This window comes from Lissotriton vulgaris, chromosome 6, assembly GCF_964263255.1.
Source record: "Lissotriton vulgaris chromosome 6, aLisVul1.2, whole genome shotgun sequence".
In the NCBI taxonomy this organism is placed as follows: Eukaryota; Metazoa; Chordata; class Amphibia; order Caudata; family Salamandridae; genus Lissotriton; species Lissotriton vulgaris.
Window position 1 is genome coordinate 167,334,578 of NC_141694.1, and position 144,179 is coordinate 167,478,756.

General features: G+C 45.4%; 1 protein-coding gene across 4 annotated transcripts; it reads right to left on the bottom strand.

The window, feature by feature from the left end:
• Window positions 1-14,621: 14,621 nt before the first annotated feature.
• On the bottom strand, window positions 14,622-107,098 carry TFAP2B (transcription factor AP-2 beta). 4 transcript variants are annotated; one of them, XM_086926201.1, is made up of 8 exons: window positions 106,897-107,098; window positions 99,835-100,290; window positions 89,666-89,723; window positions 49,734-49,817; window positions 37,367-37,586; window positions 35,969-36,087; window positions 31,065-31,206; window positions 14,622-21,160 (listed from the first exon to the last, which is right to left on the bottom strand). In XM_086926201.1, the coding sequence occupies exons 1-8, from the start codon at window positions 106,942-106,944 to the stop codon at window positions 20,866-20,868; spliced, it is 1,422 nt and encodes a 473-aa protein (XP_086782327.1). In that variant the 5' UTR covers window positions 106,945-107,098; the 3' UTR covers window positions 14,622-20,865. The 4 variants fall into 4 exon arrangements, with proteins under 4 accessions (XP_086782327.1, XP_086782328.1, XP_086782329.1 ...); XM_086926202.1 differs by lacking the exon at window positions 106,897-107,098 and adding an exon at window positions 101,171-101,288; XM_086926203.1 differs by lacking the exon at window positions 49,734-49,817.
• Between the last annotated feature and the right edge of the window lie 37,081 nt (window positions 107,099-144,179).

Here is a 144,179-nt window from a genome sequence, read left to right on the forward strand (position 1 = left end):
ATGGCAAAGCCAATAGTTCCAAAGGTGAGGCCCTTTTCTTCGTTTGTTACAAATGGTTATTAACTGAAGCATATAACCAAAGCATGTTCACAAGGTTATTATCTGAAGGATATTCACACTTTTCAGAATTAGCCAGCCTGATTAGTGACAGGAGGCTATTGATTCTGTCACTCTTGTGCTCTTTTGGTTGTCCTTCCTTGGCTCCTGGTTAAGAAGCACATTGCTTTAAAGGTACTATGTACACCCATCAAGCCTCGTATTCGAAATCACATTTCTTCTAATTTACCTAACAGGCTGTTGTACGTTTTCTCCCTTAGACGCCATTTTTAAATTGGAATGCACTTGCTTGGAGCAGCACAGGTTCAATAATCATGGGGCTACTCTGTATAATCAGCTGCCCTTTTAGCTTTTCTTAATTTGTAAATTGGGCCATTTAATAAAAGACTTAAAACATGCCTCTTTGTCAAATACTTTAAATAAAGACAAAAAAACAACTGGATTGCTATTGCTCTCACCCTGGTGCAAAAGATTGATAGCACACACTGAATAAGTAAATATTAGGACAGCATAACCAAACACACATAGTTAATTAGGGCTATTAACTAGGAAACACCTTCATTATCAGCTTAGTTTTCTGTACACCTTTCAGAACAGGCTTGTAATAGAGGCAACTGTATTCAAGTGAAAGCAGGTTTTTTAATGAATGCACACAGGTACTGAAAACCTATTATGTAGTCCTCAGACTCCAACAGAGTTCACACCCTAAGGCTTAAAAATGCAGAAATAGTGTTTATTTTTATAGAGTAGATGGAATTTCTCAAAGTTGTGATGTGGTCAGAAGTTTACTTGGTGTTGTGGTCAGAAGTTTACTTAGGACTTGATTTAGAAGTTGGGGGAGGGGAATACTGCGTAACAAATGTGATGGATATCCCTTCTGCTGTATTACGATTACATTCTATCCTATAGTGATCATAATACGGCGAACTGGATACCCTTCACGTTTGTGACAGAGTATTCTGTCCGCCAACTTCTAAATCAGGCCCTAAAATCTTTGTGGGTTTCGTGTTTAGGTTCACATTGGTTCTTGGTTTTGCTTGTAGTGACAAGGGTGACCTGTAATATTCCATTTCAGCAACCAAAAAAAGAATTCCTTTCTGTGTAGTACAACTTAAAGCATTAATATAATTTGTAAACAATGACACCTATTTGTATCAATTATAACCCCAACTCATCGTACATTGCATGTAAGTCAAATCATAACATTAGATGTATCCAAATAATTTTTATTAAAAAAATGTTTTCATCCATGAACTTAATATAAACACTTTATCGCACATAAAAATAAAATTAATATACATATATTCATAAGTCACAATACATGATTCTTGACACATAAATAAACAGTCATCAGTTAAAAAACAGTTTTGTCAGTGCAATGTACGATGAGTTGGGGTTATAATTTATACAAATAGGTGTCATTGTTTACAAATTATATTAATGCTTTAAGTTGTACTACACAGAAAGGAATTCTTTTTTTGGTTACGACATTTCCCGGTCCTTTCTGGGTTAAGTAGGGAAAACTCTCTCTTTTTTCTGATATTCCATTTCAGCAACTATGCTCATACGTGTAGGTTCTCTGTGATTGTATTTATATCTGTAACTCTTAATAGTGCCCTGTCTTAGTCATGTTGTTGGTTATAGTGGGTTAGTGGTTACCAGCTACTTATCAGTTGAGCTCATGGTGGTCAGAAACAGACCTGTGCCTGGTTATGTGTGGGATTGAGTGTTACGACTCATGAATGTTCTTGGTTGTGTACGTGGACTTTTTAGACATGGACTTGGTTACTGCTTAGGTTAATGATGACACAGGTTGGCTTTGTCAAGTTAGCCTTAGTTATGACCAGGCTCAGCTATGAGCTTAATTCTGCATGAGGTTTGGAGATCAGATTCAGGGTAGTATTTGGTCCTGATTTCCATCACCATATTTCGACATTTGATTGTTTCTCTGTAGATGTAGATAAAAAAAACTCACCTATGTCACTTCACTCTTCTCTTCTCTACCTCTCTGAATTCAATTCAGTTCAATTAACTAATGTTTTATTTGCCTAAGTAGGTTTTCAAATGTTGCCAAAACTTTACAGGTCTATCGTTTTTGAGGTGTAGTTCACATGTAGTTATTTTGGTTTCGGGCGGTGAAGCAGTTCAACTAATATTCTTATGCCTTTTCTATAGTTTTTGTTTATTCTCAAAGCAGGAACTTCTCTTCTTTCTTCACCCCTATGAAATTAGCGGTCCTGTGTAGAAATGTAGTACTCTCTTCTTTCCTCTTCTGTACTTCTATCTGGAACTGTGTATGAAAATGCATCCTTTCCCTATGAGATCACATTGAAGAAATGGTTAGCGGTCTCTGTACCGGGGGTCAACATGGAGAGATCTTCTAGAGGGGACATATTATCTAATCAGGGGGGGGCTCCTCATCCCGCTGAATCAGACTCTGTTGATTTTTACTCTCTATCAGAGCAGTCTATGTCCTCCTCAGAGGACCTTGTGCAGCAGTATGCAACATACATGAGCATGGAGGATGGAGGCATGAATTGCATCTTTGAAAACGAGGAACAGGGATCTGGCCCTCGCACTGTGCGCAGACTTCAGTTGAATCAAAGTGTGGAAGCAGTTGCAGGAAATATGGATGGGGAGGCAAATAAAAGAGCGACCGCCTCCGAGATTGACATAGCGCCAGAAGACATATCACTGGGCCTGATGTATCAAACTATGATGCAACACAGGGATGAGACTTGTGAAGAAAGCTTGAGAATGCAGAACTCTTGTAGGAAATTACAGAACTCGGTTAGGCGTTTGGTAAAGTCACATACTGAGTTTTTGGCCAGAGCTAACGAAGCGGAGGCGCGTATATCAACCTCAGAGGACGAGCTTGTCCAACAGAAGAAAACTATTGAAACATATCTGGTCATTAAAGAAGATATTAACTGGAAACTGGCTGATATAGAAAACCGATCCCGTAGAAATAATTTAAGATCTTTGCAGATTCCTGAAGAGAAGGAGGGGTCAGATCCTCGAGGGTTTATAGTAGAGCTTTTAAAAAAGGCATTCCCGGAATCAACAAAATGGGATTGGGACAGGGAGGTGGAGCGGGCACACCGATTCCCTTTTTCTATTAGAGCTAATCAACGTGATCAGAGGCCTAGAGCTATTCTAGTTGCGTTTAATTGCTTCCTTGTTCGTGAGGAAATTTTTCTAAAAGCACGACCAGATAAAAAATGAAGTGGACCTGATTTTGAATTTTTTGTACGTCCTGATTTATGCAAGCAGTCAGTTGAATTACGGTGGCAGCTTAGACAGCTAATCCCGCAGTTTCAAATTAAGGGTGCGCAGGCGTTTTTGATGTTTCTTGCCAAAGTGAAAGTAATGTTTAGGAAGCGCACCCATTTTTTTACGACTGCTGCCTCTGCTAAAGAGTTTTTGGGTAAAATGTAATGTAATATGCTAGATGTGTGCTTTTTGTAACTATTGGTAGGCAATTTAATAGTTAAGGAAGGCTTTCCCCTTTTCTTGATTCGCCTCTTTTTCAAACAGTATTATTTTTTGTTTTCAGTAGGATGGTAAGACGATATTACGTCCCACAGGGCTAGGCAGGGGGTTGGGGGCGAGCTCGCATCAACAGGACCATAAGTCCTAAAGCCTCATTAAAGGGGAGGGGTGTCTGGGGGTGGGGGTGGGGCAGGTATAGGCGGTATAGAGAGGGGATGGTTGCACGAGGGGGGTGTAAAAAAAGGGAAAAAACTGTTCACAGCAACTAACACGAAAACTACAATATGGTAGTAAAAATCAGTTTGAAAGTAGAGCCCGTATTATATACCTTGGATTTGAAAGAATAAGGGACCTAAAGATGTGCATGTGTTTGCTTTTTGATAGTTAAGATTAAAAAATGATGACTAAAGGATTAAGAATCTGTTCATTGAACGTATCTGGTCTCAATAATCCTATGAAGAGACAAAAGGTGGCAGCTGAATTGAGATATATATGCCCGGATATACTTTGTGTACAAGAAACACATATTCCATGGTCAAAAAAGGAGGTGTTAAAGGAATTGGGATATTCATTAGTGGTGGCATCAGGGCAATCTAGTATGATAAGGGGGGTTGCTATTCTTGCTAAACGAAATTGTATAAACACCGGGCGGAAACTAATGGATAAAAGTGGGCGGTGGGCCGTAGCAGATTGTAGTCTAGATGGGAGGAACTTGCTGCTCTGTACAGTATATGGTGCTAGTCTAGACGATCCGGGAGCTTTGAATGAAATACATTTGGAATTGGCTACTTGGCCGCAGCCAGTGGTGGTATGTGGAGACTTTAACATAAACTTGTCGAATAGAGCATTACAGGATGCGTTTGAGAAGTATAAGGGACAAAAACCAACAGTATTTAAGGCATTGCACAATCTAGTTACTGACCAAGGACTAGTGGATGTGTGGTGAAATTTGAGTGGGCAGGATAGTGGGTTTACATTTTATTCCTATCCCCATAAGAAGCTGGTTAGATTGGATTATTTATTTGCGCCAGTATCATTACTGGTTGGTGCTACAATAAGTGTCTATCCCAGGATTACATCCAACCACGCACCTATTGTATTTGAATTACAAGGATGCCCTAATAGGCCTAAATGTCTAAATTTAACATATGACCGAAAGTTGGGGCTAAATAATGAGTTTAAGGTCCATATGGATAGGTGGATTAATTTTTTTTTTCAGAACAATAAAGGGACTGCAGCAGTTGGGGTAATTTGGGACACCTTTAAGGCGGGCTTTCGTGGTGAATGTATGAGTTTCTCATTTTGGCAGCAAAAGAAATTTAAGCAAGAATTGGCTATGCTATATGGATGCTTAACTCAGTCTGAAATTTCATTAACGAATGGAGTAGCCAGAGGACTGATTGACTTAACTCATTTAGAGACTGAGGTTGCAAAAGACAGGGCTAATGTCTTGGGGTTTTGGTGTGCTGAGAATGCAAGAAAGTACTTAACATCTAGAATGGAAAAACATGAGTATGGTGAAACAATTGGGAAAAAGCTGGCTGTCCAACTACGGATGAAGGAGTCTGCCAGAAATATTCAGGCATTGAGAGATGCTAGCGGGATATTGCACACCGACCCCCAGCAGATTTTGAAGATTTTCCAGCAGTTTTATTCTGAATTATACGCACAGCAAACTGGGTTAGATGCTGGCTCAGATTGGTTAGATATGTTTGAAGCGGGATTAAAGGTATTAGATCCCACTTTAGCAGAGGAATTTGAATCTCCAATTTCGGTTCGGGAATTGGAAACAGCAGTAAAGAGTCTTACGTTTGGTAAGGCTGCAGGGCCCGACAGAATACCCTGTGAGGTATACAGTTTTATAATACTATTAAAGACGAGATGCTAGCTGTCATGCAGATGGCTCAGCTGGGCCTTCCTCCTTAAATCATGGTCAGATGCCACGATAGCGGTGTTTTGTAAGAAGGGCAAGCAGTTGGATCTTATCGTCCTATATCTTTATTAAATGCCAATAATAAAATATTCTCAAAGATCATGGCTAACCGATTAGCAGTAGCCATGGCGTCTTTAGTCTCAGAACATCAATACGGTTTTATATCATAAAGAGGAACTGTAGATCATTTGAATAAGGTAATCACGCTTTTTGATATTGCGGCAGTGAAGAAAAATGATTTAGCGCTTATCTTACTAGACGCTGAGAAAGCATTCGATCGTGTGAATTGGGGTATATGTGGAGACTCATGGGTAAAATGGGGTTTGGGCAGAAATGTAGTGTTGCCTTACAGTCTCTTTATTTAACCCTTATGGCTAAGATCTTTGTTATGGGATTACTCTCAGACTCTTTTAATATAACTCGGGGAACTCGCCAAGGCTGCCCGTGCTATCCCCTTTTGTTTGCCCTATACATCAACCCTTTTATTGAACAATGGATTAGAAGCGGATTGATTCCACCTTATCGAGTTTTGGGTTATTCTTTTTCCATTTTTGCGTACGCGGGCGACATTGCTGTGACAACAACAAACCCAGCTACCGCTATTGAAGAGATTGAGCGACTGGCGAAGGAATTCGGCAAAGTAACGGGATAAAAGCTTAATGTATCCAAGACGCAGATTTTGTGCTTTGATACCCTAGCTTGGCAGGACGAGAGGTAAGTTAAAGAGGCTACTTACCTAGGGATAAAGTTAAAGGCGAATATGATTGAATTAGTCTATGGAAATTGGAGTTTATTGATGGCTAAAATTAAGAGCTCTTTAGATAGGTGGGAACGACTACATTTTACTATCATTGGTCGGTCAAATATCATAAAAATGAATGAACTACCAAAGGTTCTTTTTCTGTTTAGGTCAATGTCTTTAGAAGTATCAAAAAATAGGATACAGACCTTACAGTCGATGTGCGGTAAATTTATTTGGAGTCCAGGCAGACCTAGACGGGCGATGAAATACATGACTTTACCTCTAACTAGGGGGGGTATGGCGGTACCTGATTTTTTTAATATTATGTAACTTGCTTTTTATTGAAGATGAGGGTATTGATTACGGGTGAAACAGTGGCAGATATGGCTACTGCCCGCTCTATTTTGAAATGTTGTTAGGACCAGTTGCAAAACCATGCCTATTTACTGAGCCAGATGGTAGTTATTATAAACGGACACGTTTCAAGGTATTTATCAGCGCATTTAAGGTCTGGAAATAGTTTGCAAAAGCAATGGCAATTGGGAAAATATCTTATTATACTCCTTTTAAATCCTCTAGGCATCTCCCAGGGATATTTTCTGATGATATGGCAATAAAGTGGCAGAACAAGGGGGTGAGATGCTTGGGGGATATATACATGTATGATGGTACTCTTAAGTCATTTGATGAGTTAAAGGAACAATTTTCTTTCCCCAGAACTTATTTTTTTAATTTTTACAAATAAGGGATTACTTATTTTGAGGCAAGATGGCATTGCAAAAAAATAAAGCAGTTGAAGGAGTTAGAAAACTGATTAAAATAGGAATGTCATATCAAATATTGCTTATGGGGAAAATTGACGATCTTGACAATGTAAGGTTGAAGTGGGCTACTGTATTAGATGACTCAGACATAGCTGTAGAAGATTTGCTTCTGCTGTCCAATGAGGCATTAATGTCTGCAAATTTAAAAGCCCAATTTTTTAAGACATTGTATGACCTATATTATGCCCCTTTCAGAATGGCAAAATGGGGGGCAGGGAATGAGGGTAAATGTTTTCCATGTAGGGCGGACGATGCAGATAGCATACATTTTTTTTTAGCTGTGTTAAACTTCAACGCTTTATAGCTGAAATTGGAAAGTTTTTGTCACTGGTTATCAAACTGCCGGTAGATATCACACCTGCCATGATATGATTGGGGAAAATACCTATGGATATGCCATCGGACCCAGTATATCAATATCGACACTTTATTTTTTTCTCTATGACTGTTGCACGGTTATGTATTGCCACTGACTGGCTTCAGGAGAAACCACCTGTTTTTCATCAATGGCGAGCCAAAATGTATAGTCTATTTAATTTGGAGTGGGGTCTTTTTCCTATTAGGGGTATTAGAAAATAAATTGGGTATAAAAATGTGGGGTTCTTTTCGTGATTACTATGAGGATTGATAGTATATGAAGTATGAACTGCACAGGAAATTTGATGGCATGCGGAAAGCTAAGGGGCCAGGTTTTGTGGGCAGGGAACTGATCTGTTTTGACTAGCTGGTTCTTTTATAATTTTTAATGAATTTGTCAACACCTGCAAATGAATGTTGGCTCTTATTTATGTGTTCATATTTATATCTGTGTATGTTTCTTACTGTGAACAAATAAATAATAATAATAAAAAAAAGAAGAAATGGTTAGCTTAGTTCTGCTTCCAGGCCTTGTTGTGGTGATCTTTCCTTTAAGTTAGATATTCTACTAAGGTTTTGGATTTTTTTAGTATGCAGCAATTGATAACATATTGTGCAGCTTTCTTTGGAGAGTAGATCCAGTTCATGTTTCTAAGATTTTACTGTCCATTACTTTCTATAGAGTTCTCCCTCTACTTTTAGGTTTGATTGTTTACAGGTGCTGCTGGAATTTTGCATTAATTTATCTATGTCAAGAAGTAATAGGTATCTTTCTGATTCTGCTTGGCAGGCATTGTTAAAGGTATCCTTTGATCTTTCAATACTTTTTCTTGGGTTGGATTGCCATTTGGTTAAATCGCTGCATTGGGTGAGGTTGTATACCTCAGCCACTTAGGACTATTGGTTTGATAACTGTGCCAAATAGTTTTATCCAATTATTTATGCAGTAGGTTCACGATTTGGGAAATTCTTTAGCATTGATTGCTTGCATGGACTTCTCTTATGGCACTCTCATGGCTTGCCTGAAGTTTGCCAGATCTGTTAAATGTTATCACCACTTATGGCACCCTTGTGTTAATTGTTGCCTACTTTTGGTTTTCTCTCATTTTATTTTTGGTTTTCTTCATTTTAAGCTGAAATTTCACACTAGTAGTTTAATATGTTTGGCTTTTGTGATACACTGTAACAAATGGGAACATGAGGAACAAATTATCTGTTTAGAAAAATCAGGTTAGCTTGGTCTCTTCTAGCCTTCAACAATGTGTCGATCTTTGTAAAGGCACTGCTAGGTTGAAAGTCCAGACTAAATAGAATTGGACCAAGGCATCGTCTTTGGCTTGCTTCTATTTAAGCAGTCTAATTTCAAATTAATATATTTTACGCTGCGTCTTTTTTCTGAGTACATTGATTTGATTATGTTTTATACATTTTCATCTACACCAATATTTTTATGGGTTTTAGCAATAATCCAGTGTGCTAGATTGCATCAACTGCAACACATTGATGATAGGAATGCTTGAATGAATATCTTTCACTAGCAATCACTTGGTGCTAGATACCAATCCGCCATGTTTTAACCACTGTGTCACTGTAAACAATGACCAGACATATGCAAATAAGTCATAGTTCTACTCTTATAGAAAGAGTCCAGCCAATACTGCTAAGCCAGGTCCCTATCAGATGTGATGGACTGCTCCTATTGGAGCAGGACGAAGACTGATTTACATATCTCTGGTCTCCGTCTGGAGTGGCATTGTCAGAGTAAACAGTGGACTAGCAGCCTTCCCTCCATGACGTTGCTCATTTGTGCAGAAGGTATCAATCATCTTTGTGGACACTCATTTACACGCAAATAGTCTTCTGTACTGTAATGTGTCATATTTGGTAATAATGGCATGCAGTATATGGTTGCTGTCATGTGTCATGTTATTGGAAGAAAGCCTATTTTGGCCCTGTGCTTTTAACACCTTGGCTGCTATGGCTTTTCCCCTCCTGTGCTGATCCTGGATGAACCCCATTTTTCATGACGAGCTCAGCTCATCATAAGCACAGCTCAACCGTGCCTCATGACGAGCTGAGCTCGTCATGAGCAGCGAAGGGGTTAATATATGGCTGAATTATTCTATATAAAAGGTCTCAAAAATATTTTCCCAAGTTGCTGCTTGTGTACATGCATCTGTAGAGGATGGGCTGGCCTGATCTTCCATACCAGGTAACATGTCCTTGTGGCCTTGGTTTTAGAAGCTGTCCTGGACTTAAGTATCATGTTAACATTACCGATTGTGGTTTTGGGGCTCTTAAGTTTAAACAGTTCATTAGCTGAAGTGCAGGAATTTGAAATAATGCACTCTGGGAACCCATATATTGGGGTTAAGGTGTGGCACTGCAAAGGAGTAGCATCCACGGGGGGGATGGGGCTTGGAAAACTCTCACAGTCAAATTCTATAATTATTTATTTGTAGATCTGCTGCAAAATTAACAACACAGACATGTGAAAGTAGATATATTAAAAATTACTTAAATGCTCCCAAAACGTCTGCATTTTTAAATATATAACAGGGTTAAGACGTCTGCTGCAGCGATCATTGCGTGTTCAACAATTTTGAAGAGATATTAATAGAGCTAAGGTAACACTAGTGGTTAACACGGTTCTGGGAGAGTTCTGAGCCTTGGTGGAGTCAGTTTTGACCAATAAGGTAACATAATAGGTTAATGTGCCTGCTGCAAAGCACCTCATATAACATGTAGATCACAGGTTTGTTTTTCTTAGACAGGTAAGTGGGCTACTGCTTTTGACACTGAGATCATTTTGTTACTTCCAGTTCATAAGTTGCAAGCCTACTAATATAGCACAGTGCTCTGTTTAATAGCATCAAGGAGCTGCCTGCAAACTCTAAGCCATTATTTTAGATCTTTGTTATTCTGTTCTCAATCTGTTGCTATTTTAAGATTGCAAGGAAGGGTTCTTTTGGAAAGTAATAAAGTCTTCTTAGTGCACACAAACCCGGCATTAGGCTTTATATGTTGACTTTGTTTTTCACCACCACTCACTCTTACCATGTAAGGTCTACACGTATGGATGTTATGCTATTCCTACACCTTATATGTTATAACCCTCATTGTCTATTGTAACATTTCCTGTATACTGATATACACATTGCATGAATTATTGTGCCTCTGTGTGTGATGTGAAGCACTCTGACACCCTACACTGGGATGAGTAGCGGTAGAGGTATAAAATAATTAAATTAAACAAATAGGTGCCATTTACATCAATGTTTGAGTAATCAGTCATACAGACAGCTACATCTTGTATTCTTGTGGTGCGAGCACATCCCTTACATAGGGACCATACGTTAAAGTTAAAAACCTTGCCTCCAAATCATGGTTTCTCTTAAGTACTTGTGAAGTTAGTTTGCTGTGTGGATTTGTTTTCTTCTCTTGCTTTGATGTCTAGATGTTAGGCTCCGGATAGCTGATAGCTCTATAAATCATATCTTTGTTTTGGGCACAGCTGGAAGTGTAAATAAGGAAGCCCCCTCAATGCCTGCATGTTGCTGCTTCGAACAGAGTGTAGACAACGTACAGGTACTGCTGAATTCTAGAACAATAAACAAGAGATATAAGGTCTGAGAAGATGTGTGATGTACTGCAACTAAGAACTAAGGAGGATCATGAAATCTGGAGCCGCCGCAAAAATGAGTTAATTGCCGTGTATTGCTAAGCTTTTGCAAACTTCCAAAGGTTTTTTAACTGTACCCAGTTGCTCTCAAAAGCGACACCCTCCTATTAGATTGCATGTACAGACAGATGCTTGTCCAGGATAGGATTACCAGGGTCGAGTGTAACATATAGGATGTAGACACCCACCTAAGTGTCTACCAAGCTATGAAGACAGAGGAAGGAAACTAGTTCTGTTCTGGTAGTTATTTTTATCGTTACCTTTATCACTCACTTTTCACACAGCAGTGCACACCATCAGCACCTACTTAAAATACACTGTGGCTAGAGATCTACCTCGAAAATCCATCTCTGCACCATCACTTGATGGGTTGGGCGAGTTTTGGATCCACCATCCGTATCCCACGTGATGATATTCCGCCACAATGGTGGTCTGATGGGAGTTTTCAGCCATATGTAATTTCTTGGTGTTTCATGATCCTCCTTAGTTCTTAGTTGCAGTACATCATACATCTTCTCAGACCTTATATCTCTTGTTTATTGTTCTTGTTATGTTTTGGGTTATGAGATATTAAGGTCATTAAACTAACCCACATAGACCCCCCCCCCCCACTTCTTCTTTTTCTAGTACTGCTGAATTCTATCCTGGTGTCGGAAAATGATAACAGAACATATTCGGCATGTTTCCCTGGATCTGCCGGATCTGGCTAGAAATAGCTGCCAGACTCATGATCCGGCTTGATCCCCACCGTTCCAGATCTAATTAACTGTATTGGCTGGTCTGCTTGCTTTGTTTTATTTTATGCTGTTCGGATACTCGTACAGCTCTGTTAGTATCACTGTAGTATCCAGGAGTTAAGGAAGTTTTTAACTGTGTTTACCAGTTTAGGTAGCAGTTTGACTGTTTTCACCAGGACTGGGTTCCAGCCGCAGCTGTAATGATACTCTTCTGAAAGGCATCAGTCCTTTTCTGGGTGCTGAAGGTCGTTTACTAGCACTACTTGTTTAGTCAGTGGTTGCACTAGTTGTTTAAGTAGCTATGCCAAAGAGTGTCAGTATGAGTCTGCAATTGTATAAATGTGGAATAGTGTTTTTTCTGGAATCCTGAATTGTCCTGTCAATCTATTACTCCACCATCTGTGCGTGTTATCGTTTTGTACGTTTGTTGTACACAATAGTGGTATGTTACACTACGTTATATGTGTTTCGTAAAACAAGTTGTCAGCAGCTATTAGAATATGCCCATTTCTCGTGCATTATACTTTGCAAGCTAACAAGCACTCCATGTGTGAAAACACATCTCTCCTGTAACTGGCAGCTTCTGTGCTGTACCACCTTCCCCAGCAGAGCTTGCTGCAATCTTTGGAACACTTTTGGTCTCCTGGTGTGATCAGTAATAATGGTGGCAGCTATAATTTTCAGGAAACGAGGAACAATTTTATTTTTAAAAACTTAAATACAATTTTTTTCAATTTTAATGAAGAAGAAATGAGATGGAAGATGAACAGTAGAGGTGGGACACATCCAATGTCACTAATGCCCACAAAAGAAAAGGCAAGATGTTCATGCATAAAGTTCAAGGTAATTGCTCCTTAATTTAGAGGTTCTTTTTTCTTGTTCCGAAAACGTGAGATATTTTTTCATCAAGGAAACTTCAGACCTCGTTATTCTCTTGCATGCTCACCCACAGACAGACCTGAATCAGCAGCCAATGAGCAGCATTCTGCTAGGCAATCCCAAGTCACGGTGTAGTCTTTCAGAACCAACAGGCAAACAGCAATAAGAATTTTCTTCACCAGTTCCAGTACGAGCCTTTAAATTCTGGACAGGCAGATGCCCTGTTCTGTTTCACTAGAGGGCAAACAGCTGCACAAACCATAGGGGGAAAAGTGTGTATTCTCCCTTAGTACTGAACCAATGAAATGGTTGTCGGCCTATGCTAATTAGTGCAATAAAAAAACTCCATAGCATGAGGGTTAATGGCAAATAACCAATGGATAAGCAATGTCAATATGTGAATGAATCTGATAATAGCCAATGGCTGGGTGGCTGGGCGTTTCCCACTCTCTTTATAAACTAAAAGAACTTTTCTTAGACAGCTAAATCTGTCTTCAACAGACTAAAAATGGGGAATTGGTCTAAAATCAGGTTAGTGGAAGCCTCAGATAGGCTGCTCTGTTATGCTGTTAAATAACGTTTATTGGACCACTGGGCAAGCATAGGTGACTGGGCAGTTAGATTACTGCAACGTCCTCTACTTTGGGGCAACTAAGGGGAGACTGCAGAAATTGCAGAGGGTTCAAAATGCGGCGGCATGCCTAGTGTTCAATTTACCTAGACGTGCACCTGCAGGTCCAGCTCATGACGCCTTGCATTGGTCGCCACTCAGTGAAAGAACTTCTTCTGTCTTAGAATTTTTAGAGGCAGGGGCCTGCATTATTTGGCCGCACTGGTGAAATGCCAACATACGAGCCGCAGTCTTAGGTCATTGGGTAGCAATAAGACTGTGGTTAATCGGGTGAAAAAAGTCAGGATGGGTGGCTGCTCTTTTGGTTTCCTAGCAGCAAAGAAATGGAATTCTCTGCCTCCACAGCTGAGGATGGAACCGTCAGAAAAAGTCTTTTGTAAGATGTTAAAACAGTGCCTTAACAATCCGCTCTGAAACAAGGTCATTTTGGGTAAGAGAGGGTGGTGAAGTTCTCAGGCTTCATGACTATTAGTAGGTGAGGATTGTTGGGTTGTAGGCTTCTGAGTTTTTCCCTAGCACGGGACACAGCTTTGGGCATAACCAGGCACATTATAAATCAGATTATTATTATTGTTCCGCTTTCACTTAATTGAATAGATCATAAAGAAGTTCTACAACAGAATTAGGACAACTTTAAATAGTATGTCACAGAGTGAGATAGCATATATATATTTTTTTTTTCCCATAAGTGGAAACTAACTCGGAGGTTACAGCTACTTTGTCCAGTGCCGTAGCCAGTGTGTCATGTGTGAAGAAGGAAATTGTCGCTTTGGCTGCTGATTAAATTACAAAAAGCATTCAAAGAGGTCCCTTGGGCTTCTGGGCAGTGGTGTAGCTAGAGGAGTGCGGTCCGCCCGGGCAGCACAAGTTTCCCCCCGCTATAAACTGCTGTCTTGGGGCAGCAAAACAGCCTCCCGCTCCTCAATGCATTTGCTGCGAGAGGGAAGCAAAAGTAGAAACTACTCGCCAGCACCCCCCACTCGTTCTTTACTGCAGCCACCACTGGCGGCAAACGCAGAGACCACCACGGGCGCCCATAGGGCTAGGTACACCACTGCCTCTGAGCCCAGTGCCACTGCACCAGCTGCACCAGTGAAAGCTACACTCCTAACCATGTCCTGATTTCCAAGGGGCTTGAGGTTTGAATAAAGAAAATGTTATTCAGATCTTTGATTTCCTCTCTTTCTATTACCAGTCACTATTTGCACTACACACCTGCACACACATAAACAGGCAAGTGTGCCTGCACACAAATATAAAGAAAGTTTAGCTGCAAATACAACAAAATCACAACAATCTTTTTATTAATGTAAATCAGATCATCACTGGACAAGAACCAATTTCTACCCATTACCATAACAGTTTGTTTCTAACAGAACAGAAAAAAAATCAGAGGTGACTATCTAAGGTCAAGCGTGTTCCACCCATTCACAGAGGTATAGTTTCACAGATAAATAACCCCAAGTACTTGCTCGCCATATTTACAATTTCCCATTAAATTAAGCATAAATAAATATATACAAACTTAAACCTCGTTTGCCCGCCCGCATTTTGAAATTAAACTGACATTGAATTATGTCTGCTACATTAAGAAAATGGATGTTCTTGGAAGAGTCTGGCATAAAATAAAGATGGCGGCCATACAGGTCTCTTCAAGGGAATGGAATCCATGTACAAAAATATTTTATCAAACAGATATTGGCACAGGTAAGGAAAGTGATTCTCCAGGTCGGTTTGCATTATGTTTTTCAAGGTTACTTTTTCATTTTGAATTGTGTTAGTTTGCAGCAAGTCGATTTATTAAAAATGAAAATGAAGCCTAGCATTAGCCTATGGCATCGTTCTGGGAATAAAAGCAGCAATAAACATCAACTGATGATCTATTCTTATAAGTAAAGGAGTTTTGTTAAATAGCGGAACTTCAAAATCGCAAAAAAAAGGAAAGTATAAACCTATAAAGAATTAAGGAGTTAATGTTAAGTTAATAAAACTTCTAAAGCGCTCTGTTAACCTAGGCTGTCCTGGCGCTGGGCATTGCCTACCTGGACATAGATAAAATGAGGCTGTTCATGTAAAAAGCCATGTTTTCAATCCCTTCCTGAAGGGGAGGAGCTCGGTTGAGTTTCAAAGGTGCAGAGGCAAGCTGTTCCAGGCTTTTGTAGCACAATGAAAAAAGCTCCTGCCACCCCAACTGGCTTTTTTAAAACAAAGAACGAGCACTTGTTTTGCTTCTGAAGAGCGCAGAGCTCTTCCAGAAATGTACCATTATATACCTTGTCTCAGGAAAGCAGGACCAATGCCCCAAAGGGCCTTAAAAAGTGTGTTAAGAATGTAGAAGCTGGTTGAGACGACCTTGCTAATTTGGTCACCGAAGGAGAGTTTAGAATCAACGATCATCCCCAAGTTCTTAGCCTTCTCAGCAAGGGCCAGAAGCGTGCCCATTACAGTTGGCCACCAATCCGACGTCCAGAGGTTAGTGATGTTCCCAAATTTAATCACCTGTTTTTCCTGATTGCGCTTCAGGCACTTTAAAGACATCCAACCCCGTTCGCCTGCATGCAGTCATGGCATCTTGATCCCTTCTCCACTTCTTTGCCATTCTTAAGAAACAACACATTTTGCGTGTTGTCCGCATACGAGGTCATTTGGAACCCAAAGGATCTAATCAGAGCTGCCAGAGGTGACCAATACAAATTAAATAATGTGGGACTAAGAGATGACCCCTGCATCACCCCACAGGGGAGAGAGAAAGGCTAAGATCTATCTTTACTCAGGTCCACGGTCTGTGTCCTATCGGCCAGAAAAGATCTCAGGAGATTCGAGACATTGTAACCCACAATGTGGACCCCACTTTCAGATAGACGGTACTTGGTACTGAAGTGCATTTCTTTACCGATGGCTGTGCACAAGCAATCAGGATAAACCATGACTCATAGTGCAAAACAGCTAATGGCTGAAGTGGGCTGACCCACTGCTGGATGCTGTGATGGGTCTGAGCAAAATGTGAATGATATATCAACAGACCATTGGACGAAAGTGGCTGACCAAAAGCCCCTTGATTTGTGTGTGTAGGTATATATTTTTATTATATTTTTGGGGAAACCATTGGACTGGCAAAACAGCTAATGCTGTTTGTAGGCCATACCTCAAAACGATCCCATGAGCAAAACTTTCTGCACCCTTCGATAATAGAAGACACTATTATATCAGTAAAATAAAAGGTGCTGCATCAGGTCACCGCTAACTGGCCTGTTTTAAACTATGCAATAAAAGAACTTTGTGTCTTCTGATGGGATCATATTTGGATACAATTGAAAGCCAGAGGTTCCCCCTTAAAAGCTATTCTGTAGTTGAGAAGGGACAGACTGTCTTTATTGTGGTGTGATCATGGGACTGATTCACAGACATCTTTTGAAAAGTTGAAAATGCACTCATATTTCCCCATATACCCTTACGACTGATAGTGTACTTCACAAATACACATAACATGTTTTGAACTACATACCAGGCATTTATAAGACTTAACAAATATCATTAAAATGTAAAAAAAGCCATCATTTGCATGAATATTCCTACTGAATCATACTTAATTATGTGGAAAATCCTTTAGCAGGGAACACATTTTCCCCTATGGAGAAACCACTTCCTCTATGTGGACATTAAACGTGGAGGAGATCGGTTCCCTTTCCCATCATGGAAAGCACACTTTGCCCTCCTGTTTACAGGAGTAATATTGATCCATGTGGCTTCAGAGCAGGGAACATAGTGGAGAACGTTTGTGAATACCCACAAAGGTCTAACCTTGAGGGCGCGTATGAGCGTTTGCCTGGTCGTTCATCACTTTTCGCCCCCTAAGAATATCTTGTGTCCCTTTTTTTCCCTTCACACACACTTAGACAGGTGAAAATTTCCCTCAAAAAAGTGTACTTTTGCGCAGAATAAAAATGTGATCTTGAAAATCCACACACCCTGAGAAGGTGTATCAGGATTTATATTTTGCCAACACAGGACCACTTTTTGTGCACGCAAGTACTAATTTGGTACCAGGTCTAGGGACCAGTTCCAGGTAGAAACTGCAGGAATAGCATCCAGCCAGTAGACAAGGCATGTACATTAATAGTATAATGTTTTTAATAGAGTTTTGGGAGGGATATTTCCGAACTATGCTGTACTAGTTCAATTTTGAAAGAATAAATGTGTCTGTAACTCTTTCCATTTCATAACTGGGGCGAGGAAGGCATCTTTTTGTCCTTTCTCATATCCTAAGTGGTTTACTTTTTGCTACTTATTAGTGTCTAGCGCCACGAGGCTGCCACCATTCCCCTGCTGCACTTTAGATATTCCCTGAAACTGAAAGTGAAACCGAATCATACCCGTTATTGACCTGCCTGTCCACTGCTATGATGGCCTTGTGTGGTAGATGGAAATTTCTGTTGACACCACTGTTGTGCTCCTTGTACGTATCTTTGTTACTCTTGGTTATGGCTGTATAGCTTGTTCCATTAACAATAAGCGCCCTATAACAAACAGAGACAGTCTGTCTCATACTGAAGAAGGCACAGTCCTAGAGAATCGCACGATGAGTGTAGTAGTGCAGTAAAGCACATGGGGGAGATTTACTATTTTACAGAGCAACGTAGCAACCAAAGTTTCTGTGCTGCGTTGCCCTAAGAGTAGAAAGCAGGGCTGTGTCATATCTTCTAAGTAATTGTGCTGCTGCTCGCTTCCCTAGCACCGGTGCTCCTTCAGGCTGCCTAGCTCCGCACACAAACATACCTTAGTGCAAAGGTGTGTAAGAGATGTCCACCACAGAGCTTGAACTGAAAGGGCACCATTACAATACAAAATTCTATTCTTAGACATACTACATGGTAAGTGTGTTCTATGGCGCAGCACACACGCAACTTGGTAAAAGTTAGGAGAAATAAAAACAGTTCTCTTTACAAGCACCTGGCTTGTGTTTTTTTTGTTGCTGAATAGCCATCTGTCATTGTTTATAAATTGGGATTTGTGTCAAGAGCCATGGGTGATGGAATCGGAACGCCCTTGTACTACCTATTGTATGCCCCCTGATGCAAAGTATCCCAAATCAGTACAAAGTGCTATTTGAATTACATTTTAGGAAGCTTTCCAGTGCAAACAATGCTTTGCAGGGAAATTTTAAAAATAAAGACTTTGCACCATTTGAATCTCTTTTTGTGACGGAACCAATGCAAATTCTTGATAAATCTATCCCTGTGTGTGCTTGATCAGAGCATTAAGACAGTCACCAATTATCAGACTGGAAGAGTACTAACTTCACGTAGAGCTAGGGTGTACTTTCAAGATGTCATTTGAGGGACACACTTTAAGCACTGAACTTGTGATTGAACAATTCTGCACTGCCGAGTGGGCATTTCTTCCTCCAGGTTTTGTACTGACCTGCAAGTGAATTTGCACTGAAAGATCAGTGCAAAAACAACCTCTTTACCAGCTGAAAATTACATTCCGTATTGTTCAGAGTGTAAATGCGACTGCAAAATTGATCGTTCACTACTGTAAGACTGCTGACACATTGGTACAATGTGTGAAATCCAGACCCTGATGGACTGATTAAGGCAAGGAACCGCAACTAAGCAGGAAGTCTGAGTTTAAAGGAAAGGAATTTTGTTCTGTGAGATAAACGTTCACCGGATACTGTGGTCCTTAAATTGATAAATACCAACAACTGTTCTTGTAGCATCTAGAATAGGCAAGAAAAAAGTGGTACTGATCAATAAATAGCAAGTTACTATTATTTTTTCACCAGACGTAGTGCGAAAGGGATATTAGAAAGCTTTCTGATGGGCTAAAATTATTTAAAATAAAAGGAAAAGGAATTTAATGCACTTTTATCAGTGAAAGCTTTTACATTTCTTTCATGCTATCACTCACACTGTTGGATAATACATGCAATAAACGTGTGTTAACTAATAGAACATGCTGAGGAGAAGGATTTTATGTCCAATCACATATTCTATTACTAACACATTAAGCTAAAATACTGGCCAAAAATAGGACCCTCTCCCTTTAAAGAACAGTTGTTGGTGTTGACATTGGGGCTTGGCCAAAAGAACTGGCGTCTCAAGCCAGAGGATGGACGAAAGGATACTAGAACAACTCCACACTTGTTCCGGAGAGACAGCAGCACATTTTCACAAGTAGCGCGTGATTATAGAACACCAATATTTTTCCTTGACCGGAGGTGACAGGCAAATCATCAATGAACAGACAGATCATGCAAATTGCGACATGAATATCATCTTCTAATGTTCCAGTAGTTAGCCTCGTGTGAGAATGATTTCACTATATTCACACATTAGCTTATGAAATGCAAACCATTGTCATCTGTATGGCACAACCTGGTATTCCATTAATCACAATTTGAAATGCCAATTTGAATGTAAGAAGTAGGCAACTTCCTTGAGAGGCCGCATGCAGTATAAACCGTGTAGTATGGTAACATGTTCAAGAATCTCAAAAAGCGAGGTGGGCAAACCGTTTAAAATAGTAGAAAAGCAAAACGACTGCTGCATTCCCACAGTGGAACACAGCTATAGAAAGTTTTTTTTTTTGTTTGCAGTTTTTAAAATTGTCAGACCACACAACATTGTAACAAATTAAATATCTCGGGTAATGGACACGCTGATGGAAATATAAAAACTCCTAAATGAAGTTGAAAAGTCTTCCACGTGATTGCCACTGGGTACTCGTCCATGTTCTCCGCGAACAAACGAGACATCCCTTTGCCAAAAGCAAGCCTCTGCCTGCCTTCTTCAGTAAGTGCCTGGAGCTGTAAACACTGCTTCTTGGGCCAGTGGAGAGTGCTGTCGCTGATCAGTAGAAATCAAGAGAGGACTACAAATGCACCAGCCACAGTTCCAAGTAGGAGAAAAGCTGCTCAAGGAGAGATGTCGAAATATCTTCATAACATGTATTTTTAGGGACTGTTTAAATGTGCGGGTGTGAATGTATAAATATATTTACACCTAACCACATACAGATACATATTAGATATATATGCATGTGTGTGTATAAATATATATATTCACATTTATAAACGTTTAAATATGTGCATAAAATATGCACACATTTACTGTAGAAATGTGTGTTATAAATGCGTATGATGATTCATACGCACATTTAGATTTATACACATTTATATTTTCAATGTATAAATACATACACCAGCACTCACACCCGTAGAAGTTGTATTCATACTGCAAAATATAAAACAAGGGATGGCCGTACTGTTCCTCCAGCTCTTCCTGTATGATTAAATGTTATTGTTTGTGTGTTTACGCCATTCCAAAATAGGTGAAAGAGATGGAAAATCCTGGACAAAGACTCCAAGAGTTCTGTTGCAAGATATTTACTCCCTGGTGCACCCTGGGTCCGTTTTTTGTGGCATAAATTTCCTTCTTATATTTTTTGTATTAAATGTTCTAATATAAGTTTTCCAAAGCCGGTTCAAATATGTTAAAGCTAAAATGGCAGCGGGCAGAGCGCGCTTTCACTTCCGGTGCTTTTCCTCCTTGTCTCCGTTTTTACTCCCTTCCCCGGAAGTGTGCCTGTTGCTGGAATTGCTGTTCAAGAACATCTTGTCCATCCCCTTGAGCGCCTCTGTAAGGTAGTTCTGGAGGGCCGTGAAAGCGGCGCAGATGGCCGGCGCCCCAAACCCGTGCGTGATGAGGCTGAAGTGCGTCAGGCAGCTCTGGATTCCCGGATCCAGAATGGGGGTGGGCCTGCTGTTACCTATGGGCGTCCTGTCCTGGGCCAGCAGATCTGTGAACTCTTTGCAAAGCTGCCTGCAGAAAAATAAAAAAGAGAAGAAGGGTCATAACCACGGAATATAGTTTAGTTTTGCTACATTGTGCATTCCTGTACTTTCAAATTTGCTTTGGTGTACAAAATGTTCGAGATGTATTTGTAATGTATCTCCATAACTTTTCAAGTTCCTTTTCACTTTGGGCCAAGAAACAGAGGGCGGAGGGGGGCCGCATTTCCTGAGGCAACATGGGATGGGTCTGCTGACTCAATGCCATCGGTGCACCATGATCTCACTCTTATTTTGTTTTCTTCTCTAAATAATTGTCAACAAGTGGTTGTGTCAGTGCTGCTGGTTCAATAGAAACAGACCAAGATTACAAAACCCATAATGCATTAGGCTGGAACTGAAAAGGTAGTGTGCCGTTGACAGTAAGGTGACCACATTAACAGAGGAAACTCTTCCAGGGCTTACGGTCATGTTCTGCATGGCGCTGATAGAAAGCTTCTATGGTTTATTGAAGTTTCTGAAAGTCATAACTCCTTGCTATGGCATCACAACAGTTGATGGCAAAACTGGTTATCAACTGTTGCGACGTCATAACGGCCTTCCAGGACAGGTGCCGGGGCTCTCTGAGAGCCTATCAGCAAAGCGCTGCTTGTCTGAAACCCAACCCTGCCAGAAGAGAACGATAGTTGAAAACAACGCCGTCCCCTCCATAGTTACAGAATAGAAAGATTTTGAGAGCTGAGACAGCGTTGCACGCCAAAAAGAAAATCGGAAAGATCATTTCAAACCACTATGTGAATGGCGCAGAAGTGGTCTCCGCTTGACATAGAAATTTCCAATAAGAGTTCATGAGTGGAACACATGAGATCGGCTGATCTCTTTAAAAAGCTATTGGTCCTGATGAGAACCCAGTATATTTTCGGTTGGGTTCGAAACGCGTCCACCACGCATTTTCCAAACAAGTTCAACAAAAAGAGAGTCACCCCTGGTTACGTTCAAGCATAGAAATGAAAAATCTTTTTTTTCAAAAATCTAAGGGAATACATTTTGATGCTTGTTGTACAGTGGGTTTATTTAGAATAGTGCACCGTTTGGTTCGAATTTAAAGCTTAGAAAGGCAATTTTTCAAAATGTGCTAAAGGTTTTTTTGTCTTCTGTTTACATTCAAATGTATTTGTATCTGTTTTATCCTTGTCAAAAAGTATGTCATGAATTATTTTATGTTATATGTTGTGTTTTGGTCATGTACATTTTGATATCTTGAAATTGAATCTTACATATAAATGTGGGTGTAGTTTGTAAATTTGTTAGGTGTAAATTGTTGAAACTTTGTTGATACATTAATGAAAAAATAATCATGAATAAGTAAAAATAAAAAAAGAATCAAGTTAATCTTGGTGTCACATTGAGTTGGTCCATGAGTCACTTTCATAAGTAATGGGTAGAGAAATAGCAGTATTGGCTTTCTGGTGGTGTTTATGAGTATTGGGCCCAGCCTTACTGTTTAAGAGCCAAACCTTCTGCTGTTAGTTGACTGACAGCACAGCTGCAGGAGGGGAAAGTAAAGCAGGGAAGGTGGTGGGCTTTAGTTAAGGATAGCTGGTATGATATTTATTTTTCACATTTTTGTCAGTGAGCAGAGGGCATGTTGTGTGTAGCTTTCCCATTATCCTCTGCCCCTGCGCAGTAGCTGAAAGCAGAGGCAGATGACTTTGGGGGCCATATACAAGATTAAATTACAGATGGGTAAAAATGAATAACGTTGATGTTTTTCACCTCGGGGTTCTGAGTGACATCGCAGACAAGTCGAGCTTCACTCTTGTTGTCTTGTTGTCTATGAACAACATTCGAGTAAGGCAGTAGCCGAAACGCGTCATGTTGTGGCTGATACTATTTGAAAAATAAATCGTGCTGAACGTGGATACCCCCATGAGTGCTTTATTCTTCGAAAACGGAAGAAGGAGCGTGCATGTTTATCGCGGTTTGCATTTCCGCGTTTTAAAGCACCCGTTCGTGAGCGCACAGCGAAACAAATGCAAGTGAAGCCTATATATATATATATATATATATATATATATATATATATATATATATATATATATATATATATATATATACATACACACATGCACATACATACACACACACCGGTTTACTTTTAGAAATGTGCATATGCAACCAATCAATCAGATAGTGATTCGTTGCATAGAAGTCTAGAAGTAAACCAGTATGTTCTGTGGGGTACAAATGTTTACTAAAGTTAATTAAAGCTCCCCATATTGCTCTTGAATGCTTCTTCCCAAAGTGCACGAGGTCCTTCATATAGATCTATTTGTTGCCTAGCATTTAAATTACGTTTTTTTCAAGAGTTGGCACAAGGGGGCAGTATTTTATGTCCTGATACTTTTAGGAGTGAAGACAGGACTACTGACGTCATGGGGCAGGTTGGGTGCCATTTTATTCCTTCTACAATGTGGTTTTCTTCAAGCACGGGAGGCACAAGAGGTGGAGAGAGGTGAGTGCGGAGAGGCGCCCCGTAGAAGTCCTCTTTCGATCACCAGCTGACAGGGTGTTTGAAAGTAATCTGAAAATCATGTGGGTTCAAGGGGTTTTGGGGGACATGGCAAGGGTCCCCGAACCGTGTCTCATTCGTTACACCGCAGCAGAAAAGGCAACTTTGAATATAGCGAAGAAATGCTAATGAGCCAGAAATGTGAGCTCTTCAAAGCCCTCGCGGAGGCCTGCAAGCAATTAAAGTCCTGAGACATTAATATCTTTTGACCCAGCGGAACAGGGCAATCAAATTCAAATCAAGACCAGAAAACATCTGGGCAAATGTGAGCAAATGATTTTTCATCCATCCATACATTTGTATAAATGAGCCTGTCAGGTAGCCACCCCTCTCAGAGAGCAGTGCACGAGTGACTAGGGCTGAGGCTGTGCCTGCTGGAGCCACATGGGTGGTCTGTCTTCCTGCCTACCTATCTTTCTGCCTGTTGCCCTACTGTTGGAGCGGTTTGTTTCTCTATCTGCTTGTGCTTCACTCTCTCTACATGACTATTAATCGGTTGCTCCATTTCTCAGTCTCGCTCAATCTAATGTTCCCTTTCAGTTTCCATACCGGTCTATTGCTAGCTGTTACTACCTATCCAAGAGTCGATCTGTCTGTCTGTCTTGCCGCCTACTCATCAATCCACACATGTATACCCCCTTTAGGCCATCACCTGTGTGTGTCCGTCCATCCAGCCGTCTCACTGTCTTTCTATCTCTAACTCTATACATCCATGTCACCTGTGATTGGGCTACACCTACTGGAAACAGAGCAATTGCTCATTCCTAAGTCTCACAGTCAGCAGGGGCCGGGGAAGCCAATGGGAACATTAGATGTCATTTATTGCACAAAATATGTTGCCGAGCTTCTAAACAAAGCCCTTCTCCAGGCAGAGGCAACCAGTAAGCTTGAGAAATCCTGCATCAAAAAATGTGCATTGAAGTCCCAAGTCCAGCCTCAAACATCGGTTTGTGCTGCAATATGTCTAAAGAGGCCTTGATGGAACCTTGCAGCTCTCGTGTTAATGACCTGGACTAAAGGCCCTTTTATGTCTGTATACCAAACATATGTAATTTAAGATCTCTCTATCAATTCGTTTTTAATGGGCACACAGTGGCTGGTCCTTATCCCGAACTGCAATGGGTAAGTGATGCCACCACAGTTCAACCCTGGGCGCCCTTGGCAGAGGTCCAACATCCAGTCAGCGGTGAGGCTGTTGGTATATAGTTTATAGGCCAGTCAGAAGGTTTCGTGGGGTCCAGGCAAAAAACTATTTGTGGGGCCCTTTTTGAAGACCCATTTGCCCCTGCTCGCCATCCCTTTCCCTTTGCTGTTAATAAGCCTCTTGTATCCCCAATAAAACTGTGATCAGGGCTGAAAGGGAGTAGTTCACCATGGTTTAAACACTATCCCTTCCGATAAAGGCCATTCTGTGCATAATTTACTCAACCTGCCTCAAAGTTTGGCCCTATCTTGAAGCATTATTCCAGTGGCTTTGCTCATAGTGCAGAAGTAGCATGTTTCACAACACAGGGTTACAGTGACTTGTGTTGTGAAACTGCACACGCCTCCAGTATACCACCCGACAACAGCCTCACCCATGGTGCAGAACCTTTTCAAGGCGCATGGCTTGGGGAACAAGCCCTGCCCATCTCCCATCTGAGGGCAATGATAGTTTAATAAAGTAACAAAGTTATTTTACCAATAAAAAAAGAAAAGCAATTTGTGTGGTCTGCATATTCATTTTATAATTTCAGGACTTTTATACAGCCCAACATGTGGGTTATTGGCCACGCTTGCACCCAGCTGCATGCATTCATCACATACTGCATTGGTTTAGCTCATTGTTACGAATGTTGAGATGATGTCGGAGAGAGTGTACCTCAGTGAGAAGTTATTGTTTAAGAGCAAGAGCTCACCCTGAGTCCGGTGTTAAGAGGATGACCTGCAGTTAATGTTGAGTGGACATGGAGTGGAATGATCTGTACAGGAGATCAAGAGCATTTACAACCAGCTTGCATTTTCCGGAGCCTCTGGGGAGAAAAATTCTGCCACGCAGCGATTGGCAGAGTTTGGACAGAACTCCACGTTAAAGAGTAACGAAGAGCGACCAAAATTCTGTTAATTATGCCCACCCCTAATCATGACCAAGATCCGTTACGTTACTGAATTCAGGCTGAAGTAATATTAAAAAAAGAACACAAAAAATTGTGGGAGAATATTGACAAGGATTGGTTCAATGCACTTGCAGAGACTTCCAGTTATATATTGAAAGTTATGTTTTTGTAAGTGGTGTAGAAGTTTCTTATCGAAGAAATTAGGGTTATGGAGTGCAGTGGCTGGATCAGTGTTATGTTTGTTTTTATTATCAGGTTGAGGGTCAATTCTCTGAGTGCATTCTCCTGTTGAACTCCTTAGATGGGGGTTCTCCACACGAACAGATGGAGTTGTTCCCGCAGCTGCAAAGGGTGCTTTTTGGACTGGGCTGGTCCTGGCTTCCAGTGCCGACAGATTGAGCGCCAATCATTGGGTGGAGTAAAAGGTATGCGTGAAACTGTCAGGGCCACATGCACCAACCTATTTAGGAAGTGCAAACGGTGTGAATCGGTAAATTCGTCCGTTTGCGATTCCTAAATAAGTTTTTGGGATGCATCATACATTTTTGTGAAATTCGCTATTTTTAGCGATTTCCAAAAATGCGATTGCTTTTAAGGAATCGCAAATTTGCGATTCCTTAAAAGCAATGCATGATTGTTTTTCAAATTGCGAATTAGCAATTAGGGGGTGAAAATTACCACAAGGTTGAACCTTGTGGTAATTTGAGAAAAGTCATGAAAATGCTCAAAAATGCATTTTTTAAACTTTCATGTTACAGACACACATGTCCTTAGGACATGTGTGTGTGAAACATGCACTTTAAAATACATTTCAGGGGTGCAGGGGGGGTCCTTTGGACCCCCCCTCTGCACCCTTGGAATGCATTAAATTGGGAATCGCATTTTCAAATTAGCAATTTGTAAATGCCTTCCCATTGACTCCTATGGGCCTTTTGGCCCATAGGAATCAATTGGATTTGCGAAATCGCAATTAGGAATTTGCATTATATTTGCGATTCGGTAAAAATTGCGATTTTTACCGAATCGCAAATATTATGCGAATAAAATCATGCATCCCATTTTGCGATTCCCTAAAAATCGCAAATAAGGAATCGCAAAACCTTACAATGATGGATGTGGCCCTCAGTGCTGTAATATCCAGGTGTTGTTGGGGCAATGAGATACAGAGAGTTTAAGGATGAAGAGGCCTCTAGAGAGGGTGGTGCTTTCGAACCATTAAAGAAGTATCTCCTGGAGATGCCCTGCCATGAAGGGATCACCCCCAAGGCTGGGTGGGAGCCAAACGTCAACCAAAGAGCGCGACAGGCGGCTCTTAGCTCCATGGCTATTCTCCTGGAAGGTCCCCTCCCCCCTCCGCTCACCTCCAATGGATGAAGTGGCCTGAATCCAGGGGTGACAATGTTCAACTGAGTCAGATAGAAACGAGTAACTGAGCATACAGGATCTTCACAGAAGGCCATCAACCCTAGTATTGGATCTGGGCACCAGGCATCTGCTCTGTGTCCAGGCGGGAGGTGGTCTCAAACACTGCTGCACACAGACATAAGGCTGAGATAGTTTCCTACCAGAAGAGTCACAGCAGCCAGTTGCATCATCATTTGCTAGTTGTCTACTGGTGCAGAGCTATGTGCAAGGTAAACCCAGAGGTCCTGCCTTAACCTCACTGGTGTGCTGCTTTCATTCCCTGGGGTCCTGAAATGTCTCATTGTGGAGATGGCTAGCAGCCCCGAGGGGGAAGCCTGGATGGACTTGTGAGAGATGGACTTGAAGATCCAGAGTTTAGATCCCTCTCCTCCACAAGCTCAGATGCCACTGCCGAGTGGCATGTGTGATCCCCATGAGTTTATGCACGAATATTACCCAGAATTGGTTGTCGCCGCTGAAAAGTCTTTTTTCATACAGAATTCCACATTCAACAAGCAACCATTTTAGGTCCCCGCAATAAAGGATTTTGGTGCACAGAATATGAGCATGTGGCTACTGAGTGAGAGCAGATCTTACACGAAGACTATAGGTACACAGCATGCACCATGTGACCCTCCTGTTATTCTGCACACGTTGAGCCTTCTTCTGTTTTCCAACCAAGATAGGAAGCAAGGCCCACTCTGGAGGCCAATTACACCCAGATGGTACGTGGGAGTATAAAAGTTTACATTTGCATTAGTTTATGTTGTGTTGTGCTTTTACATGATGCAATGCACGTGTTGTAATGCTACATGTTATTGGGGGCTTATTTTGTCCTAGATGCAACACATCTGAGTTCATAAAAATTCTTCTGGGAATTTTTTTAGATTTAGCTGAGAAAAGAGAGGTGGTTACTTTCAGAGAACATGATTTTGAAAGCATGAGTCTTATTAAAGCAATAAATAGATCACTAAAGCAGCCCATTGCTGAGCTTAAAGAGAGGTCACAACTGCCTCATAACAAGAGAAAGGTTAATTAATCAATGTTATTTACCATGTTGCCATCTATAGACCCCAGAACCATCTGTTGCAAGGACTGCAGATTATTTTAACAAGAAAGCCCGGTTGTTTTTTTGTGGAGTTTTATTTTGCTCAAACTAGACCCGGAGGTATCAGCGCGCTTTACATGAGCACCTGTTACTTTACAGACAGACACATTATGTATTCATTTTTTAAAGGCACGGAGAGATAAAGTGATTTTCCTAGAATCGCAGAAATTTGAGCGTCCCTGTCGAGACTCGAACCCGGATCCCCAGCTCCAAGGGCGACCAGCCTAGCCATTAGTCCACATTCTCTCCCCAATTGCTGGTAACCTCACATCAGTGCTAAATTTGTAAAACACTATGTGCTGGTGCCCACATCTTTACTAGGCAATTGGTGCATTACCTTTACTCTGGAAGTGATGTGATTGGATCAGCAGTAAAAGGCAGTACAGTTTTGCTGCATGTAAAGCACGCGCCTCAGCACTTTAGTAATCTGATCAATGCAGCATTACAGTGGTGTGTTTTGGCCCTTTCCAGCTTCTGTACTGCTGGACAAACAGTTTACTTAACTAGGGTTCAGATCCAACAGAATCCTTAGAGTATGAAAAGTTGAGGAAACTAAGAGGATACCGCATCAAACTTTCACTTTAGGTACTACCACTGACAATGAGACCACAACCTATCACTTCAGATGAGGTTACTATTTTGCCCTGAACTTTTGTGCCTTATACAATTTATTCAGCAAACAGGGATATGAACTTTCTTGTGACCCATCTTCAAAATGTTATAATGAATCAGTTTCCTCGAATTTCAATATTTTGTCATTTGCCTTCCTATAGACTTATGGCTACTGCACAGTAGTCACTTGCACAAACAACAGTTGATGGACAGAATGCAGAACAATGTCATACATTCACTCCAATACAGAGATCTGGGCCTCAATACGTCGTTTTTTTGCTCACCATGCCATTCCAGTTTGAACCCAGCCATATGCAAATCAGTCTTGACCCTGTGCCTCATGAGAACAGTCCCGCCCGAACTGCCAAGCCAGGTCCTCCCTGGAATGGAAACAAGCATCCTAGGACCGGTTTCTGGCTATCAGCCGTCTTCAGCCAGGATAGCTCGATTCCAGTGGCATGGAGAGCACGGGACTCACGTCTGAGCATACCCATCCCACTCGGGGGGACAAATGCAAAAACAACAGTTGATGGACAAAATGCAGAACAATGTCATACATTCACCCCAGTACAGAGATCTGGGCCCAAACCCATCATTTTTTTGCTCACCATGCCATTCCAGTTTGAACCTAGCCATATGCAAATCAGTCTTGACCCTGTGCCCCATGGGAAAAGTACACTGCCAAGCCAGGTCCTCCCTGAAATGGAAACAAGCATCCTAGGACCGGTTTCGGGCTTTCAGTCATCATCAGCCAGGTTAGCTTGATTCCAGTGGCATGGAGAGCACGGGACTCACGTCTGAGCATACCCGTCCCACTCAGGGTGACAAATGCAAAAACAACAGTTGATGGACAAAATGCAGAACAATGTCATACATTCACCCCAGTACAGAGATCTGGGCCTAAATCCATCATTTTTTTGCTCACCATGCCATTCCAGTTTGAACCTAGCCATATGCAAATCAGTCTTGACCCTGTGCCCCGGGAAAGGTACAGCCTGAACTGCCAAGCCAGGTCCTCCCTGGAATGGAAACAAGCATCCTAGGACCGGTTTCAGGCGTTCAGCCCTCATCAGCCTGTATAGCTTGACTCCAGTGGCATGGAGAGCACAGGACTCACGTCTGAGCATAGCCGTCCCACTCAGGGTGACAAATGCAAAAACAACAGGTGATGGACAGAATGCAGAACAATGTCATACATTCACCTCAGTGTAGTCATCAATGTGATGATATTTCGTGACCATCTGTGAGGCAGCTGGGGAAAAAAATGGGCCAACATCATGCTTCTGGGACTCTAGAACACTAGTACAGGGGGGGAAAGATAGCCTCTCGATGTTCTTGATAAATAATTTTAGGGTTTAGGCCTACCTCTGAAAAAAAGCAGCGACCAGTACACATGGTGGTATTCAGAGGATCCTACCCACCCACGGTCATGCCACACTTAGACTCAAGTGACACCACCTGTTGGTTTAGACTCACTGTCCACGTGTTCAGAAGGGACCCCCTTTGTGGAGCTAGAATGGGAAAGGATGGTGTTGAGGTGCGACTGTGGAACCTTCTCTGGAAGAAGCTACGGGCAGCTTCTCTCAGGGATTGGTTGAAACTCAGGATTATGCTCCCTCTTGGTCCCTGGAAGCACCTGATGGGTGATGTGGAGGAATATATGAGCAGCGGAGGCTTTTGTGCACATTTAAAGTGTGCATGTGTATGTCCGTGTGTGTTACACATGTCCGAAGCCTGAGTTAATATGTGTGAGCAGATATGTATTACTTATCTCTGTATATGTGCACAAACGTACGAAGGCTGTGTGTGTGTGCGTGCGTGCTGCTGTGCGTTATTCACTGTGTGTGGGGCCGAGCACACACTGAAATACACGAAGTTCACGTGTGAGTGAGTGTGTAGATGTGCACTAATCCTCTGTGTGGGTAGCTTTATACTTATTTACTCACTTTGTTTTTGACACACCCTCAGAAATATTTGGCCATTGACAGTGTGTGCATTCTGGAAGACTTCCTATGTATGATACTTTAATCAGCGCATCCTACAGCAATGCCAATGTGTTAAGATGCCGCTTCATACAGATATGGCCGGACGTGGGGGCCACACTAAAATAAAATAAAAATATATTTTATAAACCACAACTTACTTGGTGGCAAGAAGCATGTTCTTCCGGGAGTGCAGGTCGCTGGGGTCCGTGTGCTGTCGGTTCAAATACTCGGACACGGCTTTGGCTGGGAATTCCGTCTCACAGATATATCCGAAATCCCGCGCTAAGTGGACAGCTTCACCTGGAAGGGAAAGGGGATAACCCTGGCGTCAGTGTAATAATGCGAACACGTCACTTCCGCAACTTACACTCCGGTCCCTAGAAATGCGATATTCGGCATTTGACAAATTCACAACCAGTGTTAAAATATATTTTCTACATGCAAATGTTCTGTGGCTTGTGCTATTTTCTCTTTTTTTAAGTGTATGTTTCAATATGACAGTATATCCTATATCATGGTTCTTCCCATTTAAAGCGGCAGGGAACAAAGTACAGCCTCTGGCGGGCGCTCTATAATTGTTTTGTGTTTCTATGATCATGCGATGGACTGTGATGTTTCTGTGACTTCTGTGGTCCGTTCTGCTGTAAATGGTCAAGGCGTGGCTGTCGAATTTCATGGTCTGCAGATGTGTCGGTGATTTGCAGATGGCGTGTAATCGGGTGGGATTAGACGGGCCGATCTTTAACTGCGCGTGGAGTTTACTAACACGGACATGAATGGGCGGGAATTATTAATAAGAACACATACATTTCTTCTCCGCAGCCAGCCTGGTGTCAGCCTCCTGCCCCCTGTGCTTCTAGTCATCAAACCCCACAGATGCACTTTGTAGAGTGGGAGAATGCATGGGGGGACGCTCGGGGGGATTCCTGCGGAGCGTCCCCCCATGCAGAGGGCTTGAAAGGGTTGCCTGAGGGCGGGGGCCGGGAACGGTCAAACTATCAAACACACAAAGGAGAGATCTGGCCACAGTATTTTTTCGACCCTGTCTCTTTATATATGAAAGTGCATGGATGCCAATGGGGGTGGACCTGCCTGCTCGTGAGCAGCAGTTGGTGGCGTGAGCGGCTGGGCACATCTCAGATCTCACCCCTGGCGAACTGGGTCGACCAAGGCACAAATCTCCGGTGCTGCCCTCTAATAATTGCTGGAGGTAGGGGAGTGACTCTCCAAGAAGGAGGTCAGTCATTGGTTGCCATTTTTTTTGCACTTTTATATAGAGCTAACTTGGCTCAAGGCACTTTACATGATCACCAGATTACATTTCACAAGATCAGATTTCTTTCTTTTTTTTTTTACCACAGGGAAATTGAGTAATTTGCCCAGAATCACAGGATGTTGAGGCCAAGTCAGAGCTCGAACTTGGGTTCCCCCTTTCCAAAGTCTACCATATCTCTTTAACCCCTCCCATGCTCGTGATGGAACCGTTCCATCACGAGCCTCGGGTGGGCTGTGCTGGTGACGGAACGGTTCCGTCACGGCCCTCTTGCCGCGCCTGCGCGGCGCGAATTCCGCGCCTGCGCTAACGTTCTCGAGCGCGGGCGGGGCCGTGACGGAACCGTTCCGTCACAAGCAAAGCTCACCCGCGTGCCGTGACGGAAGGGTTCCGTCACGAGCACGGGACCGCTGCGCGGCCCCCCCACCCCCTTAGCACTGCGTCGGAATAGCCGCCGCAGTGAAGGGGTTAATTGTGCCTCTGGACTCCCTGTCTCCCTCACTCTGTCAAACTACCTGCCTAGCAACCTTCAAAAAGAACCTCAAGCTCCTCCTGTTTAACAGACATCTGGGTTAATTCACCCTCCACAAGACTAAAGCCCTCTCTCCACTGTGCCCTGATCTGCCTTAGTTATATGATCCAATTGTTGTAACTGTCGCTTGTGGTAACTTGTATACTGGTGTAAACGTCCGAGTTGAACTTCTATTGCTGTAATGCACTGGAACCCTGTATCCTGTGTGCTGTAAAGCGCTCCGATGCCTTAGGGCCATGTCTAGCTATATAAAATTGCAAAAATAATAATAACAAAAAAATGGGGCAGCGTCACAAAAATACATATTTGGCGCCCAACTACTCTTAAGAAAGTCCATTCAAATACACCTTCAGCTCACACCAGCGACATCAGACATCATATCTACCAGCAACTGACTCACAGAGGTCGAAGTGAGTGGGATCCGATGAGCATAACGTGCCCACACTTTTAGATTAAGAATAACAGTTCCCCTACTTTGTGAGAAAAGACAACCGTCACGGAATGGTTAATTCCGAGAGTTGAAATAAGGAGGGAGTCTCCTGTGCTGTGAAACCAAGGGAGGAGCAAAGAGCTAAACAAGCCTTCTTGCCCGGGTGCCTGCTTCCCGGAAAGAAATGTAAATGTGCACAACTGGTCAATCTGTAAGTTTAAAGGGTTTTAGTTTTAATTGATGGAATTACTCTAAGCTCCCTGATGACTCACATGTATTCTTTTTAAGTGGTGCTAAAGGGTAGTTAACAGCTGAGCTATGAGGTGTGCGCTTTTAAAAGACAGTTTTTAAAAAAATACCCTACGTACAGTCTGGGTATCACTAAAACCTATATTTTGGAAGCACTTTTTTTTTCTTAAACCTTTTTGTTCATTTTGTAGCAGCCTATTTTATACAATATGCAATGCAAGTTTAAAATAATGATTTGCTTATTCACAGTGATTTCTGTCACAGGTGGGGACCTCATACCACTAATCATACACAAGTCCCTGTTCTCCACTGCACCAACCAGGTTTTAATTCTGTGGCTCTCTCGTTACACACACAGACCCCTGCAGTGCATCAACTAACAAGGGTCTAACAAAGAAAGTCCATGCATTGCCCACTGATTAACATGCATTGTTCTCATTTAAGCTCGGAGTTATTTTATATGTAGTTACCGGAAGGTGAAAGATCGAAAAAAGTTACAGAATATTTAGTTTTTTAGCCGCGCCTTTGACCCTGCCTCAACGCTCACTCACCCACCTCCATTACGAGCAGCATCACAGTTCCCATACTTTTTTTTATGCACTTCGACCTCTTCTGACAACAAACAAAAACATCTCCACACACACACACCAACTACCCAACACCATCTGAAACCATTCAACACAGCCTTGTACATACACACGCGAAATTACACTACAAACATACATGTATATGCACACGTTCAACATTGCATACTAACAGAAGCAGCACACATTCTTAGAAACACAAGTCAAACGACATATAATACACACAGCTTTGCACGCGCAATTCACCTCGCAAATACGCTCACACAACCGTCCGCGTAAAACTAAACAGCAGCACAAATCTGCCCCACAAATATACACACACAATGCACGTCGAGAACGATTGTCGGCTTTATACGTAATCCACACTGCAAACAGCATACACATCTGTAGACACAACCAGCCTATATCAAACTGCAAGCAGGTGTTAACATACGCCGCCATGTCACATCTGCACAACTCAACACTCGTGCACCCAAACACATAGAATGTGTCCCACATGAATACACACGGTGGAATGTTTGCACAACACTTAAATGCACCCTAAGCGTTGGCACGTGCAATCACAACAGATACTGCATTAAGGCATGCACACGAAAACACACATGAATAGACACGTGCACAAGCATTAAAAGACAAGAGCCAATACCAAAACCTTAATTTTCCGTGTTTATGTATACACACACGCGCACGTATGCACGAACACGCATGCACAATCACGTCCTAACATACACACAAAGCGTCAATTTAGCGCACACGAACCAGCAAGCATGCAGCCATAGAGACGACGAAAACATAAACCCTTGTATAAACACCCGTGGAGCGTGCGATATCCAATTTAAAATGTTACTAATTTAAATGAGCTGTGAGGCAAACGCGGGCCTTAATTATGCATTAAAACGAATGGCTTTGAGGTACTATTTTAAACACACACCGCCATTACAGATGAGGCACTGCAGTAGCAGTTGAGTTATTTTTAACATTTTCTGAAAACATACGTGAATTAATTCGCTTGTTGCGCCCCTAGTTTGTAAGTCTTACTTTCTATTTGTGTGCTTCTTTCTAATGTTCCATCTGGATTGCCTCTATTTTTAAAGCTTATATAGAGGAATACATATTCGTGAAATTACTCGCAAAAAAAGGATGTGGTGAACCGTTCTTCGTGGAAATATGTGGAAGAAAATCTCGAAACCAAGAATGATGTGGTTGGCAGTGCAGGTGCGGAAGCATACCCGAGGTTCTCAGCGCGTCTGTGGAAGGGCACCTGTGCACATACGAAAGGGTACGTGTGGTTCGCAGTTGTAGTGCAGGTGCGGAAGAATACCTGTGATTCGTGCTTCAGGTGTGCTAGTATACCTGTGTTCAAAGTGTAAATGAGAAAGGTTGCCCGTGTGTTCGAGGGCAGGAAAGGATACCCGTGGAAGTGCAGGGCTTGTGGGTCGGGGTACTAGTAAACTCTGTGGAAGGATGCCTGTGAGATTGTAGTGACGGTGCGGAAGGATACCTGTGGGTAGCGCTGTAGTGAAGTTGCAGAGGGGGTACCTGTGGTAGTGCCTGTGCAGAAGGATACATGTGGGTCTGGTAGTAGTGACGGTGCGGAAGGATTACAGTGTGTCTCGGTAGCAGTGCCGGTGCGGAAGGATACCTGCGGGGCTCACAGAAGTGGCGGTGCGGTCGGATACCTGTGGTCTGGTAGTAGTGCCGGTGCGGGAGGATACCTCTGGGTAGCGCTGTAGTGGCGGTGCAGGGGGTACCTGTGGTAGTGACGGTGCGGAAGGATACCTGTGGGGCTCACAGTAGTGGCGGTGTGGTAGATACCTGTGGGTCTCGGCAGTAGTGGCGGTGCGGAAGGATACCTGTGGGTCTTGGCAGTAGTGGCGGTGCGGAAGGATACCTGTGGATAGCTCTGCAGTGACGGGGGTGTGGGTACCTGTGGTAGTACCGGTGCGGAAGGATACCTGTGGGTCTCGCAGTAGTGGCGCTGATGCCATGTCTTACCTTCCACCAGGGAGGTCAGCAGGGTGACGTTGGCGGCCTTGCGCCGACCCGCCGGCAGGTTCAGCCCGATCTTTTCTAGCCGCTCCCGCAACGACCTGCCCCCGTTTTTCGACTTGGCTCTGGAAGGGAAACAATATCACGACAGAGGTTAGCTCGAGTCACCGCTTCCGGCAGCAGACTAGAAGAGGTGCTTCGAAGCAGAGACGGAAGCGCTCCTACCACACAGCACCCACCCTACTGGTCTATTCCTTTATTGTGCAGCAATTGTGTATCTTTGCATTCGTGTGGGGAGGGAGGTTATGCATTTCTCCACAGAATAAATGATAACGGTTAAACCATAAACACACACATTACCTTTCAAAAAAGCAAACGACTTTGCTAAGAATTTCTGAATACACGTTTTTGAGTGTGTAGTGTCTTATTAAACGTGTATTATTCCGAAGAGAGTCACACCTGGTGAAGATACACCGTGGCGGGAAAGAGCTACAGCTATGCAGCCACTTCATAAACACTGGGTTACAGGTGGACAGTGGCAGCAGAGCTCAGGTGGTGTCCAGATATATTGTATAAACAGATGAGGGGTGTGTGCAGTGCCAATAATCCCAGCCAGCAGCAACCACCTGGGCCAAGCACAGTTGTTGTGCACACAGAATGGAGCCTCGAAGCTGACTGACGGACTTCTAGGCACGCGCCAGACACACATTGCCATTCGTTACTCCACTATGTTCATCACAGGAGCCCTGTGTACTCGGACACACCCTCAAGCAGTGCGAGGTGTGCATGGGAGCCTTGGGAAAACGGGCTCGCGCTCGTATAAAACACGACAGAAAATATAAAGGGAAACAAACTGAACGATTTTAAACTATCGCGTTAACCGACCAAATTGTGAGATCGTGGGTAAATCGCTTTGTCCACCAAATATGTTGGCGTGCCTAGAAGCTACACAGTTTCAGTGTGCTATGAAATATGATCTATTCATTTTTGCACATTTTAGACGCATGGTGTGCAAACATACAAGGCTAAACTGCATTGGAAAGTGCCCCGGTCATTTCATTCATCGTACATACACTAGTTCGTTCGTTCGATCATACATCCCTTCACTCAGGCATTTGTTAATTCCCTTATCCGTTTACCTATGAATTCATGTATTTGTTAGCGCGGCTGCTTTCTTCATTTATTCTACCGGGCACACATTCATTCATCCTTTCGCTGTTAACGTATTCACTCACTGGTCCTTCCTGTCGCTGGTTAATTTGCTCGTCTTTATTCATACATCAAATGATTCTGCCACCCAATGCATCCACTGTTCATTCTTCATTGACGAATGCATTCATCCATCGACCCGCCCACTCCTGATTGGCTGCTCGTCCCACAGGGAGGGCCGCGCGTCCGTCTCACCTTCGGAGGACCCCGCCGAGGAGGGAGGCGTTGAGGCACTCTGGGGGGGAGAGGCGCCGCTGCACCTCCCCCACCGTCACCTTGTACTTTGAGGTGGAGCTGAGCAGCGACAGGCGGCCAGGCACAGAGCAGAACACCTCCCCGGCGTTCACCGACATGCCCCCCAGGAAGCCATCTTTGTTCATCATCAGCGACGTCACCGACTTGGACGGAACCGGAACTGCAGAGGAGAGAAAGTGGGCACAGTGAGAAAAGGTGAAAACAGCCACATCCAAAAACAGATCTCATCAAGACAAGATTTTTCGTTACCCCTAAAGTTGCACTGGGAGTCAGAAGATATTTTAAGGACAGAGAAGCAAAGCACGTTTTTAACTAGCGCATTTTTATGTGCCTAATTCTTAGGAAGGGGAGGGAAAGCAGGTACCGAGTTTATGATGGAGGTTTTGCTCTAAACCCCTCTGTATGCAGGTGGTGCACAATAGAAAGGCGGACATATAAATACACCACACTTCATTGAATGGGAATGACTGTTCAATTAATCGGTTCAGCAATAAATATGCCTTTATTAATAATGCAGACACATACGCCATAACCATACATATTCACGTTTTCAGTGACAGTTTTTTCACCTGACGCACTCATTCGTTTCATACGCTTATTAACTGTAATCTCCCATTGTGCGCGCGGCCACACAGCTGCACGCGAGCACCTTGAGACCCATAAACAGACTGGCACGCACACGTGCACACCCCGAAGCCAACACAGATCACACATTCTTGTTATGGGAAAAAGATACCGAAGTAAGTGATTAGATTACGAGCCTATATGCCTTTAAGCAGAGTGTGATAGAAAGGTTAAGTATATTAGTGGACAACGGAACATTATGCTATCGTACGGCCTGCGAGTGCACATTTTCTATACGTGCGGCATGCACACACTTAAAGACCGACCACAGCTGTCGTGCAGCCATGATGTAATGGGACTGGGCGCAAGAAAGGAAAATGACCCCTTTGATTGCTGCTGGGGTAGTAAATGCAGCAATTATCAGGGTTCAATGGCCCTCTCTGGGCTCCGGTGCCACTGCACACGCTGCACCAATGGCCGCGACGCCCTGGCACCACACACTCTTGTTTCCGGTCATATTTCTTTCTCTCCCGGTTTCGCTCTGATTAAATGCCTCTCGGCACAGCATTGATTTGTCTGCAGGCAATTTGTTCCAAAGTTTGGCCTCAACAAATGCATAGGTGTTCTCCCAAAAACGCTGCCAGCACCCACATCAGGTGACCATGGGCAAACGGAGCCACGCGAGGAAAGGGTGCCTGTCTAAAAACAAACAACCGGGAACAAGCGAGACCTTAATCAAATAATTGCTTCATCATTTAGAACACGTTAATGGCCCCAAGCGTGAACAAATATTGTTACAACAAACGGAATATTTGTGTAAATGTTGACAAGGCCTCCAAATTCATAGTCTATTGACAACATTATGTAAAGCGTGCCTTCTTTAAATACACTGTGTGCATATTTGCTGGTTCAAAGTGTTCTTAAAGAGGCATTACACTGGTGGCTGCTGCTCAGATATTGTGGCAAATTCGACCTTTCACCCTCCAGAAGTTTTCCAGCTGTCATCATCTTCCTCACTGTGGGATGTGTCCCTAACCAGAGTCCTCCTGTCTGGTCCCCCTGGAGGGTGGTAGTTCTAAGAGCGGCCTCGCACCCGATGGTGAAGCCTCAGCCTAGTATGCACTACTTGTGCCCTCAGGGCAGCCGTGGGCGTAGTGACAGTGGTAGGTCAAAATGACTAATCTAATTCCAGTCCTAGAATATCTGGGGAAAGAGAAACTTCCCCCTAAATATCCCAGGAGGCTTATTTTTCATTCAACTTCAGTCCTGAAATATTTTGGGAACAGTGATACATTTCCCAAGTGTGTTCAGAAATGTTTGAAAGGCAGTAACTTAGAATGGCAAAAAGTGCAGCCCTGAGGGTGCAGCTCAGGGTAAAAAGCTAGGAGTACCTACTTCTCTGCCTTCCACTGCCTGCGTCTACGAAGTGTTACGTCACAGGACGCACAGAAAAATCCAGCCATAACAGCAGGTTGGGCTCGTTTACTCTTGTGGGCTTCAAGACGGGTGTGGAGGGAGGATGGCTTCTCCCACTTTACAACGCCTACCTATTTCCAGGAACATTGTATTAACAATTAAGTCATGATTACGTTTTTGTAAATATATAGTCTTCCGCTCCTTGTTTTCGCTTTTTTTCAATATCTTCACCTTTCGCTTTCTCCTGTCCTTTACTCACTTCCTTTTCTCCACATCTATTAAGTTTCAACCTCTTCCCTACACCACTCGCTGCCACTTCTCCTCCCCATCCATACACATTCTCTTCTCTTCCTCGGTCAAACTTTCTTTCTTATTTGCTTGCTCTAGCACTTTCCTCCTTCACCTCTTTCCCTTTAGTTTCCTCTTTATTTTCCACCTCTCGCTCTCTATCCATAGCCACTTCAAGTGCCTCCTCCGTTTTTCAATCTCACACACATACAACCTCCCGTCTCTCTGCCCCATCTACCTTCTCGTGTCCTTTCAGCACCTGTGACGACAACTGGGGTATTAAGACCTACAAAACACTCAGAATGGTGCAGCTTTTCTCAAAATAACCAGGAAAATTAGAAAGAACAAAATATACTGCCAGCCTCATCCACAGATGAAAAAAAATCTAGAGGATAAAAAAAATCTATACTCTCGTCCAAACACAGCCCATAACCACCGATGCAAGCATGATCAGAAAGCAAGATGAAGGCATCAAACCAAAACTGAGGCCTGCTGCTTACTGTGACGGTATCATCCTCACCCACTCCCTGGCATTCTTAAACCCCTGACACCACGAAGAAGGAAAACCAGATGTGACAACATCATCCTCACCCACTCCCTGGCATTCTTAAACCCCTGACACCACGAAGAAGGAAAACCAGATGTGACAACATCATCCTCACCCACTCCCTGGCATTCTTAAACCACTGACACCATGAAGAAGGAAAACCAGCTGCGAAAGCATCATCCTCACCCACTCCCTGGCATTCTTAATCCACTGACACCACGAAGAAGGAAAACTAGATGTTACGACAGCATCCTCACCCACTCCCTGGCATTCTTAAACCACTGACACCATGAAGAAGGAAAACCAGCTGCGAAGGCATCATCCTCACCCACTCCCTGGCATTCTTAAACCACTGACACTGTGACAAAGGAAAACCAGATGTGAAGGCATCATCCTTAGCCACTTCCTGTCATCCATAAACCACTGGCACCACAAGAAGGAAAACCAGATACAAAGGCATCATCCTCACCCACTCCCTGGCATCCATAAACCAATGGAACAGTGAACAAGGAAAACCAGATGTGAAGGCATCATCCTTAAAACACAGTTGATGGACAGAATGTAGAACAATGTCATACATTCACCCCAGTACAAGGATCTGGGCCTAAATCCATCGTTTTTTTGCACTCCACACCACCCTGGGTTAGACACTGGCTATATGCAAATCAGCTCTGACCCTGTGCCTCATGGGAACAGTCCAGTCCGAACTACCAAGCCATGTTTTTCCCAGACCGGAATCAAGCATCCAAGGACCCATTTCTGGCTATCACCCTTCATCAGCCTGGATAGCTTGACTCCAGTGATGTGGAGAGCCTGGGACTCACGTCTGAGTATACCCAGCACACTCGGGGTGAAAATTGCAACAAAAAAAAGTTGATGGACAGAATGTAGAACAATGTCATACATTCACCCCAGTACAAGGATCTGGGCCTAAATCCATCGTTTTTTTGCACTCCACACCACCCTGGGTTAGACACTGGCTATATGCAAATCAGCTCTGACCCTGTGCCTCATGGGAACAGTCCAGTCCGAACTACCAAGCCATGTCTTTCCCAGACTCAAGCTCAAGTCTTTCCCGGAATCAAGCATCCAAGGACCGGTTTCTGGCTATCAGCCTTCATCAGCCTGGATAGCTTGACTCCAGTGGTGTGGAGAGCCTGGGACTCACGTCTGAGTATACCCAGCACACTCGGGGTGAAAATTGCAAAAAACACAGTTGAGGGACAGAATGTAGAACAATGTCATACATTCACCCCTGTACAAGGATCTGGGCCTAAATCCATCGTTTTTTTGCACTCCACACCACCCTGGGTTAGACACTGGCTATATGCAAATCAGCTCTGACCCTGTGCCTCATGGGAACAGTCCAGTCCGAATTACCAAGCCATGTCTCTCCCAGACCGGAATCAAGCATCCAAGGACCGGTTTCTGGCTATCAGCCTTCATCAGCCTGGATAGCTTGACTCCAGTGGTTTGGAGAGCCTGGGACTCACGTCTGAGTATACCCAGCACACTCGGGGTGAAAATTGCAAAAAACACAGTTGAGGGACAGAATGTAGAACAATGTCATACATTCACCCCAGTACAAGGATCTGGGCCTAAATCCATCGTTTTTTTGCACTCCACACCACCCTGGGTTAGACACTGGCTATATGCAAATCAGCTCTGACCCTGTGCCTCATGGGAACAGTCCAGTCCGAATTACCAAGCCATGTCTCTCCCAGACCGGAATCAAGCATCCAAGGACCGGTTTCTGGCTATCAGCCTTCATCAGCCTGGATAGCTTGACTCCAGTGGTGTGGAGAGCCTGGGACTCACGTCTGAGTATACCCAGCACACTCGGGGTGAAAATTGCAAAAAACACAGTTGAGGGACAGAATGTAGAACAATGTCATACATTCACCCCAGTACAAGGATCTGGGCCTAAATCCATCGTTTTTTTGCACTCCACACCACCCTGGGTTAGACACTGGCTATATGCAAATCAGCTCTGACCCTGTGCCTCATGGGAGCAGTCCAGTCCGAATTACCAAGCCATGTCTCTCCCAGACCGGAATCAAGCATCCAAGGACCGGTTTCTGGCTATCAGCCTTCATCAGCCTGGATAGCTTGACTCCAGTGGTGTGGAGAGCCTGGGACTCACGTCTGAGTATACCCAGCACACTCGGGGTGAAAATTGCAAAAAACACAGTTGACGGACAGAATGTAGAACAATGTCATACATTCACCCCAGTACAAGGATCTGGGCCTAAATCCATCGTTTTTTTGCACTCCACACCACCCTGGGTTAGACACTGGCTATATGCAAATCAGCTCTGACCCTGTGCCTCATGGGAACAGTCCAGTCCGAACTACCAAGCCATGTCTTTCCCAGACCGGAATCAAGCATCCAAGGACCAGTTTCTGGCTATCAGCCTTCATCAGCCTGGATAGCTTGACTCCAGTGGTGTGGAGAGCCTGGGACTCACGTCTGAGTATACCCAGCACACTCGGGTGAAAACTGCAAAAAACACAGTTGATGGACAGAATGTAGAACAATGTCATACATTCACCCCAGTACAAGGATCTGGGCCTAAATCCATCGTTTTTTTTGCACTCCACACCACCCTGGGTTAGACACTGGCTATATGCAAATCAGCTCTGACCCTGTGCCTCATGGGAACAGTCCAGTCCGAACTACCAAGCCATGTCTTTCCCAGACCGGAATCAAGCATCCAAGGACCGGTTTCTGGCTATCAGCCTTCATCAGCCTGGATAGCTTGACTCCAGTGGTGTGGAGAGCCTGGGACTCACGTCTGAGTATACCCAGCACACTCGGGTGAAAATTGCAAAAAACACTCTCTGGCATCCATAAACCACTGGATCTGTGACGAAGGAAAACCAGATGTGAAGACATCATCCTCACCCACTCTCAGGTATCCTTAAACCATTGACACAGTGAAGAAGGAAAGCCAGATGTGAAGGCATCATCCTCAGCCACTTTCTGGCATCCATAAACCACTGGCACAGTGATAAAGGAAAACCAGAAATGATGGCATCATCCTCACCCACTCCCTGGCATTCTTAAACCACTGACACCATGAAGAAGGAAAACCAGATACAATGGCATCATCCTCACCCACTCCCTGGCATCCATAAACCACTGGCACAGTGATAAAGGAAAACCAGAAATGATGGCATCATCCTCACCCACTCCCTGGCATCCTTAAACCACTGACACCATGAAGAAGGACAACCAGATACAATGGCATCATCCTCACCCACTCCCTGGCATCCATAAACCACTGGCACAGTGAAAAAGGAAAACCAGATGTGAAGGCATCCTCAGCCACTCCCTGGCATCCATAAACCACTGGCACAGTGAAGAAGGAAAAACAGATATGAAGGCATCATCCTCATCCACCCCCTGGTATCCATAAAGCACTGGCACCTGGAAGAAGGAAAACCAGATACGAAGGCATTATCCTCACCCAGTCTCTTGCATCCACAAACCACTCGCAACTTGAAGAAGAAAAGCCAGATGCGAAGGCATCATCCTCACCCACTCCCTGGCATCCATAAACCACTGGCACAGTGAAAAAGGAAAACCAGATGTGAAGGCATCCTCAGCCACTCCCTGGCATCCATAAACCACTGGCACAGTGAAGAAGGAAAAACAGATATGAAGGCATCATCCTCATCCACCCCCTGGTATCCATAAAGCACTGGCACCTGGAAGAAGGAAAACCAGATACGAAGGCATTATCCTCACCCACTCTCTTGCATCCACAAACCACTCGCAACTTGAAGAAGAAAAGCCAGATGCGAAGGCATCATCCTCACCCACTCCCTGGCATCCATAAACCACTGGCACAGTGAAAAAGGAAAACCAGATGTGAAGGCATCCTCAGCCACTCCCTGGCATCCATAAACCACTGGCACAGTGAAGAAGGAAAAACAGATATGAAGGCATCATCCTCATCCACCCCCTGGTATCCATAAAGCACTGGCACCTGGAAGAAGGAAAACCAGATACGAAGGCATTATCCTCACCCACTCTCTTGCATCCACAAACCACTCGCAACTTGAAGAAGAAAAGCCAGATGCGAAGGCATCATCCTCACCCACTCCCTGGCATCCATAAACCACTGGCACAGTGAAAAAGGAAAACCAGATGTGAAGGCATCCTCAGCCACTCCCTGGCATCCATAAACCACTGGCACAGTGAAGAAGGAAAAACAGATATGAAGGCATCATCCTCATCCACCCCCTGGTATCCATAAAGCACTGGCACCTGGAAGAAGGAAAACCAGATACGAAGGCATTATCCTCACCCACTCTCTTGCATCCACAAACCACTCGCAACTTGAAGAAGAAAAGCCAGATGCGAAGGCATCATCCTCACCCACTCCCTGGCATCCATAAACCACTGGCACAGTGAAAAAGGAAAACCAGATGTGAAGGCATCCTCAGCCACTCCCTGGCATCCATAAACCACTGGCACAGTGAAGAAGGAAAAACAGATATGAAGGCATCATCCTCATCCACCCCCTGGTATCCATAAAGCACTGGCACCTGGAAGAAGGAAAACCAGATACGAAGGCATTATCCTCACCCACTCTCTTGCATCCACAAACCACTCGCAACTTGAAGAAGAAAAGCCAGATGCGAAGGCATCATCCTCACCCACTCCCTGGCATCCATAAACCACTGGCACAGTGAAAAAGGAAAACCAGATGTGAAGGCATCCTCAGCCACTCCCTGGCATCCATAAACCACTGGCACAGTGAAGAAGGAAAAACAGATATGAAGGCATCATCCTCATCCACCCCCTGGTATCCATAAAGCACTGGCACCTGGAAGAAGGAAAACCAAATACGAAGGCATTATCCTCACCCACTCCCTGGCATCCATAAACCACTGGCACAGTGAAGAAGGAAAAACAGATATGAAGGCATCATCCTCATCCACCCCCTGGTATCCATAAAGCACTGGCACCTGGAAGAAGGAAAACCAGATACGAAGGCATTATCCTCACCCACTCTCTTGCATCCACAAACCACTCGCAACTTGAAGAAGAAAAGCCAGATGCGAAGGCATCATCCTCACCCTCTCTCTGCCATCCATAAGCCACTGGCACCACGAAGAAGGAAAAGCAGATCTTCTCCGTGAACAAACTGGACAAGACTAAAGAAGCTGACACTGACTTGAGGCGCAGGACAGAAACTCTGCCACTATCACTGCATGGGTTCTGCACCCCACAGTCATATATGATCATGATTACACAAACAGTACCATGGCGTGCCAACTCATCTTGCAGATATAAAGGAGCGCGAGATGCAGGATAGACTTGTACTGATGCCCTCTCTCCTGCGGGTTCTGTTCCCTCCACAATAATGTCTGCTCTCCAGCACCCTCTTCCCCACCTCCAGGGCTTCTGGGCGCTTGATTCTGCCCACACTGATCCTCCTCCCTACCTAGGTCTCCTCACATCTTCTAACAAGTGATTTAGTGAAATTTGTATGCAAAGGTCGCAATGACAGAATGAGCATTAAATAAGCTGTACCAGTGACGACAGCAAGGTGCGCGTACTCCTTACATTGCATCTCTTAGAAATCCCACAACCGCTGCACAGAAAGTAGTTTAAACAAAAATGTAATTTGCACTGGATCTGTGAATCTGAATAGGTAACATGTCTACAAAGTGCAACACATAAAAGAAGTGTTGCTAGCTCGTAAGAACGTGCCCCGGAAGCAGAAGCCCGCAGGGATGCATTGCAGCTTCTCTCACGTTGGGAGTTGGGGTTTCCTGCACTCAGGAGCTTATTGTGCACTGCTTCTCGTCCTGCATGAATATTCATCACTTCACCGTCCAATGAACTGACAAATTAGAAGGAAGCGGGATCCAGGAAGTGTGCTCCAGCCCCACATGCCTTGATGTCTTCAAAGTAAGTCTAGCAATGGAAATAAGGTCACCAGATTTTGGAAACCGTAAACAGAATTATATCCCAGACAAAGATGTAGAGCTGCAATTTTACAGTGGCCCTGAGGCAGAATATGGCTCAATTGACAGCATTCATCAGGACAGAAAATGGACCTCGGGTACCAAGATTGGGAGTTTGTGCTAACAGCACAGGCAAATGCAATGCACACATCACCTGCATATCTCGAAAAGCTTCACAGTGAGTGCTTCTAACTATTTCTGCAAAGGTACCCATGACAGCTCGTTTGACTTGGTAGGTAGAAAACTCGCATCTGCATTTACAAAGAAAATACCTAGGCTGGTGTGGCAAATCTGGTCACCCTACATGAAAGTTACACTCTCCCTGCTCTGTACCTGCTGTATCAGTGCTCCAGTCAGCTGTGCACAAAGCCAACTCCTCTACACAAAAAATAAGTAAATGTATGTTCTTTGGCAGGGTGCGCATATTCATGGCGCCATTTTGATAAATGTAGATGTGAGCCTCAGATTCAGCCTAACTGCTACTGCTGGAGGTCAGCTATGCAAAGGCTTTCAGTCAAGCATCACTCAATGTTGTCCAAGCCATCATGCCAAAAGCCTCTGATCTCAGAGGGAGTGCTTGGTGACTAAACCGTTCCTCTCGCGTAGCAAAGTTGCGGATAAATAATTGCAATACATGGAAATGCCTCTTCCTTAATTGTGTCACAGCCGTTCCCGATGAGACTGGCGTAGGACACACTCACTGAAGCACACCTTTGACCTTCAGTCAGTGAACAAATATCCATACACTCCCCACCCCCAGGAGCGGGCCTACCTATATACTTTATCAGGAGTCAATCTAGGAGTGAGGCAAGCTAAAGTGCTTCTATACTTGAAGCTGGTTACATTCCTGGACATATATGTATTTATGTATTGTATTGTTTTGGATTGTATTTGCATTTATATAGCGCTTACTACCCCTGATGAGGCGTAAAAACGCTTTCTCGGTGAGAAGCATACTACTCCGGAACCCATAAAGGATTAGTGTTGAATTAGTATATTGAAACATGAAAGTAATTTGAGTGGTGGATATGTTAGTCAGTTATTTGGATTCAGAAGGATAGTGGAGGGATAGAAGAGGGAAAAAGAGTTGCATTTATATAATATACTATTTTTAGTGCACACGCTTCAAGCCCCATCACCACTCACCACTTATTATCAAACCTAATGGCCAGGGAGACGGAGAAGAACCAAAAGACTAGGTGGTTGGAAGTATCTACAATCTTTTTCTTATCCTTCATAGACCGATAGAAGTCAGATAAAATGGGGGTTAGAAGGGTTTCAAGACACTTCTTCTTCAGCTATACCAGTAAATGTGAACAGAGAAGAATCAAGAAAAAGGAGGCAGAATAATTTCTAGGCACTTTGTCATCAACCAAGATGGCAAACAACGTGAAGGAGTAACATTTGGGTTAGAAGAGCCTCTAGGCACAGCATCATCAGCCATAACGCTCAAAGATTCTGGCAAATGTAAGAAGATTATAGAGATACAAAAGCACATAAACACAGAAGATGTTTGATTGAATAAACATTAGTCACATTACAAATCTGTGTGGATGCTCATTGTTGAACTGATATGTAGAGAAAATAGCTGAGCACCAGCCTTGGGAGCTCAATCGGCCAGCAAAAAAGGAGCCCTCATCACTTGAAATCAAATTGGTGTTCCTGCGAGGATTACTTCATCATAACCTGTCTCAATCTCCCATCAGTAGCCAGACGCTCCTAACAAACCGGTGAAATGCAGGTGTGGGCCATTTACAGAGCCAGTGGTGTCATAAACCCTTCACAGAGGCTACTTTAGAGAGGGGTTGGTGCAGATGAGCAGTGCGGGTAACGTAGCGCCTTAATGCTATTTATTGCTCCTTGGAGTTTGATCGGAGACACTGGTTTCCAAACAGAAATTCATAAACACAACTGCAAGAGAACAGCATGATGGAGCTGTGGGGCAGAACAAGAAATGAAAAATTAGAGCATGAATAGACAGAAGGCAGGAATGAATGAAGGGAATAATGGGTGGATGGTGATATGGTGGATGAGCGGAGAGAGGGATGCAGGGACTGATGAGCAGACTGATGGATTGGCGCATAGAGAAGAACTGAAGGAGAGATAGATCGATGGAAGGATGAAGAGCGTGATGATGGATGGATGAATGTAGCGGATGAATGGATGGATTAAGCAGTGGGTGGGTGGCTAAAGAGTAGTGAGGGAGTATGGACAGACGGAGCCATGGAGGGGCCAAGAGGAAGAAGGAGTGATGAAAGGTGGATGGAGGAATGGAGAGAAGAATGCATGGATGGATGGATGACGAAAAGGATGAATGGATGGATGGCTGGGTGACTAAATTAATTGATAATTCAGGTGTAAAAGGAACAATTTAGACACATTGTTTTTAGGATTTCCTCAGGCCACTGGCTATCGAATACCACTGACAAGAGTGATACTAACACTTGTAATTTAACAGAGATGTGAAACTGAAAACCTTTGATTTCACATTCATCGAAATAAAATGCTCATTGCTACTGTAGGCTTTGTAGTTGATCACGGTTTGAACCAACTCAACAGACTAAGGAAGATAATACCAATAGTATCTCAACTCAGTCAATCCATGATTTCTTTAAAAGGTCCCAAAATACAAACTTGGTGACAGAAGTCTTTAATAGTTTGGCTTCAGTTAATTCCCATATGGATTGTCAATGCCTGTGCTTTAAAAGTGTCAAAAACCTAAAATTGACAGCCGGAAGACCATAACAGTTAATTCCTGCATGGATTATTGTAATTCCATTGATGCCGGGTTACCTGCCATGTGGCCGCTAGCTACAAAGAGCCAGAAATGCAGCCCTTGGCCTTTCTGGGAGATGGGAACAGAGACAATAATCAGACATGCAGGAACTATCGCCACGTACACTGCCAGTGATTGCATTGCAGTGCTATGCTGCGTGATTTTGGTTCATAAAGAACTCCATGGCGTTCTTCTGCCATAAAGTGCTGTAAAGGACACATTGTTATTATCTAATTTAATCACACTAATTGTACCAAACTCAAAATGATGAAAGTCTGAGTTGATCTTGTGTGATTCAAATTCGTGACCTGATGATCTCAGCTGATGCCAATGGCAGGAGTTTAACTCACTGAGCAACCTTGCTGGACCTGAAATTCCATGTGATGATACGGGGGAGGGGAGTGTCAAAGAAAATATAATGTTGCTTCCTCTGATGGTATCAGTGATCAAAGGGTGTGCAAGCTCATGCCTGACAGCTCTGTGATGGTGGAGTGGAGAAATGAAGTCAGTATGGTCTGAAGATGGAAGAAGCAGGAAAACAGGGCACGCCAGGGACTAATATCACGCCTGCGCGAGCAATCATATAATAGGGAAGCGATTACACAAAGATTCCAGGGCCAACAACACCCCACAGTTCGAAAAAGATAACAACACAACAGGCATTTTCCTTTGCACCCCCAACCAACTCCCATTCAGTTTTGTTTTATGATTTATGGGATTATTGTTGTGATCACCTGAATATAATGTTGAAGAGTCATGTCTTATGTTCTGTAAAGTTCCAAAGCATCCCGAAGGGTTCATAAGGCAGCATGTCCTCGCTACACAGATCACAACAAATACAAAAATAATGGTAGTAAGTAAGGGGGGGCACGCCTATTCTGAAAAATGCTCTTTATTGGCAGACATTCAGATTCAACAGTTACAGATGGTTTCAGCTCTACCCAGGCGCAGCGTGTGGACTACATACACCATGAAAAACACAGGGGGGATTTTACAGGGTAAGTATAAACACCGGCTGGAACTGAAGCACACTGACAGATCCCAACAGCTAGGCCAAGGAGGACACTAAATGTGTGTATGTGTGTTTATTTGCAGAGTGCAGACAGTGGCTGCAATTGGTGGGCATCAGTATTTTTTTTGTCAACAAGGATTAGGGGGAAAAATGAAACGTAGACAAAGTGACAAAGCAGGAGTGTAAATGAACATGCAAGAGTGAGAAAGAGACAGGTGACAGAGAAAAGGGGCATGAAGCACATTCAAAAGTAACAGCCTTGGTATTTGGCAATCGGCAGCACTGGCTCCTAAAAATATGTTGGGCCCTATACATAATAGTGTTTGTTTTACTAATACCTGAGTGGAGACCTAGCTAGACAGCCACAAAGCCGTGTGCAGTTGTCGTGTCTTTAGAAATTCCTGATACTCAACAAATATGTGAAAGGGGGCATGCACAGCCACAGCAGGTCATTAAAAGTCAAACAACCGAGCTACCCGCACTGCATACAGTGCATGCCAAGGGTAAAGGGTCACTTGGCATGCCCAGCGGAGTTTACAAGAGGGGCGTGCCTTCTTGCCTCCCTCTCCATTACATATTAGCTCAGCCCAGTGGCCTCCATCGCTGCCCGCTTGATTTGTTCGTAATTATGCGGCCCCTGCCCCCGCGCGCGGAGGAGTGAGGCGCCGTGTAGCGACAGCCGGAAATGGCGATGAAATGGAGCATGGCGGCGCCCCGGCGCGAGCCCTCTCTGCTCCCCGTGTTTACAGATCCGCGCGCATACATTAGCGCTGGTTCTCGTCAAGAACTCGGTTGGATCCCTAGACGTGACCTGACGCAGCACAATAATTCGGCGCAAGAAACTACCTGGGAGGAGGAAGCATGTGTGGTTCAGGAGGCAGGCAGTGGCAGCTGCCTGTTCCGGAAGTGTTACCTGCAGCAGTTGAACTTGCAAATGTTTATGAAACGTCACCGCAAGTGGGTAACACTTCAGCAATTTGAGGCCATAACCTATACCCAGGGCCACTGGAATTATGCAGCAGAGTTGACTAAATTATGCGACAAGAAAAGGCAAATTAAGCAGCATAATGCAGCCCATTTTTTGATAGTGTTACTTTATTATTTGGTTATTTTTACACATGGTACTACTGAGCAAAACATTTCACCTCATTAGTACCAGTTTAACAACCAAATTCAGAAAAAAACAACTGAAAGATGACCAGTTAACCTTTGAGACGGGCCTTCCACAGTGCATGCACACGTTGCAATTTTTTTTGTTACTTTTGATCCATTAGAAATAGAAACAATATTTTTTTGGTTAAAATCTGCAAATTATGCAGCAAATGATGGATTATGTGGCAAATCCATAATTATGAGTAAAAAGACGTGGCTGCAGAATCACATAATTTCAGTGTCCCTGCCTTTACCATAGCGAGCATAGGACTTACTTGCACTGACTAGTTTCTCCCTCTCTTCTAGTGCATGTGTATATGTCTATTGGTATTTCTAGAGTAACAAAAACAGCTCAATGGCAAAGAAACATCATGGTGCTAATTCACAAAAGCATTTAAGAGTATGGGAAGTAGTACTAATGGAGAACTCTTTCATGTACTTTTATATGCCTTTGTGAATCCCCCCCCTGAAGTATACAATTCCCTACTATTAAAAGTGCAAAGAAACCACAGTCCTTTCAGTTTGTACCATTTGTATCTGAATGTTCCCTGACCTGTTTCGGCCCAATTTTTATGCTTTTCAGGTAATTCACAAAGGCACATACAAGTACATAAAGAAATACTTCAGTAATCCTTCATTACTGCAAAATGCCTTTGCCTTTAAAATTAGTCCTGGGTGAAATTTGAGGTATGCAAATGTAATCAGTGTAATTTTGATAATTTAACGTTGCATTTGTAACACGAAAATCGAAAAATTACGCTATTATGCCATATGGTTTAATTATGAGCCAATTGTGATAAAAAATGACCGCAAATATGTCGGTAGCAATAAAAATATGGCAAACATTTGGGCACATAGTAGGCAACAGAGCGCGAGCTGCTACGCGGATATTTGTTTTTTTTGCGTACTCAATGCGAGTGCATATTTAGCACTAAATACAGCCCTAAATGGCAGTTTTGCATTTGACATATTTACGGGTAATTTTGTGTGATTTTGCAAAACGTTCATGTAATTACACAAAAGCAAGCATGTTTCATATATCACTGTTTGTAACAAAATTGCTCTAGCTTGGATGGTGGCCAGAGGAGCGGGAAGCATACTAGTAACTATTAATACACAAGTGTGAACACATTTTGGAGGAAGTAGATTTACACATTATTGCATAATTCCACTGCATGTAAACAACCCAGGAGCTTTATTTAGACTTTTTCCTTTAAAAATGACAGTACACTTAACAGCTTAGGCCAACAATCGTCATTATGAATGCATGGAATTCTAACTGAGGTCTTCTGCCCTTTCCTGAAGCAGTATTTCCCCTTGCAGGGTTACAAATCACTGGATTACTCAAACTGTAGGCAGTGGCGTAATATTAGCCCCTGCACCCCCTTCCCCGGTGCAGGGGCCCGAGCTCCAGGGGGCCCCTACAGCACTGTAGATGGGCAGCATGCCCCTTGCCTGAGAAATCCTGACTGGTTCCGGATCATGGGGCCTTGAAAGGGCCCCCCTCAAGTTTTATTACATCATTGACTGTAAGCACACTAGCAGGGGCAACAGAAAGAACCATTAAACCCTATTTGACAGTATGTGTATTGCCATTCTGGACCATCTCCCTCCCTGTTTCTGTATCGGTTTTATGTTTTTACAGCTGACTTTAATTAAAATAGAACCTAAGCAATTTCAAAGGACTGAAATAAAATTCTGAGAGTGGAATAAAATGTGTATGTCTCTTCTGGTGATTTCCAGGCCACTCCCCCTGTGCTCATTACTTCCCGCTGACTTTTCTTCCCTCTCGCTCTCCACTTCCTCCTTTGATTCTGCTTCCTGCTCCCATTGTTCTCAAGAGGGCTTTATCAAATCATAAGCCAACAAAAAATATAAACAACTTTAAATGAAACATCTTATTAGTGATGGGACAGTACATGAAACAGTATGAGGAATGAGTATGCAAAAGTGAACTGTGGAGCCTAGAATTGCCGTGGTAAGGAATTGTGGAGCCTAGAATCAAAAAGATCGAATTAAAAAAATCTTTTTACATAAAGTTATTCGATTTAATGTAAAGATGTTATGTAGGCGTCAAGTCATTAAATTATGTTTGTTATTCAAGAAAGAAAGAATTAATGAATGTTTTAATGACGGAGAATAATTATATAGTACAGCTCCCTAAAACCGTATAAAGATGTTTTGTTGAGTGATGGAGTGGGCACAGCGGAATTATCAAAAATAGGTAGTTTCTGTTGTTTTTTTAAATTTTTTACAGAGAGGTGATTTGTCTCAGCGGTGATGCCCAGAGGCTAGACTGCCTATTTAGAAATGCCTCATATTCTCATGGTTTTCCAGTAAGTTATGATTGGATGAAAGGAAGCGGTATCCAGTGGTGTACTGCTGTTTTTAAGTCTCGCCTATCAGACAGCATAAGTTGTATTTTTGCGAAAAAATATTGTCAGTTTAAAGTGAGCTTAGAGACCATCCATTGCTTACCATTGGTTGGGTTTAATGTCAATCTCATTTGTTTGCTGTCGGTGTTGCATTTGCTCCCTCCTCCACCGCAGCAAAGAAAGTACTTGCATTATTTAGTAGGTGCGCACAAGCGGTGCACATGCTTATACATGTCTAAAATAAAATATGATCACAAACGTTGAGAGGGGTTCTTTCAATTTGTTGTCTGAGATTGAACATTGCTTTAGTCACTGGGGGCTGTCTTGGGTGAAAAATTGTCGGTTTTAGTTGGTAATAGGCTACTATGCACTTTTTTCAGTATTTTGGATACTGTGGGATGGGGCCAGTGGGGGGCATTTGGTGCAGATTAACCCCTCCCACGCTCATGACGAGCTCAGCTTGTCATGAGCCACGGTTCTCATGTGCTCATGACGAGCTGAGCTCGTCATGACCGTTAGAACTCTCGCACGCTGGGCAAATTCCCATGCTGTGCGACCGTTCTAATTAAACGGGTGTGGTCATGACGAGCTCACCTGAGCTGAGTTTGTCATGAGCACTGGGGCGCTGTGCACGCCCCTCCTCCCCTCAGCACGGGAGGGGAATATGCCCCACAGCCAATGGGTTAAGGCTGGATCAAAGTGGCTTTCAGGTAGGGATGGTATAATGTCTTTGTGGTCATGATTGGCACTGTTTGTTCTTTGCAGGAGCTGCTCCTTACAAGATATCAAGGTGATGGAAAGAATGCTTGAATTATTCTCAGTCACTGGCGACTTTGACACTCTAAACAGAGACCACCACACGGAAATCAGTCTTGATCCTGCTGCAGTAGGAACAGCTCATCCTGCACTGGCAGGGGAGGGCCCTCCGGATGGGAGCACAAGCAACCCAGGCCAGTTTCGAACTACTTAGGTCTCGTCAGTGAGGTATAGCTTGAGTCCTGTGGCACAGTTTGCATGGGTCTTCGTATACCTGTTGCACTTAGGGTATCTACTGCAACAAACAACAACGTGATGGAAGGAATGCTTGCATTAATTTTGTTCACTGGAATCACTTGTACTTCATTCCAGACCATTCTTTTTCCCCCCACCAAGCACTCAGCATTTGATAGATGGTTGAAGGTGTTTGCACATTTTTTATTGGTTTAGTGACTTTGGCTGATGAGATGCTACTGAAGGAGGTTAGTCCCACCAACATCTCAGCGTGATCTTGGTGGTGAACTAAGACATCAGTTTGAGTGAGAAATCAGCAGGTATTTGTTCTGCTGCAGCGATAGTAGGTAGGTAGGAGGTAACACCCGGGGTTCATTGAATATCACGAGTTTTTTTTGCTCGTTTGTTTGTAAAGATGCGCTCATAGATCTCAGATATGCTATGCAATTTTAAATGTCAGATGCAGGTTTGATACGTCAACCTCATATATATGTGGAATTTATTAATGAAAAAGTCAGCATAACTTTTAATTGGTGATGCAAACATTCGTTAATACCAGGGATTTCAATATTTTTTTTTTACCCTAATTACTGGTATGTTTCGTGGTCTGAGAAAAATGGTGCGCGTGGTAGGAAACCTTTCCTGCCATGAGTGAGCAATGATACAAATGCAGTCCACCTGACCCAACCATAACCAAACTTAATCCAAGCATATCAGCGTCTGACCGTCTCTGTCTCTATTTGGGATTGTTAAACAAGTCTCAAAAGCCTTCGTCTGCTAGACTTCACCGAATTTTATGTAAAAGCAAAAATAACTAGAGAGAGAAGCCAATTTTTCTGCTTTCCCTGTCAAATCACTACATAAAGAACCCGAGCTGCTGTCCTTTTAAGGTAACGCTTTTCTCCAACATATTACACACTAGCACAACGCTCACATGGATGAATATTCTCCAACGAATAGTTTACAAATTAAATGTATAGAAATGTCTAGTGGTTATGTCGCTTCAGTTTGAGCCTGGGATAGCCACCCTGTGAATTACGGAAGTGAAGATAAAAACATCATGCATGACTAAAAGCAACTTGAGCCATAGCGTCTCACAGTGAACTGCTGAGCACCAAAAATAGTTAGCATGTTGCATTTACACATCGCACACTCCAACAATGTTTCCTGGAACGGGTGTAGGGCGCAGACCTGCCATGGACACCCTTTTACATTCCAGAAGCTAATGTCACTTCCGGGTCACCTCTTTGCAGACCGGAAGTGTTTGTCAGCCTAACAAGTGTCCACATGGGCACATCTTGGGTACTTTAATGTGCCCCTGTAATCTGACACAGGCCACTTTATTTCTATGATCCTCTTTTCATCACAAAGACCATCCCATTTTTAGAACTGGCATACAGACAGGTTTAGCCTCGACGCCATTCTCATCTTTTCCAGAACATTGATAATAAAAATACATCCATATGTACGGTACATACATACGGGGGCTTTTAGTCAGCCCTCTTCAAACACTCTTTTCTGTTCAGCTGTCATTACACAGTGCTATTTGATCCATTGGCAACAGTGATCCTTGTTCAGTACAGTACGGACACGACTAAGTACTGTTAAAAGGGTGCAGGTCACTGTGGCTGCGGTGTCCAGGACCCCTCTGTGCCACAGGCCGAGGCTTACGGCCAATCTCCAAAGATGGCCGATTGGAACAGGATACTTTCCAGTACTTTTCTGAATCTCTTCTGCTGGGGCGAGCCAATTATATATATTTTTAGTTTCAATGAATAAGGCCAATCCCACCTAGATTCTGTGTTTTTGGGCACACGATTAAGTGAGTGTCATTCAGGGGCGCGAATCCAAAGTTACACACAGTAGTTTAACCCAACTAGGATCGAACACTGCAGGTACCCCAGTTTTGGGCACCCAGTATCAAAACTTGGGCCGAAGATGAGTGCCCTGTGCCATCTTATAGATTTCTCTTTATTGTGTGGAAAGTAGATTTCACTTCTGTGTTTTCGAATATCACCAGTGTGGCACATCAGCCACCCTTAAGCTCTTAAGCTAGAGTCTCATAGCGCCTTAGTCAGAATTGTGAAATAGAGCTACTGAACCCTATAAATTCACCAGGTGTGAAGGGTTGCCCATTGAAAAATGGAATAAAGGAAATTAATAATACTTGCTACAAACCACATCATTAATCAGCTTTGTACCAGAACCCTAGTGTGAGTTTCTGTTTTAATTTGCACATTCCAAAAACAGTTTTTTTTGTGGTGGAGTAAAACTGAAATGTTAAGATGAAAATGATGCACCTTTTGTTCACCCAGCTTTACTGAAGGTGTCCAAAACGAATTCCTCCAAAATATATTCATTTTAGAAGTTTGTTAGGAATGCAGAGGGAGCCCCTAGTGTGGCCACTGTAGAGTGCATCTGAAGAGTTGACCATATTAGGACCCTGTCAGTATTAAAAGCAGCACTCCTTCCATTATTCACAATGTATTTATGGCTTCCTTCTTTCCCCCACCAAGAATGGGTACATTTGGGAATGAGCGCCCACTAGTATCAGAAGCCACATTTCGTGGCTCACCTCATTATTAACATTCAGAAATTGTAAATGGGATCCACTGGAAAAAGGAAAATCAACACAAATAATTTCCCCCATGCATATTTACTGTTTAAATTTGGCAAACATAAGCATGGAAAAAACAAGCAGCATTACTGGTCGTTCTATAAATTGTTTGATTTCCCGCTAGAGGTCATAGTGCATGATCAAACAGTAACATAGCAAATTGCAAAGACTGCACTCTCAAAGGAGGCTTCATGATTAAAGGCAGGTATGCACTGGTAATCCAGGCATGCTCTATATAACAACACAGTACACCTCAATGATTGTTTAGTTACAGTTAAGCCAAGAAGCCAACAAAAATGATAGACGATATACAACAGCGTGCGTCTGTTCTCGATTTGTCTTTCTATACCATTAAAGGACTGTCTTGTTTTATTTGTGAATGCTGTCAATCATTAGACACTCTCATTACTTCACTATTTTCTATTGAATGAAAAATACTAAATGCAATATTTGCTAATACAATAATTTTAAAAAAATCACTCTTTCAAAACTATACAAAACTTATCAATAAACATATTGGCGTTTAGTAGTTAACACATTACATAATTCATAAATAACTTAAAGCTCTAGATTTCTACCTATTGTTCACAGTCCAGAATGACAGTTGTAAGACTCAACAATCATTATTATACACAACTAGCGCAGGTGAAAAAGGTCAACAAATAACTACTCACTAATTCCCAAATATTTAGGACAGCAGCGGTAAAATGTGAATATGATGTTTCACCATTGTTAGAAATTGGGTTATTGGTTGACTGGGGTGTGAGCCCTGGCCAAGCAGCAACCACAATCCTAGTCAGGGTGAGGCACAAGCAAACCCCAAATTAACCTGTGCTCAACTCCTTGTTAGCATGGCACAGAGCAGTCAGGCTTAACTTAGAGGCAATGTGTAAAGTATCTAAGCAACACTTGAAACAGTGAAACCACCACACAAAGCGATAGCACACCTGTTTCGAAAAATAGACATTAATTTATAATAAAACAAGACCAAACAACAAAAATCCAATCAGTAGAATAGGAATTATGAAATGTAAAGAATACAATGCAATATAGCACCTAAATGCAGTAAGCAGCTATTTGATGGCACTGGACCAGGTCAAAGTCAAAAGTTTAAGCTAACCTTGATGGAGAGCGAGTTGGATGCAGTCCCAAATTAGTCCCGCTGAAGTTTTCCTTCTCAAGTTTTTTCCAAGAGTCCCGTTCACATTGGAGAGAGACACAAGGAGCAAGGAGAGTGTCGCAGTCGGTGCAGCATCAAGAGCAGGCCAGGTGTTGTTGACGGGCAGGCTGCAGATTTGCGTTGGCGGTCCCCACAGGCTATCGAGTCTGCTGTGCTACAAGACAGGCTAGTGCTGATTTTTGGTAAGGGGTGTGCTTTTCCAGTGCAAATTTGCCTTTTCTCAAAGAGCCCAAAAGCTTGATTTCAAGAGCCACACCAAGGGTCCTGGGCCTAAAAGGCATCAATGGGGGTCAAGAGCTCGCTGCAGATGGATCCATGAGCTATTGGTTAGTTCTTTATATCCCTGAAGCTCAGATCAGGAGGCCAGCAGACTAGCCTTTGAATGACTCTGGGGTAATGGTTTCAAGATGTTGTTGCAGGTCCAGTTCTCCTTCCCTGGGCAAAGGGCAGCATGCAGCAGGTCAGCACAGCAGGGCAGCAGTTCCCTTGGAGCAGCAGTCCAGCAGTCCTCATAGAAGCACATCAGTCCTTCTTCCTGTCAGAGTATCCACAGGTCCAGAAGTGTACTGACGTGATGGTGTCTGAGGTCCTTCTCTTATACATAGTTGTGCCTTTGAAGTGGAGAGAAACTTCCACAGGCACTTTCTACAAGTGGCATTTTCAGAATTCCAATTTAAAATGAGACTTTAGCATGTTAGGATTTTAAATTGTGATTACAGAGACACCAAACATGAACTAATCAGCTCTTCCCATTTAGGATTTACTCCTATATAATGTAATAAGGTAACTCAAATGTTATCCTATGTGAGCAATAGGTCTTCCAGTCATTACCAGGATATGTAAAACTTAAAAGTGCATGTCCTACCTTTTTAGTACGCTGCACACCACCCTCTAGGCTGTCCAGGGCCTGCTTTAGGGGTGATCTATGTATAGAAAGGGAAGGTTTGGGCCTGAAAAAAGATTTATTTTGCCAAGTCAAAATGGCGGCGTGTAAACTGCACACACAGACTATGCAGTGGCAGGTCTGAGACATGTTTAAAGGGCTACTTAAGTGGGTGGCACAGTCAGTGCTGTAGGTCCACTGGTAGCATTTAATTTACAGGTCCTGTAGAAGTAGGAGGATGAAGGCAACATGTTTGGGGATAACCATGCAGAAAAGGCCAAATTCAACAACCACTGATTGAGTCTTGGCCTCTTTCAGGGCAATACAATATCTGTCACATTTCTTCAAGCGGTTCCAATTTTTCCAAATTTTTGGCCTTTTCAAGATAGTTACTATTTTTAGTCTTGAAATTATTTGGATTAGGGGAAAAACAGATTTCTGTAGGTGGTGGTTTACCCATGTGAGCAATTGAACAGGTCAGTTATGTAATACCCCTCATCTCCATTTCAGCGATACCTCTTTTTGCGAGAAAGATTCATTCACTTGATAGGGACCTAAGTTATCATCTTTATTTTTTCCAAACCAAATCACTCTGAATCCTGTATTCACAAATGAACACATTATGTGTGTGACAAATAAACCTCTTCACATCGGGAAAAAGTCCTGATTTCAGATTTGCAAATATTTGCAATTAATAGGGTAAAAAATATATTAAAAGGAAACATCTCTCATTTACTGAAGTGTGCTGTGCTGTTTTAAAGCAACACCAAACATGAACATAGTTAAAACAGGATAACTTTGATAGCATTCCATCAATGCTGTCATTCCTTCTCTTTAAGTAGATCCCAATGTTTATAGCTGGACGTTCACATGCCAGCATGAAGCACAAAGACCTTGGTGAGGTACATACTTTCAAAAAGTCTCATAAACATTTTCACTTTGCAAATAATTTCTGGAATATTTGCTGTATACTAATGACAGATTGTTTTGTTATGTATGGCTCTGGTACAGAGCTACTAGTGTGAATAACCAGATACAAATCCAGTAAATCATGGCTGTGAAAGTAGGAGCTGTTGTTAACAAATGCTGTTATCCACTGTTGCTACATCAGAAGGGCCTTCCAGCCTGCTCTGGCTGGGCTATGTAAAAGGCTGTGAGAGTAGCACTGGAAACCAGGAAGCAGAGCTTGTGGAGGTCACAGGGAGTGGCGGGGGTGGGTGGCAGAAGGTCCGTTTAAAAAAAAAACACATTTTGGACACAGAAGAGAGGCCATATTGGGTATGATTCCCCCTTACTCCTCTACCCCTGTGCAGTAGTTGAAAGCGAGGGCAGATGATAATTGGGGCCTTTTCTAGCATACAATTATAGAGGGGGAAAAAGTGAATTTTAGGGATGTTTTTCACCTTAGGGTCTTGAGTAATACCATAGACAACTCAAGTTTCACTCTCATTGTCTAGTTGATGTGACCCCGAACCCCTTAATGAAAAACATCCCTGTAAATCACTGTAACCCATCTAAAATTCTATATATTCACTATAGTATCTCATGAAATGTCTCAATAAGAAGCGTCTAAGTTGCAAACCTACCAACAGGGCACCACATACTAATTCAAGGCTTTTAATACCTATTTCTAAAATAATACTCTTGCTGTTACAAATACAAAATATGATCATTCTTATTTTCATAATCTAATATCAATAGATTTCATGAACAAACAATACTAAGAGCAAAGTACAGTCATTGCTACATCCATTGCAGGTATCCAGGAAAATTGGCAAGCCTTTTAGATACGCATTTCTTGGTTTCCCAGAGGATTCAAACTCTTGAGTCAAATTTTAAGTTTCATTGTGAGAGGGGAGCTCCCAAAAGTTCAAGTTGCTTTCTTTTTTTGTCCACAGGTGCGCAGGCCCTCTCTGGGCAGATTGAAGTTTTTTGTTTTTGTTTAAAACCTTGTGGATGAAGGTGGCAAAGCATCACAGCTGTGTTTTTTTGGCAAGCAAGGGCTGATAATTTTGGGGGCCGCTCTCTCCTTTAAAAAACCTAAGGCCCCGTGGTCAACACCATACACAGCTGAAGGCTGTGCATGGCGGGCGTCGGTTTTACGCATGGTAATAACATTTTACTTTTCGTTAAAAACAACTTAGAAAAGCACTGAAAAACCCAGGTTATAGCTAGGTGTGATAAAAAGAGTTATTTTTGTTTTTTAAAATACTTAGAAATTCAATGAAAAACACAACGGTTAAAGTAACATTATAGTTAGGTGAGTATGTCAGTGACAACATTACTTGTGCCCTACCATGCACTGCTTATGACCTCACATATTATATCAGTCATGACATATTCTATGACATCATTTATGACATCACTGATGAAATCTCAAATGACTTCATTGATGACATCGCTGATGCCTTCATCCAAGCTTCTTTTGTACACATTGTTGTATAGTATTAAAGCTATGAAAAAAAGTGCAAAATACCTCAGAATAACATGAAGCATCATTACTGCTATCATACATACAACGTCCATAGGTAAAGCAAGATTGTGTTTACTGCAGCATTGACCCTATACCTAGACTTCATGGGTAGCCGAGTTTATATTGACTGTGAACCACAGATGAAAGTGTAACCTCCCCTGCACACAGTGTTCACACTGTGTACAAATGTTCAGGGAAAATTACGTTTCTCCAGATACTGAAGCCCTGTTACATAACTAATGCCCTACTATGGACAGTCTTTACGGATTTCAAATCCCTGACAGTCACTGAATGTACATTGAGAAATTAAGTGGATATGAGCAGAAAAGCGGGTACTGTTAACACCGCCTACTCTATGGACAGAGTTTACTCTGTACCACACTGTTTGCAGGCAGTGAAACTCCTATGAGAAATACACCACATAGTATTAAAAATTATCTACTAAGAACAGTGTACGCTCTAATCACAACTTGTCAAAGGAGTGACTATTCACTTAAAATAATCATGGTCTAAAGGTGCTAAATATCACACTATCTGCAGCCGTCATAGTGTGGTGAAACCTTACAGATATCCCATCTTCTGAAGCAGTACAAGCACATATACATAGGTAAGTATCTGGTGCACAAAGTCTTCTATCTTAAGTAGAAATTGTCATGCTCAGACGATTCTGTCCAATAACTAAAGGCTGCTTACAATACTTTGTATGTAGTCCGTAGAATCTTTGGCCTGCTGGAAATGTTTTCTGCAGTATCAAAAAATTTGTGTGGAACAAAAAGAACACGCCAACTGTCACCTGCACATAGAGTTACTCTTCAATACACAGATTTATAATGTGTTCAATACCTCTACACAGCTATGGTTCACAAGGAGCACATGCATTTTGTAAACACTTATACCGATTAGCTGGACACAGGCGGTACAAAATTAGGTAGAATAGTGATATGTTAGTTACCCGCTACTATGTAAACTATAAAACAAACTAACACACTCATTGGATGAGGTCATCGGTGATGTCTTCAATAATGTCATTTGAGATGTCAACCGTGATGTCATAAATTATGTCATAGAATAAGTCATGAGTAGTGTAGTATGTAAGGTCATAAGCAGTGCATGGCCGGTTCACAAGTTTAAGTTAGCTATACTAACTATAACTGGGGAATTTGGTGTTTTTTTCAGTTCAAAATGTTAGTGTCGCTGACATTTTTACCTAACAATAACGTTACTTTAACCTTTGTATTTTTTCAGTGAATTATATCACTCACCCCTCTACTGCTACATCCCAGGTCAATTACAGAATACATAGACCACACAGCTAACCAGAATGTATGGCCGCCAGGTTAGTAAATCATTAAACAAAAAAAATCTGAAATCCTCTATGTGTGTCTGCCTACCCATGCAGCACCTGTGCCACATAAATTGTGCCCTACCCTGTGAGCAGTTACACGCCTCACAGTGATTCACTGTAATACCTGAAAATCTATAGTGCTCTGAAGAAGCCGTCTCTCACTCGAAGGGGTGACAAAAAAAATAATATAAACACAGGTCTGATCTGCCTTTTCTCTTATTGTCTTGAAACAAGAACAGAGTTTTCCCCTCTCTAACACACACTGTGTATATCAGGAGCTCACACTACTCAAGAAGCTGAACAAATCTTTAATTACCCAAAATTATAGTGATTTAAGTTTATGCAGTTTCGAATTAACCAAGACTAGTGCAATCAGGAACAAACCATGTTCTCCTTCTTCGTGATCACTGCTTCTCTGTGGCTGCAGTCCTCATTTATATTGCCTTAGTTTGGCCATCTGAAATTTGCATTTGAAAATAAACTGATTTTTGATATCCCATCCATTTTTCCAACCAAGCTTTTACATCGACAAGCAGATTGTGTATATGTAGGTTGTGCAAATTCTGCACAATGTACACATGCCAGTCACAGGTGCATTTTAAGCTTTTAACCTTTGTGACTTGCATGTAGTTCATAAGCACCAATCTTTAAGGTTTCAAAACCCATTGCAAACATAAAATAGATTTATGAATTAGCCAAAATGTAGACGATTACCAGCTTTCATGTTTTGTATGTATTATTAATAGACATTATAGCAGAAATCAACCATATCAAACAAGCTCATTCATTCATATTTCTCAGTATAGATATTAATGTTATAATTAAAGAATTACATTTCTCAGCTGTGATCATAAATTGCATGTATATGAAATGGTGAAATATTAATAATTGTGCATGTATCTTATATGGCTGAGATTGTCTGGATTGATTTAGATGTGTTGTGTTCCCTTTCTTGGCCCTTGAAGTAAACTGATAGCCAAGGACATTGCACATGGACACATATTAGCAAAATATTCAAATATGAATATAAGCTATGGGCAGAATACATGTTATATTAATTCGTCTTACACAAATAAAAATAGCTTTCATTACACTAAATATCTATATTGTGTAATAAGAGCACATTGTCATACATTAGCTATTTCGTGAAATACTAAAGGTGATAGGACATCGTCCAAATATTATATTTGTGGCATTACTCCAAAATATGGGTCTATTTAAGGAACCAATAGCACAATGGAGAATCGGTAATGTGAAAATGATAACAGATACATGGGTTGTTAATAGAATTTTACAAGCCACCACATTACTTTCCTAAGTAACTCACGCTATAAAGATTTTATTGCATTATGAAACTAGAACCATCTATAAAGTGTCATCTAAATCACTGTGACACTAAGTTGCTTAACTCCTTAGAATTATAATAACGAGTCTGTTTCTCAAAGAAATTTATAAACATGCACACTCACACTTACAGCTACGCGCGTGTGCAGATATATGAATTTCTAGGATTCACAGACATTTCTGACTATCCGCATGGAAAGATGCGTGAGTTACAGATTTCCATTCAGATTCCTGGGAAGGTCATGTGACATTCCCATTGGGATCCTATTCCAACTGCATGAACCTCTCCATAATGGAGTACTCCAGAGAGGAGGATTTGGAAGACCTGTGCAAACACCCTTTTTGTTGTCCGCAGGGAAAATATTTTTCCTTATGGAGAAACCCCTTCCTGTACACCTCAGCAAATCTAGGGGTATTCTTTCCCTTTCCCGCTTTCGAAAGGGATTTTTCCCAGTGCCTGGCTGGATTCAAAATGCTACCCTTTCCATAATGGGAAGAAAAATAAAACAAGTTTACTAATGCCATAAACAAGCGCTTGGATACACTCTCAGGTGGGTAGCCGCGCTATAAAAATCACTTGATTGAGTGATGGTTGCTTGTTTGTGGGCGTTCACCAACTTCCAGGGCTAACCACACCTTAAAACGCCTTTGACCACCTCTTTCTGGCTCTTTAACGGAGATCTGTATTGGGGGTTATGCTTGCCAGGAATCCTTGTGTGAATTCCTGGCTGGTTTGAAACAGGTTTGTGACTAGGGCCCGTGGTGCCCATGGGGTGTCTGAGTTAATGTGCACCATATGAACCACCACTTTAAGATAACAGGAGCAGAACCAAGCTGCAGGAAGTTTGGAATGTACGTACATAGCTGACTTTGCATTGATGGGAACTTATTGTGTGCCTTTGTATTATGGAGTATTGTAGTATTTCTTTCAACACTTTACAGAGATGTGGAAAGAGGGCCTAAGGGAAGCAAGATATTAGACATTGAATGAAATGCTTGAACGGGGAGGGAGGGCTGTATCAGCGGAACGGCGTTCCACTGCTGTTTTTAGCCATCACGTAGTTCTGCTTCTTATTACAGCTCTTTCTGCAGTTGCTAATGCCTTTTGTTTATACAATTGCATTTGATAATAAGTCTGGCTGTTTTCCCTTTGAAGCTCACCCTATCAGTTCCGGCCCAGCTGGAAGGCGGTAAAGTAATGCGCGTGATCCTGGGAAGGGCGGCTTTCTTGCTCAGGATGAGGGGACCGCAGAACAGATGATGCACCTGAAGAAGGCAGAGCTCTCTGTTGTGTGTTGCCCAAAAGAGTGCCAGCGACCCTTGTGTCCCGACAAAAAGTTACACAAATGGTCCGCCTGAGGAGTCAAAACATATGAGTACAGATTCCACGTACTAACTGACATGTGGCACGGTTTTGGCTACAGTGCCTATTTGGGGCAGTCAAAGAAAAACATACATTAAGGGCCTAGATAACAGAAATGGCAGAGTTGAGTGTGTTAAAATAAAGATCTGAAGAGAGGGACATAAAGTGAGCTTGAAATCCACAGCCATAGTTCACTGACCAGGGGTGACTTCAGCAAAATTACCTTGGAAAGTTCATTACAAAGTTCTGGTAAGATGGCTCAGTGAGCTACATTCTCCCTGGTGGCGTTTGAGGCGTTCTGAAGGTCATGGGTTCAATAACCAGCAACCCGGGTCAGCCCTACATTCATGTGCATTTGGTACATTAGATTCCACTAAATTTAGAAATAGTAGCACCAGTTTTTTACAACGGTATCAGACAGAAAAACTGGATCATAAAGCACTTTTCAATACAAATTATTGTTATTACAAATCTAACCACTATTAGCAGTTTCTTTACCTATGATTTTATGTTCACGGACAAACTATGGTGATTCAATTCGTGGTTCACCATTGACGTTAATGGTATAACTTTGCTTACTGCATATTTCTCAAGAGTAAAAATGTGGTGTTTATTTTTTATCACATATGTGTACTAAAACATTATGGTATATTATTCCTGGGAAAAGAGCGTGTGTAATTCCCCCACCCAGTTAGTAAATGCATATTTATTTTGTACTATAGGTGAGTTATGGTGAAAACTAAGACCGTAGTTAAAGGGTGTATGTTTTACAGACCTGGAACAGATTATTATAATAATGTGGTTCTTACTTGTCTTTTAAAAGTCTGGTTGTTCAACAATTGTCAATCGTCAGCTGAAACCTTGTACAACTTAAATTGGTACACTTACAACTACTTAATTCTGAAAAATGTGACTTCAGTGCATTGTTTTATACCAAACAGAGAATGCAGCTCTGTTATCTTTTTTTCTTGAACATCACGACAGAGCCCTGTTGTATGTGTACATTTATTTTTGTTTGCATAGCCCATTCTTAACAACTCCCATTTTTGGCAAATTCCAAGTGAGGCATATTGAAATATTGTATGTGCCATGGTCACTCATATATAAAGTGGGAAATTAAGATTAAGTATACCACTGTAAATACCTCATTTGTTCGCTTATTATTTTGGCGTACTGTGAATATGTTAATCATGAAAAAACATATGAATTGTGTAACAACGTTACTTGTTTTTAAATGAGCACTATGCACTTTTCACGTAATCACCAGGTTTAGCCATTGCATTACTAGCATTTGCATGTTAAAAGATGGCGCCCATAATAATGTGGAGAAAATTGTCCCTTTTCCATATTGACTAAAATGTAATGAACCAATGGCTTTAAAATGGTGTTTCAAATCCAACACTAACGTTGCACTGACGAAGCCTGCTAAGGCGAAACGCGTCTGCTTGGGGTGAGAGGGGGTTTGGTGAATAAATTTTTGAAAACTCGGATACCAGTGTGCCAGCCTTTCTTTTCTGGATGCAGAAAAACGTGCAGCAATATATATATATATATATATATATATATATATATATATATATATATATATATATATATATATATATATATATATATATATATATACATTTATTCCTGGGTTTCCGAAACTGAAGTATACATAATACACAAAAACACAACAGGGCTGAAGAGGCTAAAATGCCAATTCTGTATTGGAAACTAGGAATCCATTAAAATTTCAAAAATATTTTTAAAACACATCCTTTTCACCCCTGTGTTCATCCAGGAAGTGTGAACACCACATCGTGCTTGTTCATTCAGTCCTTTCTTCATTTCTTTTAACCCGAGCTCGTAGAGCATTGTTAAATTTGGCAAGACAAAACTGCATTTTCACCAGACATACTCACTTTAGGACTTATTTATGTGGACATTAGTTAATGACTTCATGATATGTGTATACAAACATATATAGATGTGTTTATTGACAGAAATCCCCTATGTCAGTGGCCTTATTGATATATGCATTAAATGGTAAAGTAGGTTGTGACTACTGAAGCCCATATGGAAGTTGAACTAATCTTCCTTGCCATTACTATTGCCATTGGATCACAGGTCCAGTTATGGAGGTCTTTTATAGAGCATGTATTCAAATCAGCTATGGGAGCTCAATGACAGACACATGCTTTGTGAACAACATAAAGGTATGGTAAGAAAGGGATGAAGAGATATGAAAAGGGACGGGCGAGATTGGAGATACTTCAAGGGGAAACACACTAGAAACACAAGTCAGAAGGAGAGCAAATTTTAGGGAAAATAGTAAAACTTTTAAAAGTGAGATGGCCAGGTGGGAGAGTAAAAATATGAAATAAGGTACGGGTGGGAAAGTATAAAAGAAATAAAGAGGTGAGTGCAGAAGGGGTGGATGAATAGACGTTACGGAAGAAGATGGAATGATGTGGGATACATAGAGAAAAGTAGAGACTTAAGAGGCAAACTAGTAGAATTTTGCATTTGGGTTAATGCCAACAGAAGAGGAATAGGGCCAAAATAAGGGAAAATCAGGGTAAATTCCCTCACATTTATGTTCGCCTTTAGAGGCATGAGTGATTGCAAAGTTACTCGAAGCAAGGATAGGTTGCTTTGCTATTTCGTGTACAAGGGGGTTGCTGGTGAAAGGATTTCATTAAATGCACGCACTGTAGAGCAACCAATTTCAGGCTCTTTGCTAACATAATAGACGTCATGAACCTGTTTTACTGTAAAAAGAAAAAATGCTTGTATGTCCTTTTGCAGTCTATCAATGTTTTCTTTTGTATAACAGACTGGTACCAAATTAAACACTATAACTCATTCCATATAAAAGTGTAAAACAAACTAGCACTCTGTCTCTGCCACTTCTTCGATTGGTGACCATATTCAATTCATTAAAAGATAATCTCTGCTTAAAACAAGTAAGAACAAACACTGCCTAATCTTTAATTGGATTTATCCAGAGCGACATGCATACATAAATCCTGGTATAAAGTATTTACAGAAAACGTCTGCAATTTAAACAACCTTCCTGCATTGGGATGTAGTGCATGCTGCCCCCTCTGGGTCCCAGAGGGTGGAAAATATTTAAAATCTGTCAATAAAAAGAATTAAAAATAGGGATGTAGTGCATGCTAAATGTATCAAAATAAATTGATTAACAAAGCATATCGCGGTGATATTTTCTCTTGTGATATTAATTATAAATTTACTGAACTGCAGTGCATGTCCAAATATAAAATTTGGAAGAAATCTGTCTGAAATAGATAAACAGCTGTGCACCAAACGTCTCTCTGTTTTCAACGGTGGTACTAAACCTGTCTCTGAATCTGGCGCTGATTTCTCTAACTTTTGTGTGCTATTCGACAACAAATATAATTGTTTGCTGTGTTTGAGAACCTACAGATTTTGATGGTCGTATGATTCATCACCACAACTGTTAGTGTGAATTTATTTTTACATTTGAGTTTTGCATTAATTTAAAAATATACATTATAACTACAGAAACTGATAAAAGCTTTAGAGGCCGCAAATATATCTGCTCCATTCTGTTATACTTTGTGTTCTATAATGAGTTTTTGTAACTTAGGTTGAGTTTGATCTCGGCTTGTTCATGGAACGCGACTTGTGTAGATGCACAGTGGAAGGCATTGGTATGTCCATTATCTATATAAACAACCACAGAAGGTGAGCTACATGGTTCTACCTGTTACACAAAGAGAAATGGATGCTTCCAATTGGTGCACTTTTTACAAACGGCCAAGGAAGGAAACCTCTCTGTGATGTAAACAACACTTTTCAATTAATGTCAATTTGTAACTTGAATTTGTTTATTAGTTTGTCTATATTTGTGATTTATAAGAATGCATTAGTATGCAATGTTCCACACCTTCTACAGTATGCCTCATTCGTATTCGTTTGTGAGAGATCAACACAATGTTTTTCATTGCTTTTCCCTGGTGATCTGTACATTTGAAGTTGGTTGATGATTAACTTTGTGTTAATGTTTAGATTGAATGATTGAAATGTAAGGCAGGGTACTTTCAAAAACAGGTATATACTATAAAGGCAATCTTTCAGCATGCAATTATTTTGGACTGATAGATTTGGTTGTGGTTGGTAAATGATTGTAATTGTTAGTTGCTGAAGAAAAGGGTGAATTGACATGGTAAAACTGATGCAACAATGATCATGAAACCTCCTCATTTATGCAATTAACATCCCCAGCTTAGCACATACATATTCGGAGGGTTCCATAATCAATTACCGGGAAATAAACATACTGCTTTCTAAGTCCAACATGCACCATTTAGAACATAGCAATTCAGAGATATCTTCAAGCGAATAAGGATTCACATTTCAGCCAAACCTCTGTAAAACTGTGCAGACTGAGAGTTGTAAAAATATCTACCAAATTCAACAAACCAGGGTTCCCCAGCATGGTTTGAGGTAACATATCAAACACAAGGAGATGATGTACAGAGCGCTGAAACTTTTCTGACACTCACCCCCAGTCACTATTAGATCTGGGTTAAATCCATCATTGTTCTTTAGCTAACTTTGACACCTTAATACGGACCCAGTCATATTCAAATCATCCTTGACCCTGTTCCTCATGGGAACAGTCCAGCCTGAACTACCATGCCAGGTCCTCCCGGGACTGGAAACAAGCATCCTGGGACCTGTTTTGGGGTAACACCCCTAATCAGCTAGGCTAGCTTGAATCCAGTGGCAAAGTGAGCAAGGAACCCACATCTAGGCATACCCTGCCAACTTAGGGCGAACAAAGCAAAACACAAGGAGATGATGGGCAGAGCGCTGTAACTTTTCAGACACTCACCCTCAGTCACAGATCCGGTTTAAATCCATCATCGTTCTTTAGGTCACTTCGCCACCCCAGATCAGACCCAGCCATATGTAAGTCAGTCTTGACCCTGTGCCTCTTGGGAACAGTCCAGCTCGAATTGCCAAGCCAGGTCTTCCCAGGACCAGAAACAAACAGCCAGTAACACCCCTCATCTGCCAGGCTAGCTTGAATCCATTTGCAAAGTGAGCAACATATGCCACAATCTATCAATGCTATATCGTGCACCTAACTTGCACCTCACCAAACTAACATGTATTTTGGGGGAATATCGGGCAGGGCATTAAACTATGTTTTGTGCCAGGTTACAGAGGTATCTATGACATAAATCACATGTGCAGCTGTGAGAGGGTTGTTACTGTTGTTAGGGAAGGAGGTTCATTATAACCCTCTTAAGGCACGTAACCAAATATAGCACGAAGTGTGATATTAAACTCCCTTGGCACACATGTCAGACATATTCTACATATCTTTTGTTCTTTCTCTCATACATAATGTGACATATTCATTCATATTATAGAGAAGGCAGGTTATGATATCAAAAATTATATTTGTAAATAAAGTCTTGGACAGTTTACACAGGAGTAAAATATATTTTATCTAGGCTTATTTTGTAACATTTTATTCTGTAGTGTACAGTATAACATTTATCTGTTTTAAATTATCTATTATTAACTATTACTTTAATACCTTTTTACTAACTACTGGGTTAGGCATTCTAACCACATAGTAAATATTGCAAGTATTGTTCTGTTATTAGGTTTACGTAAATTCATAAAAGTAGGCCAGTAGGCTACATGTGCTTAACGTCAATGAAAGAAAGAAACTTTATGGTCTTTTCACAGTGTGATTTATACTCAATTGTGTGTTTGTCAACTGTTTGTAGTGAATGCTAAGAAATACTATTTTGTCTACTTTCATATGCTGTTTTATAGGTTAAGAAAGATAAGTGTATAATGGCCACTTATTAACTTTTTGGTATGTCCCAAGACAAATGCAGCTACATCATTGAAGTGGGTATGGGCAGGGCTTTAAGTGGGATGAAAAAACTGAGGGATCTCTCAAAGGGGTGTTTCCAATGTAATTAAGGGTGTGGCTTAAAAACACGTAATCTAAAAATCTGTGCTTAGCATAGTGTGCCACCCGACTTGTATTTTGCTGTTTCTGCCATTGTATCCAGATATATGATACAACAAGTAACATCATACCTACAACAAGTCAGGGCTATTGGTTTTGTCAATGGTCGTTAGTTGCATAAGATAAATAAGCAGCAACTATGGCTTGTATATAATATTGAAAAAGCTTCCACTTAAAGCCCTGGTGACACCACAACAATGTTGCTGCTCCTGAGTTTCAAAAAGAGATGGGAAATCCAGAGAGAAAATGACTCTCTTTAAAGGATTTCCCTTCCCCTACAACGCTTACCTGGCATGAGGTCATGCGGTCACTTCTCCTCTAGTGAGAAGTGAGCACTGTGAGCACACGCACATCAATGTGCCTGCTGTCACTGCATTCTGGGAAAAAACGGACCACCTGTGCCAGGGCACAAAACAGAGCCCGATAGAGACCCGATTCGAGGCCGCCTTTAAAAAATTGCTGGTGCTCAGCACCGGTGAGACCCGGCCCACTTAAAGCCATGGGTATTGGGCATTTAAATTTGAAATATACGAGAGATATGAAGAAAGAGTACTCTCTGCCTTTTCACTGGGCACCCTGGTCATTTCCTTCCAACTCATGTCTAAGCTACTTCAAATCTACTGAACATTTGGGCTATACCAAAACACATCTCTTCTGGGGTGGGTTCAATTCCCCAAACCAGTACCTCTCTCACTTGTCCACCCTCCAGCACTACATTGTTTCAAAACATTCATTCAGTTTGTTATAGTTCATTATATAATGCTATAAACTGACTTCGATGAGCATCATAGTACTGTACGGAAAAATGGGGAAACTAAAAACAAACAAAAAACTTAACAGTGCAACAGAAGTGTGACGGGATATCATTCAGAAATGATTGGCTTGTGAGGGTTTTGAAGCGAGGGAAGATTCAGGTCAGGATTCAGAAAGGTTGTTACATGGAAAAGATGTTATTGCAAATCTTGTTATTTGTTTCCATAGTGACGGTTCAACAGAGGTTGTTCTTTACAGTTTTGTAAAAATTATAAGAGTGTCTGTCAGGAAATACCAAAACACATTGTGGTATGTCTATAATGAACAACATATGCAATAAGCATGCTATGTTTTGCCTTGCACGTGTAATAGCATAATTCAGTAAGAACAATATATAGCCAGTTATAGAGCTAACAGCAGTGGCAAACTGGCACCAAATGAAGAAATAAACAGCACAGACTCTACGGTATGTGAAATGTGCTCTCTTGGTACTGATGACTGCATATTCTAGGCACAGATCTTAATGTACATATACTCTGAAGCTAGGTGTCAGCACACGAATTGTAAATGTCACTAGAGAAAAACAGCAAGACAACTAAAGAAACCGATGAATAATTTTTGATCATATTCATAGAATATCCTTTCAGGATAGTTATGCTTTCAGAAATGAAGACAGAGTCACTACTTAACCCTTTACGATCATACACTGAGGTTATAATATGTTAAACTTATAAGAAGTAGCATATGTTTTAATATCTCTATTTTCCTACACATTCAACTCCCGTTAAATGGACAGCAAGCATTCAACCCGGCTTGAGCTCTGTCCAGAGTCTGTGTCTCATTTCACTAGAGGTTGTAAAATGATGCCTAATGACGACTTGGATGATGTCATCAACCATGCCTTTAATGAAGCATTTATTCTTTTACTGGTGCGTCTTATCGCGTAAGCTCTAACACATTCTAAGTGTGCTTTCTGTATTGTTATCGGCTGCCATTTCATTACACTTACACATTTTGTATAAATCCGAATGTCAGTTTAAATGTATTGCTTTTCTGGAAATGTACATTTATACATGTATGTAAAAACATCAAATTGAAGTTATGCACACACCATTTACCTTTTGTTACATTATCAAATTCGTTGACTTTTAAAGTTCTTTGTTAAACTCCTAAATCTCATGAAAGAATGTGTGCATTATTTGTCTATTTGGGGGGTGGGGGGGAGGGGGGAGATAAAGGTACAAGCCTGGTGGCTGATCCACACATTCACTATGTGGAATAACCCTGCATGCAACATCCCATTTTGTGCATTTCAGACGTAGCCAATCACAGTAATTCTCAATAGCCCCCTCTTCCTGGCATTCCATTTACAGTGCATGCGACATTGTGGCCTCTCCCCTTCAGACAACAAGGGTCACACTGCCACAAATGGAGATACATTCATACTTGGCTATCAGGGAAGGAAGAAGCATTCCTGAGGTACAGGTACCTGCTTCCTCAATACCGGCTGGGACGGCAAGCAAAGTCTATGCAATCTCCAAGGGCTGCTTACCCTACCAGCTGTCTTACCCGCCCAGAGTTACTTTGCAGTTTCTGCCCACCACTGTGCACCATTAACATAGGGGGCTCAGGGACCATTCAAATGTGGGTGTGCAAAAGTACGAAAATGGCTGCTGGTAAAAAATGAATGCTTGGAACAGATTTTCTATAGGCTAATGGGGAATGGCACCTGTTCAAAGCCTGTGCATTATAGCTGTGCAGTGGTTCCTTGTTGTTAAACAGATGTGTGCGTGTTGTGTAAGGGGTCAAATAAAAAGTGATTCAGAGGCAATTGCTCTGGAAGTTCTTTTACTGATCCAAGATGCTCGGCAGGGATTGAGTAAGACTGATCTACCCTAGAGCCCTGATTGTGTCCTTCGAGTAAACTATATGCATCAGTCTGGTTGAGTGTAGTGTGATCTGAACTATCAGTTTACTGTCAGAGGGTGTTATTCCTCATTTCAAAAGTTTAGGAGTCACGCTGGGAGTTGGTGGAGAAATAATAATTGGTCATTGATATTGACACATAGCAGAAGTGACCAATGTTTCTAGGCGCCCTGAAGGAGGCGGGGCAGTCTCTGCAGTAAGCCATGAGCATCAGTTACCTGGAGAGGACGTATCTGAATAGAGAGTGTGCTGGGAAGCGTGTGAAAGAGACAGAAAGAAGGAGAGGTGGGGGAGAGCACCTCAGAGAACAGAGATTCCTCTCCACCCCCGCTGATTACAGCGCCAGCAGTATGGGAGAAGCGCTAGTTTTAGTGATCTTTGTGGATGCATTGGCACTTGCTCCCTTTCAGCTGTAGTGAAGAGGACATTATGAATCTGTGGGCATGGGTGTGCCCAGCTCTGGGTCACTGTGAAGACTTCTCCCTTTCTTCCTCAGTGGCTTTGTGATTGCTGCTAACTTCTGTCACAAGAAGATTCGTGCAGTTTTATCACAACATTGTGTTATTGCTGGAGTTGATCTTTTACTATGTGACATCACAAGGTCAGACGGTGTGATTATGTTTTATTAAGCACAAACACACTTTATCTCGTGGTAGATTAGTGTTTTATCAATAACGTTGTGATCATTTTAACTAGCTGAAACAATAAACTGAAACTTGGGTGGTTGGCTGTAACAGGCTGTAAGGTGCGCACCTGTGGGAGCCAGGTGTTGGTCCAGAGAAGGTGGGAAGAGGAGCTTCGGAGCTTTTTCAGATGAATGAGATGAAGAAAGCTGTCTTCACGTGAAGCTGAAGGCAGGTGCATCTGTGCTGTCCCCTCTTGCATTAGCTGCAAGTTTTTGTAGCTGCAAACACAGACCTGGTGTGTATGTGTGTGTGCTGTGTGTCTGTTAACACACACTTGATGACGAGAGAGACTCCACATTGTGTGGCTTCATTAGTGAGCCTCAGTGCAGAAGCATTTACACACAAACAACTATATATCAGGCGCACACACGGCAACAACACTCAAAAGCTCGGCGACCATCACCTCCTTCCCAAAGACCACCAACTCACCCAATATATGCGATGAATCTTATCACCCTGAGAAGACTGGAATCATATACTTTGGAGCGATACAAAAAAAAAATGTATTGCAGAAAATGACTCCCAAAGAAGCGTCTAGTGTGTTATTCACCAATATATACCAGGTGTGAAGCTCACACTGCCTCTATTACTTTCTACTTAAAAGTAGGTCAGGTGTGGTTTGGTTTACTTTAGACATGTTTTCACCACCATCTACTTCTCTTGTGAACACCTGTCCACCTTCTTCCTCACTGCCTCTTTCAGATGGTGCTGTCAAACATGAACATCCCTCATAACATCAATCCTGGAATCCTTGTTCTTGAATAATTATGGAAGAGGTTGGTGATAGCAAGAACTGGTCTCTAGTGACCAGCGCCACAAAGTTGCGTTCTGTCACAAGGCACCGCTTTATACAGCCATCAAAGAAATAAAGTAAATACATTCTGCCTAAGGACATTCATACATTCTGCCTATGGACATTTATGCCGTTCTGCACAAGGAATCAAGTAAGTAATCAGAAAGTACAAATAACACTTGCCACCGACATAGGATTTCATCCTTCCCTTGAGGGCATGCTCCTTCAATTCAGCTTTTCTTCTACTCAGAGGAAGGACTCTCACTTTCATTCACTCCAAAATAGAATGCAACTCTTCAACTCTGCTCTGAACTCCTCCCACAAATTCCAAAATACAGGTAAATCTAAGTGTTGTTGCCATAGAAATGGGGTGATAGCAGGAGATCTCCGATAATGAATCTCTGCATCAATTACAGCACAAAAAGGTCCAGCACACTAATTGTAATTATACCCCAAATTTTCAACAGTAATGACAGTTATGTACAATGCTTATTCCAAATCGACGATAACAATTCAGTGGAGTTGCTTACAGCGCATTCTTTATTTCTTTATTTTGTCTTCAAATAAAAGACTGTAGCCGTAGTCAACACGTTTCGTCCTTCACGGACTTCTTCAGGGCAGAAAATGTAGTTCTTATTAATCTTTGACAAATGTTTTCAATATCTCCCCAATGGCATCCAACTCAATTTCAGATTTGCCTTACGAGTAATTTCTTTCCTTTATATCCAAGATAGCTGCAGTATAGTACTCTTGCAACGGATAATCAGTCCTGATTGATCGTTACCATTCCTAATGCATTCAAAAACAGGTTTCGGCCGGCTCCATGGGGTGGCATCCTTCGTAGGATGCCACGCCATGGAACCATGGAGCCGGCCGAAACCTGTGCAGTAATTAGAGAGAAAGACAATCTTTGTCTTAGGAGATTTAGGGGCTTTGAATCTACGGTCCGTGGAACCTAAAATTTATACAAAGTAGTACTAAGGATAGGTCTAATTGTGCTTGACCCCATTCCCCGTTCTTTTTTTGTAAAAGCTTTGCATCAATGTTTACAAGCAGTGTTGAGAGAGGGGAGCCGCAGGGATACCCTAGTTCACAGTAGCACTTTATTGGACTTGATTGTCTAAATAAAGTATTTTTCAACATTAACATTAACACAGTTCACAGAGTATGAAACAACTTTATAATGCCTTCTCAAACACGCTTCCAAATTGGGAGCGTTGCTGAAAAGGTGCAAAGTGCCATACACAAATGTCTTGGTTATTGAGATTTTCTATGAAAAAAATACTTTTGGAAACAACATCTGACAGCCGCACAAGACTACTAGTGAGAAAAGCAACCCTGCACTGGAAGGTGTGGAAACATCTACAATTCAGCGGGCAGACCTTTCCATCCAAACAACCGCCTACGTCTGGTCATTCGCAACCTCAAAAAAACACCAGAACTGGGAAGACAAATCCCTGTGCAAGGAACTAAACTCATAAACAGAATCACTCCATTACATCAGCAAATGACCCACCCACTCCCTTGTCATAAAGAATTCACCAACCATTTTACCAAGAGCATACTTATGCAACCACTACATGCACCCCCTCAGTTTGTGAGCTGCTCCTAGATGACCCTACGCAACTTCTATGTTCGGCTGCCCCTTCATGCTTGCCTATGTTCCCGGACCTAAAAGTGCCAACTCATTGTGTAACTATTGAGTTTATAGAATCGGTAACTTGAGAACAATGTATGAATATGATCATTTCCAAATTTCATTATTTCTGGGAGAAACTTAATTCCTTCATCATCTAGCAATTCCAGCCCTCTACAGTTGCCTGCAACTTGTTGGCCAATTACAAGTTGCTAAGGAAATAGCCCAGTATTCCTTTGCTGGTCTTGAATGTTTCTGAACTCACACAAAGTTTTTTTCTTTGTGGAGGTTACTTACATTCCCAATTGCTACCACACCATTGAACTTCCACTGGTACCTTCCAATTTCTCACTCGTATTTTATACTTACGAACAGGGATAATCCATCCAACTGAGGGATACTCTAGTTGCAACTTTCATTTGTGGCCGTAAATATCAACAAGGGTTGTAGGCGTAATGCTGTGTATGATCTGGTCCATTTTAATAAAGGTGTTAAAAAAAAATTACAAAAAATATCAACAATCCTCTTTTCAACCCACTGGGGGAAAAGAGACGCACTCATCTAGGTCGAGTGATCAAAATAGAAAATACTGACAAGGCTCACCATGGCTTTCAGATGCTGCTGGATACCCTTGACCACACCACCATGATGGAAAGCTACTGTGAGTGGAGGGGTTGACCGGGGCAGAAAGATAGGTTTCCACTTCCATAAGTAATTGAGTCAGAAAGAGCAGGTATTGAGAGACCGAGGTTCCCAATAAAGAAAAGAACAAGGATTCTAGCTATCAGCTCTGTTGTTTCATGGAACTGTCCAGCCCCTGCAGGATCTAGGCCAGAAGTAGGCAGCAACTTTACATGATTAGATGGATGACACCCAGGTGGTGTTACCTCTTGCAAAATTCACAGGATAGCAATTGGAAACCGACATTAGAACACGAGGAGCACGTCAACTTTGACAAGGACAGATGGCCGCTACGCTGGCCTGTTGAATCTCAGCTACAAATTTGGGGTGAATATTGCCCAATGACTGGACTTCCAGGTTAATACGGAGGATTGTGGGCCGGTACCTTAGGCCACAGGATACTATTGTTCTAAGGGGGGATATTGATGCAATATTCTATCTACTCGTGATTAAAGAGAAATCAAGTTTTATGTGAATTTGAACTCATGGGTTCGGGACTACTTTGAACCTAAACTGAGACATTTGAGCCCTGACAAAGTTCCTATGGAACGAAACGCGTTGGCTGAGGTTGAATTTTAAAATTAGAAAAAAAATAAAGGATATATTTGGATATATTGGAAGCCTTTTGACTTCATTTTGGTGCACCGTCCTTATCTTCATGAACTTTTGTATCTATCTGATTCTCAGTGGAGTAAAAGTGCTGCGAGCTCCAGACATACCTGCACAGACAAAGAACTTATTTATTTTCTTTGAAATTGAGGTGCTGAACTATGGTCAGTCGCATTGGTCCTTTTAAACAAGCAATCAGAAACTGGTAAGGTACATTTTTCTAAAATAAAGGAGATGATGGATAATGGTTGGTTAAGCCTTGATGAGGAAGATCTGAGTTCCTCTGAATAGGCTCTGAGTAGGGACTTAGAAAGGTTAACAAGAGTTACCTTTCTAACTGCTCATCGTTGATTAAACCACAAGGCAAATTCAACATTAGGAGTATTGTTGTCTCTACTTCCAATACCTTTTTGTAACTAGAGCAAATTTGCATCAGAAATCGCTAATTTAAAAAAATGAGAGTGATAATTAAAGCAGGTCAGTAATAATAAGAGCCATCACCGGGTCATCATGAGAATATTATAATCTCTTCATGGCTGAAACAACAATTTCGAATATAGACAATGCTAATGCGTCTCAGAAATCAGCAGACAGGGCAAAGACAAGTGTACACAAATCATAACATATCACACAGATCTTAGAAGAGTGAGCTTTCCACAACAGGGAGTGTACTAAGCAACCCTTAGAGGTGTGTCCTAACCACCACGGGAAGCACGTTACACCACCACAAGCGTGCGCGGCCAAAATATGAGCATACTACACCAATTCTAAGAAGTGTGCACTGGCCACAGTATGAGCATATTACACCAACTCTTAGAGAAGTGCAATGGCCTCAATCTAAACATATTACACCAACTCTTGGAAGTGTGCAGTAGCCACAGTATGAGCATATTACACCAACTCTTAGAAAAGTGCACTGGCCTCGATCTAAGCATATTACACCAACTCTTGGAAGCGCGCAGTCACCACAGTATGAGCATATTACACCAACTCTTGGAAGCGCGCAGTCACCACAATACACGCAAATTACACCAACCCTTACAAGCGTGCATTGGACACAGTATAAAGATATTACACAAATCCTTGGAAGCGTGCTGTACCCACAATATGAGCAAAAAACACCAACCCTTGAAAGCGTGCACTGGCAACAATAGGACTGTATCACACAAACCCTTAGAAGCTTGCAATGGCCACAGTATGAGAATCTTACTCCAACCCTTAGAAGAGTGACTTGGCCACAACGGGGAGCATACTACACAACTCTTAGAGGTGTGCACTGGCACCAACATGAGCAAAATACACCAAACCTTATAAGAGTGCACCTGCCACAATAGGAGCATATTACACCAATCCTTAGAAGAGTGCACTGGCCACAGTACGAGCATCTTAAACCAACCCCTAGAAGCATGCACAGGCCGCAATATGAGCATATTACACCAACCCTTAGGAGCATACACTGGTCACAATATGCGCATATTACACCAACCTTTAGAAGCGTGTACTGGTTACAACATGAGCATACCACCTAATCCTCAGATATGTGCAGTAGCCACCACAGGAAGCATGTTACAACACCAAAAGCGTTCACGGACAAAATATGAGCATATTACACCAATCATAAGAAGCATGCACTGGCCACATTATGAGCATATTACACCAACCCTTAGAAGTGTGCACTGGACACAATGTGAGCGTATTGCACCACCCTTGGAAGCGTGCAATAGACGCAATATGAGCATATTACACCAACCCTTAGAGGTGTGCACTAGCCACCACAGGAAGCATGTTGCACTACCACAAGCATGTGCGGCCAAAACATGAGCAAATTACACCAAACCTTAGAAGCTTGCACTGGCCACAAAATGAGAATATTTCCCCAACCTTTAGCAGTGTACATTGGCCCCAATATGAGCACATTACATCAACCCCTAGAAGCGTGCACCGGCAACAACGTGAGTATATTACAACAACCTTTAGAACTGTTCAATGGCCACAATATGAGCATATCTCACCAACCCTTGGAAACGTGCACTGGCTATAATATGAGCATATTGCACCAACATTTAGAAGCGTGCACTGGCCACAAAATTTGCATATTACACCAACCCTCGGAAGCATGCACTGGCAAAAATAGGAGAATATTACACCAATCCTTAGAAGTGTGCACCGGCAACAATATGAGTATATTACAACAACCTTTAGAACTGGTCAATGGCCACAATATTAGCATATCACAACTACCCTTAGAAGCGTGCACTGGCCACATTATGTGTGTATTACAAAAACTCTTAGAAGCGTGCACTGGCCACAGTAAGACCATCTTACTCCAACCCTTGGAAACGTGCACTGGCCACAGTAAGACCATCTTACTCCAACACGTAGAAACGTGCACTGGCCACAATATGAGCATATTACGCCAACCTTTAGAAGCGTGAACTGGCCACAATATGAGCATTTTACGGAAGCGTGCACTGGCCACAATATGAGCATATTACAAAAACCCTTGGACGCGTGCACTGGCCACAATATGAGCATATTACACCAACCCTTGGAAGCGTGGACTGGCCACAATATGAGCATATTACACCAACCCTTGGACGCGTACATTGGCCACAATATGAGCATTGTACGCCAACCTTTAGAAGCGTGCATTGGCCACAATATGAGCATATTACACCAACACTTGGATTCATGCACTGGCCACAATATGAGGATATTACGCCAACCTTTAGAAGTGTGCACTGGCCACAATAGGAGCATATTACACCAACCCTTGGATTCATGCACTGGCCAGAATATGAGTATATTACACTAACCCATGGACAGGTGCACTGGCCACAATATGAGCATATTACGCCAACCTTTAGAAGCGTGCACTGGCCACAATATGAGCATATTACACCAACATTTAGAAGCGTGCACTGGCCACAATATGAGCACATTACACCAACCCTTGGATTCATGCACTGGCCAGAATATGAGTATATTACACTAACCCATGGACAGGTGCACTGGCCACAATATGAGCATATTACGCCAACCTTTAGAAGCGTGCACTGGCCACAATATGAGCATATTACACCAACATTTAGAAGCGTGCACTGGCCACAATATGAGCATATTACACCAACCCTTGGACACGTGCACTGGCTACAATATGAGCATATTACACCAACCCTTAGAAGGCTGCACTGGCTACAATATGAGCATATTACACCAACCCTTAGAAGCGTGCACTGGCTGCAATATGAGCATATTACACCAACCCTTAGAAGCGTGCACTGGCTGCAATATGAGCATATTACACCAACCCTTAGAAGCGTGCACTGGCTACAATATGAGCATATTACACCAACCCTTAGAAGCGTGCACTGGCTGCAATATGAGCATATTACACCAACCCTTAGAAGCGTGCACTGGCTGCAATATGAGCATATTACACCAACCCTTAGAAGCGTGCACTGGCTGAAATATGAGCATATTACACCAACCCTTAGAAGCGTGCAGTAGCCACAATATGAGCATATTACACCAACCCGTAGAAGCGTGCAGTAGCCATAATATGAGCATATTACACCAACCCTTGGACGCGTGCAGTAGCCACAATATGAGCATATTACACCAACCCTTGGACACGTGCAGTAGCCACAATATGAGCATATTACACCAACCCGTAGAAGCGTGCAGTAGCCACAATATGAGCATATTACACCAACCCTGAGCATATTACACCAACCCGTAGAAGCGTGCAGTAGCCACAATATGAGCATATTACACCAACCCTTAGAAGCGTGCAGTAGCCACAATATGAGCATATTACACCAACCCGTAGAAGCATGCAGTAGCCATAATATGAGCATATTACACCAACCCTTGGACGCGTGCACTGGCCACAATATGAGCATCGTACGCCAACCTTTAGAAGCGCACATTGGCCACAATATGAGCATATTACACCAACCCTTGGACGCGCGCACTGGCTGCAATATGAGCATATTACACCAACCCTTAGAAGCGTGCACTGGCTGCAATATGAGCATATTACACCAACCCTTAGAAGCGTGCACTGGCTGCAATATGAGCATATTACACCAACCCTTAGAAGCGTGCACTGGCTACAATATGAGCATATTACACCAACCCTTAGAAGCGTGCACTGGCTGCAATATGAGCATATTACACCAACCCTTAGAAGCGTGCACTGGCTGCAATATGAGCATATTACACCAACCCTTAGAAGCGTGCAGTAGCCACAATATGAGCATATTACACCAACCCGTAGAAGCGTGCAGTAGCCATAATATGAGCATATTACACCAACCCTTGGACGCGTGCAGTAGCCACAATATGAGCATATTACACCAACCCTTGGACGCGTGCAGTAGCCACAATATGAGCATATTACACCAACCCGTAGAAGCGTGCAGTAGCCACAATATGAGCATATTACACCAACCCGTAGAAGCATGCAGTAGCCATAATATGAGCATATTACACCAACCCTTGGACGCGTGCACTGGCCACAATATGAGCATCGTACGCCAACCTTTAGAAGCGCACATTGGCCACAATATGAGCATATTACACCAACCCTTGGACGCGCGCACTGGCTGCAATATGAGCATATTACACCAACCCTTAGAAGCGTGCACTATCTATGGAATGAGCAGATTACACCAACCCTTGGATTCATGCACTGGCCACAACATGAGCATATTACCCAACCCTTAGAGGTATTCATTAGCCACCACAGGAAGTGTGTTACTCTACCACAAGCGTGGACGGCCAAAATATGAGCACATTACACCAACCCTTGTAAGCCTGCACAGGCCTCAATCTGAGCGTATTACGCCAACACTTAGAAGCGTGCACTGGCTACATACAGTGTGAGCATATTGCAACAAAACTCTGGGGAGTGCACGGGCCACAGTATGAGCATTTTACACCAGCACTTACAAGTGTGCACTAGCCACCACAGGAAGCATGTAACTCCAAGCCTTGGAATAGCGCACGGGCCACAACACAGAATACATTATAACAGCACTTTGTGGACTGCATGTGGCACAATACAGAGCATATTACACCAACATTTATAAAATAACATTGCACACGGTATGGCGTGCGATACTATAACCCTTACAGGGGGGCACTCATTCAGATTTAGATTAGATTACTCCAGTGCTCAGGTGCCTGTCGCTCTGAAGTGATCGGAAACCAACAAGCTGACACTAAAAACTGCGAAACAAATACAGAAGCCTTTCTATAAATATAAATAAAGATGATGCTTCGTGTTATTACATGTTGTAGGCGCAATCTCCATTTCGTAGCAGTGTTATTAATTTGGAGGTGACAGCTTGTGCTACGAGTCGCCTTTCGGTGACTTCTGAGCGCTGCGTCTCGTGTTTGTGCACATTGGTCTCGTGCCACAACGGCACAGTGTTGAGACATGTTAATGTTGTCATGCGATCACACCACATACATGTATCCTCGATCAGCCCTAATAGAGCCGCGAACTCGCAATGATCTTTTAATGTCTAGTTCCATGCGGCGCGCGCTAATGTCCCGGGCCTCCCGCTCATTACTGCTTTATTGATCGCCCAGCGGGCCAGTGGCCAGCCCCCTCCAGCCCGTGCTAAGCAGGGGCTGGGGGGCTCGCAGGGGGCGGCGTGAACGCAGCGGCCATTATCCCCAGCGCTCCGCGGCGTCCTCTCGGCGCTAATGGGGCTGCGGTCCCTGCCGGCTGCATTAATGGCTCAAAGGGGGCTAATACAGACAACGCGCCTTAAACGAGCTCTAGAGAGCGCCGAGCGAGCGGCCCATTTATCACGCCGGCTACCTTAACTCGACTCGTTTGCTCTCCCTACTGGGAACAACTCATTTCCTCTTAACTAAATTACTTGAGAAATGTCAGCCGAGCCCGGCTTGGAAACATAACAAGGGCGAGCCTGTCAGGCAGGCGCTGCGGGAGCGGCGCGGGCTGCGAGGCGCTTGGAGGAGCGGCCGGCCGGCTGGGCGCTTATTCAGAAATATTGGGAAATGTTCCGGAGCCAAGTGGCGTGTTTGGCTGGCACCGTGGAAGGGAATTGCGGGGCTGCGCATTTGTGCCCAGTGGTTAAGGGTGAGGGGCATTCTAAGGGCATGCACCTCCACCACCCCCCCCCCCCCCCCACCTCATGTGCGGATGTCACGTTACTAGTTTCACAATCACTGCGCAGCCACTGAGGTGCGAGCGTGTCTCAATCGCAGCTCTGGGGCGCTTTTTGTCCCCTTCCACCGCCACCACACACAGGCACAGCACTAAGAGCCCCCGAGTGCCGAAAATGTCGAGATGTTGCGCCCCCTGCCCTGCTGTGAGAAAAAAATGAACTAATTAAAATAATTAAATGTAATTAAAATAACTCATCTCGATCCTGTTGCAGCTGTTTCACTCCCGTCCTATATCATTAATGTTTCTGTGATAGCGGGGCTGTGACGATTGCTGTTCGGGGGTGTCGGGGTGCAGGGAGGGGGGGGGAGAGGGGGGCTTGTTTCACTTTTGTGTAATAGAAGCCAGCAGGGGCGTCTCTGTGACCGCTTCAGCACACACATGGATGCCCCCTTAGCTTCCGTATCCTGAATTAAATTAAGTCACTTTCCATGGTAGTCATAGGTGGTAGTGAAATAGTGAAACCGATGACCGAGCGCCAGGCGCACAAAGGTCGTCTAATCGGCGCTATGTGGAATAATAACAGCCGCACACCCTTGCTCCCAGTGACACAATCAAAGGGCATTTCCGCCCGTGCCTTTACCTGTGTTCAGTAAACACAAACATGACTGCGAAGCAAAGCGCCGTGAAACAGTCAAACGAAACCCTTTGGCACTATTCGAAACACGTCGACAAATACCCCCGGTAATAACCGGGACTTATACAGCGCTCACGGGTGTCCCTTGCTCGAGGCGCTGTAATATTCAGCTTAGTTAGTAATAGTGCCATGGGCGGGATTATTGGGCACAACGAGTACCTCTCTACTGTCGAGGTAGCACCGACACCCGCTGAAATGTTGGTGCTAAACGCATTCCAGAGTCCGCGGTGAGAGGCGGAATGTGCTGTGGTGTAGGGGTTTGCTATCTCAAAATCACGTAGGCGCGAGGTCACTTTGGTCCAATCGTTAGGCAGCATTGCAAATATGCTACACATGCGACAATCGAGACTAAATATATTTATGGCACTTGTGCCCGTTTTGTAATTGAGGTAATGAGGTCGCAGCATTTTGTTACCCTGAGGCGAAATGGGCCAGACGCTATTTGTCGGTGCTAGAGCGCCTCGTATAGCTCCCAACGGAAAATGTAAAACGGGAGACAACGAGCAAGATTGGAAATAAACATCCTAATGTGATATTGCACGCCAAAGTGATCGGCATTGTGTACTAAAACGGGAAAGCGGGGTCATGCCGATAAAGCGTGTATTTAGGTTTTTTTTTTCGACTGCTGCGTGCAGCGTTTCAGCTGCCTCGCAGCGCTGCTTTTACTTCTGTGCCATTGGCGACAATCACAAGCACAACAGACACCGTCCGGCTGTCGTGGGCCAGCCCTGGTGTGGAATGGCAAGTTAAATAAAGCGCCAATGAATTCACAGCCAAGTCCAGGATGAACCGGGATTTTCTCCGCTGCGCTATCTCCCAAAACTCGCATGCCAGTAACTCGACCAAAGAGACACCATTTGTAACTGCCCAACCGGGACGGCACCCGTGAGCAGGGATGTGTCTTCAATATGGAACCTTGCAGAGGCAGAAAACTACATTTCTTTTGTTTATTTAAAACAGAGACCTACTAACTGTGAATACTTGTTTGATTTTTAAAAATCATCCCAATTAGGGACATGCAGCAATGAAATTAGAAGTCAGACAGTTGCTAAAACGTGTGGGGCAATAGAAAAGAACTTAACTGAGTGTCTGTATCCTCATGCTCTTTTAAAAGCAAACCTAGATGCGGCCATTTTTACACTGATTTATGGAAAAACACTTCAAATCTTGCAGAACAGGACATCCATTTCAAACAAAATTCGCAAGTAGAAAAAAAAGGTGTTTAGTTGCAAACTGCGCAGCTTTTGCTGATAAAGAAAATGCCGAATGCCCAGGCTTTACCCACTTCAAATATTGCCTTTTGTAATAAAATGACACTTAGCTTCAGAAAATGCATTCCCTGTCTTTTGTCGTGCAGTAAGCAGGACCAGATTGTGTTTTGTGGAACTGGCCACTGACGCTAGAGTATTTTTAAAAAAAAGTGAGCACTGACCATCCACTCAGTGAACCTCTTTGAGCATAGAAGAGACATACAAGATGGCGGGTCACGGGAGGAAGCGCTGTGACGGGCAGGTGCAGCACTACAAAGAATGTCTCACGCACAGGTGACGCTTGAACAGTGGCACCCTCCTCCCCACGAGTTCAGTGGAAGTGTGAGATTGAACCATGGCCATCCATTGCAGCCACGGACGTCAAAACAAGCAATGGTAAAAACAACTTCTTGTGGGGGAGCGGAGTTGTGTTGTACATTTCTCTCGTATACTAGCACACGCGCGTGGAGCGTCACAGACAGCCGCTCTAGGTTTTGACCCGAAGCTGGTCATTTCACTCGCTCACATTAATTTACGTCAGACTATCACAATTACACGACACAATCTTTACGAGTGTCGGGCTGGCCTCAGTGCAAGGACCCCGGGCGAGATGTAAACCCTGGCGGGCACGAGCCTTGACGACATACACAACAGACACACCCACGTCTCTGCAGCAACAGACCCCACGGACACGCGCTTTGTCGCCCACTTTGTTAAGCGTGCGCAAAGGTTGTGCAATTCACAAGAACCAGGAACCCGCAATTGGCATCTTCAAACGCACGCTTGCACCAGAAACCTGATGCCGCACCCTCTCACCTGCTGCTTCACCCTTGCTGCCCAGGACTCGGTGGGAGACATGGCAGCAGGTCCGGCGTCCGTGCCCGCCCCCCGCTTCCGGGGGAAGATAACGTCAGGGCGTCTCCAGTCATAAATGTGATGCCAGTGTACCTGGCACGAGCCGCGCACACGTCGGTGTAGAACCCTTGAGTAAGTGCCCAGCAACCCCACCCCCGCCCCACCAGTCTAGGTGTGAGGTCGAGGGACGCGCACTGTGCAGCTTCGGATGCTGGCGCCATCTTCTGGCAGCGGCGCATCCGTGCAAGTGTGTGACACAGAGACTTTGCGTGCCTAGGTGTATCTGCACAGGTGAGTGTCATATGCTCACTGATATGTCACGGGCTCTTTCTTTCGTGTACTCTGTGGCTCAGAATGCCTAAATCCACGCGTGGAATGAGCCCATTCTATATATCCGCTCACAAGACGTGTGACCGTCTGAGGTCGCTGTCGTGGGTGAATGGAGAAACGGACACTAAGCCAATGACGTCACGGTCAAGGTGAAGAAGAGTCAACGATACCTCGAGAAGCAAAAGGGAGGAGGGGGGGCATGGGAGATCCGGTCAGTGACGTCACGGTCAGGATGACCCAAGCAAGTATCGCAGGGGAGGAAAATGATAACAATGAAGGAAGCCAGTGAGTGACGTAGCAATAGGTGTAAAGAAGGCCCAATCAGGCGCAGCGAAAGAAAGGGGGTCGGTAAACTACCAGGGACAGTGAATGACATCACAGTAGAAGGTCAGGACCCAACTCTACCCCGTCAGTCACGGGGCAATCAGTGTCAAGAGCCATATCCAGTGAAAGACGTCACGGTACGCAGCAGAGTCCGTCCAACCTTACTGGCTGCTCCTCCAGGACTGGGTAAGGAGCTGGGGAGGCCCTTTAGGATCACTGAAGCCCTTCATCACCCCCACCCCCGGCGGTACACTGCCCACAGAACCCCACCCTGCCCCACGTAAATTAACATCGACTACTCGGGATATTATTGTGCCTTGACTGCTGTCCTTAAAGGGCCATCGATTCACTGATACATTGAGTCTCACTTCCGTTTCAGATGTCACCAAACGTTTAGGAAATATTCAAGTTTGTGGTATGATATTTTGAAAGGTAACGGGTTGTTTTTTTAATTTATTTTAATTCATTGTTTACTTTTGCATTTATTACTGGACGGTCCGTTTAAAACATTTTGCCTCTCAGGATCATTTTGTTCACCTCTACTTTAGCTCGCCTGGCGTGTTTTGGGCGTTATGTGGAGGCCTGCCGGGCGCCCGCTGTGACAGCGGAGTTAGGCACCTGTGTGCCACCGTGGCTGTCTGTCTGTCCGTCTCGGACTCACCACACGCGCGGGCACACTGTCACTGAATGAGGCGCCGAGAAGCCGGTCATTCTAGGAGCAGGGATTGTCACCCCAGACTCTCACTCCAGACTCTCACTCAATCGCTCCAGTCCCGTCCATAGACGACAGTATGAATACATATATTTATTGGTCTGTTTGACGTCGGTGTATAGCGTGCCATGCTGTGTATGCATACACTCTCAAGCGCACATGGATGCACAATCATTTGTTTATGTGCGTGGAAATTTGCACCGGAGGGATGGCTCAGTGAGCTGAACCTGTGTGGCTCTGTAAATTATGAATCATAATCCCAACAAAGCAAACTCAGCCTTTCATCCTCCCGGGGTCGGTACAATGAGAACTCCACTTTGGGTAACAGTGACAATTGGTATTTACACGCGCTTAGAAGAGGCAGAGGTGGATATGTAAAGCTAGACATGTTGTTAGCATGCACGCGCACATGCAGGTTTACAGAAGGAGAGACGGCTCGCTGCACCTATACAAATGCATATGCTAGCACTCATCATTAAATGCACACCTGAGTAATCGGATTCATACCTTTCTTGATGACGGACTGGTCCAATAAATTCATTCCGTTGTTGAGCTCGTCCACGGACTGCGAATGAAAGAAAACAGCAGAGATTACTGGCCGCCCCACGATAGGGCCCCTCCCGGTTAAATGTGGTGTGTATAAATCATGCCCCCCACCCTCCCCCCACACCCACCCCTACCGCCAGGCCCTGAGCGGGTTATTTCCATTTATATTAACTCCACGGGGGAGCGTTTATTATTCACAGCGGCCAAATGAAATTCCACCAAATTGCTTGTCCCGCTAATAAAAATAAGGTGGGCGAAATGTGTGATACGGGCTGTCATGATAATCAGTGGTATGGCGCGCACTCTATGCGATATACCGATTTATCGGATGATTAAAAGCTACATAGGAGAGCTATTGAAAACTTGAGCGTGCATTTATTGCGCCACATTTCATTATATGAAGGGCTGTTTTTGCGTCAGAGACCCGCTTCGAAATGCACCCTTTCGTCACTTCCGGGGATAATAAGGTCCTATTGTATACGAAGATACATCCCACCAGAGAGACTTAAACTCCTTGGTTGACACCCCTGAAGACCACTTAAAAATGGTGTCTACTGAGCCCGTGTCCCATTTCTCGTCTACAGAAGTACCGTGGGAAAAAGACTTTATAGTATAGAATATATGTATATAATATGAAAAAGAAATCATTGTATAATCTGTGTAAATACTCGGGAATTGTTTTTATGCACTTTTATGGCCTGATCTGCAGAAATAAAGTTTTTAATGAATGAATTTTAATAAATGCATATTTGAAAAAAAAGTCACCGTTCAATTAAAAAATAAATAACCGTCGTGCAAATGAATTTATTCAGAACAATTTCTATATGCTTAGCTTCAGGATATCAACGCGTCTACACTACAATGGCTGCATCATCCTGTAAATTTACCAGTCATTCTTGATGTACGAATTACACGGTTAAATACGATAACGAACAGTGAAACACCGAAGTATGTATAAATATTACCAACTACCCACCGCACTTCTAATTTAGCAACAGGGCAAGCGGAGTAAAATGGCGGTCCAGTTGAGCCTGTGCGCGAGACCGGAAGTGAGAGCCATGACGTCATTCCATGCCATTGCCTATCCTGAAGGACTCCTTCATGCCACACGTAGGGATTATGAAGGAATGCTACAGGTGCAGGGGAGGTGAGAAATCAGTAATATGGTGGCATTTCCAATTCACTCACCCGGCATAATGGGACGAAACTTCAGCTGAACATTTGCAAACCGTTTCTATTGGAGCCAATGGATGGCATATGTATAATTATATTCATAATTAGGGCTTTAAATGGAAATACAGACGTGCTGCTATTCGCTGTTTGCAGTCCATGTTTGCTACTGATAAGTGCTGGTACTCTCCCTTTAAGTGTATTATAGCAGGGCTGAGATTTGGAGCTACCTACCCTCCTTTCTAAATTAAAGAAGTGCTGGCACTGAGTACCGGGCAGCACCGGCCCATTTAAAGAACTTTTTATAATGAGCTTGTCCTGGAATAATTTGGTGTGCTTCCCTTTGCACCTTAGGCCTGCTTAGCTCATTTATTTATGTAAATAGTGTATTTTACAGCGCTGTGTGTTGCCTTTCAGTTGCTTCGGGGAGCTAATGGGACAGACTGATGTCCGACAGTTTAGACAGACATTTTTTATTAAGGCAAATCATTTTCTTTGTTAAACTATTAGGACAAGTTGAATTTGTCAATATGCCTACCCATGTATTAACGGCCTGAAACTACAAAGAGTTTTTTAATGAGCGCGTGTGATGGGCCCTGAAGTCCAGCCACACCTGCACAAGAGCACACCCACTCACAGAATCCACTGTGACTGTCCATTTAGCGTTTCAGCATAGGTCTAACAACAACTACCACTGCGCTACTACCACTGCTACTATGAGTTGTACTATCACTACCACTACAAACGCAAGGAGATGATGGACGGATGGACACTCACCCGCAGTCACAGATCTGGGTTTAATCCATCACCGTTCTTTAGCCCACTCCGCCACCCCAGTTCAGACATGGCCATATGCAAATCAGTCTGACCCTGTGCCGCATGGGAACAGTCCAGCCCGAACTGCCAAGCCATGTCTTCCCTGGACCGGAAACAAGCTTACGAGGACAACTACCACTATGATAAATGGTACTCCTATCACTACTACATGTAGTGCTACTACCACTACTACAATTACTACTGCTACCACTATTACTACCATAAATAGTACTACTACCACCACTAGTCTCAATTCTGCAGCTACTAAATAGTAGTAGTACAAATACAACACAAACTACTATTACTGGTGCTATCTCTACTCCAAGAGCTACTATTATTGGTATTACCACTACTACAAGTAAAACTACTGCTACTACTACTACTATACAAGTACTACTGCTGCTACTATTACAAGTACTACTGCTGCTACTAGAACAAGTACTACTATTACAAGTACTACTATTACTGATACTACTGTTACTACCACCACTATACAAGATCTACTACTGCTACTACAAGTAGTACTACCACTATTGTAAATACTACTACTGCTGCTACTACCACCACTACTACAAGTACTGCTGCTACTGCTACAAATATAATACCCCACCCGTTTGGGAAGAAGTTTATATACAAAGCTTCATGCCACACTCTCTCACTCTCTGATGAAGTAAAAGTTTCACCTGAGTGGTGGTGTGTGCATGTTTTTCTTTCTCCTTTTTTACTCCACATTAACAAACCTTTTCCCGTCTGAAGCCTGCGGCTGGGGTCACGCTCATCGAGGAGGTTTGTGTTGGCCAGTCTGAGAGGGCGAGGGTTAACTCTCACCCAGCCTTGTGTTGGCAGGTTTGAGAGGGCACAGGGTCACTCTCACCTAGGTTTGTGTTGGCAGTGTCTGAGAGGGTGTGGGTCACTCTCACCCAGCCTTGTGTTGGCAGGTTTGAGAGGGCACAGGGTAACTCTCACCCAGCCTTGTGTTGGCAGGTTTGAGAGGGCACAGGGTAACTCTCACCCAGCCTTGTGTTGGCAGGTTTGAGAGGGCACAGGGTCACTCTCACCCAGCATTGTGTTGGCAGTGTCTGAGAGGGCGCATGTTGTTGTGTTTTCACCTGGCTGAAGGTGGGAGGCAAACAGGTGGTATCTGTGCATCCTGCTGGTGGACTTTTTACAGCGCCCAACCACCCATCTCTTCCATGCCTCCTATCCCACACTCATCCTCATTCAGCAACTCCCTGCCACCCCAGCCACCCACAGCTCTGCCCCTCGACTGCCCTAATTACCCCCTGCACCTGTCTGCTTCCTTTCCTCTGCCTGAACCATTCCTGCTCCAGGCCTTTGACTCCTGTCCTTGCCCCACCAGCACCTCTCCTTCCCTCAGTCTGCCCTCAGCCCCTGCCCCTCTCCACACACAAGAGCTGGTGACCTGCTCCTGTTCCTCTCCACTGCCTCATCTCCCTGGCAGGCCTGCGATTAGTACCCCCTCCTCACCACAACCCCCTCCTCACCACAGCCCCCAATTGATTGGTAACACGGGAATTATAGAAGTGTAGGTACTCACTGACCCAGAGTACCTGTGTGATATTGAGAAGTGCTGGTACTCCCCCATTAAGAGTACCTTTGCCCACTGAGAAGTGCAGGGACTCCGCCATTGAAAGTACCCCATTCCCATTGAGAAGTGCAGGGACTCCCCCATTGAAAGTAGCTTATGACCAGAGAAGTGCAGGCAGCCGCGGTCGGTTGGTAGTGGGAGTACCAGCCGGGCAGTGACATGGGGAGGGGGAGGGGAAGGGTGGGGAATAGTAAACTATGGATTACGGAGGTTTACAGGTAAGTAAACAGATAAATAAATAAAACGAATTTTGTTGCACGCACTGCATCGACCAGGTTGGTCGGTCGGTGGTTGAGCCCACCCTCCCCGGCTCGTAGGTCAGCGGAGACCACCCTCCTCAGGCCTGGTAGGTCGGTGGCGGCCCCCCCCTCCCTCCCACCCTTCCCCAGTAGGTTGGTCGATCAGTCGGTGGCGGAGTCCCCCCTCCCCCAGCCTGGTCGGACGGGGGCGGGGCCTCCTCCCTCCTCAGCCTGGAAGGTCGGAAGGTGGCGGGGCCCCCTCCCTCCCATCCCTCCCCCTGGTAGGTGGGTCGGTAGGTCGGTCGGTCGGTAGGTGAGTCGGTAGCGGGGCCCACGCTCCAGCGGCAGCCTGGTTTCGTTGTTGTAGTTAATGAGGAGAGGGCTCTGATTTCCTTTCTAATCACCGCCACCTGCTGAGCCCGCGCGCAGCAGACCCACGCAGCGTGTGCGCCTTAATAGTCACAGAGAGCGTCATAAACATTTAATTAGGACTGCGACTGCGGGAGAGAGGGGACAACTCACACTTTTAATTACTAGACTTCTGCAGGTACAAACGACACAGAGAGGGGGTGGGGCAGGGGCGTCTTCAGGAGTCGGAGATGACGACAGCCCGGGGTGAGGGGGGGGTCTAGGGGGCGGAGTCAGAGCTCCACGAGGGGGCACAGGGGGGGGGGGGGCACCCAAAATGTCTCGTGCAGGGACTGCTCGGTGCGAGCCAAGATGTCACTCCATGCTGCAAGGCATAACAGGCATGGAAGGTAGTTGTATGGTTCTTCCTATAATAATGCAATAAATATAGACACAAAACACAGACAAAATCTATCTCTCACACACACACACTCTCTGACAATCTCTCTCTCTCTCTCTCTGTCTATGCCTCTCTCTCTTTTCAATATACATTGCCAGGGGAAATGAACGAGAAATAATGAAACTTGGCATTGGGGGATATTCACTAATAAACGCCCATTCACACTTGTATTGCAATAGTGCAAAGGTCAGATTCCACTTTATGACCACACTTTGGCCGAACTTCAGAAACCCTTATTAACACACATATTAAAAGTTACAGTCATGTTACGGAGGAAAACGGTCTCACGAATCAGAGGCCTATGTCAAGAGAGAGAGCGCGGGCGTCTAACTCGTCTTGCTCAAGTGCTGTGAAAATATTTTAATGTATACCTTGTACATACGATGAAGCAGCATGGTATACACCATACATGAAGATATGAAGAGACTGATATGCTATTTGTTTTTCAATTGTCGAAGAAGACGAGGATCAGCCTACCTCTCCCTGCCTCCGTAAAAAAAAAAAAAAAAAAAAAGTGCCGAGAAGCGGCTTTTTTGACATACGTAACGCTCTACAAATCAAGTAAATAATTCAAAACATATAACTCGGAACATCTGCGTATGTATTTTCTGTACGTTTATGCTTTTTTTTCGGGTGCTACTAGTTTTTACATATGTTCAGCACGTCCATATTTTGGCGCGTTGCACTAACTATTGTTTCCCACCAAATATACAATATAATTAAATCAAGTTACGTTGCTGTGTTTTTTTTTCGTATGCATATCTACATGCTGTCATTTTCCTGTGTGAGTGTGCGAATCGAAGAAACCAGGGCGAAGCCAGAGGTTAGCGCCCAGAGCTATTTACAAACACTAATAACTTTAGCGCAATTACTCCCTGGAGGGAGGTTTGCACGTAAACTGCGTGACGCCACGCCTTTTCCGGCAGCACTGCTCCCTCACCTGCCCTTACCACACCTGGCCAACAGGGGGCGTGCAGACATATACTGGGGTTCCCATATGGGGTGAGATGACGTGAGTAAATTAATTTATTTAGAAGACCTTTCAGTACAGCGAACTGGAGACTTGTCTAATGGTTCCATTTAAAAACGTTTAAAACAGGGCCTACACATTAGCAGTGTTTCTAAATCGGAAAGACGAAAATTAATACAATCTTTACAGTTTAGGAGCACACGTTCACGTACACGTCACGAGTGTTCCGTTTTACAGATGTGTGTGCATTTATTCTTGTGTACTGAGCTGTACCGTTTTGCTTTGCACTCTGCACAGTTCATAATTACTTTTGTAATTATTAAGTGCGGTGAGTTGAACTCTCCCTAAACATCGATCTTAAATAATATCGAACTTAAATATCCATTAAGTGCTTGTTTTTGTTTTTTCAAGTGAATCTGGTGTGATACAAGTTTAGGCACCTTTAAACTTTTACTATGCGTGGAATAGTTGAAAACAATAATATATCCTAGCTTTTCTCCGTATTACTGCAATAAGAACAGATTTAGTAACATGTATATTAATAAAGAGGGAGCTTGCTCATTTCATTCATTTTTCCCGTATTTTCAATGGGCGCCTAACCAGGAACAATACCCCTTGCTAAATATAATATATTCTCACATTTGGTAGGTATTGACCAATTTAGCAGTGTCAAACAAATGTTCTGAGGACGGACTGTGTCCAGGGCCCAGCACGTCATTGCCGGACTAAGTACGGAAGCCTGCTATGGACATTGTGGTGCGACTTTCATTTGCAAACCTCTGGAGTCCAGGAAGGCGGCCGCTGTAATGTTTAAAAAACACCCCCGGCAGAGAGACCCTTTAAAGCACAGGGTATTCTGGGCGCCATTTTCGTCCCCAGCCGTTGATTTTTTTTTTTTTTTTGTTAACTAATGTACTGCTTATAGTTGATCGTTTCTTTTCTTATAGTTTATCGTTTCTTTTCTAAATGTCCCTCGTCCGGGAGTACCAAGCGCTCTTTATGAACGCAATTTTACAAGAAATGAAAAATGCGGTGGAGTTGTCTCGCGTGAAATGTACGCAGGTTAAAGCGCACCTATATTTAAAGAAATGAAACGTAAAGTTTCTCGAGGCGCCTGGAGCAGAGCTTTCGATAATTAATGTAAATGTATAGAAGGTAGAGGTTCACAACAAAAGAGACTGATAATTCGGCACGAGCTATATATATATATATATATATATATATATATATATATATATAATATATATATATATATATATATATATATATATATATATATATATATATATATATATATATATATACAATAAATATCCATCTACAAAAAGGGACAAAGCAAAGACCTCTCATGGGCATTTTATGGGTATAATTTATTTAATTAGGGTGCACGGTCGTCCGGGGTTTAAAGATACACACGCCCCAGAATTTTGCGATGAAAAAAGATTATGTCATTCTCTTAAATGACGACAGCATATTAATAAATCTATACCGACACTACTCCCAGTAGAAACATAACAATTAAGTAATAATGTCAATGCAACTGGTAGCTTTTGAGACAAGCAGGTGTACAGTGGGAGCAGCGGCCGTCAGGTTTAGGGTGAGAACATGGACAAAGGGTATTATGATGCGTATAGTAGCAATATTCATATTTTTTCACATTTGTTTAGTGCACTGATGACGATGGCGATAAGAATACTAATCTGTATTATTAATATTATTATTTCTTATTAATTTTACCATCGTCGTCTGGAAACAGATGTGACAGTGACTGCCGTATTTGACAATAAACAGTGACACTGGCTGCGGGTAATGAAGGTATTGCAGCCACCCGTTCATTGTGTCATTCACGGTGGATTCCCACAGACTGACTTGCATACACTTCCCTCCCCACACTTAATTCCAGTTTGGTGTGTTTGAAAATGTTTTACATTTGTGCACAAAACAAAATGCCATGTCAGGCCCTTTGAAGAGTGTTAATTCGGTGTGGACCCGAGTTCACTGGACACATAGGCAGCAAAACTGCTTCTCCGAAGGGATACTTGCGTAGTTCCACCTCCACGCACCCTGTGCCCTGTCCTTCGAGGGGTTTAAGAAACGCACGGAGGGAAAGGCAGGGTTCCTTCCTCTTAAAACTACAACAAGGGGACGGTGTTTTCATACAGTCCTCGCCCTACACTGCTAACAACAAGGGTTACTTTTAACCAGAAAGCGGTACTCAATTTATCGATCACGAAAGGAATCAAGGCTGAGGCAGTATTTAAGGAATTTGAATTCTTAACTTAAAGATGACGGTAAGTGTCAGCGGCGAGTGTTTAACACACTGAGCTGTCCTGGCTGCCGACTATGTACCGCTTAATTTGGATATAACGCTAAATTACTGATGTATTTCTGTCCTGGGTCAGCCCAATATCGATTGTCTTCGCTAATCCCTTCTGCCGAGCAGCAGTCCGGGAAGGATGCGGCTCACGGGGTGGGACTTCCCCGCCAGGTTTAGCGATTTCACGCCCGGAAAGGGGCGGGGCTTGTTTAGTGGCCCGGGGAGCGACACCCGCTTATTTTATGAGCGTCTCGGGTCAGAAGCCGGGGATGTGGTCACTGGGTGAGGGCAGAAGCTGCCATGAGGTGGTTCAAGTGAGTGAGGGCAGTGAGGTTGCCTGGGGTGATTACACAGCGTGAGATTACGGTGGTGGTTAAAGTGAATGGGGCGGCCCCAGGGTGGTTACAGTGAGTGGGGCAGTGAGCCTGCCCTGGGGTGGTTACACAGAATGAGACTGCCCTGGGGTGGTTACACAGAGTGAGTCTGCCCTGGGTGGTTACACAGGGTGAGATTACGGTGGTGGTTAAAGTGAATGGGGCGGCCCCGGGGTGGTTACAGTGAGTGGGGCAGTGAGCCTGCCCTGGGGTGGTTACACAGAGTGAGTCTGCCCTGGGGTGGTTACACAGAGTGAGACTGCCCTGGGGTGGTTACCGTGAGTGGGGCAAGGCCTCTGCCTGCCCTGGGGTAGTTAAGGTGAGTGGGGCAAAGACTCTGCCGTGGGGTGGTTAAAGTGAGTGGGGCAAGGCCTCTGCCTGCCCTGGGGTAGTTAAAGTGAGTGGGGCAAAGACTCTGCCCTGGGGTGGTTAAAGTGAGTGGCCCTGTGAAGTCCTGGGGACACACAACACGGCCTGGTGTCAGTGGCTCACACTGACTAGTCTGTGACTTAGTTTAAATCCTCTTTCGGTGACACTCTTGTATTTAGTAAATTGAAACAAAATGAAGGTAACACTCTAAAGCTACAGACGTGGGATTAGCCTCACTCGCCCCCACCCCGGGAGTCTGTTCTCCTTTTCCACAGAATTCTGAACATTGCTTCCCAGGCGGCGCTCCAGGACCAGCTACAGGGGGTCGGCTACAGTGGTCGGCGCATTTGCCTGAAATGGACTTTTGGACATAGGAGATTTACAATCAACTGCAAAGATGCGACGGCGGCTCTGCTGCTTACAATTAAAATTAATTCTGAAGCACAAACCAGCCATTTATACCACACAACTGTAAGATGCAACTGTAGCAGTCTGTCCGAAACCCCACACTCTGGGAAAAGAGTCCGAAGCAAACCATTTGTAAATGGCCAGCTGGAATTTCCAAGACGGATAAAAGCACCCCAGTGTAAACTTCGTTGCCACGTCACTTTTCGTAAGAAGCTCGAGGCGACAGAAGAGAAATCACACTTAAAACACCTCGGGCTGCAGGACAGGGGCCACAGGGCAGAGTCCTTGGTTCGACGGGGTCATGTTTGGACAAATATGGTCGGGGCAATAAGCCGAAATGTGACGCGTCCCTCCCACAGGCCTGCAGCAGCCCGGACAGAATTACCTCTTCCACTAGATTGCTTTGGAAGGACGGCCAATTATCCCATTTCCTTTGGATAAAAGGCTGAGCAGCTCAGATTTAAAGCACACCAAGGAAAAGAGTTTAGGCTACTTTGTATGTTCCCCGGGAGGGGAGGGGACGATTCCTGGGTGGGGGAGGCCACCCGTGGATCGAAACTGAACTTTGACACTTCAGAATGTCAGGAATATGGCGGTATACTGACATTAAACTTGTTGAATTGTAAAATTAAAGGGGACCCTGGTGAAATGTCCCAATAGAGCCCAAACCCCCACCAGGAGTCATCAAAACATGTCATTTGGGTTTGTGGTGTGGGAGTGTGAAAAGAGGTGCTGAGTTTGTTTTTCCACATATTGTACCATTCCTTTTTAGGCCCCTTTATGCGCGATGCACCTTTACACTTACTTTCATTTTTAATCGGTGCTTCCTTTTCACACACTTAAAATTAATTGATGCTCCATTTTAAGCCCTTGTTTATATTGTTTCCTTCGACCAGGCATCCATTTTTATTATAAAATGTTGGCCCTGGCAGTACCTTCACTTTTCTAGGGTTTCCCCCTACTCACACATCCTTTCTCCCCCGAAGATCCCCTTAAAGTCATTTGTCCCGCATGTGCCGAGGATCACAGCTGAGTGCGCACACCTCTTACCTGCACGTCATCCATGGGGTGCCCGATGCCATGCAGAGACAGGCTGTCCCCCATGCCCGCGTCCAGGCCGTGGTGAGCCGAGTGCAGCAGCACGTCCGGCCGCCGCACCGAGTGGTAGTCGCGCCGGGGGTCCAGTCCGGGGAGCTGGGGCAGCGAGGCCCGGGGCTGGGGCAGCAGGGAGCCGGCGTCGGAGCCCACCTCCTGCCGCTGGCGCTGCCCCCACGGATGCTGCTGGGGCTGGTGCAGTGGGTTCAGGGAGTACGGGTCGTTGACGTGCGAGTAGGGGTCCTGGCTCTGGTGGTAGGGCAGCGGCTGGTAGGGGGGCGGGAAGTAAGGCGGCTGGAAGTCCGACGAGGGCGTGTGGGAGAGCGGGGGCGCGCTGGAGTAGGGCCCCTGGGACACGCCGCCCAGCTGGGACAGGCGGGAGCTGTGGCTGGGCACGCCGTCATGGCGGTCCTGGAGGGAGGCAAAGAGAACAGGAGAAAGTGTCAGTACACTACACAAGCAAGAAACAGCAAGAGCGACTTGTCTCTCACACACACACGTGCAAGCACAACACACACACATACACAGCCCCCACACACCATATCCAAAGGGACCAACCCCAACGCATGGCAGAACAGAACAGAAACAGATATGTCCCTCAGCCCAAGCAGCGCAGACAATAGCAGTGCCAGGGGGTGCATTTCCCAAAAGTGGTCAATAAAAACTCACTAAAAATTAAAAACAAACGAACCAGTCAAATAGGCCCTAAAACAAAAGCGAGCTGAGAAAAAAAATGAGTTTGCAAAACAGGGAAAACACAGGCCACAATGTGAACATAGAAAAGGCTCAAAACTAAACGTCATTAAAAAAATACAGAAAAAGAAGTGGTGTTAAAGTACTATATGTTCCCTTGTTTTGTTTGCAAAGGCGTATTTTATTAGAAGACACTCGAACAGTCCTCCGGAAAAAAGGCCGAAACAACACAACTAGCAAACACTAAAGGTGTGTTTACTGCAAAAGCTAGCTAGAAAATAATGTTAAAAATGAGCGAGAGAGCAGAAAACGACCTCTAACCAAAACAGGCGGAGCGTTGCCAATGTATATAAACAAAGTTAAAAAAAAAATACAGTTTTCTTAAATTGCTGTCCAAATCGCCAAAAGCTACGGCTTAGAAACTTTGTGTTTTTCCCTTCCTATCCCCGGGCTGCCAACCATCTCTAACCCTTAATAAAAATGCAGAGGTGCCCGAGGACAGGAGCAGCTGCTGTTGCAAGTCTGCAATTACTGACCTAAATTACAAAGCCAAAGGCGATTGCAGAGGAAGGTGGAAAAATGCAGAGTTCGCACTCACCATCGCGGAATAGGTGTGGACTAACATCTGGGCAGAGGTAAAAACACAGAGACGGTGCTGGTAACAGATGAAATATTTTTTATAAAAAGAAAAAAAAAACAACGATCGACAAAAGAAAAAAAAATCAAGGGGGTGTGAGCAGGGCGCCGCTTGAGGTCTTCCCAGTGCTATCCATCAGAAGGAGTCCCCAGAAGCGGGGGTGTGCGCCCCCGTGGCTGCAGAGCTGCTGCTGTCCGACCCAGGGCGAGGCTGCGACTGGCGGGCACCCCTCGCGCTGCCGTCTACACCGAGAGGCAGTCAGTGGCCGTCATGACTATTAATATTCCAGCGCCGCGGAGGCTGCACGGGGGGAAGTGGGGCGTGAAGCGCTGCAGCCGGCTCCGGCGCGCGCCCAGCAGTGGCGCGGACGCGCGCGCGCGCAGCCCCAGGATGTGCGAGGGGGCGGCCGCGCGGGCAGGCTGGAGGGGAAGAAGTTTAGCAGGGGGAGGGAAGAGGACGGGGGAGGGAGGGAGGAGTGGGGACTCAGGCAGGGAGGGGAAGAGAGATACAATGAGGGGCAGAGGAAGGGAGAGAGAGAGAGAGAGAGAGAGAGAGCCAGGGAGAGAATGAAAGAGAAACTAAAAGTTACACAAGCAAAGGGAGTGACTGCGAAAGGGTGAAGAGGGGACCACAGAGTCAGAACGAAAGAGAGATACAATGAGGGGCAGAGGAAGGAAGAGAGAGAGAGAGAGAGCCAGGGAGAGAATGAAAGAGAAACTAAAAGTTACACAAGCAAAGGGAGTGACTGCGAAAGGGTGAAGAGGGGACCACAGGGACAGAACGAAAGATAGATACAAAGAGGGGTAGAGGAAGGGCCCTGGGGGCAGGGGAGATGGAGACACAGACAGGGGCATTAGTAGGGAGAGCCAGGGGAGAATGTTAGAGAAACGAAAGGTTAGGCATCGAAAGGGTTTAAAGAAAGGGAATGAGGGAGAGAAAGGCTGGGTGGGGGAGTGAGAAGCAGGACAGGCAGAAAATGAGGGGAGATACAAAGAGGAGAAAAGAGCAGGAATGGGAAACAGGAAGACGCAGTGACATCGGGAGAAAGGAGGACAAGGCAGAGAGAGAGAAAGAGTAGCCGAAAGGTAGACAAAGAGCTTGACACAAAGAGAAGGTCAGAGATGGAGAGAGGGTAACAGAAGAGACGGGCAGAGCGGCTGGACAACAAAGAGGAGGAGCGGCAGAGAGGGAGCCAGGAAAAACCGGAAAGAAAAACAAAATAGAGACAAAAGGCCTGGGCCAAAGGGAAGGAGAGGAGAGAAAAAAGAACTGAAGACAAGGAGGCAAAGAAAGGTCTCTCTCTCTCTCTCTCTCTCTCTCTCTCTCTCTCTCTCTCTCTCTCTCTCTCTCTCTCTCTCTCTCTCTCTCTATATATATATATATATATATATATATATATATATATATATGTGTGTGTGTGTGTGTGTGTGTATGTGTATGCATAGTATAACACACACACACACAAAAGTATTTACATACACATAAAGAGACAAACTGCCTATGTCTTATTTAATTTTGTTTTCTTTCCAGGGGGAACCCTGTGCAGTCCTTCAGTAAAACTCAAACTCCCTTCTTTTTTATTACATTTTTGTACTTTATGGACGTCCTAAAACAGAACAGCATATATGCCCCAAAGGTAAATAAATCCGGGGCTCCTGCCACATTGTATTCATTTTAAACTTCCTGTTCACTGCCTCAAATAGGCCCTTCAAGGAATGCCCACTTCACTGAGAAGTTTATTTTGCTTCACTCTTGCGCCCTTTGCCGCAGATTATTATCGGTCACTCTCGGCTCTACCAAAACATGCCGGCAACTGTGTGCTCTTGCGCAAAGACGGAAGAGCGCCGATGTTTATAATCATTTAACAGAAGGGAGGTGAAAGAACCGAGGGGATGGGCGGCCCCGGTTTGCCCCAGGCTCCCAGGGTGATTGCAAGTCCCGGGGTGGCCGAGGGGCACGAGGGGCTCTTAACAAGAGGTTTCGGAACCAGCTGAACTGGCCTGACGGCTCCTGTTAAAGTTAAACCCTCTCTCTTCGGCCCTCGGCCGGGGAAGGAGCGGAGCCCTCGGCCCGTCGCAGCCGCTCCAAAGGCGCTTCCACGGCCTGTCCAGGATCACAAGTACCGGTCAGTGCTTGGGGGATCGCCGCAGACTGCGTGAATATTCTGGGAGACGGATTTCTGTTTTATCGAGAAAAAGACCTTAGGGCTTGCAGAACTCTGGGTAAAATGAAAATTTGTGTCTGCATCTCGTGCTCACAGATGCCGGAGTTTCCTCTGTTTGCGTGTCTCAATTTGCCACACTTGGGAGCCTGACCGTTCACTTTTATTTTTTTAATCAAGCAATGCCTTTTGCTCATTAAGTGGAGAACATTATTTGGATTGTCTGCTAGAGAAACGCGGATCCTGAGTGTGATGCTTTATGCTCCTTTCATTATACAATACTCTGTTTACCTCCTGTTACTGGAAAACACATTTTCTCTATTAGCACGGACCACCGATTCTTGTTTCCACGAGTGAACAATGCCGTGTTTTATACAGCGCAACTTGACCAGACGGTATCGAAGCGCTTTACCTGAGCGCCAGTTCCATCACACAAGGACACATTGGTTTTCTGTAGCACGGGGAGAATAGGTGTTTCGTCCAGATTCACAGAGTGCTGAGTCGACGCCGAGACTCGAACCCGGAACCCCGTTCCAAAGTCGGCAGCTGGGGTCTCTACCCATACCCCCTCCCAATGCCTTTCCTGTGCCTCCTTATCCTGCACCCAGCACTAGCTTGTTTCTTTCCTGGACTATCCATCACTTTAATTTCACCCCCTTTCACCAGGCACCTCTTTTTCGTGTCCTACTGGCCAAGGATTTCATTGTAACCCGCACTAGTCAACGGTGCCAACAGGCAGCGGCCTCATTCACCCTCTAGCTGCAGACATGCGGGCCTGTTTTTCCAAAAGGCCACTCCGTTTCCCCAGTCTACTAGCCACCAAGGGTCCCGGGCTCAGCAACACATGTCTTCCCTCAATGTGCTGGCTAACATTGTTTTCGCTCCGTCTATAACTACAGCGTTTGTTTTCCCCAGCCTGTTTGATGCCCCCCCCCCCCACCCCCTTTGGAAGGTAATGCCCCATCGCGTTTTGTTGAGTGTGCTCACATGTTGGCGTGCGTTTGCACAAGTAGAACACGTGTGTCCTTCCGTGCAAACTCTCTGTCAGACTCGAGGTGCACATGGCGGATATAGGGGAACACGAGGGGGTCCCGGGGCCTCCGTAGCCCCCTCTGCCCGGCCAGAGAGGAGGTGCAGTTCAGCAGGAGGGGCTCGGACTGGAGGGGTGCAGGTGGGGGTGTCGGGGGAGGACGGGGCGCCGCAGCTTTCTGTCCGGAACGAATCGTGCATATGCCAGGGCTCAGTGCAAATCACCCTGACGGGGCCTTTCATTGCAGAGGCACCCAGCTGCAGCCCCCCACAGAACACTGCCAGACCCCGCAAAGGGGGTACCAGGCCTCGGAAGAGAGAGAACACACTCAGCACTCCATAACAAACTCCCCGGCCCCCACAACACATGCATTAGACCCCTGCCTGCAGCAATACCCAATTGAACCCCCAATGTACCACACAACAAAAACACGGCACAAGTTCCTTTCAACGCAAAAAACCCACAAAAAGCAATCTCCACTAGACCCCCGCCCGAGACCCTCGACACTTGTCTCCGCAGCAAACCCGCAGCCACCCCACGACCAGCCTGTGACGGGGACCCTCACGGACAGCGAAGGCTCAAGACCCTCACAACAGACCAGCAGAAACCAATTCTTCGCATTGACCCTCGCTTAAAAGGAAGGCAATAACAAATGATTTATTTTTATTTCAAACACGTGTCCTATATAGTTACTAAACACTGATTCGTAAACCTGCCTTTACCTCAAAACTTCTTTTTTTACCATTCTGCTTTTTTTACACATTACTTTCTCTTTCTTGCTTTTTTCTACCCATGATTGTTTCTTTCCTTGTTTGTTTTTCTGCCTCCTGTCACACTTTCTTCCGCTCGTTCTAAATGTCCACTCATTTTCAGTTTTAATTCCTTCGTTTGTTTGCTTTCTTTCGTAGCCCATTTTCCCTAGCATTTTCCATCTCTCGATTTCCTTCTCCCATCCAATAATCTCGAACCCTACCCTTTATTTCCACCTCTCCAAGTTTCTATAAGTGCCGGACTCGTGACTACTGAACGCCTGTGTCTTTCCTGCCCCAATACGCCCACTGGCACAATGGACGCAAGCATCACAAATACATGTACAATTATAAAGAAAAGCATCTTACCAAAGGCAAACAGGAAAAAATAACTTCAAACTAATAATATGAACCTAAGTTTGTTTGCTGATTTTCACGCTGACTACAGCATGTACGCCCTCCATACATATGTATTATGGTACATTTATTTGTATGCATCGCAATAGTTCTGTAACACTTGAATGCTTTTTGCACGTTACTTTTAAATGCCACTAAAATATTTGGAACAAAAAAACTAACAATATTCATATGGGTCAACGTGGGGGCAGGCACACACTATGTCATTCATAACGAGCACAGAAAATGTAGATTTTATGACGTGTTGTGATATTAGAAGACCCTCCGTACTTGTAAAGTACACATCTTTAGTATATTTTAAAGAAATTGTTCCCCCCACAAAAACGGTCACAGTGAAACACGCACGTCGCGCCTTTTGAAATTATAAATGCACTAGCGTCCATATAAAGCCCCATAAATAGCGTTTAAGCGCGTTGCTTTCTTGGCCGGTGTGAGCGAGCAGCGCCCGAGCGGAGGTAGACAGCACTGGTCCTGGGAAGGGACACACCTTCCATTATACACTTTCTTGGCTTCAGCACTTTCAGGAACGTATTTTTCGTCATCCCTGGGCATCACCCCGGGGCACGGGTGCGGTGCACTATCTCTCTCCCATGTCTGGTGAAGTGCAGGTTGTCTCTGGCTTAAAGTGTATTCTGCACCAACTCTGACATCCTATGTTGGGGTCTACCAGCCCCTGTCCGATGAAGTGCAGAGTGCCCATCCCTTGAAGTGCCCTCGTCAAGTACACCGCGTCAACCGTCCCCACCCCCCATCTGCTCACTGCTCTCGACCCCTGTCTGGAGAAGTGCAAGTTGCCTTTCCTCTCTTCAACCCCTCTGCCCGCTGCTCCCGACCCCTGTCTGGCGAAGTGCCCGCTGACCCTCGCTTGAAGTGCTCGCTTCCTCCCATATGACACCCTCCTCCGTTACTCTCTGCTCCTGTCAGTTGAAGTGACCGCTTCACCTTCTCTGCCCGCTGACCTCGACCCCTGTCCGATGAAATGTCTGCTTATCCCCAAATACCCCCCACCCTCTCCCATGACTGCTGCTCTCGACCACCGTCCGGTGAAGTGCCGACTGTCCCTCGCTTGAAGTTCCTCTTCGCCCCACTCTGTTCGCATCTCTCTGCCACTGTCGGTGAAGTGGGACTGTCCCTTGGTTGAAGTGCCGCTTCACCCCCGGCCAGCTTCTTTGGACCCTTTCCGGATAAGTGCCGGCTGCGCCTCAAGCAAAGTGCCCGCTTCTTTGGAGCCTGTCCGGTGAAGTGCCGCTGCACCTTCCTTGACGTACCCCTTGACCCGCTTCAGTGGACCCTGTCCGGTGAAGTGCCCCTTCGCCCCCGGCCCGCTCACCTCGTAGATGTCTTCATACTTCACGTTCTCCACGAGTTTCCAGAGCATGGTGCCTGCCTGTTCTCTGGAAGGGGAGTGCGCTCATGTGAGCAGCAGATGTCTGCCTTCCCAGCACCCCTGTCTGTAATGAGCCGTCTATAATTGGAAAAGGGGGGCAGGGACCGAATCCGGCGGCCCTGTCTATCTGCAACTTCTACAGTGTGTCGTGTCTGAAGCGAGGGGCGAGGCAGGGAGGCACTCTCGGAAGGACGGAGAGACAGGCACACGGGAGCTATATTGGTGATAGACAGGCAGAGGCACAGTCAGACAATGGCTAGATAGATAGATAGATCAATAGGTAGGTAGACAGACAGACAGACAGGCAGACAGACAGACCGATAGATAGATAGATCTATCTAAAGGTAGAGATAGATAGATAGATAGATAGATAGATAGATAGATAGATAGATAGATAGATAGATAGATAGATAGATAGATAGATAGATAGATAGATAGATAGATAGATAGATAGATAGATAGATAGAGTTTTCGGCAGAGGAGTAGACTGCTCTGAAGAGCAGTTATAAATTGTAACCATAGGTGCAAGCAGGAAACCTCCGGCTGCTGGTGTTCACCACTGACCCTGCCCTGTTCCCTTTGGACTAACCGTTCTTGTGCTCTCACTGCACCGACCCGAGGTGCCCACGCACAGGGGGTGTCGTGCCCTGAGGCCCTCGTGCATAGTGAGGGTCTTTCTGCCCCTCTCCTCGCGGGCAGTCGCACTCCGGCCCCAGAAGGGTGCCCTGGTGTGTGCACAACTGGAGGCAGCGCACATCCACGCCTCGCGTGCATTGCACGGGAGCGTGACTGTGCCGGACACGGGAGTGCGAGGGCAGGGGTGTTGTAGGGAGGGGGCTTTGGGGGGGCATCAACAAATCCATTATAGGGCAAAAAGAAGGCGCAAACCGCCTGGCACTTGTGACAAGCAGAGAGGACACACCACGCCATGGCAGCCTCGCCCCGGGGCGGGTGGGGAAGCCCTCGCCCCGGGGGGCGGATGGGGTGGGGCAGAATTCGCCCCGGGGGCTAATGGGGTGGGGGCAGCCCTCGCCCTGGATGGGGTGGGGGCAGTCCGCAGGTACACCCTGAGGGAAGATATTAAGACCGAATCAAAGCCGAGGTTAGCCGATTGAGGCCACACCTGGCACAGGTTGGGAGGAAAAGAGGGCGGAAGATACACTGGGGGCGGGGGAGGGAAACGGAGGCACGAGAGGGCTACTACTTAGACCTCGTGCACAGTGCTGCGGGCAGTATCCGCGGGCTGTGGGCGCTACATTTCATACACTGCTGACAACCGCATCACCAACAGCAGCACTCGTACCACTGCTATTAATACTACTACTAATAGTGTACTATTAACATCAGCACTAGTGGTATTCCACTGTTATTATTATTAATATTATCGTTAATATTATCATCATTAATATAATCACTAATATTATCATTAATATTATTATCATTACTATTAATATTCATATTATCGATATGATTGCTATCATTATTATTATTACTAGTATTGTTACTTTTATTATCAGCATTAGTATATTATTATTGTTTTTATTATGGCTGTTGTTATTATTCAAGTCGTTAATACGCAATAAGCACTCAAATATAGTTTTGAAAATTAAAATACTAACTTAAAAAAATCAAAAAACGACACAAACGAAGAACAGAATGAACAGATTGCCCCACCCCGACCCCCAAGGCGCCCCGAGCCCCCTCCTTACTGAGCGTGCAATGTACATTCCCCACAACACTTTGGGTGGAAGAGAAGACGTGTTTAAATAAGTACAAAGATCGAACTGTGGGTTGTGGGCTGGAAATGCCAGGACAATACGAGTCCTGTGTAAAGCGCAAGAATGACCTCGTGCTATATATTGGCGCTATATATAAGCGGCAAAAAAACAACGAATAATCTGTCAGCACTATGTTCACAGAACCAGTCACCGGTAGAAACTGCTGGGAGGCGGAACTGCAGACACTTCTTAGATTTTCTTTACATGCACTTTGATTAATTTGTTTATTGACTATCGGTGTTTAGACCGATTCAAACCAGAGCGTGAGTCTGACACTTTTCACAACTGTCGGAGCACTAAAATGTATAAGAACACCGGTCTGATTTAAGTCACTTACCCCCAACCCCCCCCCCCCCGTGAGTGCGAGCACACACCCTCCTAGTCTCCAGTATAGTGAGACTACTCACTTGTGAGTGGTCACCTCACACCCCTGGGATTCTCCACTGTACCGAGACTACTCACTTCCGGCAAATCACCCCTGCGGTGCTGTGAGACTCTCACTTGCTTGAGAGGTGACCTCACAACTCAGCGGGTCTCCGGTGTACTGAGGCTGTTCACGTGAGGCCAGCACCTCCCGTCTCCAGTACAATGTGGTAGCTCACTTAATCACTCATAATAGGGCCCGGATCCCCCAGTATGCTCCACGCCCGCCCAATCTACCAATTAATCAAGATTTTGAGATAGGGTGGGTGTAAAAAAGGCCATGTTTAATGACAACACTCATAAACATGACAAAACATGATTATTAAAGCATAATATCAAAATATTAACAACACTTATTATTGAAGCATATTATGAAATTGCATTATTCATTATTCAAACAGCATTTGTTCTTAAAATATTCTTCTTTCCCCCAGCACCAAGGGGCCCTCTGGTTCGCATCTCCCCAGGTTGAGATGCCCACGCAAGGTGCAACCCACCTGCGCCCTTGAGCGATGGGCCCTAGCCCTCGGGTCCTTGTCCGCCATTTCCAGGGCCCCACCTCTCGTCCAACAGGCTGCCCAGGAGGCTCGTACCTGTCGCCCTAGCCTCCCCCAACTGGTGGCCTTCCTCCCCCAGCGGAGAGCTTACCTTCTCTCCCCTCAGTGCTGGCCTAGGGAGTGCGCAAGGCGGACTCCCGTCCATTTTGTAAGTCTATATCAATGGTGCAATGTCTCTTTTCCGCAACACATCCTTTCAAACTACTGCATTAGGGGACGGGTGGGCGGGAGTTAAAAGCTTAAGCTAGGCGAGGGGAATGAGGTCCGGCAGGGTGAGAGCAGGTCCGGTGCAGGCGAAGGAAGAGGCCGAGTTCCCTGCGTTCCTGACCTAAATAGGTCACGGCCTCTGCCCCACGCCCCCACCGGACATGCGTCACCCCCGCCCCGGAAGCACTTCCTCCGGCCGGCCGCCCATAGGGTGGCCGGCCACCTACACTGACTAATGGCGTTGCGTGGACCGGGGGGCCGGGCCCTAAAGGCGCGCTCGTCTAGCCTTGCCCTTGGTATTAGTGACTGCAGACGCCTTCCGGGTCTCTGATATAGCAAGACTACTCTACTCCCGTGTGACCTCCCAGGTCTCTAGTGTAGTGAGGCTGGTCACTTATGACCAGTGACCCCAGACGCCCCCTACCCTTGGGGCTCCATAAACTCAAACCTCAGATCACCCCCATTGTACTGCAGCTGCTCGCTGTGAACCTCACGCCCCACCCCAGGCGTTTGCAGTGTAGTACGGCCGCGCTCTTAAATCTCCACAGGCCTTCTGGTTTGCCAGTGTAGTGCGGTCACTCTCTTGTGACCTCACACATTCCCTGGCTCACTGGTGTAGTGCGGCCACTCTCTTGTAACCTCACACGTTCCCTGGTTCACTGGTGTAGTGCGGCCACTTTCTTGTGACCTCACACGTTCCCTGGCTCACTGGTGTAGTGCACACTCTCCTGTGACCGCACAAGTTCCCTGGCTCACTGGTGCAGTGCAGTCACTTTCTTATGACCTCACACGTTCCCTGGCTCACTGGTGTAGTGCGGTCACTCTCTTGTGACCTCACACGTTCCCTGGCTCACTGGTTTAGTGCGGCTGGCACCTCCTGACCTCACACGTTCGCTGGCTCACTGGGGTAGTGTGTCATTTCTTGTGACCTCACATGTTCCCTGGCTCACATGTGTAGTGTAGTGCTCCTGCTGCCTTGTGACCTCACGGGCCCTCTTGTTCTCTAGCGTAGAGCATCCACTCTCTTGTGACCTCACACGTTCCCTGACTCACTGCTGTAGCGCGGCTGCCTCCTTGTGACCTCACCGACCCTCTGGTCCACCAATGTTGTGCGGCTGCTGGCTTGTGACCTCACTGGCCCTTTGGTCCGTCGGTGTAGTGCGGCTGCGCCATTGCAACCTCACGGTCAGCCAGTATAGTGCCGCTGCCCCATTGTGACATCATACGCTCTCTGGTCCGCCAGTGTAGCGCGGCTACGCGCATTTGACGTCACACGCCTTCTGGTACAATTCTATTGCTGCTGCACTCTTCTGACCTCACACGCCCTCTGGTCCGCCAGTGTTGCAGCTGCGCCATTGTGACCTGTAAGACCAGTCGGGGGGAGAAGTGCTGTCAGGTCGCCAGGGCGCATGTGACGTGACACTTTCGGACTTATTTATGAGTCGACAGACCTGTATTTCCATATGTAAATATAAACGTGGTTTATATTTTATGCCTACAAGAAGTTGGAAGATCCAAAAATATTATTAATAAAAATCAAAAACCTATCTGAAAATAATTCGTATTTTTTTTAACCAAAGAAGAGTGGATCACAATATTCCGCAGTATCACTTTAAGAGAAGGTGTAAAGGAGCTGGGAGTTGGTGAGGTAGTGAAAAGAGAGGAAACAGAATAACGTAAAATGTATGGAATGGATGGATGGATGGCTATGTAAGGAAAGCGGGCGAGTGGTGAGTCTGGGGGTTTAGTGGCCATCTTAGAGGCCTTTGTTCGACCTCAGGTTCAAAGCCTGGTGGGTCCACTCAGCCTTTCATCCTTCTGAGGCCAATAAAATGAATACCATTGAGGTGGCTAACAATAACATGTATCATTTAGGGCCAGTGGCTTTGCCAAGAGCAGAGTATCGCGAGGCGCGTCCTTAGCTCAATATGCTTACCTTACCTCATATGCGGATGATACTCAGCTGATTCTAACCATCAAAAATGATGGAGAAACAGTAGCGGAGAGTTTTAAAACAGGTATGCTGGCAATCGGACAATGGATGTCGGCAAACTGTTTAAAATTGAACTCCGAAAAAACAGAGGTGGTAACCTTTGGACATCTCTGTCCCAGCTGGTTCCCAGTTTGGTGGCCAGCATCTTTCGGAACTTTGCCGAAACCAACCACTAAGGTGAGGAACTTAGGTGTTTTCCTCGATAACAACCTGAATTTCATGGCGCACGCTAATCAGACAGCCACCACAGCCTTCTATAAACTACGACTGGTAAAAAAGATCCTTCCTTTTCTCCCAAAGAGCGCAGGCAAGACACTGGTAAGCGCACTAGTCCTGTCTGCGTTAGATTACTGCAATGGCTTATTAGCCAACGCCCAAATCAGGGTCATTAAGAAAATGCAGACAGTGCAGAACGCAGCTGCCAGACTTCTTTTGGGAATTCCCAGATACAAACCTATAGCCAACACTATAAGAAGCTATCATTGGCTCTCCATCAGGAACAGAGTTAAATTTAAGACCTTATGCATAGTTTATAAGTCACTGCACCAACAAGCACCTCAATTCCTGAGAGACCACCTTACTCCATACAATCCTCCTCGACCTCTCCGTTCAGCCAAATCGAACGATTTGGTGGTACCCCGTACTAAATTGGTCACTTGGGGAGATAGACGTTTTCTGGTTGTTGCCCCGAAATTATGGAACACACTCCCCAAATCCATCAGAACTAGCCCAAACCTCTTGTCATTCAGAAAGCAATTGAAAACCTGGTTGTTTAACCTCTAAAAGTATGAAGCCCAGCATAGGAGAAGTCTGCAATAGTAATAGCGCCGAGACACCTGCGGGCATTTGTTCGCGCTTTATTAAATATAAAAAATAAATAAATAAATAAATTAGGATCCGGCCCCTCCGGGCCCCGCCCATCAGTTATTGTGGTTGGGCGACCGGGCAGCCAATCGGCGACCGGCCGCCCCTTTGTACTTCCAGGTCACGGGCAATGACGCACATCCGGAGTGGTGGGGGGCGGAGACCTTTGGCCTATTTAGGGTCAACTCCCAGTGACCAGGGTCTCTGTTCCCTTCACCACTCCAGGACTGCATAGTGACCCGTTACTGCCGTCGCCGCGAGCCGGACCAGCCTTCTTTGTGAACTCCCGCGACTCCTGTTGGATTGTCGAGGGAGAGCGGGCTGCGAGTTTAGAGCCTTCTCGCAGCGGGCGGCGGATCAATTTCACCGCACCTCCCGTTGGATTGTCGAGGGAGTGCGGCTTGCAGCTGCAGTCGGTGGCGGTCCCCAGAGAGCGCGAAGAAGCGAGTGCTGACCACGTGGCCAGGTAAGGAGCCGGGTGCCTCGGGGGACCTCGTGGGCAGCCGTGGACCTCGGGAGGGGAGTGTCGGGTACTTAGGTCTTGTATTTCTGCCTTACGGGTGTGCGGCTGCACGCGGGGCTTCCTTCGTGTATGGGCTCCTGCCGGGCGGTGTGGGCAGGGCGCGGGAGGGACGGGGAGCGGGGATCGAGGGCAGCAAGGTGTTCTTAGCGCTGCTTGAGGGTGTGCTGTCAGCGAGCGCTCATAGGCGTAGTCCAGGGCCAGACGCCAGAAACAGGAAGCGTGTTTAAGAGGCAGCGGGGGCATACAGGTGACAGGCAGCATGGCGCCCAAGAAAACAGGCCATAAGAGGAAGGACACTGATCCCGAGTTGGCCCAAATCATGAAATTGCTCATAGCAAAGTTGGGCAAGGATGCTTCAGAGAGCGACGAGGAGAGCGAGGGGGAGCAGCCGGAAGTAGTGGAGAGGCCACACAGAGAAGGTGTGCCTCCAAGGGCGGCCTTTCCCCCCTTAAAGAAAAAGAGTAAGCCAAGAAAGAAGGTGGGGGACAGGAGCAAAAAGCGTAGGCCTACCCCGGGGGCAGGGGGGGGAGGACGTGGGATCAGTAGGTCCTGTCCCCCCTCCTCCTGTCGAGCCCGAGGTAATTGTAGTTCCCACACCCAGTACAGCATCGGAAAAACCAGCGCCGCAGGTGATTGATCTCCCTGCAGGTTCTGGGGTGCCAGCAGACCCAGTGGGGTCTTTATTAACCGAAATCAGAGAGGCATTGAAGGCACTAGCCCCGGGGACGGTAACCAATGTTCCGGCCCCGCTCCCGCCAAAGCTGGTGGCCGCAATGGTGGTCGTGCAAGATCCATTGGATGGCTTGTTGGCATCAGTCTCAACATTAGTCGGACAACTATCAGCCCCAGGTAGGGGGGGGGAGCGACCGAGCGCAGGGGCGGCAGCGCCTTGGGTTCAACAGCAAGCGACAGATCAGGGGGCATTGCAGGACATCCAGAGGCAGATTGCGCAGGTCGTAGAAGCGCGTAGAGCCAACCCCAATGGGGCGAATGGAGCAAACCCCCCTTGTCGCGTTGGCGGCAGGACCCTCAGGAGGTAAGCCAGGGGACACATCGGCCAAGAGCAGCGAGGCTGTGGGACTATTGGGGAACATGTTGTCTCAGTCAGGGATGCTGGCTACACATGTGAGTCAGGAGGTGCGCGAAAAGATCTGGAAAGGCGCTTACGTTGACATTTTTTCCCTGATTAGGCCCAAGAGGAGCGATGTTGATTACAAGGAGAGAGAGGGCAGGGAGGGATCCTCCAAGGATAGAAGGCCAAGGGTGGAGGAAACCTTGACAAATTGGCTCTTTGGTTTCCATGTTTTTGTCACGGTCCTATTAGAGAAGAGACCGGAGTTGGCTATTCCATTAGTGTTTTACACCAACAAGATTGTCAAGGCACATGCCACTCATGGGGGCCAGGTGTGGTTAAACTATGATAGGGAGTTTCGGTGGGCTAAGGAAGAAAACCCAGGAATTGGCAGGGACCAGGTAGAGGTGAATGCTTGGTTAGAGAGTGTAAGCAGTAGAGAGCATCCCGCTAGGCAGCCCTTTCCGATGTCCCGGGGGGGTCGGGGGAGAAGAGGGGGGCTTGCTGGGCTTTCAATGGCAAGGGGTGCACTTGGCCCCCTGGGCAATGCAAGTTTAAACACGCATGTGCCTATTGTGGACACCCCTCACATCCCGAGTTCAAATGCAACAAAAAAGCTAAAGAGCGTGGGGGGGGGGGAACAGCTCCAAGGGACAGCAAACCCCCACAGGTCTAGCCTGCCTACTCCGGTGGATATTGGTAGATTGATTTATTGGCTGGACTTGTACCTGGATAGGGTAGCTGCCAAGGTCTTGTTTGACGGTTTTTCTGAAGGTTTTCGCATCCCAGCAGTGCATGTCCCCCCCATTAGCCAATGCAACAATCAGTTGTCTGCCAGAACTCATTCATCAGTGGTGGTCGCTAAAGTAGAAAAGGAGAGGGCATTGGGTCGGGTAGCTGGGCCGTTCGCGGCCCCGCCTTGGGAAAAGTTTGTTTGCTCCCCACTGGGGGTGGTTCCCAAAAAGGAGCCGGGTCAATTCAGAATGATTCATAACCTCTCCTCCCCTAAAGGTTCATCTGTAAATGACTCCATTGACCCTGCGCTTTGTACTGTGACGTGCTCGTCTTTCGACGCTGCTGTCCAGAAAGTTAGGGACTTAGGGCACGGTGCCCTGTTAGCGAAAACAGACATAGAATCGGCATTTCGCCTGTTGCCCGTCCACCCGGAGGACTATAATTTATTACGCTTCCAGGTTCACCAGCAGTTCTACTATGACAACTGTATGCCTATGGGGTGCGCTGTTTCTTGTAAATACTTTGAGACTTTTAGTTCCATGTTACAGTGGGTCTTTTCTTACAGGTCCGGGTGCACAGATGTCATACATTACTTAGATGATTTCATGGTGATGGGCCCTGCCGCATCTGAGGTTTGCGCCCACGCGCTGAGTGAGCTAGTAGCAATGTTCCAGGAATTTGGGGTTCCTCTGGCATCCAACAAGACAGTAGGCCCTGACACGTGTATGTCCATTTTGGGTATTGAAATCGACACGGTTGCAGGCGAGTGCAGGTTGCCAATGGACAAGGTGGTTGCCTTTTCTCAGGCTATTGAGGCTGCCTTGGCAGGTCCAAAAGTTACTTTGCATCAGTTACAGGTCTTGGTGGGTTAGCTGAATTTTGCACTGCGTATCATCCCTATGGGGGGCCCTTTCTCCAGGTCGATTGCCAGGGCTATGGTGAGCCTCACCCAGAAGCACCACCGGGTTCGGTTAAGGGCGGGAGTGAAGGAGGATCTTAAGGTGTGGCGCAGTTTCCTGAAGGACTTTAATGGACGGGTGGTGTGGCCTGCCCCTCTGGTGTCCAGCACGGAGTTGGGCCTCTTTACTGATTCAGCAGGCAGCATTGGCTTTGGCGCTATCTTGGGCACGGCTTGGTGCGGGGCAGTGTGGCCGGCAGCTTGGCATGAGGCCGGGTTGACTAAGAACATAGCCTTTTTAGAACTCTTCCCCATTTGGGTGGCGGTCAGTATCTGGGCTGATCGCTTCAGGGACAGGGCAGTAACTTTCTGGTCTGACAACATGGCTGTGGTGCAGGTCATCAATAGGCAGGGGGCCACATGCCCGCATGTACTAAGGTTACTGAAATTATTGGTGCTGGCTTGCTTGAGATTGAATTTAACTTTCAAGGCTGTGCATATACCAGGTATTGATAACCACGCTGCTGATGCTTTGTCTCGTTCCAAGTTGCAGGAATTCCAGAAGTTTCACCCGCAGGCGGAAGATCGCATGACGATGTTCCCTACATCACTGTGGACAATTGGAGCCCCGCTTTAGCGGGGCTGGTAGGTGCCTCCCTGAGCGACCGCACAAAGCGTGCCTATCAACAGTATTTCAATGTTTACAGGTCTTTCTTGCAGCAGACAGGGATGTCTAAGATTTTTTCCCCAGAGTCAATCTACGTTTTTCTTCAGGTATTAAGGGACCAAGGCAGAGCCGTGGCTCATGCCCGGGCGAGCCTGTCGGCAATCGGTTTCTTTGCTAAAATAGTGGGGGAGCGGGACCCGGGGGCCTCCTTCCTGGTTAGGAAGGCCTTGGCAGGATGGGCTAAACTGGAAGGGCCCAGGCGGGATTGTCGCAATCCACTGGATCTCCCTACATTGATTGATGTTCTGGGGGTCTTACCGTCAATATACGAGTCACTGTTTGAGGGGGTCTTGTTGGGGGCAGCCTTCTGCTTAGCCTTCTATGGGGCGTTCCGCTTAGGGGAGATACAACCTGACCACGGGTGGACCTGCAATTCCGGGATACGGTCCTTTCTCAAGGGGGGCTGGTGGTAATGTTAAGACGCTCCAAAACTGACCAGTTGGGTAAGGGGGCAACCATTCACTTGCGGCCCGCTCCAGGCATGGCGACCTGCCCCGTAAATCGGATGCAGGCGTACCTGGCCTTACGTCCTGTTGGGGGGGGGGGGGGCCCTGTTCATACATGAAAATGGACATTGCCTGTCTCAGTACCAATTTAAAGCAGTGTTCAAGTTGGCCCTGGGCAAATTGGGTGTGGGTACAGCTGGTTTCTCCTTGCATTCATTTAGGATTGGTGCTGCCACTTTGGCGGCCAGGGCGGGTCTCTCCCCCGACGCAGTAAGGGGGGTGGGATGCTGGGCGTCAGGGTGCTACAAAAGATATGTCAGGCCTGAATTGTTATGACCAGATGTGGTATTCTCGTATCGGACGGTGTTTAACAGTGTCATTTCTCTCCATCTGACTAGCATGCCTGCGTGGGTGGTGTGGGTACTTGGGCACTCGTTTGTACGTCGCGTGACGGTGCGCTTGCGGCAACGACAGGTGGTGAAACCGGCGGCCTTGAGCGAGACCGAATTCCTTTGGCGTGGGGTCGGGGGGATGCGAATCCGACACTTGAGGCGGCTCGTCGAGGAGCTCAGGGCGCAGGAAGGTCACAGGCCCCCTGACTGGATTATCTTGCACCTGGGAGGCAACAACATGGTCGACAGAGGACGCTTGGCAGTCAAGGAGGCTTTCCTTGCAGAGTTTGCCTGGCTAGGGCCCACTTTTCCAGCAGCGAAGATTGTTTGGTCAGGCATGCTCTCACGCAGGACATGGGGCCCGGGAGTCCGTGCGAGATCTTTGAATGTCTCAGTAAGAAGATTGAATGGTGAACTGGCAAGGTTGTGCTCAGTGAAGGGCCGCTTGCGCTACATGCAACACCGGATGATTTCTGGAGAAGCAATGTACCACCAGGTAACCCTGTCGGACTTAGGGACGGACACTTTCATAAGAGAACGTTGGTCATTTATCTTGAACGCAGGTGGGGAGGGTGTCAGACCTGAGGGCCTTGGCCACCCTTGTGGCGGACATGTGACCTGCGATCAATAAACAGTGGTTGATGGGAGGCCGCTTGGCGGACTCCATAGGCCAGCTCTGAGGGGGGATATGGTAAGCTCTCCGCTGGGAGGAAGTCAACACCGGCTGGGGAGGCTAGGGCGACAGATTTCGTGCCTCCAGGGCGTCCCAAAGCAGCCTGGTGGTAGGGGGGTGGGCCCTGGTAATGACGGACATGGACCAGGGGTGCGGGCCCACCACTCTAAGGGGCAGGTGCACGGCACCTGGCATAGGATACCCAGTGCGAGATGCGAACCAGATGGGGCTCCTCCCTTAGGGCTGGGAATGTGAAAGGTACATGAAATGTCTTGAAAAATGTGATTATGAATACCAGTTATGCATGTTATGGGCTTGTCATGTTTATTCAATGTTGTGATTAAACATGGCCTTTTTACCCCACCTGAATCTTTTTGTTATTACAATGTGGGGGGTGTTGCATTGGATATTCATGTAGAGGGGGAGGCGGGGGCAGAACTGGAGGGTACGGGTCCTATGCCAAGAGCAGACTATCGCGAGGAGCGCCCTTAGGACCCGGCACCTCCAGGCCCCGCCCATCAGTTATTGTGGTTGGGCGACCGGGCAGCCAATCGGCAACCGGCCGCCCCTTTGTACTTCCAGGTCACGGGCAATGACGCACATCCGGAGTGGTGGGGGGCGGAGACCTTTGGCCTATTTAGGGTCAACTCCCGGTGATCAGGGTCTCTGTTCCCTTCACCACTCCAGGACTGCATAGTAACCCGTTACTGCTGTCGCCGCGAGCCGGACCAGCCTTCTTTGTGAACTCCCACCCACCCGTCCCTTAGAATAATGATTTGAGGGGGGCGTAGTTGCGGAAATCTGACCTGCGATCAAAACAGTGGTTGATGGGAGGCCGCTTGGCGGACTCCATAGGCCAGCTCTGAGGGGGGATATGGTAAGCTCTCCGCTGGGAGGAAGTCAACACTGGCTGGGGAGGCTAGGGCGACAGATTTCGTGCCTCCCGGGCGTCCCAGGGCAGCCTAGTGGTAGGGGGGGTGGGCCCTGGTAATGCTGGACAAGGACCAGGGGTGCGGGCCCACCACTCTAAGGGGCAGGTGCACGGCACCTGGCATAGGATACCCAGTGCGAGATGCGAACCAGATGGGGCTCCTCCCTTAGGGCTGGGAATGTGAAGGGTACATGAAATGTCTTGAAAAATGTGATTATGAATACCAATTATGCATGTTATGTGCTTGTCATGTTTATTCAATGTTGTGATTAAACATGGCCTTTTTACCCCACCTGAATCTTTTTGTTATTACAATGTGGGGGATGTTGCATTGGGTATTCATGTGGAGGCCCCCCCCATATGCTCCAGTCTTGGCCATAAAATCAAGGGCCTGTGCCTGTCATAAATCAAGGCAGAGCAGCCCCTAGAAGCAGGGTGCTGAAGTACGGCCTGCTCCCCAACTACACAATTCGCTCCTTTAGTACCCGAAAGACCAGAGGCCAGGAGAGTTTAATGGTATGTTTAGTAAGGGTTCCAGGCTCATTCTGCTTTTGAATGTGGGAAAATGGTTCATGTTTTTGAGAAAAAGAAGAGAGGTTTAATGCGCAGCGCTTAAGTGAACACTGCACTCACTTGACGTGAGTAGGACAGGTGAAATTCGGAGACGTCCGTAAACCGTGGCAACATTTACACAACCCTGGACTATTGTCAGAATCCATCTATCTGTGGTACGGGAACAGGTCCTTACTGGGGTCAGTGCCCCCGATGAGGAGTGGTCTGAGGCCTCCGGGCACAGGCCCACTCACAGGGGTCTGACTGGCCTGCCAATCAGGCAACGTCAGAAGGCTGGGCTAGAAGTGCCGGGCTCGGGCCGCTGTGTTGTCTGTTTGTGTCCTGTTTTGTGATCTAACGCACACGTTTCTTTTGTCGAGTCCCTTGATATTTCCACAAACTTTGTCTACAGCAAGGCCCACATGCATGCAGATTCCTATATAGTGCAAAGCACGTATTCGCCCTGTCTTTACATGCTTAAAACCGCCCTGATTGAAAGAATATAGGTCATCTTTTTTAGTTTTCATATTTTCTAAAGGGGGAGGAGGTGGGGGGCACTTTCTTTTTGTGGTTTGAGGACGTCTTTTATTGTGGTTCCCTGGCTTCTTTTCTGCACCAGTCCGACCTGGCACACACTGTTTAAGCGACGAGTCTTAACTCGCTGAGCCATCTGTGTCCGGCCAGTGAGTTTCATACCTTGGTCCGAGTGTTTGTAAGGGGGGTGGGTATCTGAGGGGCAAGAGGGGCCTCTACATTTTTAGTTTTGGAAAAAAGATACCCCTGCTTTTTGTTAAAAGCTAACCCTTCCAGGATGTTTAATTCCGAAAGTTGAAATGCTTCAGCTGAAGCAAGGTCTCCTGCTGTGAAACCGAGGGAGGGGCAGACAGCTAAGTAAGCCTGACTTTCATTGATAGAATCCCCTGAAGGTTGCTGATGACACTCATGTATTCTTCTTGAGAGGTATTGTAAGGGAACTACCAGCTATGCTGTGAAGTGTGTGCTTTTGAAAGAACTCATACAAAATATATCATACAAAATATATTTTTTTATACTATGTACAGTTTGGGTTTTAATAAAATATTTTGGGTGCATTTTGTAGCAGTCTATCCTATGCTGTGTGTACTGCAAGTTTAATAAACTGACTTACATGGTCAGAGTGCTTTCTGTCACAGTCTGACACCTTGTTACACTAAACATACACAAGTCACTGTTCTCAAATACACCAACCAGTATTGAGTTCTGTGGCTCTCTGGTGGGTGTATTAACTAATAGAAGCTTCATAATGTGCGACGATGAACTTCCCACTGATTCATACAACTTGCATTAAATTCTAATTTAAGCTCTCTTATTTTATATGGAGTTTCATGAAGGTGAAAGACCAGAAAAAGTTACAGAATATATTTTAAACCACGCCTTTGCCTACTCCCCACGCCCACACACACCACCTCCATTGCGCGCCGCATCACAGTTCCCATACTATTTTGGATGCACTTTTACCACCGGGTTCATACCCATATCAGATTTGGAAATGGGAACTGGCGAGGCCACGCGCCCGGGGTGAAAGTCTGCAATGTAAACAGGAATAATTCTACTACGTGAACCGGCTGGTGAGAGGGAGTCTTAACAGCCTGCCATTGTCACCAACACACGGCCACAAAAGGATTGCCTGTTGTGGGGTACGCCACACACCACTCTGTAACACAAACACGAAAAGAAATCCACGTAAGGAGCCCGTTCTTTATTTCGTATTCTGCATTGTATTTCCTAGGACATGGAAGCACACAGAAGCACGCCAATACACGAACACGCATTTTATTTTAGCACGCGCCCGAGCTGACAGGTGTACATGCACACACTTTTTCATCCCCCATATACATTCGCACGCACGAGCTCACACGCACAAGCGTGCATTTACAGATGCCCGCGCGCACACGCACATGTTTGGGTGTCACACGAGCGTGGGAACGGGGACGGTGACCGAACCCACGTAATCCCACGTTCGTCACACTTTCTGCTCTTGTCACAAGTACTGTAACCATGATATATATAGTCCTGGCACGCCCTTGGCCTGCCTACAGACCTGGCCTGAGAGCGAACCCCATCATGCACACAACGTGCCCCAAAACCTTCATGTAAACAATTCTGGTCACTGAGCAGAGATCCCGCCCCTAGGAGCAGATTTGCAAGCCCCTTGCGCAACTTTTGCGTCGTTTTTAACATGGGAAAAATGACGCAAAAGTGGCGCAAGGGGCTTGTAAATCTGCCCTAATGTTTACAATGCCCTCCCAAACCTCCACGTGCACAGCGGCGTGTTTCTCACATCACTAGTGTTGATACAATAGTGTATTTTTCGTCCCACTCTCTGCATTTGCGCACAAAACAACATATACAATGGGCGTCCCCCCAAATCTGCTCAATTAACGTATGAAGAAAAACACTTTAATTTTCAGCCATTTATTAACAGAAGAAAGCATGCTCTGGGCGGTTTATCACCTGGTACCTCTTGTGCCTAAACGCAGATCCACGCCACTGAAATAAAATACATTGACATTAACGGATAGTTATTGTTTGGCGAGTGTATCATTCAGGCCTTTTGCAATTACTATATTGATATACATATCCGGGGAATGGACGGCCGCGATTATTGCTCTCTAAACGAGCAATCATTTGGCCAAATTGTTTTGTGGTTTTTATTACAAATTGTCTGTCTCTGCATTTCCATAATGTACTTTGGATTAATGGAGCGGGCGGAGGCAGGACACGCGCCTGCCCATAAGAAATAACAAGTTAAGCAAACAATATTGTACGATAATTAGAAGTCTAAATAAATTGTTTCAAATGACCTGGCCTGCGAAATCTCAGCCGTCATAATGGGACTATCATGGCTGCGCGCTGCGAAGCACTGATGAGCAGGTTAATGGCGCCCTCTGCTGGGCTTTTGGCAGATTCGAAATACAGGCTTATTCTCAAAAGTCACTGCTATCTAGATGGGAAATGAGATTTTTTCACCCGAAAAAATATACTTGTTTTTTGAATTTGCTATTTACTTAGAATACCGTATATAATGTGGCTTAGATTATATTGCATTCACTATTTGATCTCATTGAGACCTTTCTGCCTCCTGTGCCACTCGTTTCCCCCTGTTTTTTTGTGACCTTTCTGCCCTTTCTTGTGAGTTTTCTGCCCTCTGTGCCACTCGTTTCCCCCCCTGTTTTTTTGTGACCTTTCTACCCTTTCTTGGGACCTTTCTGCCTCCTGTGCCACTCGTTTCCCGCCGTATTTTGTGACCTTTCTGCCCTTTCTTGTGACCTTTCTACCTCTGTGCCACTCGTTTCCCCTGTTTTTTGTGACATTTTCTGCCCTTTCTTGTGACCTTTGTGCCTCTGTGCCACCCATTTCCTCCCGTTTTTACGACCTCTCTGTGCTTTTTTGTGACCTTTGACCCTGCTCGCAGGCAGGTCGCCCCCACGCCGCTGCTCGTCACCTGACTGCCTGGTTCCTGCCTCTCTGCTGCCTCCTTATTTCCTGGGTTTTTCCCTCCCCTCTGCGCTGTGCGTCAGTTTCCCCTGCCCCCCCCGCCGCTCCTGATTTGGCCCTTTCTCGCCGCTTCATCCCTGCGGCCCTGCCCCCCCCTGCACACCCATTCGCTTCCCCGCTCCCGCCGCCCAGCTACTCCTCCCTCCCAAGCCACCTCATATGCAGGCAGAGAAGCGGGAGAGCAGCGGCTGCGTACAGTGGGCGCACCGCTGGCGCGTTAAAGGAGTGCCTAAGACAAGCCCGTATGTGCCCGTCTGCGCCTGGACCGCACCCAGCGCCAGAACTCCTGGACCCCGCAAACGCCATGACACCAGAATCCACTACGACGCCAGCACCCTCTACACACTCAATGCCAGCCGAAACCACACCTGCTTCCAGGCCGTCCCGAAAAGGACCCACGGACCCTTCTTCTGCCACACCTGCAGCTTCACCTGCGACAGAACCACCAAATCTCAAAGGACTAGACCCAACCACCTCCGCTGCATACTCCTCAACACCCGCTCCGCACGCAAACACGCCGTCGAGCTCTGGGATCTGCTCGACACCTCCGCCCCAGTCGTAGCTTTCACCACTGAGACCTGGTGGAACGACTCCTTTAAAGCCCGACATCGCCATAGTCATCCCAAAAGGCTACAAGATTACCTGCAGGGATCGCACCAACGGAATCAGGGGAGGAATAGCCATCGTCCTCAAGTCAACCCTCAAGGTCGCCACCCACGCAGACGACACCCTAAACACCGCCGAACACCTGCACTTCCAGATCCACACCGACCCCAACACCACCCTCAGAGGAACACTCATCTACAGACCCCCGACCCCGGGCTCATTGCAGCGACTCCATCACCGACCTCCCCAGCAGCCACGCACTCGCCTCCATGGACTACATGCTCCGTGGGAACCTGAACTTCCTCCTCGAGAACAACAACAACCCCAACTCCGCCATCGACAACCTCGCCAAACTCGGCCTCAGACAACTCGTCACCGCGTTCACCCATGCTGGCGGCCACACGCTGGATCCCTTCTTCTCCGCAGGCTCCCACATCGCCTTCGACCACACCACCGAACTCCACTGGACCGATCACCGCTGCATCCATTTCACCTTCAAGAAACCAACCACGCACCACCGAACCCAACAGCTGTCTCGCCGCTGCTGGAGCAAAGTCACCGAAGACCAGCTGATCACCTCCCTCGCCAAGAACCCACCGACCCCACCAACCCAGACGCCGCAGCCCGAAACCTCAGACAGTGGATCGACGACTGCGCCAACACCCTTGCCCCGTTCAAGAAACCCTCCAGTAGCCAAGCCAACAAGAGAGCCACCTGGTTCACCGATAAGTTCCAGACCTCTAAACGCGCATGCCGGAAACTGGAGAAGACATGGTTCCATGAATGCACACCGGACAACCACGCAACCCACAAGGACGCCACCCGCAGACACCACCACCTCATCAGATTAGCAAAGAGATCCTCCTTCAAAGACCGCTTGGATAACAATGCACACAACAGCAAAGAGCTCTTCAGCATCGTAAAGGAACTCTCCAACCCTAGCGCCAATGCCAACGGCATCCCACCCTCACAAGAACTGTGCGACTCACTAGCCATCTTCTTCCACTGCAAGATCGCTGACATCCACAACAGCTTTAACACCACAACCGCCCCAAGTACGCCAGACTCCACCTCTCCTGTGAACACCACCAGCGCCAACCGCCTGACCTTCTGGACCAACATCAACGACGACGAGACACGCAAGGTCATGAACTCCATCCACTCAAGATCTCCGTCTGAGCCATGCCCACACCACGTATTCAACAAAGCAGACGCAGCCATCGCACCCCAACTATGGAAGGTCATCAACATTTCCTTTGAAACAGCGACATTCCCGGAAAGCTGGAAGCACGCCAAAATCAACGCCCTCCTCAAGAAGCCCAAAGCGGACCCCAAGGACCTCAAGAACTTCCGGCCCATCTCCCTGCTCCCGTTCCCGGCAAAGGTCATTGAGAAAATCATCAACATGCAACTGGCCCGCCACCTGGAAGACAACAACATCTTGGACCCGTCCCAGTCCTGATTCAGACGAAACCACAGCACCGAGACAGCCCTCATCGCCGCCACAGACAACATCAGGCGCCAACTAGACAACGGCGAAACATCAGCCCTCATCCTCCTGGATCTGTCAGCCGCCTTCGACACGGTCTGCCATCGCACTCTAAAGACACGCCTCCTAGAAGCTGGAATCCAAGAGAAGGCTCTTGACTGGACCACGTCCTTCCTCTCCGGCAGAACCCAGAGCGTCCGCCTCCCATTCTTCCGATCCGAAGCCACCAACATCATCTGCGGCGTCCCCCAAGGCACATCCTCCAGCCCAACGCTGTTCAATGTCTACATGGCCCCCCTCGCACAAGTGGCCCACTATCACGACCTCAACATCATCTCCTACGCTGACGACACCCAGCTCATCCTCTCCCTCACCAAGGACCCACACACTGCCAAAACCAACCTCCACGAGGGAATGAAGGCCGTCGCCGACTGGATGAGGAGCAGCCGTCTGAAGCTGAACTCGGACAAGATGGAAGTCCTCATCCTCGGACCCACCCCCTCAGCTTGGGACGAATCCTGGTGGCCGACCACACTGGGAACAGCACCAACACCCACCGACCATGCACGCAATCTAGGATTCATCCTCGACTCCTCCCTCTCCATGTCTAAGCAGGTCAACGACGTCTCCTCCTGCTGCTACAACACCCTCCGCATGCTCCACAGGATCTACAAGTGGATCCCGACCAAAACAAGAAGAACGGTGACACAGGCCCTCGTCAGCAGCAGACTGGATTACGGCAACGGACTCTATGCAGGAATCCCAGCCAAGCGCCTACGACGACTACAACGCATCCAAAATGCCTCTGTCCGACTGATCGTCAAAGTCCCCCGCCGCAGCCACATCACCCCCCACCTGAGAGACCTACACTGGCTCCCTGTTGACAAGAGGTTCACCTTCAAACTCCTCACCTACGCACACAAAGCACTCTACAACGCTGGACCAGCTTACCTGAACAGCAGACTCAGCTTCCACACCCCCACCCGCCAGCTCCGCTCAGCCAGCCTCGCCCTCGCCGCTGTCCCCCGCATCCAACGAACGACCTCCGGCGGCAGATCCTTCTCCTACCTCGCCGCCAAGACCTGGAACACCCTCCCTACCCATATACGGCAGACCCAAGACCTACTCGCCTTCAGAAGACTCCTCAAGACCTGGCTCTTTGAGCAGTAGCAATGTACAATTGAACAATACTACCTGTTTGCCACAAAATATATGTTATGTTATAAGAATTTTTTATGGGATATATTGAATACTGCATTAGTTTGTTGTCTCTGTAACAAATTTATTGTGTATTATTTCTGTATTTTATTAATTGTTTTTAAACATGGATTTTTGGTGGATTAATTAAATGAAATTTCATACTTTTTTAATTACTAGTTTGGTGTCTTCTTTACTTTTCTTCCCTGATTTATGTCGACTATGTGCCAATTTGTTTACACTGTCTTTGAGCAGTAGCAGCACCCCCCTCTCCCCTCAGCGCCTTTGGACCCTCACGGGTAAGTAGCGCGCTTTACAAGTACTATGATTGATTGATTGATTGATTGACATTTTGCCGAATTGTATAAAGGCAAACGTTGATATGTTATTATGGGTGGTATGAGGACTGAGCTCCGTGAAACACTGAAAAGAAAAATCCATGAGCAATAAGTAAGAGGCAAATTGACATATAAATAATTTCAATGCATAGTATTTGAATGGCTGTTGATCATTTTGAAAGCAGAAATTCATTTGAAATTTTACTGCATCATGACACCAGCCCTTGGGCCCTGGTGAACCGGCAGTCTGGATCCCCCCCCCCTCCAACTCAACCGAGTCAATGATAAGACACTGCTGTGGGTACACACAGGTCATGTTGTTTTCAACAGCACACCCTAAACAACATTTAAATAAAGACAAATAAGAAGAGGGTTTTAGTGCATAGGAAGTCTAGGCGCTCAGCAAATTTGCGTTCCGTGTGTTAGGGTGAAGTAGAGGGCATGGCGCTGACCAGGAAGTGGAGACCCTTATAACCCCTCAATGTGTGTAGGGAAGACCCTACAGCAAATCAGTCTAGCTAAATCCTGTGCACACATACATGGTAAAAAAGTAAATACAATTGTTGATGTAAGCAATATGTACAGAGTTCTTGAGTGTAGCTGAAAGTTATTTATTGTGGTAAAAAACGCAACCAGCTGACCCGTGTTTCGTCAGGGAAAAGTAGTCCCTCTACTCTTCAGGGCTGGGAATGATACAAATCTTGGCATAAAAACATGGAATAGGGTGACTGTAGCAGGAGAGCACACGCTCTCTTTATCGCATGAGTGAAGGTCACCAAGGTACACGTGGAAACCCTAATGAACATAACCAAAACATAGGTTGCTGAAGTGTGCTAATAAAAGTCATGCGTCATTATGTTGGTATGTATGTAATGACAGTCTAGAAGATTATACTGCATCAAATGTAAATTGTTGAACAAATGACCTCATCACATAGAACTACAAGAGTAGTGGTGTGACGCAAGTTTAAAGAGTTAAGGTGATACAATCGTAGACTAGCGATATGGTGAAGCGCAAACGGAAAGGTTTCTTGTGGAGAGCTCCAAAAGTAGTCAGAGAGAAGAAGGAAAAAATGGGGTAGAGTAGGAAGGAGGGCAGCGGGAGTAGATCACACTCATGTACGTGGTAAGTATGAAAAGGACAAAATACCGTATTACAGGTACCTGTAGGGAGTTGCGTGAACTCAGTAATGTCTAAAGAGTAAAGGGACAGCACAAGAGTGTGCTTGTGTCAGTGTACTTACTATACCATGTAGAGAGACATGTCATCAGGAACAAATGGAAAACTAAAGTACGTGTAGATTCTTACCCCAAGGCCGTTGATAATTCCAACCCGGCAGGGCACGCTTATTACAAAGTAGGAATTCAAAGCAGCAAAACTTGAAGCATCAGAAGAAGTGTAAGAGAATAATCAGTTACAAGGGGATAGGCAAATGGTATGTGTTGTAAGTTCTAAGAACCAAAATAGAGGCGTCAATGCACTACCGGTCATGAATCTGAGTAATGCAACGTATGCTGTGAACAAAAAGAAGGGATACATTTTAGGATGGAGCTAACATTTAAAAAAACACTGCTGCAAATATAATATTTACACAATTTTTACAATGCAACTAAAATCATAAATCATATATTACCATCCTATTTCATAGCACCCTCCAGTACATACCTATCTAACAGTGACAAGTTGTCTAAATACAAATATTTCATATATATATATATATATATATATAACGGCTGAATGGATTTCCACGAAACTTGGCAAAATTGTAGGGACTGGTAGCCCGATGTGCCTTTGCTATGTCTCAAGATATGTGCTCCAGTGGATTTTGAGTAATTTAGGTTAAAAAAAATATATATATCTATAAGCGCGCCCCGGTACGCGCACCGGGGCACGAACCAGCGCGCTACGCGAGTTCGCGCGCGGAAAGCTGATTGGCTCTCGGGTGTCTGTAAACATTCCAAACAGTCCGGAGCAGCCGCCATCTTGTGTCTCGGTAGGATCGAGACACAAGGAGTGGCAAAACCAAAGAGCGAAATGAACAAAAGGGGGCAGGATAGACCCCCCTGACTCCCTAGGTTTGATGTGGGGGCCATAAAAGGGCACGGGGGGAGCGCCCGTTACGCGCACCGGGGAGCGTACCAGGGGAAAAAAGAATGACAGAGTTTTAAAAAAATTTAGCCTTTTTTAATAAATTGGAGGTAGTTCTAAAAAGAACTGTTTTTTTTCTTCTTTTTGTAGTTTTATATTTTTTGTTTTGTTTTTTGGAACATTTTATACTTTTTTTGGCTTTTATGAACAGTTTTATATTTTTTTGTATTTTTTATGGGGACAAACAAAAAACAGGGAATTGTAAACAGCTCAACTGGAGCAAAAAAAACCAGGAAAAAATTAAGGCTTCTTTCGGCACCGGTGGTTGTCTCCAGCACGTTTATGAGTTTGATGCTTTGCTCCCCATAAGAAATGGTAGTCCCACAAAATATACAAGTAATCTTGTATTCTCCAAACTGGCGTTGGATGCATGGGACCATCTCTCTAGTTTCAGGACCCGATGGAGTGGGTTGTTTAGAGGTGCTCGGAGAAGATTGGGGAGGGTTTCTGGTCAGTTCTCTGACCTCTGCTGCAGAATAGTTATTGGGGTGCTTTCGTTGCATGTGGCGTAGCATTGTGTGATTCCTAAATGAATATATTTTTGCAGAGTTCCCCCTGGAAAGTTCAGCGCCACAGATGAGACAGGTCACCTTTGCAGCATTAACTTTTTTGAAACCCCTTGGGATTTTAAAAAAACTCCCATATAAAGTGCTCCTTAGGTTTATATGGGGGATTGCCTTCATGCAGGAACTGCCTTCTCTCCTCCTCCTCATCCTCTTCTTCTTCACCACCAATGTGATGTTGTGGTGGTCCTTGTGGTGATGGTGGTGGTGGTGCAGATGCTCCAGCTGCTGCTGCTACTGTAGCCATTTCTCTATCAATAGAAGCAGGTCTTCCTCACTCAAAGAATAAAGTGGGAATGAGGAAAAAAGGTGGGGGCTTTCATCATTAGGAAAACAAAACTGTTCTGAACCATTGAAAAGTGTTATTTTCAGGTCACATGAGCCGGGCTTTCATCATTTGGAAACCAAAACTGTTCTGAACCAATGAGTGATGTCATGAGTGATGTCACTGACCATGTCATGAGTGATGTAATATGTGACGTCATCAGCAGTGCATTGCAGGCGCGCAAGTTATAGTGAGTCCAACTAACTATAACGTGGGAATTTCAATGGTTTTATGTCAGTAAATTTCCAGCTAACTATAACTGGTGTCAAACTATGTTTTTTTCAGTAAATATATATATATATATATCTATCTATATATATATATACATATATATATATATATATATATATATATATATATATATATATATATATATATATATATATATATATATATATATATATATATATATATATATATATATATATATATATATATATATATATATATATATATATGAAATATCGCCAGATGCAGCAAGCGCTCGCTTTCCTCATCGCGCCACCTGCCTCAAACTTGGACACGGACCCGGGTTTGGTGCTTAACCACATGGCTGCTGGGCGTTTCCCCCCCCCTGTGCTGGAAAATGCCATTTTAGTGGCACCATGAAGAGCTCAGCTCGTCATCAGCACACGACACCCGTGGGTGATGACGAGCTGAGCTGAGGGTTAAAGATGATTTATTGAGCTGGCAACGTCATGATGCGTTTCACAGCTTCAGCCGCTTGTTCACTCAACAAATTGCACAGAATCGGGAGTAAAATTATATATATATATAACTATATATATATATATTCACTGAAAAAACCATAGGTTAGCATTTAAAAAACCTTTAAAATTCACTCAAAAAACTATAAGATTTAGGGGTGTTATAGTTAGCTGGACATTTCACTCATACAAAACCATTGAAATTGCTCCTATATAGTTAGTTGTACTAACTATATTTTGCGCACGCGCAATCCACTGCTGATGATGTCACATATTACATCATTCATGACATGGTCAGTGACATCACTGATGACATCTCAAATGACATCACTGATGACATCATCAAGTGAATGTGGTTTGCTTTGTTATTTAAATATGCATTATATATATAGCAATTTGCATTGAAGAATGAGTGGATGTATAAAAATAAATATTTGGATGGAGAATTTAGTAGCAGTGTAATTGACTGTTTACTTGACCAATTTATAGTGTCCCACTAAATATAGTGGATAGTGACTAAACTGTGTGAATATTAAGCATGGGCGGAAAATCCGTTTCGCTCGCGGATTTTGCGGATTTTCGGTAAATTCGCAATCCGCGAGATTCGCGAATCTCCCGCAAAATCCGCAAATCCGCGAGCAGCGGATTTTATGGCTTGCTCGCACTGTTCGCGTGAGTTCGCGGCTTCCCAGTACAACTTCGCGCCCCGCGAATAAGCGCAAAATTGCAGAAACTACTTACCAGGTTCAAAAGTTCAGGCTCATCATTAGTAGCCATTTCCTGTAGTGCTTCCTGAGGGGCCCCTCCAGAGTTCAGTTGCCAGTTGAAACTATTATGTGACCCTGCTCTGAACCTCAGAATAGTTACACATATGCCACAAAGGTCCTGGATTACAGCTAAGGGAGACAAGCAGGAGCCAGGCTGGAAGTTCAAATCCATTAATCAGCCCCTAATTCATTATTGTCAGTTGGGGCAGGGCAGGTGTTGTAACTAATTTTGCAACAATGAAAGCACTTAGCAAGTGCAAAAGATCACTAATCAGGAAGCACTAAGGAAGCAGGTGCCAGCTAAAAAAATATTCTGTGACACATTAATCAGCCCCAAATTAATTCAGGTCACTTGAGGCAGGGAAGGTGTGCTTCCTTTGCCACAATAATGTACACTGACTGGACAACCAGAGGGTGCTGTGATGAAACAGAGGGTGGCATGGGTGGGCCAGAGGGTGGCATGAGTAGTCAGAGAGTGGCAGTGGTGACAGAGAGTGGCAGTGATGAAGAAGAGTGTCCCAAACAGGCTGGACACGTAGAAACAACAAGTTCGCGAAACTTGCGACCCGACAGGTAAGTTCGCGTGTTGCGAAATTGTACAAAACCCTCGCGAACTGGCAGAAACCCGCGCGAACACAAAAAAAAATCCGCAAATTCGCGAGAATTCGCGGATTTTGCGGATTGCGAGTTCGCAAATCCGCAAAATTCGCGAACGCGAGATTCGCAAAATTCGCCCATGCTTAGTGAATATCTGTATCACTTTGTCAGTTGTTGTGTTAACTGGTTCTGCAGATGGTTACTAGGTATGTGAAAGTCTTTATTAGTTATTGATTAGTTAACTGAGTATTTGTATGGGAGAGTGAATGTGTGTGTGGTTCGGTGGGGGGTGTGTGACTGCCCAAAGATGTGTGAATATTTGATTCACTAGATATATGAAGTTAAAACTACATGTTCTAACAGTTGTTTGGGTGAGTGAATATCTTTATGGGTGTGGTGATGAGCAAATATATTTCTCAATGGTACATGTCCAACAAACTAGAAAAATAAAAGGCAGTGTATGTGTCAGTTGTTGTATATAAATAAGTATACATAAGACTCAATGATTGTGTGAGTGACTGTATGGATAACTTTATACTTGTAATAATGATTTTATAATTCACTAAGTATGACTTACTATCTAAACGAATAGATGAAGTTGTGTTTGTATAAGTGTGTAGCTAAGTAAATATGTAAGCATGATCCATTGTTTGCATAAGTGAGTAGGATGACTTCATATGTGAATAGGATGTGTGCTGGTGTGTAATGTTGATATAGGTGTATACGTATTTTTGATAGTGTTCTATTGTTCATTGACAGCATGAATGAGTTAATCTACAGGTAAGTGATTAGATGTGTGTATACATCTATGAATCACTGAGTGGGTTTTTAGATACTTGTATTGCTGTGACAATGGATTCAAATATGATACTCTGTATTTTACAAAGAGTGATGATTGATTTTACTAGTGTATGAAAAGGTGTACGTGATTGTCACATGGATGATGTCATCAGTGATGTCATCAGTGATGTCTTTTGAGATGTCATCAGTGATGTCACTGACCATGTCATGAATGATGTAATATGTTACATCATCAGCAGTGGATTGCAGGTGCGCGAAATATAGTTAGTACAACTAACTATATAGGAGCAATTTCAATGGTTTTGTATGAGTGAAATGTCCAGCTAACTATAACACCCCTAAAACTTATAGTTTTTTCAGTGAATTTTAAAGGTTTTTTAAATGCTAATTCCTAACTATATAAGGCCTGAAAGCTATGGTTTTTTCAGTGAATTTCAAAGGTTTTTTTAATGCTAATTCCTAACTATATAAGACCTGAAAGCCCACCAGGAATCTCCAGTATGGGCAAGGGGGCTGCATTGCACAGAGGTGTAATTAGGCTATGCTCCTTGTTACACCTCTCTGCAACGCAGCCCCCTGGCGCGTTTGCAGAGGGGGAACTAATTCCCTTGCATACTTGGGGTCCCTGGGTGCCAACTAGCCCACCAGGAGCCTCCAGTATGCGCCAGGGGGCTGCATTGCAGAGAGGTGTAATGAGGCCACACCCTTTTTTACAACTCTCTGCAATGCAGCCCCTGTGCATGTTTGAAGAGGGGGAACTAATTCCCCTTGCATACTGGGGGTCCATGGGGGCCAACTAGCCCACCAGGAGCCTCCAGTATGCGCCAGGAGGCTGTGTTGCTTTGCCCCGGAGGGCGGCGGTCCCTGGGGCAGTGTGGGGGGGATTGGGCACCCCCCACATTTCTTTATCACTATGCCCCCACGATTTATTCCCCCTGGGGGGTAATTGTTAAAAAACATACCAGGTTTAAAAAAAAAATGTTGGCCTTGGGGGTCCTGTGGTAAATTAAATATTACCCTGTCATATTTTCTATACTTAAACAAAGGGTCATGCATATAATGAGAGGCAGAGTCCGTGGTGTCCGATTCAAAAGGGCTTTATTTCAGTAACTCGAGTTAAGGGAGAATCGGGTTCCGTCACCACTAAGGTTCAGGAAGGGTCTTCTGAACTTTATTCACAGAGTACAATATTTATACATGGAATATACATTGTGTAGGAGAGTAGGGTCTGCAATCCTATGATCACCCAGATTTTTTGCTTTTGTTTCACTGGTTTACGACTTTCTCTGGCTGTGGGCCTGCCAATCAGACCCACAGCCTGGATGTTCTCTCTCTAAATTACAACATGTACCCTAGGTGCATTTACCAATTGGTACTGGGCCACCTTATCAGACCCTGTAACTCAGGGCATAGGTGTACCCAGGGCTGCCAGGGGCTGCAGCATGTATTATGCACCCCTGGCTGGCCTCCTAAATTTGACACAACTGGCTGCATGACAGCTGGGGCAAAGTCGTGTAATCACCCTTTGCTGTAGGTGTAGTATACCTATACCTAACCCTAAAATAGACACACAGATTCCTATCAGTCACCCCTATGGCAGGCCTTGACAATCCTGAAGGCAGAGTGCTTGGAATCGTGTGAGATGGTGCTCTGGCATGAGCTGAGCCTGTCTGCAGCTTGCGGAACCAAGTCCTAATAGCTGTTCCATGATATCGCATACCATATACTCTTAAGTGCATTATAATCCTCGCGGTTAAATGCTATCTTTGGTATTGCTTTATCAAAACATGCCGAGTAAGGTGTCATACGAATTGGAATACTAACCCCTCGCCAATTCTGGCGACGGGGTTAGCATTCCACCCTTCTAGAGGGACACGACATGTATGTAACTGTGAACCCCGGTTAAAGTTAAACGAAGCCTCAGCTCCACAAAATGGATGCTGCCACCACAGACACGAGTCTGACCCCCTGCAGCTGGGAGTCCTTCCAGCGAGGGGAGCCTGGACAAAGGGTTTCCTGTCAGGGGCGTTGCTAGCACCGTCCCAGACATGGTTTTGTGTATCCTGGGTAGGCAGGGCTTTTCAGGAAGGTGACTGCTGAGTGGCACCCCGGTGCTCACTACGCATAGGCCGGTCAGAACCAGTTCCAGGGGCACACCAGCCCCTGGCCTGGGGAAAGTCCGGCATGGCAGAGGGGTGTAACCACCCCCCTCCTAGTCCCACCCATAGGCAGGACCTAGTCACCGGGTCAGCCCCCTTTTTTAGTATAAAGATAGGAGCGGGCCCCCTGTTCAAATTAGATCATCTTTGGAATCAAGACTCGACTTTCTGCGAAAGGCATCAAGATTTCCTTCTTCAAGATTCTCCCTTGTGGCTAAGGAGTAGTCACCCTGCATCCGCAGGCACCATCCTAAGAACACTGCGGTCTGCTGCAAGTCCTTCTTCACGAATCCGACGACCCAGCTCGACGAGACCTGGCTTCCCTGGCACCTCTGACCTCTACTCACCTCTACAGCAAAGCTGAGACCTGTGAGTGCGACGAGACCTCGAGGGACCGACGATCGCCAAGACTGCACGACTTCTTTGCAACAAGCCCACCGTGTGCTCCACTGGTGAGTGCTTTGGGGTCCGAGAAGCCCCAACCCTGAGTCGCTCCAGCACCGAAGATCAGCCCTCCAGCATCTCCACGATCTGCGTGGGGCCCTTCTGCTTTTGCGTGCTCACCGCGTTGTGTGGCTACTAGCCGGCTGGCTTGTGGCCTTCTACACGACGCCCGACGACATCACTACTGCTGGTCTGGTTGCTCCAGACTGGCACTTGCTTCCTTCTTCAAGAGAGGCACCCCGGACCCTCCTGGTCCACTCCAGACGCCATTTTGAGTCCACCGCGTGGGCTTGAATTTGCCAAGGCTTTGTTGCCCAATCCTGGGTCCAGCGACGCCGACAGCTTCAATCTTCGTGGGACAGCTCGCTCCTCCATCCTGGTCGCCGACAACGCCTCCTGGTCCGTGAGATCTGCGAACACAGCGTCACCCACTCACCTAGTCGAGGTGGCTACCATCCGGTGCCCTCCTGGTGCCCACTGACTACTGGCTAGTAGTCTCGAACTTGGTCCCCTCTGCTTTCAGGTGTCATCTTCCTTCGAACCAGGCTTGGATCCATCGAACTTTCTTCACTGGTCGCCTGCCAGCAACTTCCTTCTTCCAGGCTCCTGGTCCGTCTACGAGGATTCCCGACGTCTTTTGAGACCTATGCAGCTGCAGCCCCTGGGCTAGGTAACTTCGGCATTTCGGTGCCCCAGCATAGCCTCACTATCCAAGGGTCAGAATCCACTTTCGTTTTCCTCCTACCAGGTCGGGTTCGCCCGAGAACACTAACTTTGTCATTACTAGCTACCATAGACTTTGTCCCGCATCACGCGTGAGAGTGCACACTCTGCACCCGAGTCCCCTAGGTCTCCTAGAAGTAATCTGAAGATTCTATAGTCAAGTCCTAGCGATTCCAAAGCCTATTAGTACTGTACTTACCTGCTAGTAATTTCGCATTCCACTTTCAGAGTATATGGTTTTCCGTGCCCCTCGGGCATTTGTATATACTGTGCTAACTTAAGTTTTTTCGTAAGAGTTTTGTGTTGTGCTTAGTACCCTGTCCTCATAAAGAGTACAGGGCTGTTGTGATTTAAATAAATACACTGGGTATTCAAGGGGTATATGTGTGGTAAACAGCTGGCTTAACACGCCCTCTCGAGTCTTTAGCCTTAGACTGCTCGTATCCACGCTACTAGGATAGCTGGTCTATAAGGTTGACTTACAACCAATCATCAATAAGGGTTGCTGGACTGATACATAGTGTTCACTAGAATAGTGAGCACTGCTTATCAGGCCACCTTCTCACATTGGTGAGCAGCGGTTGGGATTTGAACTTGCTGTTGTTTTACCACACGTATCCTAAGAATATCTTGTTGAAAGATCACATAAGTACTGTTAGTACATATAACTAAGCTTAGAATACTCTGAGTTCTACTGAACCAGCTGTTGCAGCTCCTCAAGGCTTAGCACACCTTGGCTGCAACTCTTAGCAAGGGATCAGTAGGTAAACACATAGTGTAGGTAGGTGCATCACTTACACCACACTAGAAACAGTATGTCAGACAAAGGAGGAAACTCTGAGTCTCCCCTTGTGTCAGTGGACCCTCCACAGGTCCTTCCTTCCAGATATACTGTGCTTAGCTTCCATGAGTTACGACAAGTGTGTACCTCTAGGAAGATTAAGCAGGGGTCTAACCCCACAACTTCCTTTCTGATTGGTCTCTTAGAGACTTATGATGCCAGAAAAGCTGAGAAACTTCTTAGCTCTTCTAATCCAGATGGAGGTATGCCTCCCCTTGAGGGAACCAGAGGAGACCCTGACCGAATCCACCTCTTAGCTGAGACTGAAGAGGGGGAGGAGGATGAGGAGCCCTCTGGGGATGAGGCAGACAAGGGACAGGTAGAAGTCAGCAGACTAACCAGGTCCAACTTAAGCAGACATGACAGTGGTACTGGGGACCCCTGGGGCCACTCTCAGGTCAGCTTAACATTGGGAATGGACGAGCCAGATCTCTATCAAGAGGCTCTGGCAGATCCCTTCAAACCAATGGCTCTCACAACTCTTCTCAAAGAGGGATGACTTCCCCTCAGAGGAGAGTGTATGAAGCTAAAGAAAGGGCAGCCAATCTGAGGATTGAAAGGGAAGAACCTGCCCTGGCCAAAGAGAGGCTTGCCTTTGCTAGAGAGCAACAGTTAAGTGGGGTAGTCCCCACTGGTGGCAGCATTGTACCTAGCAATAGGGAAAGGAGTTTTGATACAAAACACCTGGGTAAGATAGTGCCCCCCTTTAAACAAGGGGATGACATCCACAAATGGATTACTGCTTTGGAGAGGGCCTGCACTGTGCAGGGTGTTCCCCAGAGTCAGTGGGCAGCTATCTTGTGGCTCTCCTTTGAAGGAAAAGGTAGAGACAAGCTCCTCACTACTAGAGTGGAGGATGCTAACAATTACCAAATCTTGAAAAATACACTGATTGATGGGTTTGGCCTAACCACTGAGCAGTACAGGTTGCTGTTCAGGGATACCCAGAAAACTCAGTCTCAAGATTGATCTGACTTTGTAGATTGTGCCACTAAGGCTTTGGAGGGCTGGTTGCTGGGCAGTGAGGTTACTGATTATACAGGATTGTTCAATTTGATCATGAGAGAACAAATTTTAAACAATTGTCAGAACCAGTTGTTGCATCAGCATCTTGTTGACTCAGATCTGACCTCTCCCCAAGAATTGGGAAAGAAGGCAGACAGATGGGTCAGAACAAGAGTTAAACAGAACCAGGGCCAGAATCAAGGTGGTCAGAAGAAAGCAGACCAGAAGGGTAAAGATTCTAAGGGGGAACAAAATGACCAGAAGTCTTCGACAGGTCCCCAACAACCCAAAGAGGGTGGGGGTCAGGCTCCCCAAAAGAAGAAAGAAGGCCAATCTAAAAGGTGGTGCCAATACTGCAAAAGTAAAACTCACTGGTTTAGTGAGTGCACCAAGAAAGGAGGAGGGCAGACTCCTGCCATTGCAGCCCCTAAGGCACCTGTGCCCCCTAGTACAGTCAGCAGTGGTAGTGCACCTCCCAAGGGTTTAGTAGGGTTAACCCTGGGTTCTGAGGGGTGTGACAACTTAGTTGGTACACTCATTCAGGCTGTCCTTGTTTGTACAGGGGATGTGGATATGTCCCCTGATATAAGTCCCAATACTTTGGGCAAATACAGACAGACACCTTTCATTAATGGAAAAATGGCTCAGGCCTATAGGGACACTTGTGCCAGTGTCACAATGGTGACACCTAACTTTGTGGACCCTGGACAGATCATGCCAGGTACAGAATTCCTGGTGACCAATGCAAGCAATGCCACTACCAATCACAGTATGGCAATTGTAGCTTTCTCCTGGGGAGGGGTAACTGGCCAAAAGAAGGTTGTAGTTAGTTCAGACCTCCCAGTGGATTGTTTGTTGGGCAATGATTTGGAGTCATCTCAATGGTCAGAAGTGGAGCAGAGGACTCACATGGAAATGTTAGGCTTGCCAGCACATGTGTTTGGTGTGACCAGGTCACAGGTCAGGAAATGCCCCACTGAACAGGTGCTGGATCCTGGAACAATGGACCAGACACCTCCCCCCAAGAAGAAGAGCAGTAGGGTTAAGGCTGTGCCTTCCCCCTTGCCCCAGGTTGAGGATCAAGTCTCAGAGGAGGCAGACCTACAGGAATTGAGGGAAACTGAGCCCAGAGAGTTTTAACTTGATCAAGTTGAATTCTTGGGTTCAGGGGGACCCTCAAGGGAAGACCTGGGGAAGGACCAGTTAGGCTGCCCTTCTCTTGAACCCCTCAGACAGCAGGCTGCTGCTGAGGCTGCTGGGAACGCCACAGGTACCCACAAGGTATACTGGGAAGATGGACTCCTGTACACTGAGGAAAGAGACCCCAAGCCTGGCATGGCCAGGAGGCTGGTTGTACCCTTGTCTCAGAGAGGTTTCCTCCTTACCTTGGCCCATGAGATTCCCTTAGCAGGTCACTTAGGCCAGACAAAGACTTGGGACAGGCTTGTCTCACACTTTCACTGGCCTCAAATGAATGAGGATACCAAGGAGTTTTGTCGCTCCTGTGTCACTTGCCAAGCCAGTGGTAAGTCAGGTGGCACAACAAAGGCCCCCCTTATACCAATGCCTGTGGTGGGGGTGCCCTTTGAAAGAGTGGGGATTGACATTGTTGGTCCAATGGAACCCCAGACAGCATCAGGGCACAAGTTTATACTGGTGGTAGTGGATCATGCCACCAGGTATCCTGAAGCTATTCCACTTAGGACCACTACAGCACCTGTAGTGGCAAGGGCCCTAGTTGGAGTATTCTCCAGAGTGGGCTTCCCTAAGGAGGTTGTCTCTGACAGAGGTGCAAACTTCATGTCAAGCTACTTAACTGCTATGTGGAAGGAATGTGGTGTCAACTACAAGTTCACCACACCCTATCATCCACAATGCAATGGGCTTGTTGAAAGGTTCAACAGGACCCTAAAAGGGATGATTCATGGACTACCTGAAAAGCTCAGGCGAAGATTGGATGTCCTGATTCCCTGCCTTTTGTTTGCTTACAGAAAGGTCCCACAAAAGGGGTTTGGCTACAGCCCTTTTGAACTTTTGTATGGGCATCCTGTGAGAGGCCCCCTGTGTTTGGTGAAGGAAGGATGGGAGAGACCTCTCAAAAAGCCTGCAACCAGCATAGTGGACTATGTACTTGGTCTCCGCTCCAGGATGGCTGAGTATATGGAGAAGGCATCTGAAAACCTTAAGGCCAGTCAAGAACTTCAAAAAGCTTGGCATGACCAAAAGGCTGTCCTGACTGTTTACCAGCCTGGACAGAAGGTGTGGGTGTTGGAGCCAGTGGCCCCAGCAGCACTCAAAGACAAATGGTCTGGGCCCCACACAATTCTTGAGCAAAAGGGAGAGGTCACCTACCTGGTGGACCTTGGAACTCCCAGGAGCCCCCACAGGGTGCTCCATGTCAACAGGCTCAAAGCATATGTCGACAGGAAGGACATGAGCTTGCTCATGGCCATAGATGAGGGACAGGAGGAAGAGAGTGACCCTCTCCCAGACCTGCTCACTCAGAATCCTGATGATGGGTCAGTAGATGGTGTTGTCTTTTGTGGCAGCCTCTCTGAACATCAACAGAAAGACTGTAAACAGGTTCTTCAGTCTTTCAGACATATGTTTTCTCTGACACCCAGTCAGACCAATTGGTGTACCCATGAGGTTGACACTGGTGACAGCCTGCCAGTTAAGAGTAAAATCTACAGGCAGCCTGATCATGTTAGAGACTGCATAAAAACTGAAGTGCAGAAAATGTTGGAGTTGGGAGTCATTGAACCCTCAGATAGCCCTTGGGCTAGTCCAGTAGTTCTAGTGCCAAAACCTCACACCCAGGATGGTAAGAGAGAGATGAGGTTCTGCGTAGACTACAGGGGTCTCAATGCAGTCACTAAGACTGATGCCCATCCAATACCAAGGGCAGATGAACTTATAGATAGATTGGCTTCTGCCAACTACTTAAGTACATTTGACCTGACAGCTGGGTATTGGCAAATCAGGTTAGCTGAGGATGCCAAGCCCAAGACAGCATTTTCAACCCCTGGTGGGCATTATCAATTTGTGGTAATGCCCTTTGGTCTGAAAAATGCACCTGCCACCTTCCAAAGGTTGGTGAATCAAGTCCTCACTGGGCTGGATGACTTCTGTGCAGCATATCTAGATGATATTGTTGTCTTTAGCTCCACCTGGGAGGATCACCTGGTCCACCTGAGGAAAGTGTTAGAGGCTCTGCAAGCAGCAGGCCTCACTATCAAGGCCACCAAGTGCCAGATAGGGCAGACACAGGTTGTATACCTGGGCCACCTTGTAGGTGGAGGCCAGGTTCAGCCACTGGAGAGCAAAATACAGTCAATCAGGGACTGGGCTCCTCCAACCACCCAGACTCAGGTTCGAGCTTTCTTGGGCCTGACTGGATACTACAGAAAGTTTGTCAGGAACCATGGTTCAATTGTGACACCATTAAATGAACTGACAAGTAAGAAAATGCCAAAAAAGGTTCAGTGGACAGCAGGCTGTCAAAAAGCATTCGATGACCTAAAGCAGGCCATGTGCACAGCACCTATCCTTAAGAGTCCAGACTACTCCAAACCATTCATTGTCCAAACAGATGCTTCTGAGTTGGGTGTGGGAGCTGTTCTATCTCAACTGAATTTTGATGGTCAAGACCAGCCCATTGCTTTTATAAGCAGAAGGCTGACCCCCAGAGAGAAGAATTGGTCAGCTATTGAGAGGGAGGCCTTTGCTGTGGTTTGGGCCCTGAAGAAGCTGAGGCCATACTTGTTTGGCACTTACTTCAAGATTCAGACCGACCATAAGCCCCTCTTGTGGCTAAATCAGATGAAGGGTGAAAACCCCAAACTGCTTAGGTGGTCCATTTCCCTACAGGGGATGGACTTTACAGTGGAACATAGACCTGGTACTGATCATGGCAATGCCGATGGGCTCTCCAGATATTTCCACTTAGAACAAGAAGACTCACCTGGTCAAGGTTAGCTTATTGTCCCAAAGTTTGGGGGGGGGGTCAGTAGGAGAGTAGGGTCTGCAATCCTATGATCACCCAGATTTTTTGCTTTTGTTTCACTGGTTTACGACTTTCTCTGGCTGTGGGCCTGCCAATCAGACCCACAGCCTGGCTGTTCTCTCTCTAAATTACAACATACACCCTAGGTGCATTTACCAATTGGTACTGGGCCACCTTATCAGACCCTGTAACTCAGGGCATAGGTGTACCCAGGGCTGCCAGGGGCTGCAGCATGTATTATGCCACCCCTGGCTGGCCTCCTAAATTTGACACAACTGGCTGCATGACAGCTGGGGCAAAGTCGTGTAATCACCCTTTGCTGTAGGTGTAGTATACCTATACCTAACCCTAAAATGGACACACAGATTCCTATCAGTCACTCCTATGGCAGGCCTTGACAATCCTGAAGGCAGAGTGCTTGGAATCGTGTGAGATGGTGCTCTGGCATGAGCTGAGCCTGTCTGCAGCTTGCGGAACCAAGTCCTAATAGCTGTTCCATGATATCGCATACCATATACTCTTAAGTGCATTACAATCCTCGCGGTTAAATGCTATCTTTGGTATTGCTTTATCAAAACATGTTGAGTAGGGTGTCATACGAATTGGAATACTAACCCCTCGCCAATTCTGGCGACGGGGTTAGCATTCCACCCTTCTAGAGGGACACGACATGTATGTAACTGTGAACCCCGGTTAAAGTTAAACGAAGCCTCAGCTCCACAAAATGGATGCTGCCACCACAGACACGAGTCTGACCCCCTGCAGCTGGGTGTCCTTCCAGCGAGGGGAGCCTGGACAAACGGTTTCCTGTCAGGGGCGGTGCTAGCACCGTCCCAGACATGGTTTTGTGTATCCTGGGTAGGCAGGGCTTTTCAGGAAGGTGACTGCTGAGTGGCACCCCGGTGCTCACTACGCATAGGCCGGTCAGAACCAGTTCCAGGGGCACACCAGCCCCTGGCCTGGGGAAAGTCCGGCATGGCAGAGGGGTGTAACCACCCCCCTCCTAGTCCCACCCATAGGCAGGACCTAGTCACCGGGTCAGCCCCCTTTTTTAGTATAAAGATAGGAGCGGGCCCCCTGTTCAAATTAGATCATCTTTGGAATCAAGACTCGACTTTCTGCGAAAGGCATCAAGATTTCCTTCTTCAAGATTCTCCCTTGTGGCTAAGGAGTAGTCACCCTGCATCCGCAGGCACCATCCTAAGAACACTGCGGTCTGCTGCAAGTCCTTCTTCACGAATCCGACGACCCAGCTCGACGAGACCCGGCTTCCCTGGCACCTCTGACCTCTACTCACCTCTACAGCAAAGCTGAGACCTGTGAGTGCGACGAGACCTCGAGGGACCGACGATCGCCAAGACTGCACGACTTCTTTGCAACAAGCCCACCGTGTGCTCCACTGGTGAGTGCTTTGGGGTCCGAGAAGCCCCAACCCTGAGCCTCTGCAGCACCGAAGATCAGCCCTCCAGCATCTCCACGATCTGCGTGGGGCCCTTCTGCTTTTGCGTGCTCACCGCGCTGTGTGGCTACTTCCTTCTTCACGAATCCGACGACCCAGCTCGACGAGACCCGGCTTTCCTGGCACCTCTGACCTCTACTCACCTCTACAGCAAAGCTGAGACCTGTGAGTGCGACGAGACCTCGAGGGACCGACGATCGCCAAGACTGCACGACTTCTTTGCAACAAGCCCACCGTGTGCTCCACTGGTGAGTGCTTTGGGGTCCGAGAAGCCCCAACCCTGAGCTGCTCCAGCACCGAAGATCAGCCCTCCAGCATCTCCACGATCTGCGTGGGGCCCTTCTGCTTTTGCATGCTCACCGCGCTGTGTGGCTACTAGCCGGCTGGCTTGTGGCCTTCTACACGACGCCCGACGACATCACTGCTGCTGGTCTGGTTGCTCCAGACTGGCCCTTGCTTCCTTCTTCAAGAGAGGCACCCCGGACCCTCCTGGTCCACTCCAGACGCCATTTTGAGTCCACCGCGTGGGCTTGAATTTGCCAAGGCTTTGTTGCCCAATCCTGGGTCCAGCGACGCCGACAGCTTCAATCTTCGTGGGACAGCTCGCTCCTCCATCCTGGTCGCCGACAACGCCTCCTGGTCCGTGAGATCTGCGAACACAGCGTCACCCACTCACCTAGTCGAGGTGGCTACCATCCGGTGCCCTCCTGGTGCCCACTGACTACTGGCTAGTAGTCTCGAAC

Coding starts and splice junctions, on each gene's coding strand:
- TFAP2B (XM_086926201.1), bottom strand. CDS start 106,944: ATGCTCTGGAAACTCGTGGAGAACGTGAAGTATGAAGACATCTACGAG. Junction 49,818..89,665: donor CCAGTCCGTCATCAAGAAAG/GTATGAATCCGA, acceptor TGATCTGTGTAG/CGAGGACATGCTGCCTTATG. Junction 21,161..31,064: donor AACATGCTTCTTGCCACCAA/GTAAGTTGTGGT, acceptor ATTTTTCTGCAG/GCAGCTTTGCAAAGAGTTCA.